Below are 121,896 nucleotides of genomic sequence, written 5' to 3' on the forward strand. Positions count from 1 at the left end.
CTATAGACTAGTGGTTATATTATATCATTCACCTTTGATCAAATTACGCGATATGACTTCGAAGTCCAAATTGAAAAATTTAATTTAGTTTAGTGTATTCTGAGGACTAGCAAAGCTTTGCCGAGAACCGCATTCTGGTGTAGATTATTAAACGAAAAACAATTTTTAATGCTTATTTTAATTTCAATTAAATCTTAATTCAGTTCACGCATATAATTAATAATTACTAATTTTATATTTTTAAATTGTAAACTGAAGTTTATGATATCTTTAAAAACGTTTTTTTTATTGTATTTTTGTACGTTAACGAGTTGTGGAAACGAACGGTGTGGAACCATAGCTTGCTTTTGTCCATGTCTTTAGCCTATTGTTAGGCCTTCCTAAGCTTTTATGGGCAGGAATGGAAATATTTGGTATTGGCCCGCAGCTTTTATAGTGTTCGGACCGATTGGGGTGGCCAAAAAGTGGTAACCCATTATTTTTAAACTCCAACATTCTGATGGAAGGTGTCAAGGATTTCGGGGTATTTTACGAAAGGGACGAGGATATTAGGATAAGGATTAAAGCGCTGATAGTTAAAACACGTGACCAACCCATTTGATTTCCAAAACAAATGTTCGATTGAGCCTTGTCAGAATAAAGTTGGTGTATATATATATTATCTCGATACGAATGGTGTTTTTAATTTATTTATAAAATCCAAAATCAATACTTTTTCAAATGCCTAATTTGAGTAGTTAATTTTATAAATAACTTGTGGTCTTAGCCAACTTCTTAAAGTGTTGCTCTCTACATCACGAGATATAATATTCTTCGCACGGGCGAAATAATAAAATCGACGTCTCACGATTCTAGCTCGCGCCCGTAGACTTGATAAAGATAGACAGTGACGTAGGTGGCAACATTTTCAAGCTAGATTCCCCCCCCCTTTTTAAAATCAACTATTTAATTCACAAATTGTAATATGTCAAAGGTAATAAATCCTAGTAAGTTCTAAAAAACCAATATCGACACGGTAATGTTGAAAAAGCACCGCGAAATCGTATTACAGTGATTAAAGTTGTGAATTACAGAAACGCAGGCAGCGCGGCCAGCGCCACGAAACCCTGGGTAGGAAGACTTCGACAAAAAAAGAACATAGCCATATCAGAGCACACGCATGTACATAATATCAGGAAACTATAGAGGTACATGTATACACTTGGAATGTCTAAGGCAGCGGTTCCCAAAAAGTGTTCCGCGGAACCCTAGGGTTCCGCGGAAGGAACACAGGGGTTCCGAGAATTCTCAGCGCGGCCATCTTTGTTTGTGTCAAGTCTTAATCCATGTTTAAGATAAGTAAAAAAATTAGTTGGGGTTCCACCAGAATTAGGTGGATAATTTAGGGTTCCATAGACCGCTGGTCTAAGGTTCCATTGGTACGGTGTTACGAAAGCGCGTCGAGAAAAAGGCGGGGCTTAACTACGTCGAGTGTAAGACGTAACACGACATTTCTAATTCGTGGCTCGAGGTTTAGCGCGAAAAGAATGCGTCGCCATGGTAACAAATAGGTGATCTTCCCGCCCAAAAAACGGCTTACCAGAAAATTGATTTAAAAACCTCCATTTGTTATCGTACTGCAGTTTTATGAGTATTTATAAAGTTATTCGTTAAACAAATGTAGTGATACCTAATTTCAGGTATTTATATGGTTCAAAAAGAGAAAATCAGGTAAGCTACTATATAATAACCGGGACAAGGCTCAATGAAAAGTTTTGGCAGTGCTACGTCACTGTTTTTTTCAATAGTTTTTATCGTGGGGAGAAAAATATAACCACAATGGCGGCCATGGCCAAAGCTACGGGCAAACCTCAATTTGTTATCGTACTGAAGATTTATAATGTTATCCGCAAAAACAAGTAAAGTGATACCTAATTTTAGGTATTTATATGGTTAAAAAAAGAGAAAATCAGGTAAGCTAATATATAATAACCGGGACTAGGCTTAATGAGTCGAAGTTTTCGTCGAATTAGGGTAGTGAGTCGCGACAGTTTATCTCGTGAGTTTTCGCGCTTTAAGCCACGCCCGTTTCTACGAGCATCATCACGGCTGCCAAAATCTTCCTTAGACATTCCAAGTGTATACGTATATAGTTTCCTGGTAATATGTATAAACTAGTAAATTCGAACTGCAAAGAGTTTCGCGCAAGGGATAGAAATATTACCAAAGGAACAAGAACTAATTCGGGGAAAAAATGGCACCCGGAACTAAGTTTAAAAGGTCGCCGATGAGAAATCGCCTATATTGGGCGATGTTTGCAAAAGTAAATAAAACTGCGGGAAATCGGAATTATTATGCAAAAAAGACTTTGAATTTGTTGAAAGGTTATGGGAAACAATATTAATTACAAATAGAACCAACTTGAGATGTAAAATATTTTATGCATACAAATTTATTTTAAATAAGTTTTAATTATGACTTATGAGTAACACTTATTAAAACTTTTTCCTACGTGAACGTTTTTTAATTTAATCGCTAAGTTTTAAATTCTGTTTATTAAACATTAATTAACTTCAGTGAAATTTGTAAGCCTTTATTTATTATTTAAATTTATAATGTCTTCCAACACATTAAAATTTCGTGAGTGACTGATTTTTCTCGATTTAAACTAGACCTATTGAATCGGCGTGTTTTACCGAAGAATCTCAATCTAACGTCTTACAAAGATAGGTTGGCGTAAAAGTAAGCATTATCTCTTCTGCCGTAGGCACTAAACAAAACGCTGAACCACGGACTGTAAATTTTAGAGGACCGGTATTCCCGAGGTATTTTACGCCCCGTTCACCGATCAGGCTGACGGGAGTCGCTCAAGGTCATAAAAAAAAACTAAAGCGCGTGTCATTCGGTCAGATTTCCAGATAACATGCGGGGGGGGGTCTATCTCTATGCGTGGTACAAATGACCTTGACGGACTCTCTCTCTCTAGTTCGAAGTGATTGATGCTCGGGGAAACCGAAATTCTACAGGGGAAGGCTACGCTTTACTCGTCCTCAAAAATTTACAGTCCATGGCTGAACATAATCCTTTACAACCGCGAAGTCCGAGAAAAGGGTCGACAGTCGCTACAATAGAGGGGCTACGAGGGGGAAGTAAAAATAATGTTTGAATCCTGTTTTTTGTCCAAGAGAGGGAGAACTTTAGGCCTAAAATAATGTAAAGAAGAGCAACGGGTCACCCCGGAGCGATATTCTAGGTCTATGCAATATACGGCTATGTCGTATAACCTTCCTCGTGCCTTTTCACCCCTTACCAGGTGACCCACGGCCAGACCTCATCCCATAGAGTTTCTATAGGAGGAAAACGTTTTTCACAATCATTCTATCTGGTTATATTAAATGCGACTAAAAGTTGAAAATATTATAATAATAAAACAAAAGTATTATTTTATTATTAAGTTAATTTATTTTTATAAATACGAATCAAAGGAAGAATTAAAGAATTCTGTGTATTTTTTCGTCATTTTATAAATTTAAATATATCGGTTTTGTAGATGGCGTAGTAAGATTGGAACGCCCGCGAAAGGTGTAACGGTCAGCGCCATCTGTCGATTTTCATTGGTACTAATAGTCTAAAATGCTTCCCCTTAACACGCGATATTCTTGAAGTTGAACACGATTATCTAAAAAATATAACAAACGTTGCAGTTAAAGCCCATAAATAACGTAATTTGTTTTATTAAAAAAACATTTTCTTAAAAGCCATTTGTGCACCGTTTTTCCAACTTAATTTTCACCGAAACCGGTTTGGTGCAAAATTTAAAAATGGTGGTGCTAAACGGTGCAAATATGTACAACACGATAGGCTATTTGGTTTCTTGAAATAAGGTCATGGCGAACGGCCGTTAACTTGGCCTGCCGGGTTTCAAACTCAATTTTCCCCTAAACCGGTTTGGTGCAAAATTTAAAAATGGTGGTGCTAAACGGTGCAAAATATGTACAACACGATAGGCTATTTGGTTTCTTGAAATAAGGTCATGGCGAACGGCCGTTAACTTGGCCTGCCGGGTTTCAAACTCAATTTTCCCCTAAACCGGTTTGGTGCAAAATTTAAAAACTGTGGTGCTAAATGGTGCATAATATGTACAACACGATGGGCTATTTGGTTTCTTGAAATAAGGTCATGGCGAACTGCCGTTAACTTGGCCGCCGGGTTTCAAACTAAATTTTCGCCTAAACCGGTTTGGTGCAAAATTTAAAAACTGTGGTGCCGAATGGTGCAAAATATGTGCCATACAATAGAGTACATTAGAATTCGAAACTAAAAAAGTGGCGAACTACCGTTAACTTGGCCCGCCGAGTTTCAAATTTAATTTTCTACTAAACCGATTTGGTGCAAAAATTTTGGTTTGTGGTGCATAATGGTGTAAAATGGGTGCCATATTATCTGATATTTTTGATTTAATTTTGTTACTATGGCGATCCAAGTTAACGGAGCTCTCCGGGCTACGCGAGTGTAAACTTCGAAATATATTTCTCCGTCAGATTTGAGAATTACTTTCGTCGAAATATAAATATTTTCGATTTTGATAATTTTGTCCTGTTTGGCGATGTATGAGAGAGAGTAAAACACGATGCATGCGAGAGGGTGACAGACGATGTATGCGAGAGGGTGAAAGACGCGTACTTTTTAAAGGCCGACTACATAAATCTTCGGTTTACTCTGTCTTTCATTGGAAGTAGGCTTACTGCATGGCACACGTGTATTGCAGTAAGCCTACTTCCAGTGAAAGACAGAGTAAACCGAAGATTTATGTAGTCGGCCTTTAAGGAGATTCCAATAGAGTAGTAGCACTCCGTAGTTTTGGCCATGGCCGCCATTTTGGTCGCAAATTGTTTATCTATAGGAAAGACCATGGGTGACGTACTAGAACGTCACAGTGCCATTATTCCCCGCAAAGCATTATTTAAAAAGTTCTTATAATCATCATGGGTGCATATATAAACCCCATTAACTATATCTCCTTAAGTACTAATTCCCGAACAATAATGTTTCGCATTAAAAAACAAAACAAAAAAACTAGCGAAATGTGTTGACTAGGAAGTAAAACCTCCTGCACAGTTATACTTCTCGGCAATAATTATTAAACTGAGACACAGATTTTTCTGAAACACCATGTGTTGCGGCAATTTCGCGCTGCAGACCGAAGTTGCATACGTAAAAGTACACCATTAAAAGAATTTTCCGCAAATCGCATCGAGGTGGTGGTTTGAAAAAAAAATGAATTTTTCCGAATTGAAACTTCGGTTTGACAGCTGACGGACTCTTGTTGTTTCGGCACCTTTCGTCTTTTATTGCAACGGTCGTTCTCGTCTGTTTGGTAAGAACCATTAAGTCGTCGCACTTGGGACACGTTACATCTTTCGCAATTAGGTTGAGGCTTTGCAGCCACTCGATTAATTTTAACGCATCCTTGGTAAGATCGTGGATTTCATACTGATTAAAGACTTTATTATTATATGTATATTGCGTTAAATAACGCTTATAATCACTCTCCTCGTCGTCAGAATTAACAGAATTAGAATCTTCCGAACTTGCGGAACTACGCGAAACCCGGTATCAGACATGGTTTGTGAAATGTTTCTTTCTTATCTGGTAGTGGTTAGTAGACCGCCGTCAATTCGCCGAAGTCATTTGAATCCTTTAACAAAAGCTTTGTTTCGGGCACCGTCATTTGAATCCTTAGACCCCACGTCTACAACAGCAGCATATTTCTCGAATATTGTGGTCCTACTCGCGCCATTACCACTCCCAACAAATAAAGAAAGGCTGATTTTCGAAATGGCAAAAACGGCGCGACGGAGAGCTCGCTTCGCCGCGGAGTGAATTCTACGCCAAGAACCGTTCGGTTCGTACATCTTTAAAATTAGTTTATCTTTATAATTAATTATTTGCGGCTAATAATTTTGGCACCATTAGGTTCCCCTTAATAAGTACGTTGGTAAGGTGGAACTAAAAAGTCGAAAAAATGTGGCGGGGTTATTGTTCAAAATAGCCACGAAGTTAATGAGGATAATTGAGATTAAGAGGTTCTGATAAACTTTTATAATGGAAAACATAAGTACTGAGAATATAATGAAAATACGTAAAACACGGTCAATTTATTTAAGTGGGAGTTAGACAATTAGCCTTTTCAGTTTACACAGAGCCACGTAGTGGCAAATGCGAGAAGCTCATGAACTGCTGGATTTTCATCTGCTAAGCAGACGATTTTTCAAAATAAAGCGTCTGCTTAGCAAACGAAAATCCAGCAGTTTATGAGCTTCTTGCATTTGCCACTACGTGACTCTATGTAAACTGAAAAGGCTAATTGAGTTTTATATTTTATCCGATTTCTGGGTCGAATAGATAACGTTTTATGAGAAATAGTTTTTATGGGTAATCCTTGGGATACAGCACAAAAATGAAAAATAAAAAGGTTTTTCCGGGGAATCTGGGATATTGCCGACAGGGGTTTCTTTCCATACAGCTCCCGAGAGTCCCGACGCATTCTCCCTAGTATATTTCGCAATATCGCCAGTAAAGTTTCGATTCCCTTTAAATAATTAAATTTAAACCCTAATGGCAGCGATTAGCAAGCACCCCTTGGAAATCTTACAACAATCAATAGAATTTGCATCATCACAATTAAATGGTAATAGATACTAAAATAACATACACTCTCTCTAACTTTATCTATTAATTTATAGAAGACATTGCATCTTCAAAATCTAATAATTTTGATCTCGATCAGTTTTGGAATAATTATGGTAAAATAATAAATTTAGAAAAATATTAATTATATTACAATGACATTTCAATTATATATTTTTTCTAGTTGCATCATCGAAAATGATATCACATGAAGCTACAAAATTAAGTGTATCCACGAGTAAACATCCTGCACCAACGTTAGAAGAATACACTATTTTTGGTGAATGTTTGGAAAAAGCTGTTTTAGCATTGCTAACTACTTTTATATCTTTTCCAAAAGAATATGGTACAAATTATAAAAAATAAATTTTTGCAAAACCGAATCTTATTGCTCAACTTTCCCAAGGTTCTACAATTAGGAAAATTCTAAAAACCTCTGTCTTAAGTATACTCAAAAGCGTTCAGACATTATGCACAGAATCAATGAACATAGGGTAAACAATCTATAATGTAATTAAGTATATAAGGGTGTGATACAACATACTTTAAAATACATTTTTAAAGTAGTTTTTGTTCAAAATTTACTATGTATTGTGTTTGCAGTTTAATTTTAAACTATGTTGTATAAGTCTCCTTGAATATGTTTAATTTATTTAATCATTATTAACGCATTTCATGTTTATGATTCTTAGCAGGGTTGCCACACAGGGAATTAAAAAATGGGCAGATAATTTTAAGAATTTGTAAAAAGTCAGGGAATTCAGTTTAATCTTGACACTTTTTAAGGTTATTTTACTCTAGATCTATGGTAAATTCTGTTATTATTATTTAGATCCTTGAAAGGTTTTTAACGTTGAAATAACTTTTGTACTGAAATATAAATTGATTAAATTTATTAACTTCTGATAAATGTAAAAATGTATAATTTTGGCCTTAAAAAGTCATGGAAAATAACTTAAAATGGTCTGGGAAATTGAATCTGAGAATATTGTGGCAACCCTGTTAGAGGGTGAAGAAACTTTTACTAATGTTCATTTTTGTTTTAGCTCAAATACGCAGTTAATATCAATAGGAAATGTATGGGAACAGTGTAATGAAGTGCCAACCCTTCCCCGGGACAATAAAAGCGCTGTTTTGAAGAACAATATTGAGCAATTAGATATGGTTAAAGATGCCTTACAAGAATTGGAGGATGTTTGTATACAATGTGGTCCAACATTATTTTGTTCTAACATTCCTTATCCCAATTAAGTAGAGTTTGAATGAAAGCGCAGATTCCGAATGGTCAGATGTAGAAAAACAGCTTTTACCTTTCAGTCGAGGATTGGTGAAAGCATCCAAAGCAATGTTGAAGAAGAGCAAACTTTGGCTGTCTAGTTTACCCACATTGACAAACTTACCAGTCGCAAATAAAGCTTTGGATGAATTGTCATTGTTAATTTTAGTGTCAAGTTCCCTCGTAGATGATTTTGTACTTTCGGTTTATCCACCAATCAATCATGGTTTATTAAGAACAAATGTAAGAAAGTTTGATTCTAGCATAAAAAATACCTAAATGCTGAATTTATTTCTAGGCGTCTAACTTAATGGACAATAATCTTAAAATACTAGATAGCATAAAGTATGTTGATTTTTTAATCAAATGCTTGATGTTATGTTCCTTATACGAAATTTAATAATTTATTTCTTAGAAACACTGAAGAATTAAGTCCAGGATGTGATTTAAGTTGGATGGATTTTTTAAGGAAGGCTGTGCAACACAACTTTGATAAAATAAATGAATTAGCTTTGGAAGATTAAAATAATAAATTTGGTCATTTTAAATCTAATTTATTAAAAAAAAACTGAAGTTCATAATTTTTTTTAAGTTGTACTTAAATAATAAGGTAGTTGACTTTGTTAGTGTTCAAATTGTATATATATTTTATGGAAATCTGTAAAAAGCTGGAAGGCACTTTTCTATATACAAATATTAAAAAAAAATCTTACAAATGTATATTTAAAGCTATATAAGTTAGAGATTTTTCATCCAAAAATATTTGAGATCTATTTACAAGTTTACAAAAAAAAGTTCTTAATGCCTGCTCAGCGCAAACGCAACTAAAAAGATGAGTATGACATGGTTGATGATGCAAGTCATTCCTGAATTCCCTCCTTTTTGTTGATCACTCTCATTATCTACAGTATTGCAACTATCACTGCAATCATTCCCTTCGCATATATCGCACAACGTAGCTTCGTGAGGATGATAAAACATCCTCGTACTCTTTTCTATTTGCATTGAAATATAAAAACGTGTGTAAGCCAACTAAATTAACTCGTTTTAAAATAAACCAATTTACCGAGATTATAATAATCGTAGAGTTTAACAGGAACTGGTTTCTGATGAGCAACTTTGAAACTACGATGGGCTGGAACTGTTACACATAACTCTTGTTTGTCAATTTTATCGAAGTAAATGTTGACACTGGTATCTCCTTTGTCAGCTTCGACCCTTTTAACTCTAGGTATTTGCAAAATACTGGGCAGGGCATCAACATCAGCCAAATAACCAGACGGAAGATCAACCTCCATGACTGCCATGTTAGTTTCCCCTTCTTCGCGATAACTAAAAATTTAAAATATGATTAAATGATAATCATTACCTACAAGGTTGACATTTCAGAACGACTCTAACTGGGTGCAAATGCTGAGTTGAAGGTAGCTTTCAGTTGAGGTTTTGTCCAAAAGTGGGTTCATGAAAAATGGAGGGTCTTCACCAGAAACTGCTAAGTTAAATGACCAGGAAACTTGGACGACTGCGACGCCATTTCCTTTGGCTTCAATCTCCACATATTTGGTTTCAGGAGGTAATTCTTGTCTTTGCAAGAGAATGGCGTTATCGCCACCAATACGGATGTTCTTTCTTCTTCCTTCCCCGTAGTTGAGGTTGACATCAACGGCAATTGTTGAAGAGACTAAACGGGTGGCCATCTTTCCCAACGCTTGAATTCCAATGACAGTGTCCTGATGAGAAAATTACATTAATAAGACAATTAATCCATTATTGTCTTAAATTTTACCTGTGTGGACGAAAATCCACCATTTTCATTCTGTTTCGAAATAAGCCACCTCATAATGGGTAAAGCCGTAGAAATATCACCCTTCAAAGCTTGGGTTAGAAGAGCGTAAGCAGTCATTTCAACATCCTGCGATTGAGCCAGGAAATAGTAATCAGATTGCTTATCAGTGGTATTTAGAGCTGCAGTTTTTCTGGTCCAGTAAGTTAAGTCGCCTTCCCTCTTCGCCAAACTGTTTAATTTTGCCAGCATAGCATCCTTGTTGGAGTCGTCAGCCAAATGAAGGGCATATGTGCCAATTGCAATGACATAAGGGTCATCAGTGGTCAGCATTTGACTGACCAAATAACTTTTAGCCAAGTTAATCTCTCTATCAAATCTACGTATGTTTTGATTCTCGTGTAAAGCAATCAAAACAAAAGCGGTTAAAGCTGGTCCACCAGCGGATCCTCCTTGCATAGCTTTGAAGTGTACTTCACCCTTATCTTCAAAAGAGCCATCAGGCTGTTGCTTTGAAAGCAACCATTTTTGAGCCGTCTCCAAAACTTTCTCATCAATATCAATCATCCTTTGGGCTTGCAAGAATGACTTTACCACAAAAGCCGTAAGCCAAGTACTGCCTTCTTTGTCACTGTTTCCAAAAGCACTGAAGGAGCCATCATCTCTTTTATAAGTTAACTCTCTCTGATAACCTTTGAAGTGAGATTGCAAATGATTAAATTACTCTATAAATATTTTTAAAAAAAGTTTAAAATCATTACCACTCTCTGTAAATTCCCTAGCTTTGGCTTCTATTTGCCTCGTAAGTCGATTGGCCCTTTTTAAATACTCTGTCACAACAATATTGGGTACAAAATTGAGCATATTTTGTTCACCACAACCAGTAGGCATTCTAATAAGTTTATCTAAGTTGTTAACACTGCTTCCAAGGAGATCACCAATAGCAGAGACAGTAATTCTCGTAGAGCCATTGACAGCATTTTTGGGTATCGGAATTGATATGTTTTCCATGATAGGTCTGCCATTGGGATTTCTCAAGTCAACCAGAATGGCTTTATTGAAAAACTGAGGAGTTCCTTCAGGCTAAAATAATCAAATTAATTTATATTAATTTATAAGGCAATAATTTTTAATTATACATACTTTGACTAGAAGATTTTTGGAAACAGCATCTCCAGCTAATGAAGATGATGCTGTGACTCTAATTTCAATATTGCCAAGTTTTAGCGGTGTAATCAAAAACGATATTGGTGTTCCATCTTGTGGAGGTATCTGAATAAAAAAATAAAATTACATCTGAAAGTATAATTTTTGAATAACTAAAATAATAGTGGGAGAATAAGTCTTACAGAAACTTGTTTAGTTTTGGAAGATTCTTCAGATCTTTCTCCACGGATATCATTTTTAGCCACAGTGAACTCAAATTCACCCTTCTTATTTTCCATAGTTATCTCCGCCTATAAAGGGAAACAATATTTTAAGCTGGAGTAATAAAGATATTAAAATATAAAAAGATATTTACCTGAATTGGCTTATTCAAATAGTTAAAAACTACAATTTGAATAGCTACTGATTCTCCTCTGATCACAGAATATGGCAGACTCAATTTTATAAAGAATGGTCTGAATACTGTCACTTTAGCAGTTTCAGGGGCAATACCAAGTCCAGTAATCGAATCCATAGCAAAGGCGCTGATAATCCATGAAGTTATTGAATCAGGTATGTTACTTCTTGCAGTGGCTATACCATCATCACTATTCATGAAAAAAAACCTCATTATAATATTTTGAAAATTAATTTCAAAATGCCAATAAATTCAAAAGGCCATTAAAATCAAGCTAATTGGCACATTCAGGGGTGTAACTAAAAGCAAAAAATACTAAAACTAAATTTAAGAACAGACCCTGATGTGGTGTTCAACCATAGCCACGTATCGGGGAAACTTTTACGTAAAATAATTCTTTGTTTGCCTGGAGGTGGCGCTTCAGGAAGGCCCGTTGGGGGCTGTAATGGGTCATCCAAAGGACGATCATCCAAATAAATTGCGCTATCCCTAAATCGGACTTTACAAGAGCAAATCAATATAAAATCAAGTTAATTATAGGTTAAAATATCGATTGTGGAGAACTGAACCTTAATTTATAAATAGTTTTAGAGAAGCTCTAACACAGTCAAGTTGTGCTCAGCCAATTAGTGCTTTTAAAAAATTGTAAAGCGTGTTTAGTACATGGCCTATTTAATTATTAGCATTTGTTATTGCATTTGCGGCATTATTAAAATAAATAAAAAGTGATATAGTGTAAAAAACCACCACCACTTTGAATAGGACCATCGCATACCCAGCAGTTTCTGCCTCCCAAAGCCAAGTTTCAGAAAAATCTTTTCTGACACGTATCGCAGTTTGACTATTTTTAGTCATTGACGTTTCAGAGGCAGGCATTGTATGGCTAGTCGGCTCTTCAAACCTCGCATAGTCTGTAGCATCTTGATTCATTCGATAAAATACTTTAAATTTTGCAAAGGAAAGATTAGCTCTCTTATATCTCCACAATCTAATTGCTACATTTGTCTTATAGATATATCTTACGAGTTTGTTCAAATTTATAAACATTTCCATTAGACAAAATAACAGTTCCAGAATCCTATTAAAACCAATAATTATTCAATAAAGTTTTGTAAATAGATTTTTGGGAATAATTATACCGGGGTGTAATTACCTCAAATATTTCAGCAGCGGAAGTTGAACCAGTCCACCACAGCGATCTTTTACGGCGCCTATACCAAGGCGGGATTTCTTTATGACTCTTTCCACCATCATATGTTTCCAATTCGTCCAACACTTGCTGTTGAGTTATGTCATTTCCAGATTTCAAGAGCAAGACACTTTGATCAATTCCCATGAAGCAAACGTAAGCGTTTGGCTTGGTTTGCACCCTTACACCAACTTGGGCACCTGGTTTTGTTTCGGTAGAATCAGCTCGAACAGAAACCTACAAATGAAATCCTTTAGTTGGGCCTTGCAAAACTCAAAACTCAAATTACTTACAGGCGTCCTGAAAACACCATCCAAATCGAAGTTGAGAGAATCAGCAACAATCTCACCATTAGATGGCTTAACATAATAAACAATAACACGGGCTCTTGGAGCCATGCGATAGCTTATTGGGAAGTCAAATCGATGAGAATTGGTTCCAGGAACCAGGATGGTTTGAGCAAAAGCAATATCACCTCTTCCCATGACCTAAAATAATAGGCCATTCAAGATTTTAATTAAACTTAAAAGGTAATAAACTAATTAGGCATGTGCAAGCCTTGATTTTTGGATTTCAAACCGAACTTAGAGTATGAAAAATTTCACTTTCCAAGTATCGAGCCAAGGTTAAAAATTTTAACTAACTTTCGAGCTTTTAGGCTTATAGAGTTTTCCATTGGGAACCTCCGAGCACTCCCGGAGTGCTCCAAAATCAAAATTGTATTCCATGCCTAAAACTAATAATACATACTTCGTAAACTAAATGATCTATTGGTTCAGTGGCGTTGACGCTAAATTCAGCAGTTTGACCAATCACAGGTTGTTGAGTTAGCATTACAACTTGAAGGAAGCTATTAGAAGGAGACATAGCTGCATCGACAGGGTGAATATAATGCACTTGTTTCTTATAAAACGCCCTTAAGCTGATAACACTGGCATTTATCGGTGGGAAAAAGTTGACCTCGATGAGGCCATTTGTAGGTATGGTATAGTAACTATCGAGCCAGTCGGCTTCATTGTAAGAAAAGCCATAACTCAACTGCAATTTATTCTCTGAGTCAGTCACAGGAGTGTCATCTTGGTGGGCTACTTTTAACTAATGAGGGAGAAAGAAATCTACTTATCTGTTTCAAATAGTCATTAAACACCATAGACTTACAAAGGCAGTGTATTTAAGACCAGGTTTAAAGGTCTCAGAGGTCTTAATCAGGTCAACTTTGATATCTTTATCGTAAATTTTCATGGTATTGGTGGTGTTGTACTTTCGTCCTGTGACTTCCTCTTCAACCAACGCAAAAAACTCAATTTCTCTCTCAAAGAAATCTGTTTTCAAGTTTAAGTCACTTCTGAGGGTCATGTAAATGTCGACACTACCGTCAATCTACGGGAAAATTTGAATTTAATACAATTCATCTTTAACTTCTAATTAAAAATTAATATATACCTTTGTCTTTTTCTGGAATGATTCATAAGGCCTCACGGTTAAGTAATTATAGCGAGTCAGTGGCGCAACAGTTAGAGTCACATCCCCTTTCACAGGTTTTCCATAAGTATAACTACAAAAGTTGAAATTAATTAAAATATATACTAATTAGGTGTAAGTTGAAAGTCTTACAATGCTTTGACTGTTACCACAACATCAGACTTGTTATAAGTTGCGTAGGATGGAAGTTCAATTTTAACCTCATATGTCGGTAAAACTGTAACGTAAGGTTACGGTTTAACCAAGATCTTCAATAGGCCTATGCGATTCCTGTATTTTGGCTTTCGAGTTTTATCCCGAGTCCTGGAAAATTGGACTTTAACGAGTCTCGAGTCTTTGATAGTGTGAGTCCTCAAGTCCTTAAATATGGTGTCGAGTCTAATTCGAGTCCAAAATTTCCAGTCTAGTTTAATTCGAGTCCCGATTATAAAATTACTATTTAGAGTTGTGTAAATTTCTTGCACAACAGGAATAATGGACTTGCCGGCAAAATAACAGACTCGTCGCGATTTTTTTTTCAACTCGACTCACTCGAGTAGTCGCAATTTTCGAGTACCCGCACAGGCCTAATCTTCAATTAAATTAAATAAAAAAACTCACCATACTCAGCAACAGTAAACGTTTTTGTAAAAGTTTGATTCTAAAAATTACGTAATTTAAATTTTTAATAATAAATTACTTGGGGTAATAGATATTGTCATACATAGATTATAGTATTAATTGTCCAATCTCCTAAAACAGGATTGTCAGATAATTGCAACGATTCAGCTATGATTCCTTTATTAGTAAATTGCCTTTCCCATTGCTTAATTCTGTTTTGCTTAGCATCCTTGTTGAAAAATTAAAACGCAAGACTTAATAAACTTAATTAAAAAAACTAAATTAAAAATTACCGTTATAAAAATATCAAAAGATCCAGTAACAAATGGCAATAAATATGGATTGACAATGATCACTCTAAATCTCACTACAATTAAAACTAATATTAGATCAACTTCTAACTATAAAATGGGAAATATCTATACCTAAATGTCCAGGTTTATAAACGGCTTTATCTGTCTGAACAAATACTGAAAAGCTTTTGTCCTCGAAGGTTAGAGTTGTGGTATTCTCAAAGGTTAAGCCACCTTGACCAGTCACTGTCAAGTTATACTTCCCAGAGCCCCAGCCTCCGATGTCAAAACGCAAAATTTGAGTTTCCTCTATTATAACGCATTGAAAATAAAATAAATGACTTGCAAAAAAATTCGTTGTAAATACATATTCACAAAATCATCACTACTTGAATTTAGAATAGCCGTTCTAGACACTCTGTTGTAAGCGCCACTGTCCGATGGACCAGCTATGACTACTGTCATTTCAACTGCGGATGGTACCTGATGCACTGATAAACTGACATGGTATTCCAAGTTTGGTCTCAGAATCTTGGGCGCAACAACAGTGTATGTAGGTACAACTGGTGAGGGTGTTGAGGGTTCAAAACTGTAAAAAACCATACATTAAGCCTTTGTACAGACGGTTTGAATTGAAAAACAATCAGGACATAGGATACCTTGCAAAAAGTGGCAAAACAAATTTTAGAGAGTAAGAAACAGCTACAATAAGCCAAATTATAAAAAATACTATCCTGGCATAGTTGTCCTTAATAATTTTGAATGTCACAATCATGACTTTCAACAGGTAGTGGTATTAGTTAGTGTACTACTTTTTGTCTACTCTGGCCCACACTTCCTCCTCACTGAAACTAGAATTAACTGTGTTTACTTTAGGTGATCATAATGGCAGTTAATTTACGCGTTATCAGACTATCAGTTACCACTCCAAAGCATTTATGGCCTGGGTCTTATCTTACCGCGTGTTTTAGTTTTTGATTCATTTTTGGTAAGCCAACGATACGAAGAAAGTTGTTAAAGCTCTCTCCCCCCCCCCCCCCCCGAAATGCTATTATACTTTTGGATAATGGCCAAAACTAAGTAAAATTGTTCCCAAGTTTCGAAATTGAATATATTGGCTAACATTTACCTTTGTGATTTTGTGAGGACGAAAAGTAAGATAGGAATTAAAATGCTCCACATTTTTTCAACACAACGGAGTCAAGCCTGTAGAATAAAATAATTAAGTTTAATTACCGTATACGTATAAATCATATTAAAGTTAGTAAAGTTGGATTACGCCCAAAATATACAAATGTTCAACTAGCAAATAACGACGGCTATCTAAGAAAACCACTCAATTTTCTCCATTTAAAATCGCATCTTCGTATAATATAAGCGTAAAAATAGTGTCATTTCCACAGAATATTCAAACTTTCCCATACTAGCAACCACGTGTTTTACCGACCAACGAAAAGAGAGGTATAGCGGAAGTTACGCAAGTTCGTTTCCGAGGAAACCTTCTCCCACACTTCTCCTATGATCGCTTATTTTGGATCTACACGTACGCGCAAAATAACAGTCGCTCTCCTGAGAGCAAAGAGAAGTAGCGACCTAGACCGGGAGATAGAGTAGCGATAAAAACTGGAATGACGTAGTTAAATGTCTGCAAATTGATTAGGCAGCAATCAATTTTGAGAATGCGAAGCTAACCAGAAGTATAGTTAAAAGCTTAAAAGTAATGACGCGTGAAAACTAGATTTTTGTAGTTAAATAGATCCAGCTGAAAAAATAAAAGTTTCCGTCCTAAGCCTAAGCCATGGCCGCGGTTCAGGTAGAAGTGATCCGAAAAACGCAAGAGACGTTGGGTACCGTTATAAAAAAGCCGCCACTAAACGACAAACTATTGAACAAACCTCCATTCCGTTTCCTACACGACATCATTACCAATGTGATAAATACAACGGGTTTCATGAAGGGTCTCTACAACGACCAAGAAATGGTCTCCGAAAATGTGAAAGATAAAGAAAGTAAAATCACGTTCTTACAAAAAGCGATAGATGTCGTTTCCATGGTAACGGGAGAAGCTTTAACTGCCAAACCGTCCAAAATAGTGGCGGGCCATGAACCGGATAAAACGAACCAATTTCTCCAAGCGTTGGCCAAAGGAGTTAATAGCAAAAAGGACTCTGGCGATGCCGTCAAAAGGGTTCTGGCCGGTGAAAAACCCTCCAAGAAGGACATCAAAACGGCTAGTAATCAACAAAAATCCAAGGAATCAAATAAGAATACCAAGAGTAAAACGGATAAAGACAAAAAAGTTGTTAAAACTAAAACCATTAAGAAAGAAAAGGAGAAAGTAGTTGAAGAGAGCGTCGTTCCTGTTCTGGACGTTGCAGAAACGAGGGAAAGTCCAGCTAAAGTTAATGGCCACGATGGCGAGGAACTTCAAGCCGTTGAAGTGGCGAATCTACCCAGTACGATTCCAAGTCTAGAAAAGGAAGAGGAAAGGCCACCAGAACCAATGTTTAGTCCTGAGAAATCGTCAGAACCGTCTGCCGAACCATTGGTTCAAGAGCAAGAACCGGAACGACCAGCGACAAGTACAAGACCTACAGCTTCATCAAGAAAGTCAACGGCTCGTCCAACGAGAGAAGCGTCGGCCAGAAAGACACCACCTACTCCACTACCCGTGGTTCTACCACCGGAACCCAAAGAAGACAGTCCCAAAGTAACTCCTACTCCAACCCGTTCCGTCAGACCAACAGCGTCCAGACCCATAACGGGACGACCCACAACCGCCAGACCTACAACTTCGAGACCGATCACAGCAAGACCCACAACGGCTCGTCCGGCTCCTCCCAGAATACTCAACAAGAACATCGTGGAAGTCGAGGAATCCAGAGCGCCCAGCGCTAAGATGGTAGCTAGCGTCATCTTGGACGATGGAAAAGACGACGAAGACGAAGGTTTTGTGGTGGATGACAACGCCGAGAATGACCTCATTGCCGAAATCAACGGCACAACCGTACCAGTTAAATCCTCTACGACAACGGACATCAGCGAGGAGGAACAAAAGGGCAGTTTGGTCAAACAAATGCTGGAAACCAAGAAGGGTTTGGAAGGCGGTAGCCAACAGAAAAAGACCGAAATTGACAAGTCTCAAATGAGCGATACCACCGGCAAGAGAAAGGACAGAGAAACGAGCGGCAAAGAATTGGAACAACTTCGGCAATTCATTCAGACAGTCAGCAGAAGCGCTAATCCTTTAGGTAAAATGTTGGATTATTTGCAAGAGGACATCGATGCCATGAACCAAGAACTTAGGACATGGCACGACGAACATCAACAGAATCTACTGGCGCTGAAACGCGAGGAAAACGTCACAGAGTCCGTACTAGATCCCTTGGGTAGACAGTTGGAAGAATTAGAGCAGGCAGTAGCTGACCAGCTGGACAAAATTAGCGTAATAAAAGCGACGATATTCCACAACGACGAACGTATACAGAGGATGCTCTCAAGGGCTCACAATCCAGTTTGATTCTCTTTGGCAATATTTCCGATAACACAATAGATTTTAGAACCCACAACTTTGGACGTAACTTTTCAATTGGAGTTGTATAGTTTTAATCGAATCCGTCCCTATTTTACACCAACAACAGCACTTATGTGATATTTTCCCAAAAAAACGCGTTAATTCGATAACAATCAGTATAATAGAAAGATATGGTAAGTACGTGCACTAAATAACTTGCGTAAAAGTTTCGAAAAATATATATATATTTTGAAAGGTAATATAAAGTAGTAGTCAAAAGCGTTTTATCTCTTAAAAGGCGATTAAACGTAGAATGTTTGTTATATTCACCGCAATTGTTCAATTGTTTTGTATAATATTATATTTTTAAAAAGTCTAAAAACTTAATTTTTGACATTTCTTATTTCAATGAGACACGAATATGGCATTAAATTTAAGTTAAAAAGCGACAATTGGGCGAATAAACATACGCGTTTCATTCAAAGAAATACACCATCCATAAACATCTGGGCAAAAAAATTCTTTTTAACCCATATAAAGGAAATGACGTCGTAACCTTGGATTTTGGGCGGGGTGACTTCCCAGAAAGCAAAAAAAAAAAAACCATCACCCCATACATACATTTTTAATAATCTGACCGCTATAGTCGGGAAGACCAGAAAATTGGTGCTAAAAGAACACTCCCCAAATTCTAGGTAGACTCATCCCCCACAGGCTGTTACAATCTCAAAAAAACACCTACATTATTACTCAAAGGGAACAGGATGGCACACGCTACATGAGTTATTCCTATTTTTACAATTTTCTAAAACGCAAAAACTCTTAATGAGATCACGTCCTGATTAATACACACGTGGGAGTTACTATGTCCAAAAATACCCCATTCCTAAAACTATAGAACATAAAAACGCGTTGTCGCTCGTGTCTGCAACGTTGAACTAGACCTAAATATTGTTAATATTGATCGTAGAAGATTAATAATTGATCCACGCAAACGGTATAGCGTTGGAATTGTGCGGGGAGCGGAAATCAAATGTCAAGGTATTTAGACTACAGACCTATAAAAAGTCCTTAAACTTGAGATAGTGGTATAATGTGGGAAATTCTAAGAGCCCATCGAGCGTAGTGTATGGCCTATTTTTGTCAACAGTTACATTGTTTTTGCCCACGATAATAACTCGTGCAACAAAGCGCGTCGCAAATTTTCCCACATTAAATTCTTAAAAGAAAGGAAGATAAATATTGTAGCAGACGATTTTTATCTATCCTAATAGTCCGCTTTCTCATCAGATTCCGCGGTTAAAAAGTTAATCAAGCGTATCGACTAAAGATTGTGCAGTCAATAAGTGGGAAAATAATTTTTATCTTCAGAATTCAAAATGTCATTTCTAATAAACTTTTCCGCACTAACCAACGACAACCATATTAGGGATGAGGAAAAATAATGATAATAAATTTCAATAAAGGCCAATATGCCTGGGGATAACAGACTATCAAAAATTCGGGGAAAATAGTCCCCGCCTGTGCCTGTTTGTAGTAAAGTGATCTTCCGTCTCGAAGGGGAGGGGGCAACGAAGAGGGTCCAACCAAAACCTTTTTTGAGGTCAACGACTCACGTTTTAGCATCGAGAACAAGAAAAAGAACCCCCCATTTTTGCTTGTTTTGCACTAGTAAATTCGCCACTCGCGTTCGAGAATGCAATCGCGGACGCAAAAACTGATTATTTCGTTGCATCTAAATAACGTTTCAAGGCGGAATTTGTTATTTTTCCTAAAACGAGCTGAGCAGTAACAGAAATACACCTAGAAATTAGTAGTTTTGGTATTCGATATTTCGCGGCACAAATAGGGAAACGATTGTCATTTGGTTGGAATAACGTCAACAAAATTGCAAGGCGTTGTCGCTAAAGATATCTTAACACCCACCAAAATAAAAGGCCTATCTAGGAAGTTACATTACTTGAATTTTCAAGAAAACATTTATTTTTTTTTAACATAAAACCCACTTAAGACCTATATAATCGTATGATTAATTTAACAAAATAAAAAAAAACCCTTGTAACATTATTCGTTAACGCGTATTAAGAGTGTGTTGAACCTTTTGGAACACTGGCGTAGACCATTTAAAAAAAGGTGAAAAGGTCACTAATTTGGGAACCCGTGGAAAATAAAGAAAATGACAACGTTAAAAAGGATATATTAGTTTCAATTTTACGCTTTTTTATCTTTTAACACGCGTTCCAATTTTCAGCTACCAGCCGAGAAAATAATATTAACTTCTCAGAAGGTTACGCCTTCCTACACGCAAATTATATCAAGTGGGAACAGAACGGGATTTGTGGGAAGGTTCACTACTTTTTCACCGCGCTAGATTTCCACATTTTGTCTGGGGGAAATTAAACATTCTTAACTGATTTTTGGGCATTATGACGGCTATCCTTCGAATTTATTATTTGTTTTGTTAGTTGCGTTGGAGTAATTCTACAAAGTCACCTTCGTACGCGATACCGCTGAGTCAATTGGATTCTGGTTTTAAGAAGCCATTTTTCTTTTTGGAAGAAAGTTGAAAAATCTAAAATCCGGCTATGTGTAAGAAGCGTAGGGGTCTTTTAGGGAAGTTCGCCAAAAATGAATCTGGTGTTTTGAACGCTGTCATTTTTCAATCATTACGCAATTCGCATTTTTCTTATTAGGGAATCCGTTCCTAGAAAAACTGTCAAAAAGTTACGTCTTTTCAGTTTTAATTGGCATTTGGGACATATTCGCCGCGCAAATAACTATATGTAAAGTTCGAGAAATTTTTTTCCTTGAACCAAATCGATGTTATAATCGTACCAGCTTTAGTTTTGAGCTGATGACAAATATATTTAAATATTTACGCAGCTAATTACATAAACTGAGAGGCCGTTTCATAACTACATTTCTCCATACTTTCAATGAAACCCCCCCAAAACAAAACATTTTTACGGTTCGTTTGTTTAAAACAACTGTTTTCGAAAACCGGAACTTGACGTTTTGGGCGATCGCTTTCTAAGGCAAAAAAAATGCCTACGGCAATATAACGGTATTTTATGGAGGTTTGATTACATTTAAAAACCGTACGAAAATATCTAGAGGGATTTCAAATAATATCAAACCTTTGATCACTCGTAATTACTGGTAATACGATCATTTCACATTACCATATTGAAAATTTAAAGAATTCGCGTACAAGGAACAATATTACCTTATATGGCCTACCAATCTTTTGAAGTTAAGGCAGGTTTTAAAGTCTCGTAAGAACTTTGAAATCCCAAAGAAAAAAAAAGGTTTTCTAGGCGGTTACAACACAACTGGCCTTGACGCTAGCTACCACGTCGAAATAAACTCTTAGAAACGTTCCGCATCGCCACTTATATAGAAGTCTCGAAGATTCGCATTTAATTATGCGAAAAAAAATCACACACCTTGAAGGGGTCACACGGGGCTTTCAAACAATAGTAACGCCGACATAATTTTCTTCGTAATTTCTCAATTCTATCGCGACAATGTATAATTCTTCAAGACACTCGTAACCTGGGTTTGAGTTCATACCTTAATTTAAAAGCAAAACGTGCTAATTCAGTTCGCAAAGGAATGAAAACTTTATCGTAACTAATAAAATTAATAATTCAAATTAACAACGGTCAACTTACCCCGTTAATAAGGTGATATCAGACCAAAACTTGTTTTGAAATTTCCGGGTTTCTTAAAAAAAAACGGCAATGGAGTCCAGCTTACTCAAAAGACGACACTGTACCACGAAAATTAAAATTTATATCGTTCTGGGAATGTTTAAACCCAATCTTTGAATTAAAAGCGTCTCATGAAAGAAGCGCATGAAATACGAGTTTGACAATCAAGGAGAAGAGCACGCCGTCAGTTGAGCACCACCAAAAACTGTGCGAGTATCACAGTCAACCTCGCAGCGTCAAAGATGAAAGTAGAGGGGGGTGAGATGGGGATAGTTCGGGGCGCAACAAGTCGCCAGAAAACTTTCCGCGTAGGTTCCAAGATGTTGTCACGTGATATTGTTCCCCCTCATCATAAAAAAAAAAATTAAATAATGAACCCGCGAAATTTAAAACAACTTTTTATTTTATAAATTTTCTGATGTCAAAACAGTTTGATACGATACAATTTAGTACCGAAAAATAAAAAAGGAAGCTTTTCAAGCTTTTTTTTTAAATAATCACCAAACTAACTAGAACAAAACTTTTTTTATAGCTTATAAGAAAAAGTCTTTACATCTTTATACTTTTTATGGTATTTTGATTAACATTTGTATTATAATAAACTTTGATTTGTACTTTTTCATAAACCGGTATTTAAGCTCATATCCAAAGCTTTCAGATAACATATATGATAAAAATATAATATCATACTATGATATTAAATATAATAGATATCATATTGTGATAAAATAAGTAGTATCATATTTACAGTTTAAAACTAAAATACTGGCATTTTAGGAACATTAATATCAACAACTTTATTGGTAAAAAAAAAGGAATATTTTTAACGATAAAATAATTTCAGAAATTATCTTACTTATGAAACAAATTTTGGACCGACTTTAAAAGTTCAACTTGAGGGTGTGTTAGACCAAATCTTGTTAATCTCTTCATTGTACATATCCAATTCTGGTGAGCCATACAAATGGAAAGGGACATTTCTTTGCATTCTTTCAATAGAACCAACTCTACATCCAAAAGGGCTATCAATGCTATTATAAATTGGGGTGTTTAGTGTTCCTGGAGAGAAACCAATAATTTTTTCTCCAATCGCATCAGGTACATCAGATACAACCTCATCTAATGTTAAGAAACTTGAATCAAAAACATTCCGATTCCAATTATCTATATTATCACTTTGGGATAATGCCGTTTTAGTTGGTGTTTGGAAAATATCACTTTCAGTTACTTCTTTTGAGGGTTGTGGTACTTCAGGCAAAGAGATTTCATTCTGGGAAGTGGAACTTGGTTCAGACAAAGGGGTTTCTTTCTCCAAAGAGCTTAGTTCAAGCAATGCAATTTCTTTCTCAGGAGAATAACTTGGTTTAAGCAATGCAATTTCTTTCTCAGGAGAGGAACTTGGTTCAAACAATGAGATTTCTTTCTCACAAAAGGAATTTGGTTCAAACCATGAGATTTCTTTATTCCCAGTGAATCTTAGTTCAAACCAAGAGATTTCTTTCTCGGAAGAGGAACTTGGTTCTGGCAATGAGATTTCTTTCTCGGAAGAGGAACTTGGTTCTGGCAATGAGATTTCTTTCTCGGAAGAGGAACTTGGTTTTGGCAATGAGATTTCTTTCTCGGAAGAGGAACTTGGTTCTGGCAATGAGATTTCTTTCTCCAAAGTGGAACTGGGTTCTGGCAATGAGATTTCTTTCTCCGAAGTGGAACTTGGTTCTGGCAATGAGATTTCTTTCTGGGAAGTGGAACTGGTTTCAATTGATGAAATTTCTTTCTCAGAACTGGAATTTGCTTCAGATTGAGTTCTACTGATGGAAGAATCATGGTGTTCCATTGTATATAAAAGAAAATCGCCCGTAACTTGAATACAATTAGATTCTTCTGTTTGTGACCTATTCTGCAAAGTGTCGGAGTCAGGTCCTATAGAAAACTTAATGGAAGTATCCATAGGTTCATTTTCATTCCAAATGATAGTTGGAAAATCAGAAAATGTCGTTGAAAAAATATCTCTGGGCACATTAGACTGCTTAGAAGTTGTTTCGGTGGGCTTTGTTATATTACTATCAACCACAGAACTTCCACAAGTTTTTCCAGTTTTGTTATCTTCATTTTCATAATAATCAAGGATTTCATTAACTCGGTCATTAAATTCTTTATCAAAGGGTGCTAATTTTGTAGCTTCTGAGAGGACCACACATTTGTTGCCATCTTCATCATAAATGCATGCTATTTTTTCTACTTCAGTTGTTTGAGAGTTTTCATTTTCATTCTGTGCTACAACATAGTTGTCTTTTGCATCATTTTCTTCAGAGCGACCTGTTATTTTTTCCACTTGAGGTTCTTGCTTTTCAGTAGTAGAGCAAATTTCTGAAGCTCTCTTCTTATAGATACTTTCAATTTTTTCCATTGTTACCTTCTTAATCTGTGCACAGTGGGTCAATAAGGGCAAACCTGGGTTGACTTTGCTAATAATGTCCTTTTTGCGTGTGAACTCTTGGGTTAGCTCTGTTTCAGCAGGTAAATCAATTTCTAAATAGTTTTGAAGAATGTTCCTTAGTTTGAATTTCATCAACCTATGACGTTTTGATTGTTCATGCCAATGAAAGTGGTGTTTTTCAACGAATACTTCATCACACACAATACATTCATGTAGTTGATTACAATGTCTTCTATATTTGTGATTATTAAGACGCTCCTTTAAAAACAAAAAAACAAAATGTAAAGACTCAATTATAATAAAAAGGAGATTACAGAATATTAATTACTTTGTTTTTGAAAGATTTCTTGCAACGCAAACATTTAAATTTGTGCATTTTAACAATATGTTCATTAATATGCCACTCATTTGAGCTAGCATATTTTTTGCAATATGGGCAAACAGCAGGAGGAGGAGGTTTTGCTTTCTTATCCAAAGAAACAACCCGAAACAACGGGTTGGTAACTAGGTTTGAATTTTTGTGGTTAACAATAGTATTTGTAATTTCTTTTGGCACATTCAGTTGCCCATTTTCGCATTTGTTCTTCTTCTTGAATAAGGTCTTGCATGTATTTAGGCTGGGCCTCAAAGCTGCATTTACAGCATTTAAGACTAGATCATTTTTACTCTGATAATTCTTTTGTGGGTCATCTTTGTATATATTTATTTTTGCATTCTTAATGGTTTTACCCAAAGTAACAGAATTTTTTTTAGTTGATTTAGTAATGTCTTGCAAGCCATTTTGTTGGTAATTCCCTGATTTCTCTAAAGTTTTGGTATTTTCTCGACATTCAACTGTTGCTTCAGGAGTATCAGAATCAGTTCTGGAATCCTTAAAACATTCCGAATGAGGTTCTTGAGCTTTTTGGCTAGGCACCTGGAAGTCTTTTACAGCTAAACTATTTTCATTGGCATTATCAGACTCAGTTTCAGGATTTTCAAAATGTTCAGACTGAGACTGTACGATGTCTTCATACACAAGATGTAGGCCTTCTGTATCTTCCAAAAGTAATTCTGGTTCTTCTTCTTCAAAATCTGTATTAGAGTTATATTGTGATTTTTTCAAGAGACATTCCTTCATCTGATCTTGTTCAATTCTAGGATCATTTGCAATCAAATTTGAGATTGTAGTCAATACTGTACCATGCGAAATTGCATTCCCTTTATTCATTTGTCTTGTAAAATTAGTCAGAGAGACATTTTCTAAAGAATCTTTTGCTCTTTCTTCCGTATCTTTAACATAATTTTGGTTTTTTAAAATAGAGACTGCAGTCACCGCTTGAGCTGCTTGGTCATAAGATATTATATTTACAGTGTCTAATAGCGGAGTATCTTCAGTTACTCTAACACAATCTTTGGAATTGGCAACAAATGAGCTAATATTCTGTGGTTTCCTTTGGTCTGTTGCTTTACGCAAGCAGTTCACTGTATTCATTTGTTTAAGACAAACAACAGGTTGAAAATTTAAAGATAAACTTTCTTCCAAATTTGGGGTTAAGGGAACCTGTTTTTTATCTGCAGAAGTACTATTTTTCTTGCCAGACTTAAACTTTTTAGAGGATGGCATAAAATTTTTTGAAGTCGTTGGTGAACTTTTATCTGAATATAAAAGTTTTCTTTTGACAGGAAAAATATTACTTGAAGCTGGTTTGGTTTTAGAAGTCTGAACTAATACTTCTGGAGCACCAGCTTCCTGTGGCATAAATAAAGAATCAGATTTCTGAAGGTGACTAGTTCCAGTGACACTATTCTTTTTCTGAATTGTGGGATACACCACACATTGCTTTGGCTCTCTAATTTTCTTGTCTGACATGTTGAATACATTTCCAAGGGCTTTGGGACTGTCTAAACATTTAGGATTGTTTGGTAAATAAATGCTGGTCTTTTTTTGGACAGTAGGATAAACCAAACATTTTTTGGGAGACTTTGCCTTTTCTTTCAAAGTTAGAGCTTTTCTGGAATTCAAATATGTATTTGGATAAAAGAGCTGATCAGCTACAGCCAAACTAGTTGTCAGGTCTATAATTGGAAAGGTTGTAAAAGTGTTTGAAACATATTGAATATTTTTAGTTGAGGTGGTCCTTTCTTCGTGACAAATGGATTTAAACTTTTTGATGTGAAAACTGCTGGGAACATTTTCATTTGAAGGATTTTCAGAGCCAGAATAGGTGTCACTAGACACAGCATCAGCTTGTGGAAATTGACCACAGAGGTCTTTGTTTCTCTTCCCCGCTTTTGAAATTGGTTTTTCATACGAAGAACTTGGAGCATTTGGTTTTACTGTCATTTTTTTGGTCTCATTTTGACTATTTGTAGTAGAGTTCGATTTTTTTAAATGGTTAGAAAAAGATTCTTTAAATTGCCCAATACGAGAAGACTTGTTCAGAGTTTTTTCCATTATTTTCCTTCTCACTTTGGTTTTGTTGAAAGTCTTTTCATTTCTTTGGGTATCATTGGAAGGTGATTCTGAAAAATTGGATAAATATTTAGATTTATTTAGCTCTATGCGATAAGAATCTGCTACATTTTTGTTCACTAGTGACTCTTGATTTGATACAGTTTCCATTTGCTTTACAAAAGTTTCACCTTCAATGTCTGTCCAATCCGTTCTATCAACTTCTATATTGTGAAATCCTATTTTGTGAACATCAAGCATCACTGCAGTAGGGAATGGGATATTGCAACAGAAACACACAAAAGTACAGGTTCGTTTCGGATTGGCTCTTCGGTTTAAAGTTTCACTATTTCTAGTTTTGGGTCTGTGGCTGAGGGCTTCTTGACTTTTAGAGCTCACCTTACTTTGGATGGATTTATGATTTCTAGATTTTGAAGCAAACTTGAATTTAGGTCTAATACCAAAACCATCTTCAATATTTTTTTTTGGCACGTTTTCATTATCACTAGTGTTAACAGTCATAGCAATAAGGGTTTCAGGTACATTAGATTTTAATTCAGTATTGTTTTCTGTCTCTCCAAGGTTATTTTGATCCTTAGTAACTTTTTCAATTCTAATATTGTGTAAGATAGACTGAGATTGTAAACTTGAACAAGATTCAGTTCTCAAATTGGGTATAGTTTGTTGATCTTCATTTTCAGATTTGTCAAATTCATAATCTAGCACTTCTTCATAGGGAGTTGTGCTAAATATCTCGTGAATTGTATTTTTAATATTTCCCATCATTCCATATTCAAATATGGGTTTAGACATGCGGAAGTGTTCGTAACTAATTGTTTCATTCGGTTCACTGAAATTCTTCTCAAGACAGTCTCCTTCCGAATAACTTTGTTGTATTCTGTCAGTAGTTGTTTTATTTGCAATAGATGAAACTTTCTTAAGATGAATCGAGTTAGGTGCTTCTGAATTTTTTTTATTGATTTCTGGTTTATCATCATTGTTCTTTACTATGCCATCATTATTTTCCATGTTCTTCACTGGGCCATCATTATTTTCCATGTTCTTCACTAGGCCATCATTATTTTCAATGTTCTTCACTAGGCCATCATTATTTTCAATGTTCTTCACTAGGTCATCATCGTTTTCTGGTTCGCTGTCAGAGTTTGATCGGTCCCTGCCAATGTTTGATGGGTCCTTGTCAAAGTTTGATGGGTAGCTGTCACCGTTTTCTTGGTTGCTGTCACCGTTTTCTTGGTCGCTGTCACTGTTTTCTTGGTCGCTGTCACTGTTTTCTTGGTCGCTGTCACTGTTTTCTTGGTCGCTGTCACTGTTTTCTTGGTCGCTGTCACTGTTTTCTTGGTCGCTGTCACCGTTTTCTTGGTCGCTGTCATAGTTTTCTTGGTCGCTGTCATAGTTTTCTTGGTCGCTGTCACCACTTTCTTGGTCACTGTCACCGCTTTCTTGGTCGCTGTCACTGCTTACTTGTTTTTTATCATTAGTACTTTGATCATTGAATAAGGATAATGGAATATCTTCATCATCATCCCCATTCTGCTGTTGATTCTTATATTCACTTGCTGGCAATATTTGAATATGTAAGTCTTTGCCCTTTATTGCCTCTTCAACATTGAGCAAGCGCAAGATGTAATCTTCACTGAGATCAGAGTCTTCACTGTCTGTGCCACTATTGGTGGAATCAGAACTGGTATCATCATTGCTGATATCGCTGTTATAATATATAGTACAATCTTCTGTATGTGACTCCATTTATTTATCATTAAAAATGAACTCTAACAGCTTATTGGATATGAGTATATAAATCTAAACTCAACAAAATTATCAAAGTGGGGTAGAATTTAAAAATATTATTACTTATCAAATCAGAACTCCGTCCATGTTGTTTTACGTGCAATCTTTTTGTCACACTTAATCAAAAAAAAAAGGGAAACAAACACTACAACTAAAACCGTAAAAAAGTTCCGAGTTCCTTACAATCTTCCTCGTTGGCGCAAAAATGTTAAATAAAAAAAAAGATTTGAATTGTGTCGGTACACTACCGCCATCTATCCAGTCAATGAGGGAAATAACGTTCGTAAAACTATGACGTCATTAAGGTTAAAAAGGAGAGTTATATATTGCATCATTTAGGTTCTCATCCCATTTATCACATATTAGTTGTTTAAGAAGTAGTTAAATAGAAAAGTTTACCAACAAGGAAATGGAAGACGAATATTTGAAGAAAGAGTTCACCTATTTAAAAAGTAAAACCTTTCCATATTTGTATAACCTTTAAAGGACATTTTTATTACCTAGCTACATTGGTGTAAACTAATTTCAGATTTGATTGATAAACATAAAGCTTCGTCAGTTACGTTTCGCCCATATCAACGTAGAACCGTTCAGTTCAAACCCAACAATTTTGCCCAAAATAATTTAAACAATCATAGACCCAAATTAGATACTCAAATAGCTACGAGTCAAAGGACATTTCACAACCACTATTCCAGGGTTCCTAACCATGTTAGGTTCAATCCCTTAATCGGGTATAACCCGTTTAAAATAGTGAAAGCTAATACCATTAGTACAAACAATCAAACTGAAAAATGCACAATTACCATTAGTGAGCATCGAAATTTGATAATGACGAAATCAAACTTGCCAAGTCAAACTGTGATAGACAACACCATGATATCTCCCCAAATAGGTGACGGAATTACAAAACTAAAGGCTAAAAATCTCTTACCATTAAAAACTAAGTACAAGTTGATTAAAAACAGGAAAGAATGTCCTAAAACTAGCTCATCTATTGAATTAGCAATATCGTCAACTCCTCTTGTTAAAAGCTCTTCGGTTAGTGCTTCTAAAAAAAGCTTAATCAATAAGTTTAAAGCAGTGACTCCCATTTCGTTACCTTCCAAAATAACGATAAAGAAACCATATAACGTATCCAAACTTAAATGGTGGCAATATCGTCCAGGCTATTATGGGATATTGAAATACCAAAAGTACCGATACTCCAAAATGAAGCCATGGAAGGAAAAGTTTCATTTCAACAAAACCAAACCAACTTTGACTAAAGCGTAATCCCTTTTAGAAATTTAATAATTATATAGATTCATCTAACATATAGGGTATAAGTAGGAAGCCGAGTGATGGAGTGAAGAACCTCAAATTAGTATCTATTGGTGGTCTCATGTACAGAGTAACAACCACAAAACTTTCAAGAGCCCAAACGCCAAAAAAGAATCTAAAATGGGTCTCTAAGGTCAACATAAAATCAAACCCAAAGTTTGTGTATGTCAGTGGAATTAAGTACAAAGTCAGCCAAAAGGGAAATATTCTTAAAAGAATAAGTACAAGTACACCCTCAAAATGGGAAAACTGTAAGAACGCCTAGAGTTCAGGCTCAATATTAATTGAACTTATAATACTATTTCTCCATTCAGCGACTCAAAAATGGACCATTTCATCCACGCCATTTAACCGTTCAAGAATTGATTTGGGAAGGAAAACGTTTGTTAAAAACAACAATGGCGTTTTTGTGGCTTCTCAGGCAAATGAAGCTAGGATTTTTGTGAAGTAATACACCAACATTTTACCCTAAATTTCACTTAATTCACGTAAACTTTTTTAAACGTTAACTAGCCGTGCCAAGTTCAAAAGTATTCACAGAGTTTTAAAAAGAACCAAAAAGAAGTTACTGACTAAAAACAATCAAAACTGCCTATTCTACATCCGATTTGGCAAATGCCATAAAGGCAATAAATGCAACTACGTGCATGACCCTGAAAAAGTGGCTGTTTGTACTCGGTAAGATACTCAGTAGAGGTGTGCGAGCACTTGCTTAAATCGAGTACTCGAATAAATTTCTAATTCTTGGCTCAAAACCTGTTAAATTTGAGTTTGTCCAAGGTTAAACTTGATAAAAACTCGTTAAGCAGTTTCCGTATTACCGAGTTTCAGGGCTATGCGAGTACACGTTTAAACTGATTACTCGGATCAAAAATGGAAAAAGTCGCCAAGCTTTCGTTGCTCTTATAGAGTTTTAAAAATATGGCGTAACTTTCCACCAATTAGGGCTCACAAAAAACATTCGACGTCATACTTAATCCGCCGATTGTCATTTCCTAATTTTTAATTAATTTTGTTAGAAAATAAAAGTTAAAGTTGACAAGTTGGAAGAAATATCTTTATAATTAGTATTACAAGTTACAAGTAATCAATCATGGATGAAAGTGATGACGTAATTTAATTAACTCGTTTAATGGTCCAATGGAAACTTGTTAAAAGCCTATAACTCATGAAGAATTTTAAAACTCGTTAAGGGCTCGAAACTTAGAAAACAGGTTATTTTTAAAATCACTAGGTTTTTCAAACTCTTAACTCGACTCAATAGTCAAAAATTGATACTCGCACACCCCTAATACTCAGATCATTGTAACACCAGTCATAAATTAACTTAATTTTAATTTAGATTCTTAAGGGGAACGTGTAAAATATCCAACTGCCCTTTCTCTCATAAAATGGCTCCGGAAAAAATGCCCGTTTGTTCCTATTTTTTACAAGGGAGATGTAGCAATGATAACTGCCCTTATCGACACATTAAAGTTAGCTCTTCAGCCGAAGTTTGCAAGGATTTTGTCAAGGGATACTGCCTGAAAGGAGAAAAAGTATCTACTACATTCTAAAAAGATTAAAAGTAAAAGTTACAAAATTAAATAATATTGCAGTGTCAAAAACAACACGTACTCGACTGTCAAGAGTTTAAAGTTAAAGGAACTTGCTCTAAAGGCAAATTATGTCTGCTGAGGCATAAGAGAAAGATTCGTAAGAGAAAAAATTCAAGCCCAATTCTTACGGAAGCTAAAGTGGCCAAGTACAAAATTAAATACTGCGATGCAATTAAAAATCCCAAGTATAATCACTAACCCCGGTTTTTGCAGGTTGGAAGGAAGCAAAAAGTGTAATTTGGAAAAACTGCCGTCATTCATATCATTAGAATCATCAACGGCCAGCGAGATAGGTTTCTCGGGTAAAAATAATGAAAGTTTTCAACTCTTCAGACTATTAAATTTTTTTTTAGTTTCAGAAGAAACAAGTACAGAGAGTTCGTTGAAAATCAGACCCCGTTTTTTAAAAATGGGTAAGTAGGGTAGTTTTAGATGTTAACTTATTTGGGAGAGACTCTTATCTTGTACGTGTAAAAAGAAAATTATCATATGTAAAAAAGCTTAATTTTTGAAAATACTTTATTTTTTAAAGAAATAAAATAAAAATTGCTACATGATTTACATTGTCTGTTCTTTTTCCGCTAATTCTCGAGCCTAAAAAAAAATGCAATTTTTATTATTAACAAAAAATTAGATGGGCTGAAATTAGGCATGATTTTCGGGTTTCAAGCTGAGTTTCCAGTATTCTAATAATTAGGCTTAAATGTATATCATCAGAACTTAAATTAATTTAAACTAGAATCATCACTAGGTTCTACTATTTCTTCATTAAAAGACTATTTACTGCCAGACCTTTTTTACGTTTATTTGAAGCCATATTTGTGAAGTCTAAATTAATAATGGGGCCATAAAACCAGAAAACAGTGGACTGATGAACCGCCAAACAACTAACAATAAAATGCTAGGGCACTATAACAAATGGTTTTTGTTTCGTTTTATACATTTTAAAATCAGTGACCAATCAGAAACAACTAGGACTTATACCTCACCCAATAAGAGATCTTAAGGCGGGACCAAAGGCAATTTTTTATAGTAGCTTTTCCTGCTTTTTTTAATGTCTGTGGTAGGAATAATAGTTTCGAGTACTCGAAAGTTGAGCCTAGGCCTCGATTTGAGGCTTTAACAATTTTTGAGCTTATCGAGCTTTGATCAGAGTACTCGAACGAAATAGAGTACTCGCACATGCCTAACAGAAACCGATATGTTATCGGCCAAAATTATACTTACAGTTCCAAATTGGTAAAAATGTGGGGCTAATTCGTACAGCCATTTTGAATCTATGGAACTTACATCGCGCATAAATTCTCTTGATGTGAATAATACTTCATTAAAAACAACCCTATAATAATATATTGACTTGAGTTATTGATATTTGAAATTGGATATAATTACCCAAGTTCAAAAACATTGTAAGTTGGGTTACATTTAAACTTACGATTTTTTCAAACTTAGGTAACGATATAAAATAAAAAAATTTACCATTCTGGTGGTTTTTGAGTGTATAAAACAGAACCAGGGTGAATATGCAACGTATGATCTCCTTTAACTGTCTTGTATACACCAGTATAATGAAGTCGGGCGGCATTTGCAAAAAATCCAGCTACTACACAGCGGAGCACTGTATCTGTGTCTCCTAATATTAGAAATTGCTTTGGAAGTTATCGATATAAACACCCAAATTTGGAATACTTTTACCTTCGCAAGACACTATAGGAATTTTAAATTTCTTCAATAAATTGGCTAAACGAGTTTTTATTTCCGCCGCTCGACACAATCCTCGGTAATTCAGAAAGTTAGCTTCACACCATTTTCTAGTCTTACACGCTTTTATGAAAGACACAAACACGTTGAGGAGAGTTAGATGATCTCCTTCCGTCACAGAAAATACATACTTGGCTTTTCTCTGCAAGAAAAATTAAAGGTTTCATCAAACTAAAGGGAAATGGTTTACAGATATTGAAGCTACTAACCGCTTGCGGACCCTTTCCGGCTGGTGAAATAAAGACATTTTGAACTTGAAGCATTGCCACGATTGCTAAAGCTTCTTCGGAGCAGCCAAAATCACCCGACGCCAATAACAACTTGGCAAACATTGGGTCAAGTGGAAATTCAGCCATCTGAATTCCAAGTGGATTTGTTAAATTTCCTTTAATATCTAAAGCTGCGAATAATAATGCACAGGGTTGTTTATAAGTACGTTACCGTAGGTATACTTCTCAAAATATTCACCTCCAAGGGCGTAGAGCAATTCCAAAGAATCCACAACATGTTTCGAAGGTGGGGCTGTTGGAAAATCAAATCGTAGGACATTATCAATTCCCATGGCTTTCAATTGTAGAATGACTGGTGATAAGTTACTCCTGATCATTTCAGGAGGGGTTTCTTTCTCAAGATTGTGATAACCTTCTTCCGTGTAGAGCCGGTAGGCCTTCCCAGACATTGAACGACCAGCTCTACCCGCTCTTTGTTCAGCTGAGGCTTGGGAAACTGGAACTACCACCAGCGTATCCGTTCCTGTACCCGGATTATAATAACGTAGCTTGACAAAACCACAATCAATCACTAAATAAAAATGGTTAAATTTCAGGTTTTAGAGGCTCAATTTTATATATTATTATTATGTCTCACCATTCACAATTCCGTGAATTGTGACAGAAGCTTCTGCTATATTTGTGGCAACCACAACTTTTCTTGTATTTTTAGATATTGGTTGAAATACTTTCATCTACAGTAAATTAGATTATAAATTTCAAGGTTACAAATTGATACAATTTTAATTTAATACCTGATCAGAAGAGGATAAAGCACCATACATAGGCAGCACAAACATTTTCATCAATTCTTCTCTATCTCTCAAACCACGAGCGTAATCACTTCAAGTTTAAATGAGCAAATTAATTTAATTATATATTCATAAAATAAATATATACTTACACAAGAGACGATAATGCTTCTTCGACTTCTTCTTGTCCAGTTAGAAAAACAAGGATGTCCCCCCTTTCATTCTTTTCATGAATTTTGGTAACTGTGTTAATGCAGGCTTTGACATAATTTGGTACTGGATCATTGACATAAAATATATCAACTGGAAAAGTTCTTCCTTCTACGGTCAGAATAACAGCTGAGTCTTTAGTTTTATCATGGCTCTGATTTTTATTGAAGAAATCACGTAAAACTTCAGCTTCAAACGTAGCTGACGATACTATCAGTTTTAAATCTTTCCTTTTTCTCAAAATTTTCTTAAGTAGTCCAAGCACAATGTCCGTGTATAAAGTTCTTTCATGCACTTCATCAAGCATGAGCACACAATAAGATTGTAAAAGAGGATCGGCCATCATTTCTCTTATTAGAATTCCTTCTGTCATATACTTTATTTTGGTGGCTGTTGTATCATAGCAGTCATCAAATCTAATGCTGTAACCCACTTCTTGTCCTAATAAGCAGCACTTTTCATCAGCTACTCTAATAGCTAGGGATGTAGCTGCCACTCTACGTGGTTCCGTTATTCCAATGACAGTTCCACCAACATTCCAGCCAGCTTCCATTAAATATTGAGGTATTTGGGTGCTTTTCCCGCATCCTGTTTCACCCACTATCACCAAAGTTTGATGATTTTCAAGAAGGTATAATATGTGGTTTCGGTTCTTGAATATTGGTAACCTCTGTCGCTGGATTTCAATAGAAACTGATGAATGAGGATTGTATATTGCAGCTGAAAACTCTGTTTCTCGGCTGCTCAACCTTTCTTGCTTCCATCCCACGGAATCATCACCTAAAATTTTAAATTATTGTAAAATAATTTGCTAAAATGTATACCCCCCTTTAAAATTGTAATTCTAAAGTAATTGTAAATAGCAGACGAATATTTACTGGTAAGCCTTTGATTTTTAACAACAAAATCACCAAATAGTTTACCTGGTTTTAGAAACCTTGGTTTGTAATGTTGATTCATTATTCAAAAATTAGATCATTCATAATTGTATTTAGCTAAAAACATAACAATACAATATCTGCTTGCGCTGATAAAACTCCATTTCGCCTTTACAAACTTTGCATTTTTGCGCTTCTAGGAAGAAGCGTTTTATTGAAATAATAGCGACATCTAGGCACCGTCAGTAATATTACAAACTATTATTTTCATTCGTACACCTGCCGATAGGCGTAGATCATAACCCAATAAAAACCGCAGCTACCATATCGTTCACAATTAACGTATTAAAGTTTACTTTTCCCCGCAAAATGAATTTCAACTTTTCAAGATTCTCCTTGTAAACTTTCAACATCTCTAATCAAACCGAATCGGAGAGGCACCAAGGTCGACTTCTCCTACGACCACGGAAAGAGCTTTTATCAATAAAAATTATAGGAAATATCATATACACAATATTTGCTTAGTCGTGTTTAATAAAAGCTTTCGCTACTCGCTGCGAAACTTTCGGTGTTTTAGGATTAGTTTTCAATCTCCAGAAATGTCAGAAAAACATTACGGCCAAGGTGAGTATTAACTCCTCTTTGGTTGAAACCTCAGAATGTATAAGCTGGGTTTGAACGTAAATTCAATTTCCGCTTAGGTTCCGAATGCCCACCCGACTCGAGGGAAGGCATTCGTATATACAGCATGAGATTTTGCCCGTACGCCGAAAGGGCAAGACTGGTTGCGGCAGCTAAAAATATACCGTGCGTTTTTCACCTATTTTTCTTAAAATACGCCTACCATTTTCTTTAACATTTAATTGTTTTTGCGACGCTCAGAGGCGAAGTTATAAATATTCGTTTGAATAAAAAACCGGATTGGTATTTGGAACTGAATAAAACAGGAAAGGTGCCGGCGATTCAACACGATGGGCATATCATTTTCGATTCTATGATCATTGTCGATTACCTTGACGATGCGTTTGATGGACGAAAATTAAACCCCTCTAAACCTTACGAAAGAGCTAAAAATAGAATGCTTTGCGAGTTATTCAGTAGGGTGGGTGTCTTACTTATGATTTTTAAAAAAATGCCAATTAAGTGGTCCCAAGTCTTGATTTGATTTTGCAGGTTCCAGGTGCTTTTTATAAGATATTTTCAAATTTGGAAGGGGTTGATAAACAAGAATGGTGGGAAAACGTTCAAGTGGAGATAGAATTTCTAGAGAAAGATTTAGCAAAAAGGGGAACTACTTTTTACGGCGGTAAAAACAATATTTTCTAAAAGGTCGTTCGTAAATTTTAACAAATTGATTTTAATCGAATAGGGTCGGAAGCGATGTTGATTGATTACTTAATTTGGCCTTGGTTCGAACGCTTCGAAGCCGTGCCAATCTTGCACCCCGAATTGAAACCGCTATCCACTAGTCGATTTCCCAAGCTAACCTCTTGGGTTGGTCACATGAAGTCAGATTCTGCCGTGAAAAGCGAGTCAATGTCACCTGAAATTCACGCGGAATTCATTAAAACCATTCCAGGAGGAAACCCAAACTACGATCTAGGCCTTTAAACGCTAACTTTAATTTAGAATAAATTTTGTACCCATTGTGTCAATATATAATAAAATTCCGTTCCTACGCTTAGAAAAATTACCATAAATCTAGCTAATAATAGTCATGAATAAATTTACTATATTTTTAAAACGATAAAGTTCTTACCACTTTTCAAGGTTAATTACCAGAGTAATTACTAACCCTTAAGTGTATACTAGGTGTTGAAAGGAATGTCAAAGCGCAGACCACCTACCCCAAGAAGGACTCGCATCAACCTCAAAAAAAAAGTGTCTCAAAAGTGACGCGTCTTTTTTTTTTACAGCAAATAGAAAATGGCGCTTGAAAATTGTACGAAATTGAAATAAAAGTCGTGGGCGATCCAGTTTCTACAATAAATTTTTTATTGACACGTGTGCTTTGTACCGTTGAAACTGCCTCTACTTATCGTGAGATGGCGCGATACGAGATATATATATCAAAGTAATAACCACTTTCCAAAATCTTATTACTGCGGGCAAAATTCAATTATCAAACCAGTATATTTATGTATATGTAAAAATCTTTAGAACGCTATATTCTAATTCGTGGCGAAACAAAGTGTTTATCGAAATCATGGAGTTGCATTTTTATTTCATTCACAATATTTTTTATACATTATATACTTTTTTATTTGGTACAAAATGCTTTATTGGTATTTTGGTAGATTTGTTGAAATATAATAGCCGTGATATGCCGTTTTTATGAAGGGATCCACTTTCAAAATCAATTAATATTTGTGGAAATCTGATAATTGGTTTCGCGTTTCCGGCGATTTAAGTGAAATAAATAAGAAAAAACACTCGAATATTGCGGGATTCGATCCAATATGTAACTGTAAACCTATTTCATAGGCTGTTAAATCGCGGTTTCAAATTTCCCCCAAATTTTGGATTTTTACTTCCCAAGTTTATTTCTTACAGTTTATAATTGAATTATATTTCATTCACCAAATTAATCTACATGATTTTTAACGTTGAAATAATTTGTTTTGAAAGGTAAATATATATATATATATATAATATGAGAAAATTAGATGAAGGAAAACATATATTTTTTGATTATAATTATTAAAAATTAAGGATTTTGGGTTGACTAGATTAATATTAATTACTAACAAATTGGCACCAAGGTTATCTAATCAGCTGATTTTTTTAAGTAATTAAGGTAGATATTATTAAGGATGACGGCCAAGGGATTTCATTCAAAATACAAATATTTTTCTCGTTATTCACAACCATAATACAACATTTTCGTTTCGTTTTTCGATCATATCTTTGTACAAGTATAATATCATCGTAGGAATCGCTCAGTGTTTAATATTGTTTCTTACAATATAACATTGATAAAATTTATACTTATTTCCCCCCCTTTTTACCACAAAATAATAAATCAATACTTTTCCGAGTGAAACTAAAAAAAAAATTGGATGAAAAATAATAGATTTTTGTTTAAGCCTATAATGTAGGAAGCTATTTGAAATTTCTAAAAACTATTTTGGTCCCGTCTGAAGCTAAATAGGGGCAGTGCCCTGGGGCGCTAAAACTTAGCGACGAATTCGTAAAACGCTTTCCAGAAACATTTACGGCTTCGTTACGAAGTTTCGTCGAACGTAGCTAAAAAAATACTTCGGAGAAAAAAAAACAAAGGGGAAATCTTTGGCATCGTACACATTTCAATAGTCCCGAGGATCCAATCAATGGTTCCCCCGCTATTCTCACAAACAGGTAACCTGTATTATTTTCAATTTCAAATCGTTGGCCAAATGGGAAACGTCCACCACACCGTCCACCATCGTTTGAACCGCTTCCACCGAAGGAAATTGCAACGCGGCGTTCTTGGTGTTGTTGACCAAGGTCTTGAGGGCCTCGCACAAGGCGTTGGAGCTCTTGGACATGATGTTCTTGACTTCCGGATGGGCCGCGTTTCGTTGAATCGTGTCCCCGATAAAAACCAGTTTGTGGGCGCTGATGACCACGAATTTGCTGTGTCCGATAAACACTTTGGGGGGTTGATTGTTCTTGATGGTGGCGAAGAAGGTTTCGATGGCGTCGCTCAAGAAACGCACGTGCGTCTCGACTTGACTCGTGTAGAATCGCAACAATTGGACGTCACCCGCGTCCAAAGTGGTAGTCCTGATCACTTTCGCGTCCGTCGCGGGAGGCAAAGCCTTCACCGCTTCTTCAACCGGAATTTCCGACTGTTTCACGACCGTGTCGAAAGACTGCTTCAGTTCTTTCGGCAAGCTGGCCTTTATTTCTTCGCGTTCTTTCTCGACCGTCTCTTTGGGCTCCAAATTGACGTAGTCGTAGTCATTGGGGCCGTCCATTGTGGCGACGGGAACGGGAGAGTCCGGCTTCTTCACCCCGTCGGACGCCAACGGGACGGGTGGAAGCGGTCTGTCCTGCAGCGTTTTGGCGCCGTCCATTTCGGGCGACAAGGCCAGATTGGCCAATTTCGTACGTAGTTCCGAGGGTTTGGGGGCGATCGGGGGTTTGCCGTTGGACTCGGCCGTTAATTCGTTGATTCGCTTGGACCTTTTGAAGATGAGCGGCGAATTGCCTTGTATGAAAGAAGCCACTTGGCGGACGTCCTCGACCAGACCCCGCGCGCACGCCACCAATTGGTCCAACTCGTCCGGGGTTCCCGCGTCGTCCGACGAACACTTGACGATCTGCCAGCCGCGTTCGTCCAACGATTTGACGGCCGATTCCACTATCTTCTCGGAGTCCACCAAAGGAGCGATCAGTTTCGACAGTTTCCTAGAGATGGACTTGTCGGCGGCGTGGGTCGAGTTGGCCAACGCGCCTTGGGCGAAGCGAAGGAACTCTACCACGGACGCCTTCAACTTGTGGCACGTTTCTTCCATGTCGTACATCTTATTCTCCATGCGCTTGGCTTCCCTCCAGTTCTTGGAACTGACGAAACTGAAGAGCTTGGTGATACTCCCGACGACGTCCTGGTGCGCGTTGACCAGAATTTCCATGGCCGCGTCCAAATCGATCAGCAGCAACTCCTTCCCGCTGACCACGTACTCCTTGGAGTCCCTGGAATCGGAACTGGAGGAAGACAGCCGACGGTCGTTCTTTTCGTCCATCATGGCCTTTTCGGGGCTGACGTCCCGAGTTACTTGAGGCGGGACGTCGTACACCCCGTCCATTATATTGACCGGTTTCTTGGCCGGTCTGGGCGTGGGAGGCGTGTCGTACACCAAATTGTAATTGGCGGGGGAATTATTCGTGGGTACGTCGTAGACGTCGTCGGACGTAATCAGTTTGGGCGAAGAGCGCGTCGGCTGCAACTTGGCGGGCGAATGGCGGATCACGTCCGGCACTTTCCGGAGTTCGCTCGGAGGAATGTCGTACAACTCTTGGGGGTGTTGCTCCATGCTGGAACGATTGCTGCCTCCTAAGCTGCTCAGCGACAGCGAGGCGTTCAAACTAGACTGGCTGCAAGCCGGGGACAACGAAGGCGAGCTGACCGTCGAGACCAACGACACCCCGCTCGAACGGTTCGAGACGTTGTTACTCTGGAAGTCCTTGCGCAATTTCTTAAGAATTAACTGGGAAGCCGGAACTACGTAGTTATCGGAGGAAGTGACGATTTGGTGCGACAGAGGGACGTCGTAGGTCGAATTATCCCTCATCTTCGGACTGACGAAGGCTTTGGGACTGGCCGGGATGTCGTACTCTGCCATTTCCGTCGGCGGTATGTCGTAATCGTGGTTGGGTATCGACTTGGGCGTGTCGTAAGTCGTCATGGGCAGCGAATGAGAGCGGGGATGGTCGTACGTCGTACCACCCACTATCTTGATCAATCGTGGACTATGAGGGATGTCGTAATTTCCCGCTAAAATCACGAGAAATATATTAATTTCAACCAGAACCTCCGCGGGTAAAAATAAAAGCATACCTAACGAACTGATAGGTACGTCATAGGCGCTGGTGGTCATTCCGTGAGCAGCCGGCGAATGAGCGGAGTCCGGCTCGTCGACCGAGTGAACGAGCCTGACGCTGGCGGGGACGTCGTACAAATAAACATCTCCGATGCGTTGAGGCATAACCACCTATTAAAAGAAATAAGGCGGCAAAGAATTGAGATAACCGTTAACTAAAAAGTGTACGCGTAATTGAACATTTAGTGGCGTCGTTAAAAAGAGGAAAAGACAGTCTGACTGCAGTGGCGGACGAAGGCAAATGTTTATGGTAATGCCTTCGTTTTCTTTCTCGCGGACGAGATTGCGCGCCGAGCCAAACTTTGAATGATAAAAGAACGCCCGGAAGGAAACGAGAGCCAGGCCCCTGTAAAAGTCTTTTCACCGCATTCTCACTCGTAATGCAGTTAAGCCAAGCTTTTCCCAAGCGCTTCTTATGGAAATCTTCAAACCAAGGCCTAGACCGAAATATTTTTACGCCCCCTTTTTTCCAGAAGAAGCGAATAAAAATTCTTTGCGCATTATAGAACGATGAGAGAACAAGATGGCACAACCATAATAGGAGCCTCTTCCTCCTAGCGCACTGGATTTTACCCCTTTGATTAAAAACGGCGGCTCAAAACTGACATAGGCAGATAGAGAGAACTAATACCAATCGAATGACGCCTGAATGAAATTTATATCAAGTGCCGTTGAAGAGCATTCGTCAATTCCCGGTAATGTTCGGAATTGTTTATTCATTATCCACAAATTTTCCGATTTATTTAAAAAACGTTGGTAAAAAGAATATAATTTTAACTTATTTAATTATGTTTTTTTACGCAACCAAGCATTTATTTGAATAAAAGTGGCATTTATTTAAATTATTGTTTGTTTTATTTAAATAATAGGCTTATTCACTTTCGATTATTTAAACATTTTACAATTTTTATTCAACTATTGGTTATTTAAATAAATATTATTTAAATATAGCCGAGCTTATTTTATTCATGGATAAAAATTAATCGAAATCCGAGCACTAATTCCCGGGGACCTATGCGAAGCTATAGACTATACAAGAGGTCGGCGTTCGATTAACTTTTATAAGTTCAGCGATATTTAAATAATATTTATTTAAATAACCAATATTTGAATAATAATTGTAAAATGTTTAAAAAATCTAAAGTTGATAAGCCTATTATTTAAACAAAACAAACATTTATTTAAATACATACCATTTTAATTCAAATAAATGCTTGGTTGCGAAAAAACAATTAAATAAGTTAAAATTATATTCTTTTTACCAACTTTTGTTAAATAAATCGGAAATTTTGTGGATAATGAATAAACAATTCAGAGCACTAGACTATACGGACCTATTCACCACCACCGTATACATCAGGAGCGAATATAACAACCTCTTTCCTCTATACTAGAGGAAGAGGCTAAAAAAAGTGTATCTCGTAAAAAAAAGTATTTTATATTTTCCGTACATTAAGCGTAGAAAACATTTGAAAGAATTATAATATTGGAATAAACTCTAGGAATCTGTTTGAAGTTTCCGAAATTGTTTTCGAAATACTTTCAAAGAGAGATAACCCGTTATTTGTTTTGACATTAGCAGTTTACATTTTTTGCATCAGTACGTCAAGAATGTATTTGCTTGAACTTGGGGATAATGACTACGTTGAGACGATCAGCAGTCATCATGGTCTAATCAGAGACCACCTATCCCAAGAAGGACTCGCATCAACATCGAAAAAAGGTGCCTTAAAAGTGATGCTGCTTTTTTAACCGCAAACAGAAAATAGCGCGTAAAAATTCATTATTATACGAAATTAAAATAAAGTCGTGCACGAGCCAGCTTCTACAATAAATTTATTATTGTCACGTGTGTTCGTCTTTGTGCCTTTAAAACTGCCTCTACTTTCCGTGAGATGGCGTGCTCGTCTTTGTACCTTAAAAACTGCCTCTACTTGCCGTGAGATGGCGTTACCGTCTTTGTACCTTTAAAACTGCCTCTACTTTCCGTGAGATGGCGGGCTCGTCTTTGTACCTTTAAAACTGCCTCTACTTTCCGTGAGATGGTGGGCTCATCTTTGTACCTTTAAAACTGCTTTTACTTTCCATGAGATGGCGCACGCTTATAAAAAGGCACATCACATAAAAAAATTGAAATTACTACCAGCGATACATGTCCCTCTTGGTGTAGGTGGTCTGTGGTCCAATTTATCCACGGGTTAGAAATAGAGGGAAGAAATTACGTCACCCGCGTCGGAAGACTTAAGCATTAGGAACCAATGAGATTTGATTTTCGTTTAAGGGGAGCAGCGCACTGGCAGAGCGTGAGGTAGGTTGCCGGAGACAAGCTGAAAACAGGGACGTATTAACCCCTAGGCTTTGAGCTTCTTTGGAGACCACGACATCCATCTGCCCCAAGTGGTACATAAATAAAAATAATCAGCTAGACTAATAACCGAGGCACCACCCTAGGCCCATGCGACTTTTATTGCCTTTAATTCAGGTGGCCGGGTTAAATTGCGTAGGACATCCACATGGGCCTCTGCTCTCGGTGGGACCCTAGGCCTAGTCAGCTTTATGGATAATGCGGCACTGGTTAAAAATGGTCTCAACGTAGTCATTCTGCGTACGTAAATAAATTCCTGGTATACAGGGTGGTTTAAAAGGTTATGCTAAAACTTTGAGGAGTTGTAGGGGGTGAGTTGAGAAGTATGCCTGTTTTTTCCCCATTTTCCTACGATCAGTTAAAAGAGCGCCAGAGAGCTTCAAAGTGTGGCCTACTAGCCCCTGGAAGTAGGCTGCAACAAGCGCGAAACCAAGCAGCAGGGAAACGCGAACATTAAGGTTTGGGTTCGTGTGATAGGTTAAAAAAGACTTTGTAAACCAATCGAGGTAACCAGCGTAAAAAAGTAAACTTAAACAGTATTTAAAGTCCCCACTGCTTAGTTTTTCGCTTGTTGTAGCCTACTTCCAGGGGCTAGTAAGCCGCACTTTGAAGCTCTCTGGCCAGGGTTGTTTGATTTAAATCAAGTTTATTTAAATCAGCGATTTTAATCAAATGATTTTTTTAAATTGTTGATTTAAATCTGTTCCCATAAAAGATTGTTTAAAAGGTATTAAATTTCCATAAATGAGAGATTTACTATTGAATTATTATATTTTAGACAAATTTTGTCATTATATTACACTATCACCTATCACACCGATAATACTCTTCTACCACGATCCCTTCCCCACCTCATTTTTGGTTTTACTTCTCCTGTGATAAAAATATACTTATTTCTTGGTATAAATATTTTTTGACATGATAAAACTCTACTATTGAATATTATGTATACAAAAATAATAATTATATCAATAAGCTTATATATTGCTTTTAAAAAGTGGCAAAAACCTAAAAATTAATAAAAAATAAAAAAAATCGATTAAAATAAAAAAAATCATATTTTAATAAAAAAAACGTATTTTTTTTCATTTAAAAAAAAAAAAAATCAACAACCCTGTCTCTGGCGCTCTTTGAACTCATCGTACGAAAATGGGGAAAAAACAGGCATACTTCTCAACTCACCCCCTACAACTCCTTCAAATTTTTGCATAACCTTTTGAACCACCCTGTATAATGTATTATTAAAATTTTACTTTTAACAGAATTTCTAAACGCCACCCGCAATTTAATATTTAAAAGTAACTCAACCCGACAAGGCGTATCGAAAAACTCATCGAATCAATTTCAAAGTTTGATGTAGAAAACCCAGCCTATCAAGTTTCGTTATAAACAAAACGAAATATCCGAAATCTTGCTACGATCTCTCAACGGCGGACTGTCATTTTCCATCATTTTTTCAGCCGACGGTTTAAACGAACCCGTTACCCGACACCCTAAGAGTGGATAAACGAAGGCGGACTTTACCCGTCTAAGCGAGTGTTCGTGTCGACAGCGGATGAGGATCGTAGGAAGCGCGAGAGCAGAGAGAAAGGGACGTCGCGTAAGAGAGGCCAATACAATATCGATTGAGAAGACCCGGCGAGCCAGTGTGGCTCCAAACTTTCACTAGATTCTCATTCCATTCCCTTCCGGTAGGCGGCAGCGTGTGTCTGCGCCAGTGGAGGTGCCAGTCGCGATTAAAAGGGAGGAGGCATACACTCCACGAGTAAAAAGACCGAAAATTGAAAAGAATGGGGGAAAGATATTTTTTTATTTATACGGGAGGAGCCTCCCCTCCCGAAGGTGCGAGCCGAGGACTGAATTCTTGGACGGGTTTTGCGAAGATGGACTCGAAGGTCAATACTATTATTTGTTCCAACGAGAGCGGGCCCGGGCCCTGATAAATCGGGCTCATAAAAAGCCGTTGCTACTGCAGATAACTATACGTTTTCGGGGAGATAGTTGGGATAATGGTAATTCGTTGGTTCCCAATCTGGGACCCCAGGCTGTACGGGGCCCGGTAGAATAATTTCGTGGCCCCAAAAAGAGGGCGTTACTACTGAAAGTTTAAGTTATCGGGAACCAGATCAAGAGAGAAGGGTAAGCACGTTAAATATAATCCTCGGCCCGAAATTAGTTTTACTAGGGCCCCAAGAAAGCCGTTACCATTGGAGATAATTAAAAGAAAACCAAGATAAGGGGTTCCCGCATCGATTCAAATCATTGCCCTCAGGCTTCACGGGGGCCCGCAATTATAGTTTTACCGGGGCCCTAAGAAAGCCGTTACCATTGGAGATAATTTAAGGAAAACCAAGTTAAGGGGTTCCCGCATCGGTTCAAATCAGGGCCCTCAGGCTTCACGGGGGCCCGCAATTATAGTTTTACCGGGGCCCTAAGAAAGCCGTTACTTAAGATAAATACATTTTAGAAGCGAAAGCCTGAAGAAGGGTACCAAAGTCAGGCCCCCAGGATGCACAGGGCCCTGGTAATTCCTATCAACTGTACTCTTCGGGCCAGGTTTCGCGATAATTTATCCCCGTACTTAAAGCACCCAAAATACACAGACTAAAATTTATAGCTTTTATATCTGTAAACAATAAAGCTTTTAAGCGTTTTAAAGCAATCCAAATTCGTGAACTAGATTTTAACAACAACAACAAAATAGGACAGAAAAGCTTTTATAAATCTTATCCTTAATTTTATTATCCTTAAAGACGTTTTCACTCCCCGAACGAAGAGCGATATACGAACCAGAACCAAAAACCTCATTCACAATGGCGTCGCCCACGCGGACGTTACGAATAATATTTATAACACGAGACAACCTAGACAGTGAAATCGTCGAAATGAGGCGAGGTCACGACGTAGAAAAAACGTATTATCAATAATAAGTCGTTCTGGAACGGACAGGTCTACGAGGCGCCAAACACAGTCGATAAACGAACACGCGCTTTGGGAATCACGCCACTGTAAGTTCTGTAACAGTTTTTCCCTTTCACGTCACGATATCAAAATACGTCAAATAAAACTCATTATTCTCCCCATCTCAAGATATCTAGTTATTTAAAAAAAATAAGGAGGGGTCGAGACGTAACTTAGATGATAATCAAACAAACAGAGCTTTACACGGACTAAGAATGTATTTAGGATGGCAGAGAATGAATGGTTCAATGGCCACCTGTTCGCAACGAAAGAAAAATCACGCCCCTACGCCTTTCCTAGCATAATCTTTCGACCTTTTTAACCACTCCTTTCCTAGCATAATCTTTCGACCTTTTTAACCACTCCTTTCCTAGCATAATATTTCGACCTTTTTAACCACTCCTTTCCTAGCATCATCTGACGACCTTTTTAACCTCGCCTTTCCTAGCATAATCTTTCGACCTTTTTAACCACTCCTTTCCTAGCATAATATTTCGACCTTTTTAACCACTCCTTTCCTAGCATCATCTGACGACCTTTTTAACCTCGCCTTTCCTAGCATAATCTTTCGACCTTTTTAACCACTCCTTTCCTAGCATAATATTTCGACCTTTTTAACCACTCCTTTCCTAGCATCATCTGACGACCTTTTTAACCTCGCCTTTCCTAGCATAATCTTTCGACCTTTTTAACCACTCCTTTCCTAGCATCATCTGACGACCTTTTTAACCTCGCCTTTCCTAGCATAATCTTTCGACCTTTTTAACCACTCCTTTCCTAGCATAATATTTCGACCTTTTTAACCACTCCTTTCCTAGCATAATATTTCGACCTTTTTAACCACTCCTTTCCTAGCATCATCTGACGACCTTTTTAACCTCGCCTTTCCTAGCATAATCTTTCGACCTTTTTAACCACTCCTTTCCTAGCATAATATTTCGACCTTTTTAACCACTCCTTTCCTAGCATAATATTTCGACCTTTTTAACCACTCCTTTCCTAGCATCATCTGACGACCTTTTTAACCTCGCCTTTCCTAGCATAATCTTTCGACCTTTTTAACCACTCCTTTCCTAGCATAATATTTCGACCTTTTTAACCACTCCTTTCCTAGCATCATCTGACGACCTTTTTAACCTCGCCTTTCCTAGCATAATCTTTCGACCTTTTTAACCACTCCTTTCCTAGCATAATATTTCGACCTTTTTAACCACTCCTTTCCTAGCATCATCTGACGACCTTTTTAACCTCGCCTTTCCTAGCATAATCTTTCGACCTTTTTAACCACTCCTTTCCTAGCATCATCTGACGACCTTTTTAACCTCGCCTTTCCTAGCATAATCTTTCGACCTTTTTAACCACTCCTTTCCTAGCATAATATTTCGACCTTTTTAACCACTCCTTTCCTAGCATAATATTTCGACCTTTTTAACCACTCCTTTCCTAGCATCATCTGACGACCTTTTTAACCTCGCCTTTCCTAGCATAATCTTTCGACCTTTTTAACCACTCCTTTCCTAGCATAATATTTCGACCTTTTTAACCACTCCTTTCCTAGCATAATATTTCGACCTTTTTAACCACTCCTTTCCTAGCATCATCTGACGACCTTTTTAACCTCGCCTTTCCTAGCATAATCTTTCGACCTTTTTAACCACTCCTTTCCTAGCATAATATTTCGACCTTTTTAACCACTCCTTTCCTAGCATCATCTGACGACCTTTTTAACCTCGCCTTTCCTAGCATAATCTTTCGACCTTTTTAACCACTCCTTTCCTAGCGTAATATTTCGACCTTTTTAACCACTCCTTTCCTAGCATCATCTGACGACCTTTTTAACCTCGCCTTTCCTAGCATAATCTTTCGACCTTTTTAACCACTCCTTTCCTAGCATAATATTTCGACCTTTTTAACCACTCCTTTCCTAGCATCATCTGACGACCTTTTTAACCTCGCCTTTCCTAGCATAATATTTCGACCTTTTTAACCACTCCTTTCCTAGCATAATATTTCGACCTTTTTAACCACTCCTTTCCTAGCATCATCTGACGACCTTTTTAACCTCGCCTTTCCTAGCATAATATTTCGACCTTTTTAACCACTCCTTTCCTAGCATAATATTTCGACCTTTTTAACCACTCCTTTCCTAGCATCATCTGACGACCTTTTTAACCTCGCCTTTCCTAGCATTATCTTTCGACCTTTTTAACCACTCCTTTCCTAGCATAATATTTCGACCTTTTTAACCACTCCTTTCCTAGCATAATATTTCGACCTTTTTAACCACTCCTTTCCTAGCATAATATTTCGACCTTTTTAACCACTCCTTTCCTAGCATCATCTGACGACCTTTTTAACCTCGCCTTTCCTAGCATAATCTTTCGACCTTTTTAACCACTCCTTTCCTAGCATAATATTTCGACCTTTTTAACCACTCCTTTCCTAGCATAATATTTCGACCTTTTTAACCACTCCTTTCCTAGCATCATCTGACGACCTTTTTAACCTCGCCTTTCCTAGCATAATCTTTCGACCTTTTTAACCACTCCTTTCCTAGCATAATCTTTCGACCTTTTTAACCACTCCTTTCCTAGCATCATCTGACGACCTTTTTAACCTCGACTTTCCTAGCATCTTTCGAACTTTCGAACCACTCCTTTCTTGGCATAATCTTTCGACCTTTTTAACCACTCCTTCCCTAGAGCATAATCTTTCGATCTTTTTAACCACTCCTTTCCTCGCATAATCTTTCGATCTTTTTAACCACTCCTTTCCTCACATCTTTCGAACTTTTGAACCACTCCTTTCCTGGCATAATCTTTCGACCTATTTAACCACTTATTTCCTAGCATAATCTTTCGACCTTTTTAAACACGTCTTTCCTAGCATCTTTCGAACTTTTGAACCACTCCTTTCCTGGTATAATCTTTCGACCTATTTAAACACTCATTTACTAGCATAACCTTTCGACCTTTTTAACCACTCCTTTCCTAGCATCATCTGACGATCTTCTTAACCACTCCTTTCCTATAGCATAATATTTCGATCTTTTTAACCACTCCTTTCCTATAGCATAATATTTCGATCTTTTTAACCACTCCTTTCCTATAGCATAATATTTCGATCTTTTTAACCACTCCTTTCCTAGCATAATATTTCGATCTTTTTAACCACTCCTTTCCTAGCATAATCTTTCGATCTTTTTAACCAAGTGCTGCTTTCCTAGCATAATCTTTCGACCTTTTTAAACACTTCTTTCCTAGAAAAATCTTACAACCTTTAAAAACCGAGGTTATAGTCGCGGCTACACATTCTCCGTTACCCCAAAGCATTCTTAGTCGTGCAAATAAAGAGAAAAGTTAGCGTAGTAATGGAAATCGCGAGGTTAGCAAAACACGACGAATTATTGTAGCTTAGGAATCGAGCGTGACCGTTCTAATAAAAGTTCGTAGCGGAATCCGTCCCGCGCGTCCTCTACCGGCGGGAAACGGAACTGACTATAGGAGAGTAGGGTACCGTGAAAGGCGGGAATATAGGGTGACAGCTCTTCGTTATGTGGGAAAACAAGCGGGTGTTTTAGCAAAACTGACGCGAGTAAAGAAGCCGGCACTGCGAGACGGATGGGATCGAAAACCATTAATTCTTTCTTAATACCTGACTGCGGCCAAGCAACGATTAAGCAACGAGGGGGAGAACCGGGCCAACGTCAAAAGGAGGAAGGAGAACTTTGTTTTTCAGCACCTACCATCGCGGCCGAGTACCTCCTCATCGCGTGGTGCTGTTATATACGTTGTTGAGTTTGCTGTACTCGCGAAACTTAACTAACCGAGAAATTATTCGCCGCTAATTTGAAAAGTATGGCGGGGATGGTTAATTGGTTTGGGGTACTTTGCTTTCTCGGAGATGAGGCTCGAAAAATAGGGCAAATAATATTTCTTCCCACTATACACTCCCACGGGAAATACGTACAACAGGGTTGCCACCTAATTTTCCGATTCAAATTCCCTGACCTTTTAAAGCAATTTGTTTTATATTTAACTTTTATCACAAGTAAATATCAGAAATACATGTATTTCTGCTTATTTTTCAGTGAAAAGGTTATTGCAATGTGGAAAAAATTTGGCAAACTTTCAAGGAAATAAATGATAATCATAGAATTTGTCATAGATTGATAGTAAAAATACCTTGAAAAAGTGTCAAGATAAAATAGAATTCCTTGACTTTTCCCTGCATTTTTAGAAATTCCTAAAACCCCCTGACTTTTCCCTCACGGCCCATATTTAAATTCCCCGACCTTTTAGGCCCATATTTAAATTCCCTGACTTTTTAGGCCCATATTTAAATTCCCCGACCTTTTAGGCCCATATTTAAATTCCCTGACTTTTTAGGCCCATATTTAAATACCCTGACTTTTTAGGCCCATATTTAAATACCCTGACTTTTTAGGCCCATATTTAAATTCCTTGACTTTTTAGGTCCATATTTAAATACCCTGACTTTTTAGGCCCATATTTAAATTAACTGACTTTTCCCTGACTTCTTAGGCCCATATTTAAATTCACTGACCTTTTAGGCACATATAAATTCCCTGACTTTTCTCAGACTTTTTAGGCCCATATTTAAATTCACTGACTTTAAAGGCCCATATTTAAATTCCCTGACTTTTCCCTCACTTTTTAGGCACATTAAAATTACCTGACTTTTCCGGCATATATTTAAATTCCCTGACCTTTTAGGCATTTATTTAAATTCCCTGACTTTTCCCTGATTTCCCTGACGTGTGGAAGCCCTGTCTTATGAAAAAAGTATTCCACCCAACTGTCTCGTATACCTACGCAGGCTCACGTTGATTTTCTAATACTATTTCATCGATGAAATATGGTTTACCAATAGGTAAATATCAATAGGGAGCTAACAGTTCTACGTCACACGACGTCACCCATGCTTTTTCCTATTGAAAAAAAATTCTACCCAACATGGCGGCTACAGCCAAAGCTACGTAATGTTAGTTCCCTATGCAAGGTGTAATAGAGCCGGTAAGTTTTTAGCGAGAAATTCGCGGCAAACGGAAACTTCTCGCGTAAAAGAAATATTATTAACTTCTGATATAATTAACGGTTAAATATGTGAAAAGAATTTTCACGGTAATAACCTAGGAAATAAATCATTTTTTAAAAACACACTGAAGGAATGAAGTGTAAAGTAAAATATTTACTTTAATCGGAATGAAATATTGAGCCCCGGGGGTTTGAATTCTTCGGCGATTGAGTTTTAAAGAAGGTAATCGTGACTCTTGGTCTGATAATTCGCGGGCGCCTTTTTCTCGGTTGGCCGATCACCAACCCCAACCTCTCTTTTTAACAACGAAATTACCATCACCCAACTAACTAGCTTCGAGGAGCATCCAAACGCGTCTCGCCTGATTATTATGACGGTAATTAAGCGGCGCGGCTATTGACACCCGACGGGACCAAATCGATTTTTTACGCCTATTAACACTCTCCTATCTGGAAGGCATCGATCAAAATCTCAAGCTGAATGGGAAACATCGGCACGCATTGTCGTGGCTCACTTTACACCGAAAAAAACGGCTGGGTTTCCTTTCGATTCTTCAGAGTCGGCTGTCGGCTGAGGGCTGTCTTAAGGAGTAAGTGGCAAATTATTCGTTACCGCCTCCATTTGTTTATTAAACGAAGCGCATTTGTTTAAAATATCCAAATACAAAGTTTCGTTGTTAATTAGAAGTAATTAGTAGAACGCCAAAATAATTTGAATTTTAGCGTGGTGATTGACGTCATTGACCACACGTTATTTCTCACTGGCCGCTAAGCTTGGATACGAAATGTAGATGCTACTCATTCCGTGTCCGAAACCGAAAAATCTCCTGTAAAACCATGAGATTCTACTACTGAATTTGGTACGCGGGTGCTTAAATGGTTTTAAAAACACGTGCACACGCTTATTCTGGAGAGCAGCAGGCTAAATTGGAATCGCCATATCTACCAAGAATGATCTTGGAACCGGGTTCGTACAAAATTTCAGGAATTAAATTCCCTGACCTTTCCAGGTTTTCCCTGACAAATTTCCAAATTTTCCCTGACCATTTTTGTAGAATAAATGAATGGTTTGAGGTAAAACCTTTAAAAATATTAATTACGTATTTTTAATACATCTTTCAAAAATTTATTTGCCTGATTTTTTTTGGGGTCATTTTAAAATTACCTTACTTTTCTTAGACCATTTTCAAATTTTCCTTGACTTTTCCCTGACCTTTTGGAATTATTTTCAAATTCCCTGACCTTTTGGAATCATTTTAAAATTCCCTGACCTTTTGGAATATTTTTCAAATTCCCTGACCTTTTCCAGGTTGTGTAGGAAACCTGTTGGTAGGATAGTGGGAACTATGTAATCTACCTGAATAAAATCTTAGTCAATGACGTCACAAACTAGGCGTGGTAAAATTATCGTTCATAATAACAGCCGCAGCGGGGTGCTACACGCAAATTTAATTTTAATATTAAATAAACTTAACGGCGGTATTTCATCAAGTGAGTTACATTTTCGGAAAGCCCATGACCAAATGAACAAGAAAAATACGAAGTAGTTAAGTTTCTATTCTGAAAATTTATTTGCAACTTACTCTTTAAAATTCTATTTTGGAATTCATCTTGTAAATACGAGTAACGAGGGTAAGTACATTTGTTCGAATTTCAATCGTCCGAACGGTGGAACAAATGTTCGAATTTCATTCGTCCGAATCGGTAGCATCACTTGTCCGAATTCTAAATTAGTATTTCTCGATATAGTAAGTGGGATTTGCGTTGAATGTTGTGGATATTTTAGGTTAGGTTAGGTTAGTTCACGTTAATGTTACTATTTTACAATATTAAAAAAAAAAAAAAACAACCAATTCCTAATGTTAAAAAAAAACTATTATAATAAATGAAATTCGCCAGTAAAGTTAACATAAATTGAACGACTAAATCACCAACAAAAGTTGTGATAAATATTTCGCGCAAATGAAATGAGTTTTCGGACATACGATCCTGTTTTCCGGCCTTCGGACAAATGGTCATTCGGACATTTGTACCACCGTTCGGACGAATGAAATTCGAACAAATGTACCCAAATCGAGTAACGTCGTGATGGACGTCTAAGTAGCCAACATATCGTTGGTAATGAAAGAGTTTATTTCTAGGCGTACTTGGGTTTAAAACGGAAGTAACTAAGCGGAAGTACTTAAGGCAAATCCCTCGGGTAGTTCCGCTTAGAGTGGAAGGCGACGACACGCGTTAACACACCCTTCTGAATCACGGGTCCGCGCCTATTATTGATTGAGAGCGTTTGCATAGTTGATGATGGGCTCGTTCGCCGCTATAATATCACGATGCGCCGACCAACAACGAGCTAAGATTGCGCAAAGTTCAAAAGGGTTCCAACATTTGGAAAATTTAATTTGATGGGGCCCGCTCACCCGAATGTATACCTCTAATTGTACAGTTCAATAGGAGGTAATGGAAATGTATCAACAGTGATACCACTCAAAACGTACGGGATTGTGATTCTAAAGGTGATTTTGGAAATTATAAGTTTGACAATTTAAAATGTGATTTTCGTGCTAATAGTTCTTTTTATAAAATAACCTTGACCATCTTGTTGAAATGTTGCCTCCCCGCTTCAGCTGTGGATCCGTTTTCGCTATGATTTTTTAGATTTTAAAATATGATTTTCGCTATGATTTCCGTTATTTTATGATTTTTGAGATTTTCAAGTATGATTTTCGTGCTGATTTCCGTTATTTTATGATTTTTGAGATTTTCAAGTATGATTCACGTGTTGATTTCCGTTATTTTTTATGAGTCAACCCAATACATTTATAAATGTTATTTTAATTATGAGAACTAAATTTTAAAGGCGAACTCAATTTGCCAATTTTGTTTTCAGTTATTAAATATTTGTTTCTTACAAGTTGTATCACTTTTCAAAACCAATCAAATTAATAGACAATTCTAAAACTCGGATAGAAAAAAACCGCGAGTCAAAGAGCAAACAGAGACCACCTACTCTAAGTGGAGACGATGAGGAAGGGGGGGGGGGTGCGACGCTGGGTTACCAGTACCAGCAAAGTCAATATTTAGTCTGACAGATTAGATTTCGATTTCGTTCGGCACCTACCGTCGGAGGGATGCCTTAGTTAACAATACCGTGATAAACGAGTAGCGGGGTACGAGCTACACGCGATACTTACGAGTAAAGTTAGCCCGCGCTTCCAGCTACCAGGGAAGGTAACTTCGTTAAAAACTATCGACGGGGGCATTAACGGGGATGAGCCCCGGGAGCGGACGAATTTTCTGGCAGTGGAGAAGAGATAGGAAGTCGTCGCCATGGCAACGGCGTCGGGTTCCCCGGCAACACGTTAGCGACCCCCGCGATAACCCCCGACGGGGTAAAACCAGCCGACATTTTTATTACGTCGGATACAGTATCAGCCTATGGGTGGTTGCCATAAAAATCCAAAATACGCGCCTATACGTGAGTCATCGTAATTCGTTTCTTATTGATTTTGTATTACAGCGAACACGCGCTTTATCGGATTTGTACGAATCCAACTACAACCCACCCTCTCCATAATCCATTGATGCAAAGCTTGATTTTAAGCTAATTATAAAAGTACAAGGAGAATCCGTGGGCTATTTGTTTTACCGTTAAGGGTTTTTTTTTATTATGAGATGATTAAATTTAGGAGGGGAATGTCCCCTTTTTTAAAAGGGAAGTTAAATACCAGTGGGATATCTGGAGAAGCTCAAGCCTGAACTTGTGTTTTAAAATAAAGTTTTCATCTGTTTTATAATTAAAAGGAGGAGGCATTTACAGAATTAAAGATTAAAAATATTTTTTAAATGTTTTACTCAATAGATCTTAAAAGAAATTGATTTGAAAATCTTCATCGGTTCATTGTGTAAATTGGCGCGTGCTTGCTCGGAAGGGATAATCTTATTGGCTAAGACAAATGCGGATAAATATTGCTAAGCCCACGTGATTCTATTTTATTATCAGAATAAATAATTACACGTGCGACGAAAAAATGGGCGATATCATCGAGATTCACGCGTTTTTAATTTAAAAACCCTTCCTTTTGACGGTTTTTATTTTGGAGCGAATAATTTCTTTTGGCGTCTATTAGGATCAGAACTACGTACACACCATAAAAACCTTTCATTAAAACAATTTAAAAAATTAGATTTCCAATCGCTTTAATAGCTCTTTATATAAAATACGAGAGGTCACGTGATTACGTTAGATTCATCGTGCAGTGAAAGTTAGAGAGCGCACGCATATTTTTGCTTTTGTTGAGCTCGCGCGAAAACGCACGAGACCCTCTACACGGAAATATTAGAAAGCGCGCGCTCCAAAAATTCATATACATGTATGCGTATACATTATGTTATAGAAAGAGCTATTGAAAGTAGGGCGGATGATTTCCAATTATCGTGATTAAGAATTAACTTGTATTATCTTATACAGGGTTGCCACAAAATTTTTAGATTCAAATTCCCTGACTATTTACTGTTTTCACTGACCACTTTAAAGAGATTTTCCCTGACTTTTTTTAAGGACAAATTTTTTTTGTTATATATTACTTTTATCAGAAGTTAATAAATTTAAATGGAATTATATTTCAGTAAAAATGTTATTGCAATGTTGAAAAATATTAGCCAAACTTTCAAGGAAATAAATGATAATCGTGGAATTGGTCATAGATCTAGAGTAAAATTACCTTCAAAAAGTGTCAAGAGAATATTGAATTCTCTGCATTTTTACAAATTCTTTTTAGGCACATTTAAATTCCCTGACTTTTCCCTCACTTTTTACAAATTCTTAAAATTCCCGAGTTTTTAGGCCCTTTATCAGATTCCCTGACGTGTGGAAACCCTGTAATACAACTAGCCTTCTCACTTTCGGTTCATAAGCTGCTGGATGCGTATCCCAAGTAGACTATTTGTACTTAGTAAGTTTTTTAATTTCTTCAAATTTGTTTAGGGTTTAGCTTTATTATCCGTTTTCATAATGGACTAATCTACTTATTCGCTAATTTTATCATCCTTTACAATGCAGTCCATAGGTGGTTCCTTTTAACTTATTTGTACTTAAATTTGGACGAAAATCCAGTAGTGTAAAGTGAAAAGGTTAATTAAACCTACAGATGTAAGCAAAATTAAATCAACTCAAAAGGTTTTTATAATATAGGAAATGACTTATAGTGAACCGTCTGACGTTATAACGGCGGATATTAGCATAAAATAGCTATTTATATTCGCCGAAAAATTCCAAACCCGCAACTAATAAAATCCTAACACAATAAGTGGCGTGGCTAGACCTACCCAAAAATAGGCGGCACCGGTAAACTTTATAAGCTATAAGTTAAAATCAAAAGCAAAAATTCCTGCTAAAAGTTCGCACCTAGCGACGGAGATAATTAAATTTCAAACAAAAATCTAGTTTGTTTTATTCAGCGTATAGCAACTTAAGAGAGCAGTCGTTACACCCCGAGTAAGATTCAATTTCAGAGACACCCCCGACTCAATGGATGGGGATGAAGTTTGCCTTCGGGCTACGGTTCAAGTATTTCATATCGCCCCCCTCCTCCTGCGCGGAAACCCCCCTAAAAACAACGCATCATTTATCATGTCAAAATCAGCCTCCGTATGTCTTAGGATGAAAAAAATATATAAAAAATATAATATTGAAGACGGAAAAATATATTAAAAGTAGGATGGGTTCCTGGCTATGAAAACATTGCTTTTAAAGCTGTCCCGAGTATATCGCGAGTTAGACATTTTTGGACTGTACTTTTTTTAATATAAAACGCTCTGTATTTACCGGGGGCCCCTTTTATTAAAGATTAAAAAACGTTTGAACGGTGAGGCCTTAGGCCCCGGGACATGGGCCCCCTACTCGTGAAATTTCGAATTAGTGGCTAAGAAAGTTATTAAATGTTTTGTCCTTGACTGGCAGGTTAAAACTGTAGATAGCTGCAATATCAAGGTTCGAATTAATCAAATATAAGATTTACTTGCTACAGGGCTGCCAGTGAAATCTCTAAAAAATTAGGGATTAAAAGTAATTTTTACAGGGTTGCCACAAAAGTTCGAGATTCAAATTCCCTCACTATACCCTGTTTTCCCTGACATTTTAAGACCAAATTTTTATTTTATATTTGACTTTTATCAGAAGTTAATATATTTTAATGAACTTATATTTCAGTAAAAAGGTTATTGCAATGTTGAAAAAATTAGCCAAACTTTCAAGGAAATAATTGATAATCTTAGAATTTGTCATAGATCTAGAGTAGAAATACCTTCAAAAAGTGCCAAGATAAAATTTATTTCCTGACTTTTTATAAATTCTAAAAATTCCCTGACATTTCCCTGACTTTTTAGGTCCATTCTTAAATTCCCTGACTTTTCCCTGTTTTCCCGGACGTGATTAGGGATAAAAGGAATTTTTAATTAAAAAAATTAAGGATAAAAGGAATTTTTTAAATAAAAAAAATGGGTAAAAGGGGAACATTTTTTATTTAATATTAACCAAAATAAAATAAAATATAATATAATATAATATAATAAATTAATAAATAATAATCAGCTAGGTTAATACCAGATCTTTATTTGGACTGAATTAGATACGTTTAGCCTTCTCTCGAAAACGAGTGTAGATTGTACACACTAAAGCCAAGTCTACACTCCTACCAGTTTACCGTTCACGTTTTTGGGGGGTTGCTTAACCTCTATTATCCCCAAAAAAATATGATTTTATGAAATAAAACACCTTTATTTAAATAATGTATTTAAAACCTTATTTAATTTCGGATTTAACTATTTTCATCGATAAACTAGCCTTAGCTTTGACCATTTTGTAAAATATAAATATATTACGCAGATTTATTGAGAAAATTATTCTTTAAGAAACAAATGGTTTAGGGGAAGTCTGATATTCTAGTGACCTGATGGAAGACCTTTTACAATATCATAAATCTAAACATCAGGTATTCCAGTTCCCTAAGTATACCATATCATAAATCTAACAAACAGACCGATCGAGTTACCTGAAATAAACAGCCTTAAGGGGGAAGAATACAGTAAAAGCCTCTTTTTCGTTCAAGCTGAACGTTTCTGTTTTCACAATTACTTAATTGAATTATATTTTTATTATTAGGCTGAACCTTCCTCTAGTGCTTAAAATAATTTTGATAATTCTAATATTAATAGTATAAGGTCCTAACTATAGGGTAGTTTGGGCGCTTGCCCAACTTGTTTAGCTCCGGGGGTCCGAATTAAAACGTAATAACTTAATTACTTTTAAATTTAAATTTGCCAAAATCATTTTAGTCACTAAACAAGAGGCTGTTCTACCCTTAAATATTACTTTTATAAGTCAAAATACAAAATTAAAAGAGTTCAGCTTGAAATAGCGCGAAAGTAGACAATGGCCACCGTAGTCTTCCGCAGATCAATTTTCAAAATCAATATAGTGATAGTGCCAAAGTTACATAGACTCAATACGGGTGCCCGGCTGTCGGAAAACTTTTACTCAGGGGTTTTGGTAAATTTTTTGACAAATTTATCCCATAAATCGACCGCAATTTTGAAGGGCAAATTTAAACGACCATTTAAACCGCAAAGCCGAAATGACCATCGTCTGTGGTCTTGAACCATTTAAGCGTAGCTCAAAATAACCATTAATGTTGGAAACGGGAGGCTAGTTAAGCATCGAATCAAATTGACCGGAAAATGTGGCCGCATTAAAGCGAGCCATTGCAATAAAATAACGCACCCATAATTACCTCTTTCTGGTATGGCTCATTTCCGATATTCCTACAACGTCATTGCAGTCCGCTTCCATTCCCTAGTGTAACCATTCGGCCCTTAATGAACGCTTACAAAGAACTACGATAAGTCGACAAATACGGATATTACGTCAATTACGCTACTACGTGAAAAATAATACAGCGCCATCCATATGTGACACGGGAAAACGATAAAATGGCCAAAACCAATTTGATAGCGTGTCCAATTCCGAAATTAAAAACCTTCTTCCACGGTGTATCATCCACTTTCCCAGACATACGGACGCGGCTTACCTAATAAAGAGAACGAAGCGGGGAAGAGGGTAGAATCTGTTCCCCGTTATACCAGGTAACGCTACTGCAAACTCCAGTCAAAACATTTACAATATTATTAAACCGACAGATACCCCAACGCGCGCTGCCAATAAAAATACGCTTTTAAACGTCATATTAGTACGCGTAACCAATGGGACTTGGCGGTAATATGGAAGCGTACGTAACTACAAAGTACGATGCTTCAACGACGCGACGGGGAGATTACCCCCGGTCGGTTTAAAAATACTACGTTATGGTTCGATAAGAATAGGTTATTATTACAGAGGGACAAAAAATAAAAATAAGAAAAAACGGAGGAGAGGAGTTTAGGATTTTTGGGGTTCTCGCACGCGGAGAGACGGAAAATAGCCCCCCGACTGAGTATAATAAGAACAAAAGAGGAATTTTTGAAATCGTCCTTTTGACAAGACCCCAAATAAAAGTGGAAAAAAATCTTTCCTCTTCTTACGGCTGCTCCGGGAAGAGCGGTGTATAATTTACCTATCAAATCTTTCCCATAGATTCGCCGTCGGGAAGAGACGGATTTCACTGATATATAAAATCATTTTATCTCTTCTCTCTTTCCAAAGGATCACTAGCTTTCGCTCCAGAACCAATACATAATTTATGAAGGAAGGTATTTTTTCCCGGCTTAGAAGACTATCTTATTTGGTTGAGGGGAAAAACGGAATATAAATATGGAAATTAAATTTTTAAAGCCTTTCGTCGTATTCTTACGACTTTAAAATTTACGATTCAAGAACATCCGAGGTCAACGCATCGTATTTCCCTTAAATAAATTCGCCCAAAAGGACTATCATTTAAAAATTACTCGGGTGTTAAACTAAATAAAAATTTGGTCAATTTAACAGCTAAAAAGAGCCTTTCAACGATATCAATGAGGATTTAAATAAATAAAGTTTTTATTTAATTTTTAAGTAAAGTTATCCGTGTAATTATTTCTACATCAGAGAATTACTAAAGCCGCGTTCAAAGTGCCTTGAGATCGATTCAGAAGCGACATTATGTCGCTTTTGGTAAAAACAGAAGTAAATGAACCGAAGTTATCGAAATAGCGTTCAGAATCGGAGGGCGTTTTCCCTCTGAAAATAATGAGAAAATCGAGTCAAATAAAAGCTAATCCCCGTCTTTTGACGCGATAAATGTACTTGGGAATTGTGGGTATAGCTATTTCTATGTATAAAAAATGGTTTCATAAAAACAAAAGTTTTTTCGAGGTCAAAATTATATTCATAAGGAAAACGCCTCCAACATGGGGCAGGGTTGCCAGAGTTTTTTCACAATCAAATTCCCTGACTTTTTCAGGTTTTCCCTGACCATCTCCGGAGATTTTTCCTGACTTATTTTGTGCCAAGATTTTGCATTTTTTTAACCTATATTTTAGTAAAAGTTTCCTATTTGCCACCGAAATTAAATTCCCTGATATTTCCCTGATTTTTAGACTAATTTTTAAAATTCCCCGACTTTTCCCTGATTTTTATACCCATATTCAAATTCCCTGACTTTTCCAGGAATAGGGACTTGGCAGTGCTACGTCAGTTTTTTTTTTCAATAGTTTTTATCGTGGGGAGAAAAACATGACCACAAGGGGGCCATGGCCAAAGCTACGGAGTGCTAAGTCTCTATTCCAGAGTGATAAATTCGGTTCATTTACTTTTGGTTAAAATAAATGAAATCTTAATCCAGTCAAGTAATAAAATAATTTTTAAAAGATAGATTTCCAGAATATTCTTTTAAATCATTTGTTAAATAATGAGAACTGGTGTAATAGGTGAAATTCCTGAAGCGATAAATTTCAAAGGAAATTGAGTTGGCACAAATACCAGTAGCTATAGAAGGTACGAGTTAAAATGTAGATTACACAACCCAGATTCCTCAGCTTTCCCCGGTTGATAATACCACTGAAGATTCAAAATGTGAAGGAATTTCCATATGAAGGGGGGAAAGGAGGGGGAAATAATAGGAGGCAGCGCCATCTACGGACCATCAGTCGATCAAGGCCGACTTTGATGGTCGGGAAGAAAAAGTACCCACTTATAAAACATCGTCCACCCGCCCTCCGCGTCAACCGCCACCCCGCAAAACGGTCCAGGCTAGACGAAGAGGTAAAGACAGCGCCTTCCAAAGCTTAAGGGAGAGACGACCTAAACCTCGTCATGATGGTAAATTAAGTAAAAAATAGCGTGTTAATAACCAGTCTCCGTGGAATTCTGCCCATAGGCAGAAAGTAGCCACCGACTAAACGTTTTCTCCGTATAAGCGGGATCATCGTGTTTAAAAGAAACAAGACGCGACGTTCTCTTAGAACCGTTACTTTCACTTGGCCTTAATTTAAAATACAGACTAAATAAAACAATGCCATAAGCCGCCTTAAATAGTCATCCTACAAAAGGAGAGAAAACTAGAGGCCAATGAATTATTAAGAATGAGACCTTTTTTTTGCGCCTAACGTCTAAGTATAATTTTTTTAACCATTACTGGCGCTTATATTATTATTATGGAAACGTGCAAAGTTAAATTAGGGGCACGAGGTGGCAATGAGCGAGCCTAATCCGAGAGCGTCATTTCAACCCCTCGTCACGGAAACTCTCCATCACCGGATACTTTTGGCGGCCATCGAAAGGCGAGCATCCAGGCTTTAGCTACGCTATTAGATAAAGCGGGGATACTAAGCCTCGGTTATAATTCCGACGTAATCGCGAGCTAAGGCTGACTTTTAAAAAGACATAGGCCCTCGCGACTCTAATTAGGCAATTAACTCGCGTTAAAATTGTAGGCCGGTGTCGGCCACGATCACGGAGAAGATGAAAAGTAAAGTTATTCGGGTGTCTAAAGGCGAAAGTCGTCGCCGTTAAAACAAAACCACGTAACTTGAGATACGTGGTTTTGTCAAAATTGACATTTAGATTCTACACCCCAATTTACGTATATAACGTTAAAAGGTTGCAATTGGATTTATTTTTTAAATCGAGAAAACATTTAAACGTATCTTTGATACTCACAACTAATTTCGTGCAAAAGCACGTATCTCGCTTATTTTCAGCTCCTATCTCACTTCATAACGCGAAACCACGTATCTCTAAAAATTCCCCTTTAGCAAAATATTTTTAAATTAAAATGCTCATAAATTCAATATTGAAACGAAATTATTTAACTATAAAATTAACTCGCGTGTAAATACCTAACACGCGATTTCACAAGTCCCTGCAAAATTAAAAATCCATTTTTCTCAAAAAAGCCACCGAAAAGATACGTGGTTTTGTTTTAACGGCGACGAAGTGTCTAAAGGCGAAAGTGATTAAAACTTAAATTCCAGCGAAGCGAATCAAAACATCTCTTTCGGCGCGCGAAGGGGAAAGAGTAGCTATGTCCGGAATTAAGATTAACATTATCCGAGGCGCCGAATATTTCTCAAGGCGGCAATGTGGTGGATGTCAATCGGGGAAGGGAATGGAGCATTTTTTACGTATCTCTCAGCCCACCATATTGGAAAAGTTGGAAAGTTATTTGATATAGTTCTTACAAAGAGCAGTTCTCCTTTATACTTTGCTGACAGCTACGTACAAGGAAGCTAAAATGGCATCTGTTGAAATTTGGATTACTCAATAACCAGATACTATAGAGTTACTTAAATTAAATCACGGTTCGTACAACTATTGGTAAACCGGTTTATATCATATTTCCAGGTTTTTCCATTGATTTTTACAGGTCAATATGTTAAAGTAATCGCAATAAAATTTAAGTTTACACTGACCTAGTGTATCATTGCTAACTTAATCTTTTCACGGAGAGGTTTAGGGTTCTACATTTCATGATTAGAACAGATAAATTATGCGACAAAATTTCGATTATTCATAACAATTTCGGTTGACTTTTTATTTATGGATATTATTCGCGGTTATAAAACGATTTAATATGCAACAAAGAAGTTTTTTTTTCGGATAATTTTCGGCTATGGATAAAAAACAAATATTTCTTATTCAAACCCCAAGATCTGTTCATGATGGATATTTAAATGGGTTTCTTTATTGTTATAAAAGTATTGTGTAAAATTGTACTGTTAAGGGAAAACTTTCTGAACCCTCATAAATTTTCCTGATTCTTCCTAAGACTGGGAATTTCCAGGGTTGGCTGATTTAAATCATTGATTTAAATCGCGATTGAAATCAATTTTGATATAGTATTTTTGAAAAAGAAAAACCTTGCCAATTGCTATAATTTAGGTTTAAATTTAATCTTTCTTCTACTTTCCCCCTAATGCTGCATTGGATATACCTGTGGCTCTGGATTCCGCCGAATTTATTTTGTAAAGTACCAAAATAGGTTTAAAAAAATAAAAACTTTTATATGATTATTAGCTTAAATTTAATAAATTAATTATACATATATATAGATTAGTCTTTAAAAATTAAAACATATTTGTTTTAGGTAAAATTATGACAGTAAATTATATTAAAAAGAATCCGATTTAAATAAATAAAATCGATTTATTGGATTTATTTTTAAAAAATCAAAAAATTTCCAACCCCAGGAATTTCCCTGATATTTCCTCGACTTTTCTGTCTCAATCTAATTCCCTGATATCTCAAGGTTTTCCAGGTCTGTGTGAACCCTACTAATGTGTATCTTAAAATAAAAAAGTTGATTGGTCGAACTTATAGTACGTAATTTAATGAGATTGAAGTCCAACAATTTTACCAATATCAATCTAACGATGTTCTACTAAGAAAAATCAGAACTATCCACATGTTGGCATAATGGCACAGTTTATAAATTTCTGGTTGGCTCCCGAATGAAATACGGTTCCAGACTATATCGCCAGTATCGGAGAATAAACCCGACGTCGTTCCCCAATACTAAGAACAAGATGTCATGGACATTTAACTACACACAATCCCCACGATGTATTAAATATATTAAAATATTAAATTTAAATTTGAAAAAATTTACAATCAACTTGTACGCTAACTTAATAAACCCTAGAGAAATTTGATCTAAAATTAATTTTTTGAGTTACCTGTTTTTGGTAATAAGGTAGCGAAACGAGAACACGTTAATTTAAATTAATTTTTAGACAAACCGAATTTTTGGAGTTACCTGGTTTTCGAAATAAGGTAGCGAAACGCAGACGAGTTAGATGGCGCCTGTATCAATTAGCCCGAAATTCAACTATGACAACAGTGTGTACGCGGGTTGTAGGGTCCCGCGAATTAGCCAGAAATCTCACTTAAATTTAAAATTTCTTAATGCAACCGAAAACGTAGTTCAAAAATGATCAATACTAACTAAAAATATAAATTAAGACCGACTTGGTTAAAAATTTAAAAAACTTTGTTGATTTAAAGTCGAATATCACCCAAAAGCCCTAATGGGCAAATGACCAACATGTTGGCCCCCGATCTCCGAAATCCATAGCGGGCTACCGAGGGCATGATATTTCCTTTCGATTGAGATATCCCAGCCCCTTTTAAGCCTAATTCTGGGCGAGTTAGGTGGAATACGGCGGCATCGGCATCGGCTACACTGTACGTGGGCCCAGTAGGTCTCAAAAACCTTAAGGTAAAATAGTGTGTAAAAACCCGAACTGTTCTCGTTTTTGGTCACAATGGCGCAACGCGTAAATTTCGGGGTGGCTCATTTCGCGAATGAAATATGGTTGCGGACAAAAACCTGGCGCTGTTTATATCTTTAATCTAATAGAGGGGCCCTGGTTGAGGGGCGCGAGGGGAGGCCGCGGCAGAAATCAAGACGACTGGGCTCGTAAACTTTGGAGGAACGCGTCAAGTGCACGCGCCCACGTATCGGAGTCCTCCCAGGATGGTTTCTTCTCCAGAAGCCCATCAGCCCGATATATAACAACGCCCCCTTCATCTATCCTATCCATTATATGAGCCCGCTATATTCTCCATTTGAATGAAGTTTTAAGGGGTATCGGATGTACCAGAATATCCGGTCCACTACTCGATACCGCACTTCCTCTTTCGACGGGGGAACTGGTCTTGGCGAGTGATACGGAGCTAAATGGAGTCGTAAAAAAAAGGATACTCTAAAAAGTAAAAGGGGAGAAAAATTACCCTCCAACTTGTCGACTACGTTTAAGGACTTTTTTCTATATGAAATATTAGTTCAGAAAGAGAGCCTTTTTTATATCGCGGGACGTTGGTAATTCCGGGGAAAACTGGTTAACAAGTTTCTTTCGTCTCATCGTGGAATCTCTTCCTGGAGTTGGTCGTAGGCGAGTGCGGTTAAAATGACACTGTCATCAACGCCGGGGATAGGGTAAAAACTGCGTTTTCGGAGTGGACTGGTAAAGCTCCGTTTTCAAATAAGCCGGTCATAAATTGAGATTGATTTTTCGAGAAAGCGGTCGAAATGTTGAAGGGTCGCGAAGTACATTTTTAAAAGGACCCCGGTTGCACCGAGAGGAGGGTGGGCTACGATCAGGGTTGGACATAAGGCCCTACTCTGAGGGGTCGGACACTTGCCATTATTTTGTACGGGATTTCGGGATTTCGTAGAGATTTTGTCGATTTTATCATTACTTTTTGAAGTGATTTTGGGATTTCGATGTTAATTTACCATAGAGAGAGTTAAAAGATTTTGCGATTTTAGACAAAGTGTACGGGATTTTGGTAAATGTCTGACCCCTCGCACTAGTCACGGCATTTGACTAGTAAAATTAATCGAAATCTGGGGACTTACTAGTCAATTTGACTTGTGAAAAATTTACCTAAATATTCATAAATCAATTAATATTGTGTATCATAAATTCATCAATCCCATTTTATTTAAATTTATCATGTAACTTAAGTAATAATAACTATTTTATTTCTGACGGGTAAAGCAAAAGGTTGGCTGTCCTTGTTTTTATACCCCCCTTTTTACCCCCACTAGTCAGGCTGACTACTAAAATAAATTAAGATAGGAGGCTCACTAGTCAGGCTGACTACTAGTGTTGTTAATTTTCCGGAAAAATAAAATGCGGAAAAATGTCCACAATAATTAACCACCAAAAAGTCACCTCTTTTTAACGACTGCTTCATTGTTTTTTTTTAATAAATAAAAAAAGGTTCTAACCTTATTGGGATTAGCGTGCCAGCTTCTCCGCCTGCAATGAGTCGGGGTTCCGGAGTTGCAAGTAGCGTTGGATAAGTTGCCTTCGGAGTTGGTGTTGAAGACGGCGTGCGGCGTCATCGGCGACTGTTGAGAGGCCAAGGATCGACTAGAACCGTTGAGGGCCCCGGTGGACGCTGGCCCGCCAGCGTACCCTAAGCCGGTGTGGTCGTAGACGCCTGGAAGCAGACGAAGACGGTTGCCCGGAGCGATGCCTTGTCGCCCTCGAAGACAACACAGCCACCATCCTTCCAAACCATTGGCGTTCTGTTCCAAGACTGTCAGTAACTCGCCTTTGCGAAAAGCCAACTCATCCTGCGACTCCGCGATGTTGTCGAATAACGCTCGAGACACGCAATTCTGAAAGAAACAAAAATAAGAATTTAAGTTTTCAAATTGTAAAACATTCTTAAAATAACACCAATAATCCACCTTCAATTGCTTCATATCAACGACATTTGTCTGTGGGTTCCCAAAATACCACTTATTCAAATACTGAACATACCGCATCTAAATAACTGAATTGTGGTAAATATTGATAATTTAATATTTTGCGAAATCAATGAAAACATTTATAAACAGTGTAACAACATTAAAATTCCGATAACACTCATTTTCAAGTTTTTAAACATTATTAACAAATTGATGTTACAAAATCAGCGTAACTTCATACTGGGTTATAATCAAATTAATTTTATAAATTTATTATCTACCATATTTCCACTTATTGCATTTCATATCATACCGTTTTTACCATTCTTCACAACAAACATTTACCACCTGTGAAGTGTGAAATCGCACTTGCGAAGAAAACTTTCACGAATTACATTTGAAAACTATATTTTCGTAGCCAGTTTATACGCAACGACTTATTTAAAAGTTCCATGATGATGCAAAGCACCTGACGGTTTCAATGGCCAAAGCGGCAAGCACGAACATAACACGCATCGCGTATTTGGACGGGGAGTGATGTCACCCTATTGTTAGAACAAGATGTTTAAATTGTCGGCGTGTTGTTGTAAGAGAAACCGGGCCTAAATATAAGCGTCTTTTTTAACGGGTTAATAATAATATCACCATCAACGTACAATGGGCGACAAGACAGCGACCAACCTTGTGCCCGATTCGCGTAATTCGAACCTCTCGTTTTCTTTCTATCCGTATCTCACCCGACCGCCGTCCTTAAAGAGTCAAGTCCCCGAGGTCTCGCGTAGACGGACGCCCTGTCTGAAATTAAGCGTCCTCATTATGAGAACTTTTATTAAAGGGTGAAGTTGGGTCCTCGAAAGATGGCGGGGCTGAGCGTCGGAGGTTGAAGAGGATGATGGGGAATCGGGGATACCCCCGAGGCGGTCTCTTCCCGCTCATCTTGAACGAACGGGACAAATTAATCCCCCGCATTATTAATGATTGTTTACCTTAATCCCTTTGTGGTTCCGTCGCCGATCACGAAGGCGCGGTTTTTTAGGGGGAGGGCTTCCTATATTGATAATGAAAACTTCTATTTCCAAACCATCCGTCACTTTTTTTAGAGACACTGTCGTTGAATATTTATGAGCCTCAAATAAAGGTTTTGTTAAGGTTTAATTAGGGTCTATTGATTGGCTTCACCATTTACCCCCCCCCCCCCCCCCCGTCCCCGTCCCTGTCCCTATCGCCTTTGAACTAACTACCAAAGAGGCCAAGGGCGGGAGGTCGCACCTTTCCACTTAATACGCCACTTTCGATTGATATTATGGAGCCATCTAGGGTAGCTTTTAGAAAGCAGATACCAAGAATGTTATTTATATCATGAAGCTATTTAACCCATGAATATTTAACTCTATGAGAAATTACTTTTGTGATAACGCAGGAAATTAATACATTTAGAAGTTGATATGATATGATTTTTCTCAGTCACTCTGGTATTCCTTGGTTTAAATAAAATCTTCTAATTGCATTAATTTATGGCGTTATAACAAAAGTAATTTTTCATTGGTATGACTGCAGGCTATCAAGGACCTGTTTTAAAATATAGTTGACGTAAAATGCTACGGCACCGTCAACAACGGGTTAAATGTATCCCGTCAATAATGTGAACCAGATCGAGTCATTCTAAAATTGGATGTCCGAGGCCTGATTATTCGTGGCCTCGGTAGTCCAGTGCTAGTGGCGTTGGGACGGTAACCCGAAGGTCGTAGGTGATATGGTTTTTCTCAGTCACTCTGGTATGGAACCACACGCAGAGATATTCCTTGGTTTAAATAAAAACTTCTAATTTAACTCTATCATTTAGGCTTAGGTCTCGCATAACTGGAACGCGCCGCGCGTGCAAAACAAATCTTTCGCGTCTTCAGCAGCGCGCGCTTTTGTGTTGTTTTTCTGTTTCACCGATTTCTCACCAGGTGTCGCGGCGGACGCGCGCTTTTCAATTTCCCTAAATTTCTTTATTTTATTAAAAATTAACCACTTCATATTTTTTGATGCGGTTTTCGCCATAAAATTTAGTTTAGGGCTATCTAACTGGTTAAAGCTTGACCGTTCCCCTTTAAATCAATGATTTTTTTAAATAACTGGATTTTAATCAACATCGAGACGAAAATCTGCCGCGATAAGCATTCCAAGTAGAGGTATGGATTCTTGAATAAATACATGAATCTTTTTAATCTATCTATGATAAATACTGCAAAAAGGAAAACTAACCATAACGCGCCATTAAATTACAGCCTTTAAAAGGGCACCAACGAAAAGGGACTTGGAAAGGTGTAGGGGAAACTTGTAGAAGATTAGATTATACACATCAATAAAGTTTAGTCTTTTTCACGTTTTCACAGGGTGCCTTAACCCGCCTAATATTTTGTTCTCGGAAATACCAAATGATTTATACAAATCAATGTACAACGTACTAAATTAAATCGACCTAGATAGTAGTCTAGGAGCATCATTTACAGTTAACAATACAACTATTATTCATACATACGTTACTACGGCCTACACATAAATTATGTACTCTTACATTACATATCACGCGATAAAATATAACAGACGCGTAACGGAAAAATAGTTGATTTTATAAAATAAAACGTCTTGCCCAACTTGTTAAAATGTTGCTCTTACGTCACAAGACACAGCTTTATTAGTATATTCTTCGCACGAGCGATTTGCACGCGCGCTAGAAAAACCTATATTCCGCTGGCGACTGTAGCGCGCGCTCGTAGCCTTGTAAAAGTAAGAGACTGTGACGTAAGAGCCACATTGAAACAAGGAGGCCAGAAACATTCGCCTACCAAACCCGCGACGTGTATTAGAATGTGCGTCAAAACGAACTTGGGACTTTTGTACCGACAACTGAAAACTGTACAGAAAACAAGACGTTTATCAAAATAATATCCGTATGTTGATGATTACAGAAATTTATGTCGAAATGATTACGTTTAAAGGATTTTTAAAATTGAATGAATGTAAAGTAAAAAAAATATATAGAATAAGTTGCTCTTACGTCACAAAACATGGCTTTATTAGTATATTCTTCGCACGGGCGCTAGAAAAAGCTATATTCCTCTGGCGACTTGTAGAAGAACTACTCCCCTAACAGGGTTGCCACAATATTCTCAGATTCAATACCCTAACTAATCAGCGTTTTCCCAGACCACTTTAAGTTATTTTCCGTGACCTTTTAAGGCCAAACTTAGACAGTTTTTAACTTTTACATTTATCAGAAGTTAATAAATTTAAACAACTTATATTTCGGTACAAAAGTTATTTCAACGTTAAAAAAACCTTTCAAGGATCTAAATAATAATAATAATAATAACAGAATTTGCCATAGATCTAGAGTAAAAAGTGTCAAGATAAAACTGAATTCCCTGAATTTTTACAAATTCTTAAAATTCCCCGACTTTTTAGGCCCATTTTTAAATTCCTTGACTTTTTAGACTAATTTTTAAATTCCCTGACCTTTCCCTGACTTTTTAGGCCCATTTTTTAAATTCCCTGACCTTTCCCTGACTTTTTAGGCCCATTTTTAAATTCCCTGACTTTTTAGGCCCATTTCTAAATTTCCTGACTTTTTAGGCCCATTTCTAAATTTCCTGACTTTTCCCTGTTTTCTCTGACGTGTGGCAGCCATGCTTAATGCTCGAAGAATAAGGATCAACATTATAAGTATCTGATTGGTTCCCGAAAACTGACGTACTCCGATCGGTATTACTAAACATTTTGCCTTTTACCTTAACCATCTTTGGCTTCGTACCTTCCAATATATTCGTTATATAAAGTGTTCAGCCACAATATGGCGAAACGCGTAAAAACATCAACGCAGAAAACGAGCTTTTCCAAAAACGTAAACAGAAAATAAAAGCAGCAGCGATTGGAAGTTATCGTCTAAAATTGGGTTCATCGCGATGTCAAGGAATATTACAGCGTCGCTGATTTAATTTGAGGCCTTGGAAGTCAATAATAATTCGGAAATGATAAAAGAGTCGGGCCTGTCAACGGCCAATAAAATAAATCTGGAAAAACAAAAGGGGGCCATCGCGTTATATTCGGAGAACCCCCCCCCCCCCCCGAGAGAAATCCTTTCATATTAGGATCCATATTGGACGCGTTCGCGCTAGAGCGGGAGGAGTACACAAGATGTTTACGAATGCAGGGTGACCACAGAATATTTTAAAATCCTTTAAAGGAATTATAGGAAATTTAGCAGTGAAATAAAGGAAAATATAGGAAGAAAATTGGGGAAAAGGAAAAATATTGGAAGGAAATAAGTGGGAAAAGGAAAATATAGAAATAACATTTTGGGGGGAAAAGGGAAAATATAGGAAGAAAATTGGGGAAAAGGAAAAATATTGGAAGGAAATAAGTGGGAAAAGGAAAATATAGAAATAACATTTTGGGGGGAAAAGGGAAAATACAGGAAGAAAATTTTGGGGAGAAAGGGAAAATACAGGAAGAAAATATTGGGGGAAAAGGGAAAATATAGGAAGAAAGTTGGGGGAAGGGAAAATATAGGAAGAAGATTGGGGAAAATGAAAAATATTGGAAGAAAGTTGGGGCGAAGGGAAAATATAGGAAAAAGATTGGGGAAAAAGAAAAATATTGGAAGAAGATTGGGAAAAGGAAAAATATTGGAAGAAGATTGGGGAAAAGGAAAAATATTGAAAGAAAATAAGGGGGAAAAGGAAAATATAGGAATATAATTTTGGGGGAAAAGGGAAAATATAGGAAGAAAATTAATTAAACAATAAGAGAAAACGGTTGTCAAGTTTGTTTAAAGGGGGTATAACCTTCAAAATAAAGTTGATAACCGATAGAAATAGTCGAAAACTATCGTCGAGCATTGTTGCAAATAAGCATCTTTAAAAACTAGGACGTTTTACAGACTTCTAAGGGTAAAATATAAAATATTTTAATTTCTTCAGACTTTTGAGTTAAAATACAGGAAATTGTAGGAGAAAAAGGAAGAAAAAATAGGAACTGTGTTCGGCCTGCGAATGAGGTAGTATGGTGGATAGATTTGGTGCGAACGTAACTAGCGGGCACGTGTTACGAGTCGTTCCAATTTATTTTGGCAGTGTTCCTAAGAACAAATGAAGATGGGGCTAAAAGAGTATTACGGGAAAAGAGCGTTGAAGCGTCGAGAAAGACCCCCAAAGGCCTCTTTCTATAGAGTACACGAGGGTAAATAACGGAGAAATCGGGCTCTTGTCTCTTCTTTTTGGGGAAAACAAAAGGGGTTATTGTGTCTTTCATAACAGATTCCCCCCTCAAAAGATACTCTCCGAGTAATGATTTATACCAGTAGTACCCCACTCCCTCTTCCTTCGAGGGGATATAATGGTAGCCCGTCAAACTTTACAAGTAAATGATAGTAGAAGAAATTTCATTAAGCTATCATTATTGTAGTTACTTTTAACATTGACAGTATAGCGTGTATTATACAAAAGGTCTCCGTAGCCGCTCCTGGGAATATAAAGAAGTTTTATAATTTATGGCAGGGGTTTGGTGGACCGGTAATAGAGGAATTTCTTTTCGATAATACCAGAAATATACAAGATATATCTTACCACTGGGAATATAAAGAAGTTTTTTAATTTATAGTAAGGGTTTGGTCACCTTAGAGCATGCACGATTTACGAACCTTGGGGTTTGGGTACTCTGTAATTGCGAAATTTTTCAATCGATAATACCAGGGTTCCGAAGTGGTATTTAACAGGTTGTAAATAATAGTTAATAACGTTAAGGGATGAAATGGGGAAAGTGGTAAACAATATATTTCCATTAATTATTTACAGAATTTAAAACTTACACCTACATTAATGGAAATAAAACCTTCAAAAATTAGAACAGAAAATGACGTTTAAGTTGATATATTCCGTTTTTTAATCATTTTCTTGATTTCAAATATTATTCAATATAAACCAATATTTAACATTATTACCAATTTTACCATTAACATTATTACCATGTTAATCAATATTTAACATTATTACCATGTTTATCAATATTTAACATTATTACCATGTTTATCAATATTTAACATTATTACCATGTTTATCAATATTTAACATTATTACCATGTTTATCAATATTTAACATTATTACCATGTTTATCAATATTTAACAATATTACCATGTTTATCAATATTTAACATTATTACCATGTTTATCAATATTTAACATTATTACCATGTTTATCAATATTTAACATTATTACCATGTTTATCAATATTTAACATTATTACCATGTTTATCAATATTTAACATTATTACCATGTTTATCAATATTTAACATTATTACCATGTTTATCAATATTTAACATTATTACCATGTTTATCAATATTTAACATTATTACCATGTTTATCAATGAATTATCGAAAAATGTTGAAAATATCATCCCAAAAATTAGCCACAAATTATCCACGTGTACGATAATTATCGTACGTGTGGCAACGCTGTTAAATAAATGACCAGTTATCATAATGAACCCCTGACAACGGGAAAACTGCTAATTTATACGATTTTATTAAGAAGTAACATCTAATTAAATTTAGTTGCATCACTAACAATATAATCGCTACTTAAATTTAGCCCGCATAAAGTTAAGGAAATACCGCCTAATTGGGCTATTTTTCGAAACGCTAACCGATCATAAAGGAAAACTAATCTATAAACAATTTCTTTGAGTAGTAACATGTAATAGTCGCGTCTATAACAATATAATCGTTACTTAAAATTTAAGTTAAAAGTAGCCCGCATAAATTAAAGAAATACCGCCTAATTGGGCTAGTTTTCTATACGTCTAACACCGAATGGGCAAAATCGAAGAATTCGTACTGAATAGGCTTTTCTTTAAATTAACGTGACCTTATTGTTAACTATTTTTTTTTCTAACTTCTACAATGCTTCCCCAGCTCTCCCACTAAAGAGAGCTAATGAATTCATCCATAGGTTTGACTGCGTAATTTCACGAACAAGTTGGGCAGTCTTAGCGAATTTATGGAAAGGCCTATTAATCCACTCGAAACGAGCGAGACTGTGCGTAAGATAATGCGCGGTATCCATATCCAATCGAGAATGATAACAATTTGATTGAGTAGTAACGCGTAATTAAATCATTAGTCGCGTCTATAACAATATAATCGTTGCCCGCATACAATTAAGGAAATACCGCCTAATGGGGCTATTTTGGAGAACGTCTGACAACGCGTCGAATACGCAATTAACTAAGAACCGGCACGGAATAAATCCAAGTGAAACGAGGGAGACTGTGCATAGGCGCTCATAAAGGAAATTAATTGGAAAGAGGAGTATATCCCGTTTTTCCATTTCCTCGATAAACAGTGAAGTAATTATAGGGGGAATGTTTTCTCTCACACTATTCCTCACCCCGGTAGCGAAACAGACAAGCCAGCCAGGATCGACAAATTCTCTAGCCCGCTTATTATCATCCAATTGGGTACAAAAGCCGGGGAAACTTTTAACATTAATAAAAGCCCTCAGGTAATTCGAGAATGCTAAACTGCATCCAGATATTTTTCTCCCGCAATGGGGAGTGTAAAGTATTTTGGGTTTAATACCAAACGATCCAATGTTGGACAGTTAAGGGGCCCATATAGATAAAGACTTAACAGGGAAGGTTCGAAAACAAGCCCTATATTTCCGCAATTCCGAATTTGAACTGGAAAAATCGCCTTAATTCAGTCATTATAATTCCCAGAAATTGGGCCTCAACGATTGGAAAATCTATTTCTTTCCGATGGGCTAAAATAAATGATCTACAGGGCCTATCAAATAACAAAATCAATACCAACGGGAAAGGTCTTCAACCTTTTCTCTACCATTCGTCATATCATAAGTCTATATTATGAATCCGTTAGTATGCCTTTTTAGAAAGTATTTCAATAACATAATTGCCCTCTAGAGAGGTACTGTTCAAGCTGGTCAAAGGTTACGCGAGTCGATGGAGTGAATTAAAGTATGGTTGTACCATAAGTGTATAGTTATATTTCGCGGAAGTGAGTCCGTTCCCTTTCCAGGGTTGCCACACAATTTTGAGACCCAAATTACCTGACCTTTTGAAGAGACTTTTAAGGTAAAAATTTTCCTTTAATATTCTACTTTTATCAGAAGTTAATAAATTAAATTGAACTTATATTTCAGTAAAAAGGTTATTGCAATGATGACAAAATTAGCCAAACTTTCAAGGAAATAAATGATAATCATAGACTTAGAGTAAAATTACCTTCAAAAAGTATCATGATAAAATTGGATTACCCGAATTTTTACAAATTCTTAAAACTCCCTGACATCTTAGGCCCATTTAAAAATTCCCTGATTTTCCTATTTTCCCTGACGTTTGGCAACCCTGCTTTCACGTGAAATATTTTCTGATAAACATTTCTAGGATAACCGCACATTTGTTTCTCGTGGCAATAGTTTTTTTTAAGTCAGTGTCACTTCATTATACTTTTCAGTAATTATTTCGACTAACGGACAAGCTTATGGAAGCTATTTTATGGACTTTATACTTTGGTCACACTTAAGACGTGTATATTATAGACTTATGATCTTATTTATGAACTTGTATTACGCGCTTATGGAAAGTATACAACGGATTTATGACAAAGTATATCACACTCCCGATTCATTGGATTATTGGCATTGGAATATTTCTACAGGCGTATTTTGGCCAATTCCCATGAAAAAAGCCGATAACGGTGAATTTATAGCGATACGATCAAAGAGAGCCAAAAATCTGAGAATAAAGTCTGATTTTATGATCCCTCGTTCAACATTATAGTCATTACTCCAACTCCGCCAGAAATGGAAGTATGAAAGAACTTTACTACTGTACCGGGCAATCTATTAGGGAGGCAAAAGTGACTGGCCACACCGAACTGTGAGTAGGGGTGGGCGCGTTCCTCTCATTTTGAGCGAAATTGAAAGAAAAGAGAGAAAAAGAGATGAGCGTCAATTTCACCGCTACAGAAAGAGTCTGAAGAGATAAAATATGAGCAACGATTTAGCTGCTCAAAAAAGAGTAAGCCACAACTTTCGCCGCTCATAAAAGAGTGCCGATTTCACCGGTTAAAAAGAGAGCAGCAAAGGTTTTACAGCTCAAAAACCGAAAAGAGCTCAAATTTATCCGATCATAAAATATCGATAGAGGAGCGCCAATTTATCCGATCATAAAATATCGATAGAGGAGCGCAAATTTATATAAAATAAAATATTCACTCATAGAAAGCTATTTGAAAAGAGCGGCGATTTCACCCCTTAAAAAAGGGCGAGCGTGAGCGAATATCTAGCGAGCCGAGCGGCTGTATTAATAAAAATGCCCATCACTGACCAGGAGTTATCGGAATAAGGAATCGAGCCAGTACAGGGTAGTTTGGGGCAGTCCATTTATGAAGAATTCGGACATGTCGGGCCATCAGTGGAAATAGATTGTTTTTCTGGTCGGATAGGGCGGGTGCTGGGGAATTTTGAAGGGCAGGAGGAAAGGGGGCGCTCGGTCCAGACACGGGGTCAACTTAATGGGTCACTTCGCTGGCTCCCTTCCGTCCGAACGGATCGATACGAGTCGGATCCGGGAGGCTTTAAAACGCCTAGACGATCTTCGAGGTTACTTGGCAGCGAGGTCACTCTGATTACGAGGGGGAACCCCTACGTTTATACGTAGCTGACAAGGCCGCGGCCGACTCTAAATGATGACTACAAAGCCTCCCCGAACACATCTTACGGAGGGGTTCTGCTCTAAGGATACGTTCGCTCTACGAAGCGCTAGTTGGACAACTTTCGTTTTCATACTACAGGTATAGACGCATTCACATCTTACCTACAGGGAAATATGCAAAAAGGGGCGAAATCCACCCGAGGTACCTTCCTATTTAATAATGTTTGAGGTAGATGGCGACACTATAAATTTTATGAAAAATAAACTTTTTTTAAAAAGTTATTTATTAATTTCTAAATTATAGTATTTTAAATTCTTATTAAAAATATATAATTTTGTAATTTAATTAACAATTAATTTTAACAGTAGTTAACACTCTCCGCCATAGATGGCACTATAATACAATTTTAAACTATCCAATCAGGGAAGATAATTTTGTATTTTAAATCCCGACAAAACCATTCTCCACTAAAAACTGAAAACTTTCAACCAATCGTTGAAAATCAAAATTATGACGTCATGTTGCCATCTACTAAAAAATAACGCCATCACCACGTTACCTCGGATGAATATTACCCTTTAAAGTCGTCTTTGCTCCTTAAAAATTGTAAATAGATCTATAGGAAAAAGCATGGGTGACGTTGCGTGATGTAGCACTGAAACTACTCTATACAGATTTTTGAGATTCAAATTCATCGACTTTCCCTGGGGCATTTCCAGTGTTTCTGCCTAACTAATTTTAAATAAAAACTTGGCAAATTTTTCATCTATATTTCAGTAAACGTTTTCCATTTGAAACCAAAATGAAATTATCTGACGTGTTCACTAGTTCTTAAAATTCAACCGGGTTCATTCAAAATTTCCGGAATTAAATTCCCTGACTTTTCCAGGTTTTCCTTGACCATTTTTGTAGAATAAATAATTGGTTTGAGGTCAAAATCATGAAAAATATTTACTTCCAAAAATTCATTTTCCTGATTTTTTGGGGTAATTTTAAAATTCCCTTTCTTTTTTGGACAATTTTCAGATTCCTTGACTTTTCCCTGACCTTTTGGAAACATTTAAAAATTATCCGAATTTTCCCTGGACTTTTGGAAACATTTAAAAATTATCCGAATTTTCCCTGGCCTTTTGGAAACATTTAAAAATTATCCGAATTTTCCCCGACCTTTTGGAAACATTTTAAAATTATTAGACTTTTCCCTGACCTTTTGGAAACATTTTAAAATTATTGAACTTTTCCCTGACCTTTTGGAAACATTTTAAAATTCCCTGACTTTTTCAGATTTTCCAGGTCCTGTACCCTTTTCTATGACCTTTCCCTGAATTTTAGACATATTTACAAATTCCCTAATTTTTCCAGGTTCTCAAGGTACTGTGACAGTGACAACCCTGTACTAGGAAACCAGTTGACCGACAAAATTCGTGCGGTGCGAACTCAGCCGTCCACTTCCCCGCCAGCAACCAGCGGCACTTTCGACAGCGAGACAATTCGGGATGAGCCCAAAAAATTCACGAAGGGGTGGGGCACTATGGTTTTTATACCTAACAGAGGAATGCAATATGGAGGATACCCTGCCCAACCGAGGTGTCAAGCTATACTAACCTCCGTACCTACTGACAAGTACGCACCGTTTTATAGAGGGAATGGTTAAGGGTGAACGCTTTCGACTTGTCCATACGAACGTAACTTACGATTTTGCAATCCTATAGTATTTACGGAGCCGAAACGGCGATAACTTTGAAAGTGGCTGCTGGCAGACTTTACCCTATCGATACTTTCCGACCGTACCGTCAGTTAAACCTCGACTTAAACGACAAACGATATATCGATGATCGCGATAAGTTATCTTGAAAGCGCGGGGAACAGTACGGATCAGCGAGTCGCGAACCGAATTGACCCGAGTCTAGTAAATGGCTTCCGTTTTAGTGCCCCAACATGTTGGTGGGGATTTTCTTTCGAACGGGGATCGAACAAAAGAAGCGTTTCTTTAAAAGGTGTAATCAGTGGTTCCCGACCGAGTTGGTGACGAACCACGCTAAGAATGTACCTTTTATAAAATGGAAAATTTTCACTCTGGATGGGAAAATATTTGGGGTAAAACAAGACGTCTCGGACATTTGAGTACACACTATCCCCCGCTGCGCTGTATTAAATATATTTCAAAGATTAAATTTCCAATCATCTTGTACATTAACTTAATTAACCCAAGACGAATTTTATCGAAGGAGAATTTTTCGAGTTACCTGGTTTTGGAAATAAAGTAACGAAACGGGAATGAGTTAGATGACGCCTGTATCAATAGATCATATTTATGTAAAATCATCTCCAACTGTTTTACCCCCTGCCGAACACTACTGCCAGATGACAGCTTACGCAATATAACGAAAAACATGTTGTAAGTCCAGTCGCGGCAGCACAAACTCTATATTGGACTTTGATGGCGATTTTATGGTAGCACCTATTGGCACGAAATTCAAATATGACAATAGAGCGTACGTGGGTTGTGGGGTCCCGCGAATTGGTCAGAATTATCACTTAAAATTAAAATTTCTTAATTCAACAGGAAACATAGTTACAGAAATGAACTACTACTACCTAAAAACTATAATATTCAACCAAGTCGCTCTTAATTTAAAAAATTATGTACATTTTAAGGCCAAAATCGACCAAAATCACTAACAATGTTAACAATTCCAACGATGGCATGATATTTCTAATTGGCGTATCGTGTGTCATGGAACCTCTAACGTGCGGCGATAAATCGTGCGAACATCGGCGGCGACGGCGACGGACATCATACGTGAAACTAATACGCACAAATAACCTAGGACCGTGTGTAAAAAGCGGAAACGCGTTCGGACAAGTTGGAAACCAATAGTAAAATATACAATAATATACATTTAGATCTCCCGCAAAAGCCCTCTAATAAATATTAATTTTTTGGTGATACAATTACCATAAAGGAAATGATAACACAAGGCTGTAGGGTTTATTTCTTCTATTTCGGTGCTAATGATTATTTGGCAAAGATGAGTTATTAGAATTCTAGAGGTATTTTGGCGGCCTCACGCGCACTGTTACCCGATACGAGAATAGCATACACGATCGAGTGCCTCATTTTTAAACATTGAAAGAAGGCCTCTTCTGGAAAAAAACTTTAATCTGGAAGGTGGAGCTCGCGTCAGATATTTGCTTCCCCCTCATCATCACCCCCCCCCCTTTGGTTCTGCCGAGAACGGACTTGGTAATTATAGGTCCTCAAAATTAATAACGAATTCGTCCTCTTTAATAATAACATTACTGTAACGATTAATTAGTATTACAAAAAAAACTGCTGCCCGGTAAAATGGTAATAGGCGTCAATGACAAGGCAAACGCGATTGGGGTCAAAATATAAAGCCTTCGAACGGATAAATTAATGGAAAGAGAACGTAGGAATCTTATTTATAGCTGGTCTATTTTCAGGTTGTCGCTTTACGCTTCGTAGGTACACTAGGTGGTTTTTTTTCGCCTGTTCTGGGTTTTTTGAGAAGGTTAAAAAGTGTAGCCATATGACGTCATTTTACTTCAATTCTGTCTTGACGAAAAAAACGAGTTGGAGTAAGAAGGGAGAAGTTAAAGGTTAAAGGTTATTTACAAAAAGTTTCCCGTCATATTTTCGTGCAACGAAATTTAAGCAGACGACAAAACTAGATTACTCCCTCTACACCTCCTTTCGAGGAGCAGTGTATTTTCTCTAATAACCTTGTTCGAGGAGGAGTAAAAAGTGTAACCCTAATACTCCGGAACAAGCGAACAAAATTCGGGACAGGGTAAATCTTAACCCGAGAACAGGCGAATAAAACGTTTTAGGGTAAAAAGTTTACACTTTTTGTCCCCGGACAAGCGAAAAAAAACCACCTACTGTCTGTCAAGTAATCAATATAAGTCAAAAACAAAGCTGCGTAATATATCTCTTAGAGAAAGGTATCTCATTGTACTGTTTATTGTTCCACGCTGATTTTTCTAAATGTTTGGTAAAAACCAAGTACGTAGATATAGAAAGTCTAAGGGGGGGGGGGGGTTATAAGACAACCAGATTAAATCGCGAGCGTAGCGAGCGCGAAATTTTTCGTTAGCAATAACGCATATTTAAAGTACTGGCTAGACTCGGGACGAGTGACAATGACATTTCCGAACGTGTATCAAACGAAGTTTTTTTAATACATTTAATGTTGCGCTCATTTCGTAAGAAAGGAATCGACTCCTAAGGGGGGGGGTTTGAACCCCCTAAACCCCCCCCCCCTTATATACGTGCTTGGTAAAAACAAATGTGCGAGGTCAAATAATCATAACAGGGTTGTTATTAAATTTCCATATTCAAATTCCCCGATTTTTACATCAATTTGTAGATATTCTCCCGGACGTATCTAAGGCCAAAATTAGACAATTTTTTACTGTGTATTTTACTTTTGCCAAAGGTTGATGAATTTACTAAAACTTTTATTTTAGTATAAAGGTGGCTTTTGAGTTATGTTATTAGGTGGTTTCTTTTCGTTAGTTTCGGGATTTCGGAGTAGGGTAAGAAGAGTAAGGTTATGACGTCATTTTACTCAGATTCTGTTGTGGAAAATGAGTCGGAGTAGAAACTTTCTTCCAAAATGGCTACCTGCAGCGTTTTTAACAGAAATTCTGCCTAGCAGACGACAAAATCGATTTACTCTCTTTACACCTCCTTTTCAGAAGGAGTAAAAAGAGTAGCCCTAATACTCCGGAACAAGCGAATAGTATATTGGCCGGAGTAATTCTCATCCCCGGAACAGGTGAGTAAAACGTTTTAGGGTAAAAAGAGTACACTTTTAGTCCGAGAACACGCGAAAAGAAACTACCTATTGCAACGTTTACAAACCTTAGTTTTTAGATCATCTTTATAAATTTAAATTCTTTGACTCTTTAAAAAAAAATTACCTAAACTTCGCAACCCTGTATAAAGATAAACATAGTTTTAATTTTTATAGCCTTGATAAAATTCTTCAATTTAAATATATTTACTTTTAATCAAAATGAGTATGAACTTCCTAAGATGAAATAAAAATTAACTAACACCGAATACTAGGTACATCATTGTACTATTGTACTATTTTCGATAACTACATCACTGTACTTTTTTTCAAACTTTCAATTACTTAATTGGGACAAAACCCTGAAAACTTTCATCAAAACCACTAGATCAAGATTATTACTCAAAACTGAAATTATGAAAATGTACAGAATAGAACAGAACAAGGAGACCAACGCCAAAAAAACCAGCAAAGTTGCGAGTTTGCCCTCTAAACGAGTAATTAATACGGGCGCCATAATACGAGTATTAATCCCTCGAGACCATTATGGAACGCGCCAGCTCGAGGAAACCACCAGACGTCGCCACCACGTAGCGCCCGTGCCAGAGAGTTATCTAACTTCACCATCGCCCGTCACCTTACAGTAGGTGAACAGCTGAAGAAAGGGGTAAAGTGGACCAGCCATTAAAGTCAACGGCAGTCATACCGAGTCAGTTTTCGCATTGGCCAAGACAGCAACGTCGTTTTCTCTCAGGATCGCCACAAATTACGCAAGTATTCCGAAATGAATCACGAATTAGGACGCGCTAATGGTTTAGATTATAGAACGAGGGAAGGATATTGCGCCCGGGGTACAAGACGAAAGAGATAAGGGGGGATAAAAGTGCCGAATAATAATAAAAATTTGCCATATTCCCCTTAAATGGCCGCCAGTTAAAAAGTCGGGGATATAGATAAATCTTTTCATACTTTCTCCTTGTTAAATAACGACAAGAATTTATACGGGTGGACGGAGAATATGTAAGCGTAACTATAGCCTCTGTTCTTACGTTTCCCGGAAGATTTTCCCCGCCTACAGGGAGGGAGAGCCCCCGAACGTTCCGGAGTGTCTTCCCCCCTTACCGGCGAAAAGGGGGAAACGATTACGCGATGAAAAAGCGAAGGGGCGTGGTTCGTCTCGCGGACATCACGAGGCGAATAGAGTCGATGGCCACATTCTGTTCACCCGGTTCTATCCTTAATGACGATGATACGGGTTCAAATAAGAACAATAGGCAGAGATGCTCGAGGGAGATTAAGAGGGGCGAAATTTCCCGAGATTGGGTAGATTTGCCGACGCTTTTTAATAGATTCTCTTTATTAGAAAGTCGTGATTGACAGGAATGAGGAGAGATAATCGGAAAGGAACTCGTTAATAAACTATCGATAATGCTAATGCGTTTTAAGAAACTCGTTTCGAAAGGTATTCTCCTCAGGATTGAGTCTTAGATGATTAAAAATAATGACGGAAAAAAGCCCCTACAGCGAAACCGCATTCAATCAAGACATATATACTACATTACTTATGATAGAAGGGTTCATATAGGCCACGGATGATACGTGTACCTTTTGGGAATCGAGCCACTTTTCAATCTGCATATCCAAATTTATTTATTTTTATTTAATTTAATATTTTTATTATTAAAATAAAATGAAAAAGTTACACTACGTAGATATAGTAGGGAGCTGTTGGCTCCAACACCCTCCTACGCATTTTTATTTAATTTAATATTTTTATTATTAAAATAAAATGAAAAAGTTACACTACGTAGATATAGTAGGGAGCTGTTGGCTCCAACACCCTCCTACGCATTGTGACCCGGCCACCTGAATAGTTAATTTTATAAAATGTCTTTACGCTTGCCCAGCTGAAGCGGGGAGGCAACATTTCAACAAGATGGCCAAGGTTATTTTATAAAAAGAACTATTAATGGCTTTAAAAGTCGCTCGATGACTTAGGCCTAAGATGGTGGCTAGAGTATTAGCCTAGCTCAGTTAGTATTTCATCCGAGGGGTCCGACATATGCAATTTTTGCATACGGGATTTTGAATCTCAAACTGATTTTATAATATTATAGCATAATTTCCGTGTTGATTTCGGGTTTTTATAGGCTGATTTCGAGATTTTGGATCAGTTTTCGCCCAGATTTCGGGATTTTCAAGTTGATTTCAAGATTTATCTTTTTTTCTCTAAAGTGTACGAATATTTCGCCCAGCGCTAGCATACACAGTATTTCAGCCCGCACAATTTTTACTTCCAAAAATATTGGTAAGCCCGATATCCCGACCTCTTCATGTCGAAAGATTAAATCATAGATTGTAAGCGCTGTCAAAATTGTCCGCAGTTATAATGCCCTTGTTCGAGACCCTTTTGGATACTGGGGGATGAAATTTTATCAAACTAGGCATTTTAATTATTATTAAAATTTTATAGTGTACCGGTAATCGTTGTAAATCATTTTTAATTACTTAACTGGGCATTTAACATCACAGATCACGAGGCAAAATACCACACGGTTCTGCGATGCAAATAATCACGTTACCACCATAGGCGTCTTAGCATCATGGCCGACTTCAACTCGTTACCGTGGCAACGGAAACAGGCCACGCCTACGATCAAGTTACGAATACTTTTATCTTAACTTCTGTCTCGAACAATAGAAAGTTACAATTACAAAGTTGAATAACATTTGTTATTCTCATTTATCTCTATACGGTTAGAAATTCGCACTTTCTACAACTCTTATACCTTACGTTTGTATGTAAATAACGGAATTAATCTCTCTACGTAAGTTTGCAGCGACCCTAATTTAAAATTCAAATTGAAATTGGCTTCCCGCAATTTCACTGCCCGTAAATAATACTATCCGTAAGGTCATAAATAGCTTAATACGAAGCCGAAGTGACACATTCCACGGGTATCTTATTTGACGGGACAGAGCCCGGAGGGGTACATTCTCTCGTCTTTATCGATAAGGCGACCAAAAGTTAAGACTATGGAAATCTAAGCCGAAAAGTCAGTGGGCAAAGAACACCGAGATAACTATCGAATGTCCTTATCGGATCGACGGAGATAACTGTCGTTGGAAAAATGTGGATTGGTACTATATACGGCCACCAGCATCATCCGGCAAGCGAGAACGGTCAAAGACACCTGACACCTTGTTTCCCGTCTTACGCGCGAGACACGGCCAAAAGGGAGAATCATTTTCCCATCGCGTCTTGGGAAAAAAGTTGAAAAAAAGTCAGGGACGCAATAACTCTTCCCAGAAACTTAACCGTTTCGTGAACGTATTTCGAAAGTTGAAACCCCCCGAATGAACGGGGAACACGCTGCTGAAAATGGTACTCCCACCGGATAGTTCCGCGGAAGGGAACTCTCGTACGGGATATATTACGACCGTAATGTCAGCTAAGGTTGGGTTACGATAAACACTCTCTACGGACCTTTTTCGTCGAGCAGTTGGAAAATACTTTCGGGGCAAGATATAAATTTTCCGCTTTCTTCGACGACAAACCCATTTTCTTCAGTCGAAGTAGTTCGCGGGGTGTCACCGTCAGGTCACGCGCCGAGACTGTTTAGTATCAAAGACAGCCTCGCAACAACCATTACCTGCCAACTTAAAAGGACCATTTCGCGGCTAAGAGCCGCCATTACCGACCGCCATCGCCGCCCACTAACAAGAAAGTCTGTCCGAGAGACTATTCCCATTGTAAATACCGGGGGAAAAAATGGAAAAAGGAGCTCGCTTGTTTTTCTAGCGAGTTCCAAATAAAAAAAGGCCAAGAAAAACAACCATCAATGGGTCCCGTCTTCGCGGTATCGCCCTAAAAAAAACCATATAAAAAAGGTGGAATTTGGGAACAAAATAAACACAACAAACAACAAAATTTAGAGGCAGGCCTTACAATGTCACCCCACTTTCGCGAATCGCCCCCACTATGGGTTAAATATTTCATATATTTCTCCAAAAAACGCCGCTAAAAAATCCCCAAAGCTTCGAGAATTTATCAGACTAAAACTCCCTTTAAAAAATACAAACACTCTTGATACCCGAGAGATTCGGAGGTTTATGACTGTTTCCACGTAAACAAACAAGACGTACCTTCTACTGACATTCAAAAAGAACGAGTCCCCTTTAAGAATGCCACGGTTATGCACTCATTGTTCAAAATTATTTTATTTTTCAAAATGCTAAATAATTTCTCCATAACTCAAAATGCAAAATACTTTCTCCATAATGCACTTTGAAAATTGGTTTTTCTAAATGCAAAATGTAAAAAGGTTTTGGGTCTAGAACAGTGGCGGACTGGGTTTAATATTATTGGTTTCCAGGAGACAAAGGGCCTCAGCTAGGGGCTGTGCGAGTACTCGAACATCATCGAGTACTCGGCCTTTTTTGAGGTCGAGTACTCGAACTCGACCTCGAATAAGTAATTGGAGAATACTCTTCGATTACCGAGTACCAAAAAATTGCAAATTCGGGTACCCGATTACTCGAATAAGCTGTTCTCTAAACTCGTCGAGTATTTGTATTTTCTATCCTCGTTGCTTCAAAGTACAAAGATGGTTTTTTACAACTTTTTGGGGGGCAATAAACGATACCTACAAAGTTGTGGAAACTGTGGTTCATTTAAATTAAAGGAACATTTTTCAGCATTGAAAGTTACTTTATACTCCATTTAAGTTTAATTTCATAATTACTTGAATAAAACCAGCTCCTAATCAACTACTCGATAACCCGACTCGTTAAAAATATTCCTCGAGGTATTTTTAGTTACTCGACTCGAATAAGAAAAAGTTTCCCCTTAATCAAGTACTCGATTACTCGACTCTACTTCAATATTACTCGACTCGAATACTCGATGAAAAAATATTTGATACTCGATAACCGACTCGATTTCCTAAAACCACTACTCGCACAGGCCTAGCCCCAGCCTTTACAATAGTGAGTGTAGGGAGCTGTTTGCTAGCGTGGCATGAAGGGCTGGCCACCACCCTCCAACGCATTGTAACCCGGCCACCTGAATTAATGGCATTGAAAGTCGCTAGATGACTTGGGCCTAGGGTGGTGCCTTGGGTATTAAGCTTAACTGATTATTATTATTATTAAAAACTTTAACGCTATCATGTTTAAGGGGGCCCACTTCGTGAACCATTTTCCATCGGGCAGTTTCACTCTATAACCAGTCCACCACTGGCCAAGAATCTTTGTTCGAGATAAAAAAGAACGTAAGAACATCCAAGAGCGTCTAGTTAACCGGTTGACGGACAAATGTACAAGTCCCATAGGAGGGCTCGTTTCCGTCCTCGGAAAACAGTCATAAACAGAGAAGTGGGAGAAGTTTCTTATCAGGGTAGGAAATTCGGGCAGCGCGCCGAAAGTGTCTCGAAAGGATGGCCGTCGTTTTATTGATGGTACTTGGGTACCCGGAGTTTGTCCTCCTCCGGCGGGACAACCACCGAGGAATCTCGCTGTGAGTCACCGGAAATGACCAGGAGTTTAGGACCCGAGCTAAATCAACAATAAATGATACCAGACGCCGAAACGGGGTGGTAAGAAACAGCGACGCGAGTTAACCTTACGTTACGGTTTAAGACTAAAATGATGACGTTACAGAGCCTTCTTCTAGGCTTGGCGTAGTATCTGGTTAGAGAAGGAATTCGCACGCGTTTACTAGGAACTAAAATTGCAACCGCGAAGTGGTTTGGCGCGAAAGCAGATAGGAAAAATATTCGGAAGTCGGGTGAAAGCAAAAGTGAAAAATTGAGAACGAGAAAAAAAATCGTACATTATGGCGTGCGTCCAGCCCTTTTTAGGGGTTACCCGTGAGCGGCGAAATGTAAAAGAAAATACAGTTATACTATACGGAAAAACGGGGGGGTTAGGTATCATTTTATGACCACACACGGCGTAAAAACACGCGCTAAAAAAAGTGTATACCATTCATATCTTTTGGGTACGCGAGCAGAATTAGTTAAAAAAAAAAGTGACTGTGTTAAACGTGAAACGGAAATATCAAATTTATGGTATATTTTCATAACCCCAAAATTCATCATTGCGGAAGAATATTTTTTTTGTAAATGTTCTAATGGCCGGTTGCTATCCAAACGTAAATCATAGGCTATCGCGAATACCAGCGTAGACGATTTCATGGCCAATTTTATATTTAAGGTTGCATCTGTTATTATTTTGGAGTGTGTAGAAGTTTTTAAAAGATAGATTGTATAAGGTATTTTTCCACGGGGCTCAGTCAATCTGTTTTGGGGTATGTGGCAATTACCGGTGTCTTTTACTGGTTCGTACAAGAAGTCTTTTTTCTCGAGGTTGAACTAATAAGCGGCCGTCTCGGCTTCCATCAATGTCTCGCTCGCTGCCTGTCCTCGCCGATGGCAAGCGGCCAACTTTATTATACCGCCAACCTAAGCAAGATTCTTGGAGCGTATGAGATGGATAAATTGGCCGTCGTTGTCAATTATGTAAGCGCTCGCGCCTATATGATATTTCTCCTTAGTGGCAAAAAAGGATCTAGGAGACAAGTGCAGGTGTTTCGAGAGCCTTTACCCGCGGTATGACGTCAGTCTTGCTGGGTTGCCGGGTTTTGGACGGATTCACAGTTACATGTTACGAAATAAATATGCTCCAGTAGTAAAAAGTGTGGAATTCCGCATTCAAAATGATAATTTTTAATTTGTTTGGCAAATTTTTAACGGAAAATTTTGTGTTAAGAACACAAACCTAACCCTATGTTATCTGAACTCAACAAATCCATCTCCATGGTTACGAACCGAAATATCGGCTAGGTCTATCTGTATCATGGGCGATGGCTTGTGGTACATCCATGGCAAAACTATTACAATTTCCAAATTCTACACAATTTACTCACTCAACCGTTTAAAAGAAGTTAAGTCAATAACTATTTATTATTTAAATTGACTTTTCAATTTATTGATTTTTAAATAAAGGTTTAATTTGGTTATACTTTGCTTCATTGGTAATATAATATAATATTTAAAACATTCTTAATTCAATTTAATTGGTATTTACTACTGTAGTTATAGAATCTAATTTTCGCAATTTTTAATTTTTCCATTAAAATACATTTTGCAATTTAAATCAATGATTTTATTAAATAACTGGATTTAAATAAACCAGCCCTGAATTTAATTAAGGAAAGCTTTCTTCAATAAAATATATATAAACTTACACAGTGCATTAAAAAGCGTTTATTTGGACTATAAATCACCCAGAAAAGCAAAATCACCCACCCGAAACCATAACAAAAAGCGTTAATAATTATCAATTTAATTTTACCAATTAAACGGTTCCTAAAGATTTAATTATAGTTGTATGGCTTTAGCGAAATAGAAAGGTGTAACTAAAATATGGGCGAACAGGGGGGGGGGGGGAGAGAAAGCGATTGAAAAGTCAGAATGGGCGAATGGTTTGGCTGAGGGTTCGTTCCTTGGGAGTTAGATAGACCGTAACGAGCCGTGATGCTAAATTACTCCGAGACCAGAAACACGTGTAAGGGGGGGGGGGGGTTACAGGGCGGCTATTTACGGCTCTCATAATTGTTATCTTTAGCGATATGAATACTGAAAAGACGTGCTAGGGCCCCGAACTACGGTATTTCCAAGTGGGAGGGATGAAAAATGGACCAATTACCGACGTAATCAATCCCGGGCGGAGGGTCACGAGGCCCCGAATACAGTTACTTATCGTGGAAATTTAGGACTCGCACTCTATGGTATCTAAAACATTTAGAGGAATTTATAGGTTACGAATCTCAAAATTATTTTAATTTAATTTAAATAAAACCACGAAATTAAACTAAAATAAAACCACAAAATTAAACTAAAATAAAACCACAAAATTAAACTAAAATAAAACCACGAAATTATATTATATTATATTATATTAAATTAAAATAAAAACCACTAAATTAAATTAAATGAAACTTTATTACTCTTTAAATTATCTATTTATAGTAGGGTTGCCAAAGTGTTTCACATTCAAATTCCCTGGAAAAGGTTTTAGCTGACCACCTCCGAGGATTTTCTCTGACTTAATTTGAGCCATTTGTTTATTTGTATTTTAGCATAGGTTTCCTATTTGCAACCGATATTAAATTAACTTGATTTTTGACCCATATTCAAATTCCTTGACTTCTCCAGGAATTCGAGGCAGCCCAGTATAGTTTTTAAAGGTTAAAATATCGAAATATACCTTAAGACAGGTCCTTAAGGTCACAGAGGAAATTTTAAAATAAAATTAACTGTGTTTGCCTAATCTTTGGCGAACATTTATTATTTAACCAAATTGATAAAAATATGGGAAATTTAGGATAAAAATTAAATATAGTATTTCATAAACCCATTTTAGAATTATCGGATCCATGAAAAACCCTTGAAATTGGATAATATAACTATCAATAATAGTAATGTACTCCCAAGACACAGGTGTTTCGAACGATTTCCACATGCACGGTACTTATCAAATTTCTGGCCGGGTAATTCACATTTTTCAACATGAGAAATCAGCCGAAAGAAAAGGATTTCGGAAAACGCGTCGGAGGGGAACCGAAATAAAAGTTTTGGGGGAATTTTTGGGGAAACGCCGATTCAGCTGTTTCGCGAACTCTCCACGCGGGGGCGGTACGCTCGTCAATAATAGTCGGGGAAAGAAAAAAAATCCGTATTTCCTTTCCAAGAACTGTCTAAGTTATGTCTATAACGCGAATGGGAATTTCGCCAGCGAATAACAATATGAAAAGGAATGAGAGGTGGGTTTTTCGCTTTTATCCTATTTTGCAATTTGCGAGAAAATCCGCTAGGTGACGGGACCGTCTACGCGTTTTCTGCTTTCCTTTTATTACGTCATACGGCGAAAAAGCGGTCGACATTTATATTTTCTCTCGCCATGTCAATAATCTATTTATTTATACTTAGGGAGAATTACTATGAGACGGGGAAAAACGTCACTCGCTTGCGTATGGGATTTTGAATCTCAAGGTGATCTCAGAAATACATTTCGAGATTTTACAGTGCGACTTGTGTAATACTATATTACTAGTCACTTGTCTCGTGATTTTAAAACTATTTTATTTTATTTGTAACTATCACTTTTGTCATAAGTGTATAATATTGTTACATAAGTGGTACGCTTCCTATTCTTCACGTGCAAAGGTTTTACTGAGAGCTATTCACAAGACAGACTGCATTGCGCGCTTCGTCGCCGGTTTCTAATAAAGAAAAATTGCATTTCAAAGCTTAAAAAAGTAATTGGAATTAAATTTTTAGGAAGTTAATGGTAAAAATGTCTTAGTTTACACTGAACTTACGATGTTATAATTAATTATTCCAAACAAATTAACAGACTATTCTAATGTTAATCAGAATCTGACCATTCCTATGCATATATATTAGACGTAAATAGCCCAAATCTGAAATTTCTGTGTTAAAATATTTATTGGCCACATTGGTCAATAAATTCACTTTTGTCCAAGCCTGATTTTTTCTCTATTTTCCCCATTATTGTCCACCTGGCATTTACCAGCTGACCACCGCGAAGTGACTCAAATAGCAATTCTCCCTGAGTAGAGGTCGGCGCTTGAATAAGAAATTATACGATTGTTTATATTTATCCATAGCCGAGAATTATTCAGAAATATTCGAAAAAAATGATTAATTTTGCATGTTAAATCGTTGTTTATTCGTAAAAAACAAATAATAATAATTTTAATGATAAATTGAAATTTTTGCGGTTAAAATATTTGTTCCGCCGACCTCTATTCCCGAGCATAAAAAAATAATACAGACTTTCCAATTTAACTTATATTAGAATATTTAAAAGTTGTCGGTGAAAATGTGAAAGCGAGTGCGTGGCTAAAAGGACTTTCTTTAGCGGTAACTGGTGTCGTTGGCGGAGTCGGTTTCGGGGATATAGTAGGGATATCTCGTTTTATGGGGATGGTATGGTCGCTAAAACAGAGGTAATGGCGCGAAACCGGCGCCGGGCAAGGGCACGAACAATGGCAGGCTGCGCGTAACATACCCTCCTATAAAGGACTATCTCTTTCGGCTCCTTGGGTCTTTAGGGGCGAAATATCCCCGCCAGAAATTCGATGGAGAAAACGTGCGACGCGTCGAAAACGACATTATTTGAAATTCATTCCATATTATTCCACACCAGCACCGAAAAGAGAAAATACAATCGTGCTTGGTGTGGTTAAAAAAGCAAAGGCCGCACGCGATCTGCCGGTTACGATTTAATCTAATTAAAACAAAGTGTATAAAAGTCAAAATACAACCCGATTCGGGTATTTTAACTAATGAGGAGACTACCCGAGGTGATTATCACCGATTTTGTTGAAACTAGGTAGGTATGTAGAAAGAGAATTTGATCAAAATTAATCAAATAGAATTTAGTTGTTTGAATTTGATCAAAATTAATAAAATATAATTTAGTTGTTTGAATTTGATCAAAATTTATAATTTTAATTAGAATTATTATTATTATTTTTTTAGAAGTGCTCAGATTCTCATGTCATTTTCAATGGGAAAATATACATACTGCGTTGTCAAAAACATTTTCGGTTGCCATGGCAAAACTAATGCCCATTGCAACTTTTCCCTTGGTGAAAAGTCTTGTTACCATAAGGTCTACGTACCCACCTAGTTTCAACAAAATCGGTGATTATCACCTCGGGTAGCCTCTTCGTAAGTATTCTTAGTGAGTTTTTATAATCCACGCGAGTCTCGCAATTGTTTGCGCGCTAGATTCGTTCATGCGCTATAAAAACGCATCGACAACTCAAAATGACGGAAATAAGCACGCCCATTTGTTTTGTAGAATTATGTTACAGATATAACCTAAATGATGTAATATTTGTCATTTGTCTAGACACTCCTAATAAAACTAGATTAATTTTGTTCCGTTCGAAAATTTAAATCATGTTAAGGTTCTTATAATCGCGTGAAACACGAGCGTTACCATATAGAGAAACTTTCCCAAATCGTCTTTGTTTTAAATTAAACCGAAATTTATGGACAGACTAAAACGTATTATTCAAATTTATCAAAATTATACCAAACGGTGCTAGAGCATTCAAAAGGGAAGCCTGACTTTTTAAACTACGCTTAAAAATGCATAAATTATCGTGTAACGTAGCCCTCCATGTAGAGATAAGGCCCCACACGGATTTTTCTCATTTTAAGAGCGGCGCTTTGAAAGGTCGAGAATATTTAAATTCGAGCATTCCTCCCTTTTTTTTTATTTTTTCGTCTTCTCTTTTCCCTTTCACGGGACCGTAATTTCTTAGAAAGTGAAAAACATCTTAATTACAAAAGAAGCTGCTGCTCTAAGCCGCCCTTGCCTTTTTTTAGGAAGACAAAAAAAGTCTTAATTTTGGCGACAAAACGCCCTAGTCTTCTGGGAAATTTCCACATAAAACGCACCGCGCCGGCCGGAGAACTACTTAAAAAGTTGGTAATTTGTTCAATTCTTCATGCTTGATTTACAGAAATTGTTTTTTGTCCAGAAATAACGCAATTTTCTTAAGAGTTAAGGGAACCAAGTTCTTAAAACTTTTAGCAGATACTAGCGCGATTTAAAATCCTAAGGTTTAAGAAATATCAGGCAAATTTAAAATCCTAAGGTTTAAGAAATACCAGGCAAATTTAAAATCCTAAGGTTTAAGAAATACCAGGCAAATTTAAAATCCTAAGGTTTAAGAAATACCAGGCAAATTTAAAATCCCAAGGTTTAAGAAATACCAGGCAAATTTAAAATCCTAAGGTTTAAGAAATACCAGGCAAATTTAAAATCCTAAGGTTTAAGAAATACAAGCGCAATTTAAAATCCGAAGGTTTAAGAAATACTAGCGCAATTTAAAATCCTAAGGTTTAATAAATACCAGGCAACTTATTATCCTAAGGTTTAAGAAATACCAGGCAATTTATTATCCTAAGGTTTAAGAAATACCAGGCAATTTATTTTCCTAAGGTTTAAGAAATACCAGGCAATTTATTATCCTAAGGTTTAAGAAATACCAGGCAATTTATTATCCTAAGGTTTAAGAAATACTAGCGCAATTTAAAATCCTAAGGTTTAATAAATACCAGGCAATTTATTATCCTAAGGTTTAAGAAATACTAGCGCAATTTAAAATCCTAAGGTTTAATAAATACCAGGCAATTTAAAATCCTAAGGTTTAATAAATACTAGCGCAATTTATTATCCTAAGGTTTAAGAAATACTAGCGCAATTTAAAATCCTAAGGTTTAAGAAATACTAGCGCAATTTAAAATCCTAAGGTTTAAGAAATACTAGCGCAATTTAAAATCCTAAATATTATGAAATACTAGCGCAATTTAAAATCCTAAATATTATGAAATACTAGCGCAATTTAAAATCCTAAATATTATGAAATACTAGCGCAATTTAAAATCCTAAATATTATGAAATACTAGCGCAATTTAAAATCCTAAATATTATGAAATACTAGCGCAATTTAAAATCCTAAATATTATGAAATACTAGCGCAATTTAAAATCCTAAATATTATGAAATACTAGCGCAATTTAAAATCCTAAATATTATGAAATACTAGCGCAATTTAAAATCCTAAATATTATGAAATACTAGCGCAATTTAAAATCCTAAATATTATGAAATACTAGCTCAATTTAAAATCCTAAATATTATGAAATACTAGCGCAATTTAAAATCCTAAATATTATGAAATACTAGCGCAATTTAAAATCCTAAATATTATGAAATACCAGCGCAATTTAAAATCCTAAATATTATGAAATACTAGCGCAATTTAAAATCCTAAATATTATGAAATACTAGCGCAATTTAAAATCCTAAATATTATGAAATACTAGCGCAATTTAAAATCCTAAATATTATGAAATACTAGCGCAATTTAAAATCCTAAATATTATGAAATACTAGCGCAATTTAAAATCCTAAATATTATAAAATACTAGCGCAATTTAAAATCCTAAATATTATGAAATACTAGCGCAATTTAAAATCCTAAATATTATGAAATACTAGCGCATTTTAAAATCCAAAAAATTTAGATTTTACAATTGGTTAATACTTCGAAAAGATAACAAAATACTAACGCAATTTAAAATCGAAATATTCGTGCAACTTAGCGAGTGATAAATCGATATTTAAACGATATATTTTTTTTTAAATATGCGGATTTTGGACTGTCTGCCGACTAGTTCTTGAAGCGAGGTCAAACTCTTAAAAATGCAGAATTTCCTTTTAAAGCGAAACGACTTTAGCAGCGATAAAATAAACCATTCACCTTTTCCTGTAAAAACAACAACAAGAATAAGTCCACTTTTTCGGATCTCTCGCGCCTACGCTGGAAATTTGTGTCTGCATGAGAACGGGTTAACGAAATACATAATTTATGGTTCTACTTTTTTGCATATACCTCCGTTGGACGGAGTGGAGCCGAATTCCCCTTCGTTTCGTATTAAAAGAGAATTTTAAGGCCCCCCGCCGTATAAGGTAGCGCTTTCAAGTTAGCGTGGCGTTTACCGACTATTTCACGTATTAGCCCCGTTTCGCTCACGACCGAGAATGCTCGCGTTCTACACACGTCACGACAATGACAAGCTGGCCATGGACATTGTACTCGTAGTTTATGGAAAAATAAACGTTGAAAAGGCGATGATTGTTTTAAAATTGAGGATATGTAACCTTACCAGAACGCTAAAATATAACAATCAAATTGCCAAAAAACAAGTTTTACTTTACTTATTATGGTACAATGGAAATTAAATTACTATAAATTTTAAGTACAAACTGTACAATACAATAAAATTTAAGTTACTGAAAGTTCAAAAATTTTAAGTACAATACAATAAAATTTAAGTTACTGAACGTTAAAAATTGTAAGTACAATACAATACAAGTTAAATTACTAAGCGATAAACATTTAAGTACTAAACGATACAAATTTAAGTTACTGAACGTTAAAATATTTAAGTTACTGAGTTACTGAACGTTAAAAAATTAAGTTACTGAACGTTAAAAAATTTAAGTTACTGAACGTCAAAAAATTTAAGTTACTGAACGTCAAAAAATTGAAAATTTAAGTTACTATACAGAAAAAAATTAAGTTACTATACGGCAAAAATTCAAGTTACTATACGGCAAAAATTCAAGTTACTATACGGCAAAAATTCAAGTTACTATACGGCAAAAATTCAAGTTACTATACGGCAAAAATTCAAGTTACTATACGGCAAAAATTCAAGTTACTATACGGCAAAAATTCAAGTTACTATACGGCAAAAATTCAAGTTACTATACGGCAAAAATTCAAGTTACTATACGGCAAAAATTCAAGTTACTATACGATGAAAATTTATGTTACTGTACGATGAAAATTTGTTACTATACGATAAAAATTTAAGTTACTATACGATAAATATTTAAGTAATATTTAGTTAAGAATAATTAGATATTTAGGGGAAATTATTACTATAACAAAGTTTTTTCGAAGTTATATTTTAAATCGTACAACAGTTACGTAATATAACCTGGCATATCCCCAAGTCTTACGACTAGGTACGTAACAAAAGCGACATTTCGGTAATACGTCTACTAGAATAGGCAATTTTATAATGGCGAAAGCTGAGCCTCGCCTGACGATCAGGCAACTGCCGCATCCCACCCATTCATCCATCCTAAGGCTATCGTTTTAAATTATGGATAAATTGTTTCTCTTACCGATCTTTTGGAGTTGGGAGCGTATCCCGTTGCCGGGGTAACGGAAGCTTGCTGGAGCATCGTTTTCCCTTCGAATTTTGACCCGCACTCGCGCCGGGGTCAGGTCACCTAGTCACTGACGGAAGGCTGTAGCCCGCAATTTTTACGACGCAAAAACACGAAATCGACGCGCGGCCCTCCGGATGGTTTTACCGGGATTAAACTCAATTTAAGGGCTTAATCGGGGTGGGAGAAACAACCCAGTTTTGACTCACAGCTCCCAGTAGTCATTGCGAAAGCGAAATGGAACCGAAAGAATAAAAAAAATCGATATTTTTATCCGTCGATTGTTTCCGAGTATTCTTTTCCGTTGAAGATCCAAATTGATACAATCTTAAGAGTTCATCTTATTGCGGCAAAAAGTAAGGTTAAATTACGCCACGCATCACTCGCTGATCGGATAAGAAAGGGGTTGAATCCGTGGTCAGACGCGAAAATCACTCGCGTAGTCCCTTCTCGCGCGAAGATAAGGGGGAGAGCTAAGCCTTGTACGAGGAAACGCGATAAAGTCTACGGGGCCTCCGTGCAATTTCTCCGGAGCATCTCGCAGCCTCCCGCGTCGACGATACCTTTCGCGATACACATTGACTATAAGGCCTCCGTTTAACTTAAGAAATTAACGACAAAAGGCCCTAGAAATAGGCTACAACGAGGGCTATTTTCAATTTTAATATACCGAACGCGTGGCTTCGAATTTCGAAATCAGGCGCCAGCCTTTAATATAAAAGCGGCAGTCCTTCGGCGGCCTCCTTACGCTGCTAGCCCGCTAGGCCTTTATGGTGGCAAGCGCAAAATTTCATCCAATATTTCGGCACGGCGGGTGGGGTTAAAGATAGGGGGAAGAGATACAACCCTCCGTCATCTATCACGTGACGCATCCGGGGTCGTTCGTAAAAGCGACGATGTAAGGGAGAAAATGCTTTCTCATTTTGGAAGCGTTAGTTACGAGCACCTATAAAGGCTAAAGGCCGGTAAATACTGTTCTAACTGTCCTTGTAACCGACTACCAGTTAACCTCTAATAAAATTTATTCAAACTAAAATTTGTTTATCACAAATTTCGGGGTCGTACCTAAGATTATGGTTTATCGACAAATGTGAAATTGGCGCAAAGGTTAAAATCGGCGTCTGTTCAACGAGGAAGTTTCGTAAGAAAATGAAATAACTCCAAATAAGAGAAAATAATAAAGTACCATCATAATGCCCTAATTTACATTAATTTTTTCAATTAATTTAAATATAGATAAATAACCTTATATGGCGTATTTAAATGGGTTCAAATTGAAAACAGCTGTGGACAACCCGAAAGCTAATGAAGATAATTGTCCGTGTCGTTTGTTGAAATAAGCGAATAGCATTAAAATCCCGTTTTTAGCATTTTACCAAGGATTGACATGCCCAAATGTGGCACAATCGACCGGCTCTATCCCGCTTAATATGATAATGAAAGGAAATCGAGTAGGAGTTTTCGCCCCGTTTTTAGTACCCCCCAATTTTAGTGGCTCCCACCACATCGTAGAAGAAAAACTGCTTCATAAAAACTGACACTCGGGCTTAATCTTCCCACATTATAGATTCGAGATTTTTTTACATTCGAGTCTTTCTAACTCTTTTTTGCATAATTTTTTTTATAATACTAGGCTCATCACCCCCCCCCCCCTCCCCTCTTAACTTACGATCCTTTAAGGGAGGGGGAGGGGGATAAAATAAAACTCTAAAGCTTCCTTCATTCTTTTACTTGCCCAAGGAAAAAAGAAAAGTACATTATTAAAGAAATTCCGCCATATAAAATTACAGGGAGGGGCCATCTATAAATTACTAAATGTGTTAAATTATAAAAAAAACACTGTTTTAAATGTAATTTGAATTTTAAAACAACAGTCGACTCTATCAGTAACATCTGTATTATGATAAGGCCCTTATTATTAAAGATGGCAATGAATCTATAAGATTCTCCGAAAAAATTACCTAACTGGAGATCGTGGTGCAATCCATTAATAATAATCAGCTAGGCTAATACCCAAGGCACCACCCAAGTCATCTAGCGACTTTTAATGCCTTAAACAGGTGTCCGGGTTACAAACTTACAATGCGTAGGAGGGTGGTGGCAAGCCCTTCATTCCACGTGAGCCAACAACTCCCTACACTTACTATTACCGTTAATCTCTACAAGTTTTTATAGAAAGGGGAAACCGAAGAACTCGGGGGAGAACCATTTTAACTGGCAAACTCTACGCAGAAGGAGTGGATCCGAGTTTTCATCCAGTGCCACAAGCTAGAATCGAACCCGGCTCCTCTTTGCTGCGAGGCGAAAGTGCTTACCACTCCGCCACGCCACCTACCCGTTTTCCCTGATATTTCCCTGATTTTTCTTAGTATAGTATAATTTTTTTCGGTCTTAGCTAACTTGTTAAAATGTTTCCGGAAATTTGTCATAGCACTGCCAATTTCTATAACGCGTTTCCGCGATCGGGGTTGACCGTGATCAAAACATAGGCTTAGTGAAGCAGCCCCTAAGTTAAAAATGTGTTTTAGTCCGATACTCAACATCACTATCACAATAATAATAACAATAATAATACTTATGTCTGAGTCGTCGTTAAATTAAGTTTAACAAATTAATATTTTTTTCTTTTAAAAAAGTATAAATATTTACCACAAAATTTTAAGTATGACTTTCTTTAAAAGTTAAACTTTTAAAGATTTGCACAATGAAGCTGGACGGTAAACTTTAAAGTAATTTTATAACCACGTGACTATTTTTAAAGGTTTCTACCGTTTGATGGCGCTCAAATGTTTCTCCGAAAGAAATTTTACCCAGTTTACCTTGAAGTTTCTGCAATCCACTGTCGGATTAAGGACTAGGCCTGTAGGCCCCCACCTCGCGAGTTTTGCGTTTTTATGCTTTCCTTAAATAGGCCCCCATTAAAATTTGCCTAGGGCACCACCTTTAGTAAATCCGGTACTGATGCTATCGCCTATTCCTTGATCTTTCCAGGTTTTCAAGGTTTTCAGGTCTGTATTATAATTATACAACTTATACTCTACTTACGTCGTTAGTAGAATTTAACCTAAATTATATATCCCATATAAAATATATTGTAAAAAATTACTGTAATTTAAGTTATTGTAAAATTTACAAACAAGCCAATCAACGCGAGTGGTACTTTTATGTGTCGCATTTTGGTTCAAAATGTAGCGTAAGCATCTTGTTTTTATTTCGACGCTAGCGACATCTGTTGAAAAAAGAGCTACTTCGCGTCGAGCCGACACTTGCTTTAAAGGGAATATAACCTGCAAGGTAATCTTTATGGAAGACCTCTTCAATTTTTCAAATTTCCTTGTACAGTGGCGCCAAACATTTTTAAAGCCAAAGGCAAGAGCGGCCAGAGCTGCAAACGTTGGTGTTCCACACCAAATACCTGAGGTTATATTCCCTTTAAAGTAGGCCGTTATATCATATTTCTTATGAGTATTCGTGTAGGACGTAAAAATTAAACTTTCGTAGGGCCAGCTATAAATGAACATTGTTAAGTTATAAAAACGTACTATAATTTGAATTTTAAATCAAAGTAGGCTATTGTAATATCAAAAGTATATAATATAACTCTTAAGAGAAAAGTATTCATCTATAACGCAAAAATGACACCTTCCCGAGGGGCAGGTCACTTCCTTGATTAACGACGCACCCCTCAAAAGAAATTATTTTGATTAAATTCATTTTAATCACGATTAACTTGATTAAATCACGTTTAATCATGATTAGAATGTTTAAATCTGATTTAATAATGATTAAATGTTTAAATCTGATTAAATAATGATTAAATGATTAAATCTGTTTAAAATGATTAAATGATTAAATCTGATTAAAATGATTAAAACTGTTTAAAATGATTAAAAAGATTAGATCATGATTAGAATGATTAAATATCGTTTAAATCGTGATTAAATTTTCTAATCTTGATTAGATTTTTTAATGTTGATTACCATGATTTAATCACGATTACCCTGATTTAATCATTTTACTATGATTAAGACGCACCCAAAATGGAAGTGACTTGCCCCTCGCACCTTCCTAGGCAGTTTTCAAAGAGAGTTATTTTGCCGGCAAATCGCAGAATTTACAGCATGTATTTTTATAAACCATTTCCATGATGTAATAGCTATTCGCGACCGAAACGAGTTTAAGTGGCGTAACTGCGCTAGCATCTCCGAGGTAGCGCCTATGATCCAGCGTCTGTTACAGACAAATTAAATGGTCATAAGAACGTTTTTTCTCAAATAAACTTATAAAAATATAAGCAAACGATGCAAAAATTATATTGAAATGCAAGTATCGTTAATTATACAGTTAAATTGACGAATAACGATGAGGAAAAATTAATAGCATCAGCTTTAGCTGTTACCAATCTAGGTTTCAATGGCGAACCAAAGGGGCGTAGCGATAGTTTTCGGTCGAGAATAGAAAGCTATTGGGTACGTTCAGTAACGCTCATCAAAAACATCGATGAGTTATCGATGCCAAAATTTGGTTACTGTACGATTTTTGGCGTTTCCGATTTGACGTCACAATGGGCATCAGATGCTCATAAAAAAAACCATCCCGGAGAGAAGGTTTTCTATATGTCTTGACGTCAAACGCGTCGGTGTGGTGTTTACAGTTTAGCTGGCGGAGGAGTTAAAATTATACAACTGTAGTTTTAATCAACAATTCTACTGGTTTGGTCAAAGGCCTATCATTTAATTGGAATGCCTCGGCTACTGCAATGGCCGATTTCGCTTTTTAAATAAAAGACTGATCGTTGTAACAATGAAGAATGTTGTCGTCAACCAACTCATTAATTATTGAAAATAATATTTTTCGCTTCCTTCGAATTTCGGGCCCCGTAACATTTATAGCCGCCATCTTTAAAAACAGCGCTGACTAGAAATAATACCGTTCAGTAACTTTCTACGTCACTAGTCTATGACGACAAGCAAACATCAAGTACAAACCGATTTTTCCAGATTTGCGTTACTGAACGTACCAATTTTTTCGCCAGCAATATCTCAAAACTTATGATATTACGTAAATTTTACGTACGGGATTCTAAATTTTAAAGTGATTTCAGTAATCAGCAAGTGAAATTGAGATTTCGTATTTATTTCTGAATTTAGGAACTGATTTTCGCCCAGATTTCGTGATTTTCCAGTTTATTTCAAGATTACTAATATCATTTTTCTCGCGAGTGTACGAGATTTGTACGAATGTAACTTGTAAAATGTTCAACATATAAAATTAAAATTAACTTTAAATCACCTGTAAAATTACCGAAACTAATTTGTTTAAAGCATAAAATAAATATTTTCTTAAATCCTTATTTCTCCAATCCATCAATTTTATTTAAATATAATTTACAGAACGAGGCCACATCATTTTGACAACAAGGGAAAACGCGTTTATAAGGAGGGGCCGTCCATAAAGCATCCGAATGAAACAATAAAAAGAGTTAAAAAATAACTCTGAGCAAAACAAAACCGGTATATAAATATTTTTGTTTTAAATAAGGGGTTTACGTAATAAAACAAATCCCGTTTACATTTCGAGGCGAGGAGACAAGGCTGGCATTAGTAGGAATTCCATTTTGCAAATTTTTGTAAAGTTCGTGAGCGCGTATCAGTCTCACGCCCTGCCGAGAGGTTCACGGCTCCGTAGCGCCACCTGCCCGCTACTCGGGCGAACTAAAAAGGGGAGAAAATAGTTGTTCACGAAATGTTAGCGTTACAGGATCACGCGCAACGCGAAAATAGTCCCGCCAATAATAACACAAAAACTATTAGGCGCTCATCAAAATTATCCACGGTTCGTATTTCACGTACGGCCCTATAACCCTAACGTTTTACGAAACATACCGAAGATGTTGCACGCATACCGAAATAAATTGGGTTGGCTGATTTAATTCCACTAATTTACAAAAAAAATTATTCGATTAAAACCAAATCGAGGGGCTTCGATTAAAACCAAATCGAGGGGCTTCGATTAAAACCAAATCGAGGGGCTTCGATTAAAACCAAATCGACCGCTTCGATTAAAACCAAATCGACCGCTTCGATTAAAACCAAATCGACCGCTTCGATTAAAACCAAATCGACCGCTTCGATTAAAACCAAATCGACCGCTTCGATTAAAACCAAATCGACCGCTTCGATTAAAACCAAATCGACCGCTTCGATTAAAACCAAATCGACCGCTTCGATTAAAACCAAATCGACCGCTTCGATTAAAACCAAATTGACCGCTTCGATTAAAACCAAATCGACCGCTTCGATTAAAACCAAATCGACCGCTTCGATTAAAACCAAATCGACCGCTTCGATTAAAACCAAATCGACCGCTTCGATTAAAACCAAATCGACCGCTTCGATTAAAACCAAATCGACCGCTTCGATTAAAACCAAATCGACCGCTTCGATTAAAACCAAATCGACCGCTTCGATTAAAACCAAATCGACCGCTTCGATTAAAACCAAATCGACCGCTTCGATTAAAACCAAATCGACCGCTTCGATTAAAACCAAATCGACCGCTTCGATTAAAACCAAATCGACCGCTTCGATTAAAACCAAATCGACCGCTTCGATTAAAACCAAATCGACCGCTTCGATTAAAACCAAATCGACCGCTTCGATTAAAACCAAATCGACCGCTTCGATTAAAACCAAATCGACCGCTTCGATTAAAACCAAATCGACCGCTTCGATTAAAACCAAATCGACCGCTTCGATTAAAACCAAATCGACCGCTTCGATTAAAACCAAATCGACCGCTTCGATTAAAACCAAATCGACCGCTTCGATTAAAACCAAATCGACCGCTTCGATTAAAACCAAATCGACCGCTTCGATTAAAACCAAATCGACCGCTTCGATTAAAACCAAATCGACCGCTTCGATTAAAACCAAATAGATTTCTTCGATTAAAACCAAATCGACCGCTTCGATTAAAACCAAATCGACCGCTTCGATTAAAACCAAATCGACCACTTCGATTAAAACCAAATCGACCACTTCGATTAAAACCAAATCGACCGCTTCGATTAAAACCAAATCGACCACTTCGATTAAAACCAAATCGACCGCTTCGATTAAAACCAAATCGACCGCTTCGATTAAAACCAAATCGACCGCTTCGATTAAAACCAAATCGACCGCTTCGATTAAAATAAAATCGACTTCGATTAAAATAAAATCGACTTCGATTAAAATAAAATCGACTTCGATTAAAATAAAATCGACTTCGATTAAAATAAAATCGACTTCGATTAAAATAAAATCGACTTCGATTAAAATAAAATCGACTTCGATTAAAATAAAATCGACTTCGATTAAAATAAAATCGACTTCGATTAAAATAAAATCGACTTCGATTAAAATAAAATCGACTTCGATTAAAATAAAATCGACTTCGATTAAAATAAAATCGACTTCGATTAAAATAAAATCGACTTCGATTAAAATAAAATCGACTTCGATTAAAATAAAATCGACTTCGATTAAAATAAAATCGACTTCGATTAAAATAAAATCGACTTCGATTAAAATAAAATCGACTTCGATTAAAATAAAATCGACTTCGATTAAAATAAAATCGACTTCGATTAAAATAAAATCGACTTCGATTAAAATAAAATCGACTTCGATTAAAATAAAATCGACTTCGATTAAAATAAAATCGACTTCGATTAAAATAAAATCGACTTCGATTAAAATAAAATCGACTTCGATTAAAATAAAATCGACTTCTTCGATTAAAATAAAATCGACTTCTTCGATTAAAATAAAATCGACTTCTTCGATTAAAATAAAATAGATTTCTTCGATTAAAATAAAATAGATTTCTTCGATTAAAATAAAATCCACTTCTTCGATTAAAACAAAATAAAAACAAATTTATGTGGCAGGGTAGGGTTTAATTTAAGGTTTAACGTTATTCGTGTTAAAAATTTATTAAAAGTGTATTATAAGCCTAGGCTAGAGCTTCGTGTGTACGGGAAAAGCGATAATTTTGATGCGTTATCAGCAGAAAAATAAAAATCTTCAAACAGTTGATAACCCTGCTTTATATCTCATTCGCGTAGTTTATCTTTCGCGGTTACTTTTTACATATATTTGAGACGGTTGTCTAGAGACACAGGTAAAGGCTTGGCAAAGTTCAAAATTAGCTAATTTAAGTTGATAGCGTAATTACTATCTTATAAAAACTAACGCGCGCCGTGAACTTCGATATTGGGTGATTTGAGTACATTATGTTTCAAAAATAGCCTACCAGACGTTTTCGCTTTGATAAAAGGTCGATTTCCAGGAAAACCATATTGATAAACTCCCACGAGACGAGCATTTTGAAGCAACTTGTACGTATTCTTATTAAGAGGAAGAATATTATCTAATCTAAAACCCTTTCCATGTTAAGTAGAAAGCTAATATCATACGCGAGCAAACGATCTCAACCGCAATATTTTTTCATAGCTGACATATTAAAATACTTTTATCAGAACATACGGTTTTTACAATACGTAGAAAAATTATACTCAACCCATTCTCTAATTATTTCAACGTAAGAAATATAAAACCGTTAGTAATTAAGCTCATCTACCAAACGCCTCGCTTTGGAAATCCACATGTTTTCCATTAGACTTAATTACGGTACAGTCGTAGAAAGGATTACAGTTTTTTTCCTTTAATGGCCAAGGCTTAGTTCCATCGTGTGATAAAGAATATTTTTTTATTTTACATAACGGAATATCATATTTCATCAAGAGTTACAAAACAGAAGAGGGTTTAAGGTCGCAAAATCAATCGGAAAATCCAAATATTTAAGGCCACGAATTAAAATGCTAGAGACATCGAAATTTATTGTCAAAATATGGGTGTGGAAAATGCGTAGGTTTTATCTCCACGTACCCATGTTATAATGATGGGTTTTGTACTATGGAAACTAGGCTTAAACGATGGTTCTTTAAAATCAAGTTGTCAGGGCGTAGTCTTTACCAAACTCCCCGCTTTTGATTTCGGTGTTAGGTAACTATAGGAAGTGTTTTTTTTTCGTTACACGGAGGCCCCTTAAGACATGCAGTGGGTGTCGAGACGTAGATTACGAACCCCACTGTCGAGAAAGCGTTTTGGACGATTAATGTTAATAATATTCCGCTCAAATTTTGGGTTATGGCGAAATATCAAAGCCCCTAATTAAAGAAATTTGTTGGGTTTCGTTTCGCGCAAACCTCCCCCAAAGGAACAAATCAAATACTGCACCCACAACGTAGCCAAAGCTGGTCGTTTGGGGCTCCCAAGGATTTTTCAACAATCTACATACAGGTAGCGCTAATTAAACGAGTAATCATTATTATTAATTGCCAGTTTTATAATTATAATTACCGTAATACTAGAACCTGAAAAAAGCTACATTCCGGATCCACAATTTTTATAGCTTCCTTTCAGTGTAGTAAAAATACACCAATTGCTTGAAATTATATCAATTTTGTAGAGGGAAATATATATATTATTTATTACTATATATTTAAATTCATATATTTTAAATATTATATGTTTATATTTAATTAATTGGAAGCAAAAGTTAATTCGGAAATATTTTCAATATATGTTAAATATATTTTCGAACTACACATGTTAAATATATTTTCGAACTACACATGTTAAATATATTTTCGAACTACACACGTTAAATATATTTTCGAACTACACACGTTAAATATATTTTCAAACTACACACGTTAAATATATTTTCGAACTACACACGTAAATTATTTTCGAACTACACATGTTAAATATATTTTCGAACTACACACGTTAAATATATTTTCAAACTACACACGTTACATATATTTTCTAACTACACACGTTACATATATTTTCGAACTACACACGTTACATATATTTTCGAACTACACACGTTACATATATTTTCGAACTACACACGTTACATATATTTTCGAACTACACACGTTACATATATTTTCGAACTACACACGTTAAATATATTTTCGAACTACACATGTTAAATATATTTTCGAACTACACATGTTAAATATATTTTCGAACTACACATGTTAAATATATTTTCGAACTACACATGTTAAATATATTTTCGAACTACACATGTTAAATAATTTCATTGATATCAACGGTTGATCATCTAAAAAATGGGACATTAATGTGGATTGGCGAAGTGGTTAGCACTTCCACATCGCAGCGAGAGAAGCCGGGTTCGATTCCAGTTGGGGTGAAAGCTTGGAACAACTCCTTACGCGTTGAGTTAATGAATTAATGGCATTATAAGTCACCAGATGATTTGGGCCTAAGATATTACAGCCTAAATTATTATTATTATTATAATTAAAAATAACATCATTGCTAAGAGAGGGAGAGTTATCGATTAGCGTACCGTCCTTTCATTTTCCATCTGTTTTTCTTAGACATTAAAGCTTTCTACAGAGGACATTGTTATTATAAACAATAACAGGTCATGACAGCGTGTCGCTAGAACCCGGGTCCGCGTATCTAATCCGAAGACGTTAGAAAGACGGCCAGATTTCGAGAGGGTGATATCTTCGTCGCAGCTGCTTTTCAAGGTTTTCTTGCTGAGAGCGGGGGATGTCATAAAAATATAAGGGGCTTTTATCAAGCAGAGCCCAGCAGAGAAGAGGAGGCTACGAAGAATTAAGAATCAGCGATACGTGAATCTGGCTTAGCGATATGATACGCGCCTCTGAACCTGGCCCAAAAGTTGGGCAACGCGAGTAAAAAACTACGCCGAAATCGATCCTGCAGCGAAGCCGGCTTTCCGTACTGATGTTGGCGTTCCCATGGGCCACCTCGCCCCCCTCCTCTCCCCCACTAAGGCCCCGTGTTGAATTTAATTTAATGGAGAAGTCCTACAATTACTGGAATATTGAAAAGCAGCCCCATATAGCCTAAAGCTATTAGAAACTTTGCAGAGGTTTCCACGCCTAGAAGGGGAAATATTGACTTATAAGAGGAGAGTTGAATAGCTATGTAATGCGAGATTTATTAATGAGGTTTTGATTAAAATTTGACCTTTTAGTTTCACTACGTTTCCTTTTGAAATTATATTTCAATAAATTACGCTATTGAAACAGCCCTAAATACGCGTTAATTTGTTGGATGTTTTAGAAAAATTGTAGAAATTAAAGAGCGACACTTGCAAATTTTGTGTACTGGATTTGAATCTCAAAGTTATTTCAGAAAACAAACTGGTTTAGAGATTTCAGAGTACGATGTTCGTGTTGATTTCTGATTTCATAGACTGATTTTGGAACTGATTTTCGCTAAAAATACGGTATTTTCAAGTTGATTTAAAGATTTCTAAAATAGATTTGCTGTAGCGCAGTGGTTTTCGACCTGTGTACCGGGGCAACCCGGGCTTCCGCGATAAAGCTGCAGGGGTTCCGCGGAAAAATTTCCAAAAATATATTAAAAGGTTAAAAACCCAAATAACAAATATATAATTAAAATAATACAAGCTACTTGTGCTAATACACTAATTAAACCAAGCAGCGGGGAAACGCGAACATTAAGGTTTGGGTTCGTGTGATAGGTAAAAAAGGACTTTGTAAACAAATCGAGGTAACCAGCGTAAAAGAGTAAACAAACAGTATTTAAAGTCCATGCTGCTTGGTTTTCCCGCTTGTTGCAGCCTACTTCCATGGGCCACACTTTGAAGCTCTCTGGCGCTCTTTTCACTCATCGTAGGAAAATGGGGAAAAACACGCATACTTCTGAACTCACACAATACAACTCCTTAACATTTTTGCATATCCCTTTGAAACACTGTATAATATAGCCTATTCTACTTCATATTTGTGTTAGTTAGGTTAATAAATTGAAAATTATGCAGTTTTGTTGATAATTATAAATAATAATTTATTTTTTCATAAATAAAAGAATCATATATTTGAAATAGGAAGCGATTTTGTTTTAAAACATTGGTTTTCCAAAGGCTGGGGGCTTGGCCCACCGACCCCCGTGATATTATTTCATTCCAAAAATTTCAGGGATTTCGCGGATTTCGTTTCTGATAGCGACCACGAAAAATAAAGGTTGAAAATCACAGCTCTAGACTAGAGTATGTGGAGCCCTCGAAGGAATAGTAACTTAGGGGCACTTTGAGAATAACTTCCGGTAACATTCTAACTTAAGCCTTATAATTAATAACCGGAAGTACCCCCTAGATATACATTTCAAAGGCTTGTTGCTAGAGTTACATTTCTTTGGAAAAATACTTCAACTTTCAAAAACTGCTTAAAGGCCTAGGTTTGCTTCTCCCTGTCCCTCTTAAATTAACTTGCCTGAAAAGCAAATACCGTGATGGTAGGCCAACTGCTGAACATGTTGGCCCACCACCAGGGTATTTGCTTTTCAGGCAAGTAATTTTAAAGGGGGAAAGGCAGAAGCAAACCTAGGCCTTTAAAGGGAAACAAACGTTTCTCGTTAAGGGTATAAATTTACATATTTACTACAAAAAAAACTACTTATGTTATGCAAAAAAATATTAACGAAATTTCAAATCAAGAACAATTCAACATAAATATTAGGACGAAAAAATTGTCGCGGTTTCTGAATAAATTAAATTTTCTAATTTTAAGACTGTTGGCTCCATCTGTGGCGACTTATAGTAATTAAAAATCGCCCTCTAATGGCGTTACCTCCGTGAAAGGACCTTAATTCTCGTAATATAGCGAGATGGTACTTAATCGAACGCAAACATTCACATTTTTTGACTGTTGGAAACGAGTAGAAAATGAAATTCGCGGTTCGTGCTTTTCTCATAAACGCCTCCAGTCTTGGACTAACACACGCGTACATCATAATCAAGGCACGGAGAACATGTGGTCTCTTAATTGGACGCGAGGATTATGAAACGGGTCTGGCCTAGCTGATGAGTCACCGTCTCGGGGATCATATCTGAACGACAAGTAGTTACTCCGCTAGGTTCGAATGGCTCAATTAGAGTAATAGCGGGCATTATGTCACAAATTATGTACGACATTTCACGAGCATAAAGGAGACAATCGAGGCAAGAGGCACGGGGACGATGGTCGCTCCGTACGCTAAAAGGGGTATTATTATTATGACGAAGCGGGCAGACGACTAATACTTGATCCCCGACATCTCTCGTCATAAGCCTTCCCGACCGCCATTGAGATTCCTTCATTCCTCATTCTACGCCGAGAGGAAGCCACGCGACGCCACTACACAAAACGCGATGACTATCGTGTTCCCCTTTAAAGGGATCAACGCATTTCACGTTTTTACCGCGAGAGGCGCTGTTGATTCACGTTTAGGAGGAAACGTCTGTAGGACTAAACGTAGCAACCCTTTCCAGTTTCATTGGCTGCGGATTAAGTGATCTTGTTTCTAAGAAATTCAGTTAGGTGTAGGCAAAAAAATTAGGTTAGGTTTACACAAAAAAAATTAGGTTAGGTGAAGCCAAAAAATGAAGTTAGGTGTAGGGAAAAAATGAGGTTAGGTGAAGCCAAAAAATGAAGTTAGGTGTAGGGAAAAAATGAGGTTAGGTGAAGCCAAAAAATGAAGATAGGTGTAGGGAAAAAATGAGGTTAGGTGAAGCCAAAAAATGAAGTTAGGTGTAGGGAAAAAATGAGGTTAGGTGAAGCCAAAAAATGAAGTTAGGTGTAGGGAAAAATGAGGTTAGGTGAAGCCAAAAAATGAAGTTAGGTGTAGGGAAAAATGAGGTTAGGTGAAGCCAAAAAAATTAAGTTAGGTGTAGGGAAAAAATGAGGTTAGGTGAAGCCAAAAAATGAAGTTAGTTGTAGGCAAAAAAAAAAAAGTTGTGTGTAGGCAAAAAAAAAGTTGTGTGTAGGCAAAAAAAGAAGTTGTGTGTAGGCAAAAAAAGAAGTTGTGTGTAGTCAAAAAAAAGTGTGTAGGCAAATAAAAAGTTTAGGCAAAATATAATGTTTAGGCAAAAAATGAAGTTTAGGCAAAAAATGAAGTTTAGGCAAAAAATGAAGTTTAGGCAAAAAATGAAGTTTAGGCAAAAAATGAAGTTTAGGCAAAAAATGAAGTTTAGGCAAAAAATTAAGTTTAGGCAAAAAATTAAGTTTAGGCAAAAAATTAAGTTTAGGCAAAAGATGAAGTTTAGGCAAAAGATGAAGTTTAGGCAAAAGATGAAGTTTAGGCAAAAGATGAAGTTTAGGCAAAAGATGAAGTTAGGTTTAATCAAAAATTAGGTTTTGACGCGTACACTTTTCCCCAAGCTTAGATTCTGCTAAACCATTAACTGTGTAAACTGGAGGGAAAACTCCTATGGTAGTACTATACAGCAGTGAAGATTTAACCGAGCGGGAAATTAGGATTCGGAATTAAGTTACTGCCCCCCCCCCCCCCCATTACTATCCCCGATTTTCCCAAACACTTCGTAGCTCCCTCTAATGACGTCGGCGCGTAATTATGGAGAAAATGTAGAGCGCGTTACATTTTGTCGTCGTAAATGTACTTGAAATGCGGTTGTAGATTTTAATCTAAAAACCAGGGTGGCGTATAAACGTAGTCATAGACACGGTTATTCTGGCTATTTTAACTACCTTTACACCTTCGTAAATTAAAAATATAATACAGAGTATAATCTAAAACGAAATTACTAACACGCGATACAACTTCGTTTTAACGTAACTAACGACGGCTAGACCGAGATTCTGTAGAAATGTAAAATTAGTAAAATACGGAAATTTACTACTCCCTTTAAAGGGAATATAACCTCAGGTATTTGGTGTGGAACACCAACGTTTGCAGCTCTGGCCACTCTTGCCTTTGGATTTAAAAATATTTGGCACCACTGTACAGGGTAATTTGAAAAATTTAAGGGATCTTCCATAATAATAATAAATAATAATAATAATCAGCTAGGCTAATACCCAAGGATGCTTTGCAGGTTATATTCCCTTTAAGAATCTGAAATCCATGAAAGGAAGTTCCCCATTCTATACTTTTTTCAAATAAAAACTGGCCAGGGTTTAACAATGGCTTGTAATTATCATACCCCTATTTAATCTATTTATTAAATTATATTATTAAATTATCCGCTTTTAACCGTAAAAAATACTTTTAAATACAATTACTTAATTTACCCACAAAAATACTTTTAAATACAATTACTTAATTTACCCACAAAAACACTTAAATAGAATTACTTAATTTACCTACAAAAACACTTTTAAATACAATTACTTAATTTACCCACAAAATACTTTTAAATACAATTTCTTAATTTACAAACAATTTTTTTTTAAATACAATTACTTAATTTACCCACAAAATACTTTTAAATACAGTTACTTAATTTAACCACAAAAATACTTTTTTACACCTGCCCCTAAAAATAATTTTATATTTTATACAAGTAATGGCTTCCCAAAAGTTGCAAATTTTTAGTTCGGACTCTGAAAATGATAGTGACCGTTGAGTTCGGCTAAAAGATGACCGTATTGTAGACTGAACTTTATTCTGTACAATCTACATTCCTTCAACAATCTACATTCCTTCAATTTCAATACACGTTTTCGACACGTGGCTAAGCCTGTAATTGACCATGGACGCAAAGGGTTCAAACATATTTTTGCTTTCCTCTTCGTTATCGACCTATTGATAGAGATGGTCACCTCGTAATTCGGACTTCGCGGTTCTCCAGAACACTGGAACTGCTGACAATTTTGACAGCGCTTACAATGCCTGATTTGATCCTTCAAAGTTGAGAAGTCGGGAGTGCGAGCCGACCGTCGCTGTAGGGGTTTCGAGGGGAAAGCAAAAAAGATATTTGAACCCTAGGGGGGGGGTGAACTTTGACCTTTAAATGTGCGAAAGGGGTAAAGTCTACATCCAAATACGCGAGTGGCTGACAACTCTCGATAAACGTCTTACGTTTTCAGCTTATAATTTGAGATTAAAGCAAACAGCGCTAGAAGAACAATTTTTAAAATACAGTGCTGCCTGAAGAAATTTTTAGATACAGTGCTGCCAAGATAATTTTTCAGATGCAGAGCTGCCAAGAGATTATTAAGATACAGTGCTGCCAAGATATGGAGCTGTTGGCTCGCGTGGCTGGCCACCAGCCTCCTACGCATTGTAACCCGGCCACCTGAATTAATGGCTTTAAAAGTCGCTTGATGACTTAGGCCTAAGGTAGTGCCTTCCGTATTAGCCAAGCTGATTATTATTATTATTATTATTATTATTATTATTATTTATTATAATTTAAGATACAGTGCTTCCAAAATAATTTAAGATACAGTGCTTCCAAAATAATTTAAGATACAGTGCTTCCAAAATAATTTAAGATACAGTGCTTCCAAAATAATTTAAGATACAGTGCTGCCAAAATAATTTTTCAGATAATATAATATTTCCTCTCATAGGCAGCAAATATTTTTTATCAATTCTTGCTTGAATTCAGTCAACCCCTAAAGGGAAACAGAACAAATATGTCTACCGCGGTGTTCAGGGAGAAGTAAATTTCCAGGGGCCATTTTCCTCCAAACGTTTTTAAGGACTCTTGACGGTTAAAAAAAATATCTTCTATTTATCTACCGAAGTACCTGAGCGAGAAAAAGCTAAGAGGCTCCCCGTATCTTACCTGGAAAAACTGCATTGAGATGGAAGGTAGAGAGCGAGAGCAAAAAAATTGATGACAGAACTTTCGTATAGATTTTCCTTTTCAGCGTTAATGAGGGAGACTTGGAGGGTGAAATGCGGTTTTTTCTCTCCACGAGCAAAATTATCGATTCAAGTTGGCAAAAGAAGGGAACGGGAGAAAATCTAAAGCCAGCACTCATCCCCCAGTTGCGACGGCGAAAAAAATGGTTTACTTTTTTAAATACGATTCGTCGTAAAATATCAAGAACATTTTCTCTTGAAACGCTTCCAAAACCCACACTTTTAAGGAATTGAATATATTCTTATAACAGTTTAAAGACATAAAAAGAGATATTAATAAAAATGAATTAATATTACGACATTTCCTGTAAGTTATTTTTAATAATTATTTAAAATTTTAACCGGAAAATGTACAAATCGTCCCTTCAAAATATGGATTTGTTTAAAATAGTTTTAACTGGAAATATATGACTACTTCCGGTTAGAGGTACGCCTAGGTCAATAAAGATAAAACCGACGAAGTTTAATCGCGCTATTTTAACGCCAATTTTGTAAATAGCTTATGCACCCTTAAGCGTAAAAAGTATGGTGAAAAAAGGTGGGTGTTTTGGACTTTTTAGGAACGCGCCCTTTTTTTTATTTACGCCCACGTGACGGAGTTAAGTGATGGATACTGCGCCGCCATCTAGCTTCGGTAATATATAACACGATTTTCCAGTTTAATCTATTTACTCTCCCGCGCAGTGTCGAAGAGACGGTTCCATCCCAAAATTTGTTGCGAAAGTCATTTTTAAAATAAACTGACAAATGATTTATTGAAGGAGCCAGCTCCGGCGGACGAAACGGGACTGAAGCCGAATTTTATTTGGTTATTCGTAACTCTAACGTATGTCGTGACACTTTTTGAAAAATAAGTTGAAACGGAGACATATATTAGCTAATTTTGACGGAAGTTTTAAAGAAATCAGATTGGTGTTGAAATAAGTAGTTTCTTCAACCGAGACGCGATGCCGGTCTAACCTTTGACACAGTGATGGGCACTTCCGATAGCGAACCACTCAGCTCGCACGCGGCTCGTGGTCTCTCGCGGGTTAACTGCTCACTCTCTCAAATTTTTGAGAGCCTGAATAGGCACGCGCGGATTTCCATTCAATTTCGAGAGTCTGAACTGGTGCTCGTGGTTTTCCACTCATTTTTGAGAGCTTGAACTGGTGCTCGTGATTTTACACTCAATTTCGAGAGCCTGATTAACTGGTTTTCGTGATTTTTCCACTCAATTTTGAGAGCCTGAACAGGTGCTCGTGATTTTCCACTCATTTTTTGAGAGCTTTAACTGGTGCTCGTGATTTTCCACTCAATTTTGAGAGCCTGAACAGGTGCTCGTGATTTTCCACTCAATTTTTAGAGCCTGAACAGGTGCTCGTGATTTTCCACTCAATTTTGAGAGCCTGAACTGGTGCTCGTGATTTTCCACTCAATTTTTAGAGCCTGAACAGATGCTCGTGATTTTCCACTCAATTTTGAGAGCCTGAACAGGTGCTCGTGATTTTCCACTCAATTTTGAGAGCCTGAACAGGTGCTCGTGATTTTCCACTCAATTTTGAGAGCCTGAACAGGTGCTCGTGATTTTCCACTCAATTTTTAGAGCCTGAACTGGTGCTCGTGATTTTACATTCAATTTTGAGAGCCTGAACTGGTGCTCGTGGTTTTCCACTCATTTTTGAGAGCTTGAACTGGTGCTCGTGATTTTACACTCAATTTCGAGAGCCTGATTAACTGGTTTTCGTGATTTTTCCACTCAATTTTGAGAGCCTGAACAGGTGCTCGTGATTTTCCACTCAATTTTGAGAGCCTGAACTGGTGCTCGTGATTTTCCACTCAATTTTTAGAGCCTGAACAGATGCTCGTGATTTTCCACTCAATTTTGAGAGCCTGAACAGGTGCTCGTGATTTTCCACTCAATTTTGAGAGCCTGAACAGGTGCTCGTGATTTTCCACTCAATTTTGAGAGCCTGAACTGGTGCTCGTGATTTTCCACTCAATTTTTAGAGCCTGAACAGATGCTCGTGATTTTCCACTCAATTTTGAGAGCCTGAACAGGTGCTCGTGATTTTCCACTCAATTTTTAGAGCCTGAACTGGTGCTCGTGATTTTACATTCAATTTTGAGAGCCTGAACTGGTGCTCGTGGTTTTCCACTCATTTTTGAGAGCTTGAACTGGTGCTCGTGATTTTACACTCAATTTCGAGAGCCTGATTAACTGGTTTTCATGATTTTTCCACTCAATTTTGAGAGCCTGAACAGGTGCTCGTGATTTTCCACTCATTTTTGAGAGCTTGAACTGGTGCTCGTGATTTTCCACTCAATTTTGAGAGCCTGGACAGGTGCTCGTGATTTTCCACTCAATTTTGAGAGCCTGAACTGGTGCTCGTGATTTTCCACTCAATTTTTAGAGCCTGAACAGATGCTCGTGATTTTCCACTCAATTTTGAGAGCCTGAACAGGTGCTCGTGATTTTCCACTCAATTTTGAGAGCCTGAACAGGTGCTCGTGATTTTCCACTCAATTTTGAGAGCCTGAACTGGTGCTCGTGATTTTCCACTCAATTTTTAGAGCCTGAACAGATGCTCGTGATTTTCCACTCAATTTTGAGAGCCTGAACAGGTGCTCGTGATTTTCCACTCAATTTTTAGAGCCTGAACTGGTGCTCGTGATTTTACATTCAATTTTGAGAGCCTGAACTGGTGCTCGTGGTTTTCCACTCATTTTTGAGAGCTTGAACTGGTGCTCGTGATTTTCCACTCAATTTTGAGAGCCCGAACAGGTGCTCGTGATTTTCCACTCAATTTTTAGAGCCTGAACAGGTGCTCGTGATTTTCCACTCAATTTTGAGAGCCTGAACAGGTGCTCGTGATTTTCCACTCAATTTTGAGAGCCTGAACAGGTGCTCGTGATTTTCCACTCAATTTTGAGAGCCTGAACTGGTGCTCGTGATTTTCCACTCAATTTTGAGAGCCTGAACAGGTGCTCGTGATTTTCCACTCAATTTTTAGAGCCTGAACTGGTGCTCGTGATTTTCCACTCAATTTTGAGAGCCTGAACAGATGCTCGTGATTTTCCACTCAATTTTGAGAGCCTGAACAGGTGCTCGTGATTTTCCACTCAATTTTGAGAGCCTGAACTGGTGCTCGTGATTTTCCACTCAATTTTGAGAGCCTGAACAGGTGCTCGTGATTTTCCACTCAATTTTTAGAGCCTGAACTGGTGCTCGTGATTTTCCACTCAATTTTGAGAGCCTGAACAGATGCTCGTGATTTTCCACTCAATTTTGAGAGCCTGAACAGGTGCTCGTGATTTTCCACTCAATTTTGAGAGCCTGAACTGGTGCTCGTGATTTTCCACTCAATTTTGAGAGCCTGAACAGGTGCTCGTGATTTTCCACTCAATTTTTAGAGCCTGAACTGGTGCTCGTGATTTTCCACTCAATTTTGAGAGCCTGAACTGGTGCTCGTGATTTTCCACTCAATTTTTAGAGCCTGAACTGGTGCTCGTGATTTTCCACTCAATTTCGAGAGCCTGATTAACTGGTGCTCGTGATTTTTCCACTCAATTTTGAGAGCCTGAACAGGTGCTCGTGATTTTCCACTCATTTTTTGAGAGCTTTAACTGGTGCTCGTGATTTTCCACTCAATTTTGAGAGCCTGAACAGGTGCTCGTGATTTTCCACTCAATTTTTAGAGCCTGAACAGATGCTCGTGATTTTCCACTCAATTTTTAGAGCCTGAACTGGTGCTCGTGATTTTCCATTCAATTTCGAGAGTCTGAACTGGTGCTCGTGGTTTTCCACTCATTTTTGAGAGCTTGAACTGGTGCTCGTGATTTTACACTCAATTTCGAGAGCCTGATTAACTGGTTTTCGTGATTTTTCCACTCAATTTTGAGAGCCTGAACAGCTGCTCGTGATTTTCCACTCATTTTTTGAGAGCTTTAACTAGTGCTCGTGATTTTCCACTCAATTTTGAGAGCATGAACAGGTGCTCGTGATTTTCCACTCATTTTTGAGAGCTTGAACTGGTGCTCGTGATTTTCCACTCAATTTTGAGAGCATGAACAGGTGCTCGTGATTTTCCACTCAATTTTTAGAGCCTGAACAGGTGCTCGTGATTTTCCACTCAATTTTAAGAGCCTGAACAGGTGCTCGTGATTTTCCACTCATTTTTTGAGAGCTTTAACTGGTGCTCGTGATTTTCCACTCAATTTTGAGAGCATGAACAGGTGCTCGTGATTTTCCACTCAATTTTGAGAGCCTGAACAGGTGCTCGTGATTTTCCACTAAATTTTGAGAGCCTGAACAGGTGCTCGTGATTTTCCACTCAATTTTTAGAGCTGCAATAGGCGCTAGTTAATTAACGCTCAATTTTGAGACCCGGATTAGGCACTCGTCACTCATTTTTGGGATAGTTAGTAGGCGCTCGTGATTTCCGCCCAATTTTAGGAACTGAAAATATATTTTACCGCTCAATTTCTCTCAAAATTACATAAACCTCTCAAATGTGATCAGCGGTGCCCATCACTGTTTGACAGCGATAACGGGCGTAAGCTTAAATTCTAGTATTACCCCAAAACCAGAATGTATTTATTTAAACTTAGTAAAGAAGGACCATGGTCTAATTTCCCCCCTATCACGAGAGGGGGAAGGCAAAACGTTACCATCGTCTGTTTCAATAGCTTCAGTTTTAGGAAACCAAAGAGATGCAAGGATGATTTGATTGATATCTACTGGGATGAGCAAATTGACAGACCGTAAAGTGGAATATAGAAGAAACGCCAAAAATCGCCTCAACTTACAATCGTTGGTCATTCTCCATAGGTATAGCGCTATATATTCTTGGTCCAAAACCTCCGCAAGAAACTGAACGACAAAAACGTTGTTGTCAGAATGTTTTTCGACGCGCAGAAGTGAGAAAAATCGGCGAATCGGCGTTTTTAGGGGAAGCTCTAGCAATGAAAAGGTCAACCGTTGAATGAGAGGATGGTGACCTCTGGAAGCGGTTAACGCTCGGGCCAAGGGACGGGGGTGCGGGGGGAGGGGGCGAACCAGCGCGTGCCGCGGACTCTAAATCGGGAGTTCCATTTCTTTGGAGTGGCCATTTCCTGCGGTCCACAGCCGGAACCACACTGCCGACACGCACGAATTCAGGAAATCACAACAAAAACATCCATACCAACAGAAAAGGAACGACCAAGAGAGAGAGAGAGAAATAAAAGCCTATATAATGGTGGTCGGGCAAGACCAACCACGGAAACCCATACACGATTACACGTACAACTAAACAATTTAAGTATCTTTTTTTTATTTCGCTGCAGGTGCAAAAAAATACGCATTTACCGAGGTGGGAAAAATTCATTTTTACAATTCGTGACTAAAGGCCTACGAAAAGAGCTGGAAGATTATTTTGTTAGAGGGTAATTCCTTTTTATATTTTATCAAAACACAATAAATGCTAATTTCACGATGTTGTCTGATGGTAGTTAAGACTCCAGTCGTCACATAATTTTTGTAATTATAAAAATGACTTCAGGGGATTGGTTCGAAAGAGGATCTTTGAATTTAGAATGGTAGCTAGGATATAACTTTAATTATTGTACCTTATTTTTTTGGGATTCCTTGATTACTAGCGTTTACGTCAAGGGATAATCATAATCCAAAAGAGGTCGAACCAAAAACGGCGTATTTTGGTCGCCCACCCTTAAAGAAAGGGTGCAGTTACCCAAAAAACAACAGATAGACCATAGATTATGAGCCCATATACGCCTCCTAATTATTTTTCAGATTCCAAACTCTTTTTTTTATACTGCCGTTGAAATCATACAAGTAACATAAGTAACATAAAAGTTATAAGTATGACCTAGAATATTTCTACTTAGAATGGCTATATTGAAATGATAAAGTAACATTGACCTTCTTGTTTTTAAGTTGTTGCTGCTTCACGGGTGACGTATCGATGACATTTGAGTCTCAAATTCGAAAATAATAGATGTTTCTATCAAGGAGGATAGGAAGGGAAGCGAAGTAGGAGGGATGAACGCGCCAGCATCCTTGTAAGAAGTTTAGCGCGAAAATTTCGGAAAAATGGCGGCAACACGTAGCGTAGCAATCTTCCCGCCATTTTTCCAAAATTTTCCCGCCGAGCGCGCGCTAAGCTTCTTACAAGGATGCTGGCGCGTTCATCCCTCCTACTTCGCCTCCCTTCCTATCCTCCTTGTTTCTATGCATTAAAATTAATAAAAAGTAAAAAAAAAATATGTGGCACTTACGTCACAAAACACGGCTTTATTAGTATACTCTTCGCACGCACGATTTGCACGCGCGCTAGAAAAACATATTCCTCTGGCGACTATAGCGCGCGCTCGTAGACTTGTCAAAGTAAGAGTCTGTGACGCAAGAGGTAACATATTCCATTTTATATTAGTTAAATATATTTTCCGATTGAATAATTTATCATTATTTTGCCAAAGTAAAAGCTATTTTTACAATTATTATAATAATAACGTTTACAAAGACTAGTAATAAGTCGCGGAGAGCGTCAGTCCTTAGATACGTCATGATTTATATCGTCATTGGCGAAACAGACTATCATAAAGCAGCTGGAGGAAGTGTCTTACTTTTGGATGTTACGTTACTTATGATAGCGTAATATTTCCCGTCTTAGATAATGGTATGTAAGAAAGCGCGTTTTTCTAGCCACTTTGCGGCGAATCCCCGCTGGTTCCATCCGGATAATTAACGAATTCGGCAAAATTACGGAACGACACAGCGTTAATTTCGCTGACAATTGATTACCATAAATCTATTAAGGCGTAATTAAGGATGACAATGTTGCTTGGCAGTGAAAAAAAATACATTCTTCGCGCATCTTACGTAATTATTAGGTCCACAACTGGTTTACTTGAAAGAGGTACATAAGGTAGTCATATGGTTAAGTCTATATCGAAGGAACTGTTAAGTTAACTTGACCTCATTATACACGCTATACTTGTTTGAAGATAAAACCCACAAATTTGCGGAAAGTGTTCAGTGCATAAATATTACGCGCAATTCTATACCTTTTTGCGTTGAAATTTAGCAAAAATAAACGATTTAGTAAAACCGCTACAATTCAAATAAGAAATTAAAATTATTTGAAGTACAGGATATCCAATAACTGTATGGTAATTTTGTACATTAAAGGGGAATAAAAACAAAGTTTAAGCTTTTGTATAAAATTATCCCTATTAAATCATAACAAACCAGTGTCAAATGATACCATTGTTTCAAAATTCCCGTATAAAATTTCGCGTCATTAAGATATATCGTTTGCGAAATACGACACCAAGTTTTCTATATATGGACAACGCAATGGATAAACCCCTTCTATACCTTATTAAGTTCAAATTCCATCTTTAGTCGCGTAAAAAAGTAATACAAAATGACGTGACAATTTCTCTCAAAATTAATCGAAACACTTTACCTCATTCCAAACTTTATCTACACCACCAGCTAACATCTACGCTTTAAAAACTAAATTTCTACATAAATTATTACTAAAAAAGAATCTACCTTGAAAGCCTTTTTAGCCCGTGGTAATGTCGAGGAACTGGAAGATTTAATAGGATCGTTAAAGTTGTCACTCTTTCTGGTAAATCTGGCCAATGTGAGGGCCACCTTGGCAGACATGGCGTTGCGCTCCCATAAAAACACCGCCGCCACTAGAACAGGTACTTTCCGACTATTTAAAATTATAAAAAAAGATAAATTACTACGTATTTAGCATTCTAGATAAAAAGGAAACACTTTTATTATAATTTAAGCCTTTGCAAAATACCTTTTCGCTTAATTAAGCCTGAAGGTTTTAAACTCCCGCGAAACGTTAGAAAACGCGCACCTGCTTTGAATGACTGTAGAGCGTCAAAAATCTGAAGTATTCGCTTCTAGACACGATTCGGACTTTTGACGCAGTTTTTTTCCTTCTTCTCTTTTCAAGTACGTAGATTAAAGGTTAATGCGGGGGGAAATGACAAAAAACGGAAGTCTACTGACTCACGGCGGAAGTACATTTTATGGGTCTTTATTGAGAAATGAAAGAATGAAGATTTCTCTGTTTAATTAAATGGAAAATCTTATCAGTAAAGCCGACTTTCTCTAACTATAATACAATATATAACAAAGAAGCACTGTTTCTAAAATACCGCGTGGAATGTTTTACCCGAAATGATGAGAGAACGCGAGGCCTGATTTTCTTTTTTCGGTAGAGAGAGAGCAGTACTTGAAACACCATTCACGGGGAGAGAAAATTCGATTAAAGCGCGCCTGCTGCCCCTGAACGCGTTTTTAGGAGAACTATCGCCGAGAGCGTGACGCGATTGGTTATCAACCCTATGACGTCACAGATCCATTTAAAGTCTCCACGGGTGACGCTTCGGCTACGACTCCAAACACGCGCGCGCGCTTTGGCGTTTAGTAACTTTTTTGCGTCATTTTTACCCTATTTTGTCAACATATGGTTGGATTGTCGCGTACTTGGCACGCCATAGCGAATTCCACTTTTGTATATTTACATTTCTTGGGATATTTTCACTCCTAAT

General features: G+C 37.0%; 8 protein-coding genes across 13 annotated transcripts; 4 read left to right on the forward strand and 4 right to left on the reverse strand.

The window, feature by feature from the left end:
• Positions 1–6,439: 6,439 nt before the first annotated feature.
• LOC149927054 (cyclin-D1-binding protein 1 homolog) lies at positions 6,440–8,626 on the forward strand. Its single transcript, XM_090158682.1, has 8 exons — positions 6,440–6,670; positions 6,726–6,785; positions 6,854–7,015; positions 7,076–7,163; positions 7,716–7,863; positions 7,925–8,188; positions 8,244–8,290; positions 8,361–8,626. Exons 1-8 carry the CDS (start codon positions 6,598–6,600, stop codon positions 8,467–8,469), a joined length of 951 nt encoding a protein of 316 aa, XP_090014808.1. The 5' UTR covers positions 6,440–6,597; the 3' UTR covers positions 8,470–8,626.
• On the reverse strand, positions 8,506–22,313 carry Tep2 (Thioester-containing protein 2). Of its 2 annotated transcripts, XM_090158680.1 has the most exons (23): positions 22,045–22,313; positions 15,986–16,062; positions 15,246–15,445; positions 14,989–15,165; positions 14,857–14,930; positions 14,667–14,792; positions 14,564–14,603; positions 14,096–14,180; positions 13,925–14,036; positions 13,640–13,861; positions 13,232–13,576; positions 12,775–12,969; positions 12,446–12,718; positions 12,316–12,370; positions 12,068–12,233; positions 11,251–11,482; positions 11,078–11,185; positions 10,872–11,000; positions 10,490–10,811; positions 9,732–10,420; positions 9,347–9,675; positions 9,012–9,277; positions 8,506–8,940 (listed from the first exon to the last, which is right to left on the reverse strand). In XM_090158680.1, the coding sequence occupies exons 2-23, from the start codon at positions 16,036–16,038 to the stop codon at positions 8,744–8,746; spliced, it is 4,395 nt and encodes a 1,464-aa protein (XP_090014806.1). In that variant the 5' UTR covers positions 16,039–16,062; positions 22,045–22,313; the 3' UTR covers positions 8,506–8,743. The 2 variants fall into 2 exon arrangements, with proteins under 2 accessions (XP_090014806.1, XP_090014805.1); XM_090158679.1 differs by lacking the exons at positions 15,986–16,062; positions 22,045–22,313 and adding an exon at positions 15,516–15,828.
• Positions 16,398–18,646, forward strand: IFT54 (intraflagellar transport 54). Its single transcript, XM_090158681.1, has one exon. The coding sequence runs from the start codon at positions 16,655–16,657 to the stop codon at positions 18,374–18,376; it is 1,722 nt and encodes a 573-aa protein (XP_090014807.1). The 5' UTR covers positions 16,398–16,654; the 3' UTR covers positions 18,377–18,646.
• Positions 22,314–22,587: 274 nt separating the features above from the next.
• On the reverse strand, positions 22,588–28,737 carry LOC149927057 (uncharacterized). Its single transcript, XM_090158678.1, has 2 exons — positions 24,849–28,737; positions 22,588–24,778 (listed from the first exon to the last, which is right to left on the reverse strand). Exons 1-2 carry the CDS (start codon positions 28,719–28,721, stop codon positions 22,973–22,975), a joined length of 5,679 nt encoding a protein of 1,892 aa, XP_090014804.1. The 5' UTR covers positions 28,722–28,737; the 3' UTR covers positions 22,588–22,972.
• Positions 28,738–29,076: 339 nt separating this feature from the next.
• Positions 29,077–32,241, forward strand: ZC3H3 (Zinc finger CCCH domain-containing protein 3). Of its 2 annotated transcripts, none has more exons than XM_090159360.1 (9): positions 29,077–29,215; positions 29,293–30,034; positions 30,096–30,337; positions 30,401–30,533; positions 30,600–30,764; positions 31,429–31,624; positions 31,685–31,830; positions 31,898–31,986; positions 32,038–32,241. In XM_090159360.1, exons 1-9 carry the CDS (start codon positions 29,173–29,175, stop codon positions 32,103–32,105), a joined length of 1,824 nt encoding a protein of 607 aa, XP_090015486.1. In that variant the 5' UTR covers positions 29,077–29,172; the 3' UTR covers positions 32,106–32,241. The 2 variants fall into 2 exon arrangements, with proteins under 2 accessions (XP_090015486.1, XP_090015487.1); XM_090159361.1 differs by having other exon boundaries at positions 32,044–32,241.
• On the reverse strand, positions 32,186–35,778 carry LOC149927059 (putative ATP-dependent RNA helicase DHX35). 3 transcript variants are annotated; one of them, XM_090159358.1, is made up of 11 exons: positions 35,734–35,778; positions 35,600–35,671; positions 34,619–35,456; positions 34,470–34,557; positions 34,313–34,409; positions 33,914–34,246; positions 33,655–33,845; positions 33,380–33,587; positions 33,164–33,317; positions 32,912–33,023; positions 32,186–32,278 (listed from the first exon to the last, which is right to left on the reverse strand). In XM_090159358.1, exons 2-11 carry the CDS (start codon positions 35,634–35,636, stop codon positions 32,243–32,245), a joined length of 2,094 nt encoding a protein of 697 aa, XP_090015484.1. In that variant the 5' UTR covers positions 35,637–35,671; positions 35,734–35,778; the 3' UTR covers positions 32,186–32,242. The 3 variants fall into 3 exon arrangements, with proteins under 3 accessions (XP_090015484.1, XP_090015483.1, XP_090015485.1); XM_090159357.1 differs by lacking the exon at positions 35,734–35,778 and having other exon boundaries at positions 35,600–35,723; XM_090159359.1 differs by lacking the exons at positions 32,912–33,023; positions 35,734–35,778 and having other exon boundaries at positions 35,600–35,723.
• A 63-nt stretch (positions 35,779–35,841) lies between these two features.
• On the forward strand, positions 35,842–37,691 carry LOC149927060 (pyrimidodiazepine synthase-like). The gene is made up of 5 exons (XM_090159363.1): positions 35,842–36,178; positions 36,256–36,361; positions 36,437–36,656; positions 36,728–36,860; positions 36,924–37,691. The coding sequence occupies exons 1-5, from the start codon at positions 36,154–36,156 to the stop codon at positions 37,163–37,165; spliced, it is 726 nt and encodes a 241-aa protein (XP_090015489.1). The 5' UTR covers positions 35,842–36,153; the 3' UTR covers positions 37,166–37,691.
• p130CAS (Serine_rich_CAS and FAT-like_CAS_C domain-containing protein p130CAS) lies at positions 37,532–121,616 on the reverse strand. Of its 2 annotated transcripts, XM_090159353.1 has the most exons (5): positions 121,137–121,616; positions 120,872–121,040; positions 66,726–67,121; positions 41,097–41,250; positions 37,532–41,033 (listed from the first exon to the last, which is right to left on the reverse strand). In XM_090159353.1, the coding sequence occupies exons 2-5, from the start codon at positions 120,986–120,988 to the stop codon at positions 38,902–38,904; spliced, it is 2,799 nt and encodes a 932-aa protein (XP_090015479.1). In that variant the 5' UTR covers positions 120,989–121,040; positions 121,137–121,616; the 3' UTR covers positions 37,532–38,901. The 2 variants fall into 2 exon arrangements, with proteins under 2 accessions (XP_090015479.1, XP_090015480.1); XM_090159354.1 differs by lacking the exons at positions 120,872–121,040; positions 121,137–121,616 and adding an exon at positions 96,551–97,366.
• Positions 121,617–121,896: the final 280 nt, after the last annotated feature.

Source organism: Leiobunum rupestre, chromosome 9 (assembly GCF_980474605.1).
Source record: "Leiobunum rupestre chromosome 9, qqLeiRupe1.1.hap1, whole genome shotgun sequence".
NCBI lineage: Eukaryota > Metazoa > Arthropoda > Arachnida > Opiliones > Sclerosomatidae > Leiobunum > Leiobunum rupestre.

Excerpts from the sequence above, each read along its gene's own strand:
- LOC149927057 (XM_090158678.1), bottom strand. The coding sequence starts at position 28,721 with ATGGAGTCACATACAGAAGATTGTACTATATATTATAACAGCGATATC. Across the intron at positions 24,779-24,848 it reads AGAAATCTTTCAAAAACAAA|GAGCGTCTTAATAATCACAA; the intron begins GTAATTAATATT and ends TTGTTTTTAAAG.
- Tep2 (XM_090158679.1), bottom strand. The coding sequence starts at position 15,631 with ATGATTGTGACATTCAAAATTATTAAGGACAACTATGCCAGGATAGTA. Across the intron at positions 15,166-15,245 it reads AACGGCTATTCTAAATTCAA|AGGAAACTCAAATTTTGCGT; the intron begins GTAGTGATGATT and ends GCGTTATAATAG. Across the intron at positions 9,676-9,731 it reads GTGGATTTTCGTCCACACAG|GACACTGTCATTGGAATTCA; the intron begins GTAAAATTTAAG and ends TTTTCTCATCAG.
- LOC149927054 (XM_090158682.1), top strand. The coding sequence starts at position 6,598 with ATGGCAGCGATTAGCAAGCACCCCTTGGAAATCTTACAACAATCAATA. Across the intron at positions 6,786-6,853 it reads TCAGTTTTGGAATAATTATG|TTGCATCATCGAAAATGATA; the intron begins GTAAAATAATAA and ends TATTTTTTCTAG. Across the intron at positions 7,016-7,075 it reads ATCTTTTCCAAAAGAATATG|GTTCTACAATTAGGAAAATT; the intron begins GTACAAATTATA and ends AACTTTCCCAAG.
- LOC149927059 (XM_090159358.1), bottom strand. The coding sequence starts at position 35,636 with ATGAATCAACATTACAAACCAAGGTTTCTAAAACCAG. Across the intron at positions 33,846-33,913 it reads ATTGCTCTACGCCCTTGGAG|CTTTAGATATTAAAGGAAAT; the intron begins GTGAATATTTTG and ends TATTATTCGCAG. Across the intron at positions 33,318-33,379 it reads TCCTATAGTGTCTTGCGAAG|GAGACACAGATACAGTGCTC; the intron begins GTAAAAGTATTC and ends TTCTAATATTAG.
- ZC3H3 (XM_090159360.1), top strand. The coding sequence starts at position 29,173 with ATGGAAGACGAATATTTGAAGAAAGAGTTCACCTATTTAAAAA. Across the intron at positions 30,534-30,599 it reads GAAGCTAGGATTTTTGTGAA|CCGTGCCAAGTTCAAAAGTA; the intron begins GTAATACACCAA and ends AACGTTAACTAG. Across the intron at positions 31,625-31,684 it reads ACTGCCTGAAAGGAGAAAAA|TGTCAAAAACAACACGTACT; the intron begins GTATCTACTACA and ends ATAATATTGCAG.
- p130CAS (XM_090159353.1), bottom strand. The coding sequence starts at position 120,988 with ATGTCTGCCAAGGTGGCCCTCACATTGGCCAGATTTACCAGAAAGAGT. Across the intron at positions 41,251-66,725 it reads GGCACGCTAATCCCAATAAG|GTGGTTATGCCTCAACGCAT; the intron begins GTTAGAACCTTT and ends TTCTTTTAATAG. Across the intron at positions 41,034-41,096 it reads CGTACCTATCAGTTCGTTAG|CGGGAAATTACGACATCCCT; the intron begins GTATGCTTTTAT and ends TCGTGATTTTAG.
- IFT54 (XM_090158681.1), top strand. The coding sequence starts at position 16,655 with ATGGCCGCGGTTCAGGTAGAAGTGATCCGAAAAACGCAAGAGACGTTG.
- LOC149927060 (XM_090159363.1), top strand. The coding sequence starts at position 36,154 with ATGTCAGAAAAACATTACGGCCAAG. Across the intron at positions 36,362-36,436 it reads GCGGCAGCTAAAAATATACC|AGGCGAAGTTATAAATATTC; the intron begins GTGCGTTTTTCA and ends TGCGACGCTCAG. Across the intron at positions 36,861-36,923 it reads GGGAACTACTTTTTACGGCG|GGTCGGAAGCGATGTTGATT; the intron begins GTAAAAACAATA and ends TTAATCGAATAG.